At 31.9% G+C, this 140356-nt stretch overlaps 1 protein-coding gene across 2 annotated transcripts; it reads left to right on the top strand.

Moving 5' to 3' along the window:
• The first annotated feature begins 39108 nt into the window (after positions 1 to 39108).
• lgs (legless) lies at positions 39109 to 135408 on the top strand. 2 transcript variants are annotated; one of them, XM_065514723.1, is made up of 7 exons: positions 39109 to 39595; positions 63940 to 64281; positions 64682 to 64936; positions 79811 to 80515; positions 80586 to 82205; positions 88832 to 89016; positions 133637 to 135408. In XM_065514723.1, the coding sequence occupies exons 1-7, from the start codon at positions 39265 to 39267 to the stop codon at positions 135308 to 135310; spliced, it is 5112 nt and encodes a 1703-aa protein (XP_065370795.1). In that variant the 5' UTR covers positions 39109 to 39264; the 3' UTR covers positions 135311 to 135408. The 2 variants fall into 2 exon arrangements, with proteins under 2 accessions (XP_065370795.1, XP_065370794.1); XM_065514722.1 differs by having other exon boundaries at positions 39110 to 39595; positions 133634 to 135408.
• Positions 135409 to 140356: the final 4948 nt, after the last annotated feature.

Raw genomic sequence — 140356 nt, 5'->3', positions numbered from 1 at the left:
GTACTTGAATTCAAATATAACGATTTTAACGACTGACTTAAAGTTGCATACTGCTTTCAAACAGCAGTGCCTATCAAACTGCAACATATCTGTGGGTATTATTGAACATTGAATAAAAGCTTTGAGTTGATCATTGATCGTAGTTATGGCAACGCTAAATTTTTGCTGCGACTCGTATATTCGAATTCGAAAGCTTTCGACTTCGAATATACGAGTTTTGACAGTTAAAGAACATTGTAGAAAGTTCACCAGAGATGGTGTGTGTATTAGAAAGCTATAGTCTTCAAATATACGAGTTTTGACAGATAAAGAACAGAGATGACGTGTGTATAAATAGTGGCCATGGTTGCAGTCGTGAGTTCATTTTATCAGAGGCGCTATTCGAATAAACATCAACTGAGTGCCTTAAAGTTTGCTGTAACGTGTATAATTTCCTGGTTTATTTCCTTTAAATAAACCGGATACTTTTGATTGCAAATAAAAGCCGTTTAGTAGTTTAAAAATTGTAACAACTCTTTATTTATTTAAAATGTACAACAACCACAGAATTAAATAGTCACTCAATGTTTTTTATACACGTTTATAAATTCTCAGTGATTCCTTAATTTGGATGACAAACCCTTATTAAGTTGTGAGCTATATCTGGTTTTCATTTGGTCATTTTAATTCGTCTCCGAACGAGTTCATGCATTTCTTTTTCTGCTGATGCACCTTCACCCATCTTGGAACCCGGCTTGATGATCTTTTCTCTGCGGGACAGACCAAGCACTCCAACAGGAACCATTCTGTCGTTGCACTGTTCAACGAGGGCCTCCATTGTTACATGGCCACTTCTCACATCCGCTGGTTCCAACACCAACAAACCATTGCCTATACAATCCTCCACTTCCTCGCGGGCCCATACCAAATCCTCTGACTGCGGTGGCAACCTTTTGTGCTCAACAAAAACTTACTTGAGACTTGTTCTCATATCCGACGTCAAGGGATATTTTAACATTTCGCCAATTCATGACTTTTTGTCCCATATCCAATGTAATGCTGTGACTAATCATGAAGTCTGCACCAATGATTACTTCGTCCACAATATCGGCAACAACAAAGACACGATTTACGCTAATACCACCAATAGTTAGTTTCACATTAACTTTACCATGGACAGCGGCAGGCTCTTCAGTAGCGGTGCGTAGACTTACATTGCAAATCTTACGATCAATGGTCAACTGAAAGCTTTTATTCAATGTTAAATAATGCCCACAGATATGTTACAGTTTGCTATTACAGCACTGTTTATTTATTAAACTTATAAGTAAATTATGAGTATAATAATAAAAGGAAAAAGCTATAGCAACGGTGGCCTTAAGCTGTACAAAATTGGTTTACATGTTTGTAGTTTAAGAGCCAGTTTTTGACTTCGTATTTAAATATGAATTATATTTAAGTTCTATTTAAATACGAAAATGAGTTTCTCAGTGCTTTTTTAAATGATACTTAAATGGCCAACGTTGGCCATTTAAATTCTATTTAAGTTTCATAAACTACCATATGTTTTTGACAGCTGACTTTTGTTGTTTAGTTTTTGTTTCGACTCTATTGTAGTGAAAAAAAACCAAACAGCAGCGTGCTGCAGCGTTTTGCTAAAAAAAAGCGTCTTGCAAAAACTACAATTCCGATGCGGGGCAATTGGAGCTTCTTTTGTGCATTTTCCTACCAATAATTTTATTGTTTAATAAACTTTCATTTCTTATTGGGCAAAATGTAACAATTTTTGTTTTGGTTGAACAGCTGTTTTAAGCAAAACTATCGATAATTTTTTGATATTTAGTAGTGCTGCCATACTTTTATCTTATTTAAATAAGACAAATTATGTAGCACTGAAAAACTCAAACTGTATTTAAATACAACTTAATTTTAAGTAAAAATTAAGTAAATACGTATTTAAATAACAAGTCAAAAAGTGGGCATAAGTGTTATTAAATAAATATACATATATCAAGGTCAAATTTTTCAATATTTAGAATTTCAAATGAAAATATAGCGAAATGTTATATCTTTTGGGTCGATTTTAATGAAACTTGAGGAAAATATAAAATAGAGTCTAGAATTTCAAATAACAGCACAAAAATGGAAATTAACCCTTAGCCGCACTTGGGGTCGAAATGACCCTCAACTTTTAAAATCACGAAAAACACAGCCATTTTGACCCCAAGTGCTCTTAAAGGTTAAAATCCATTTTTGCACTGTTGTTGTAAATGCTAGACCGCAATGTATAGTTTCCTCAAGTTTCATTAAAATCGACCCAAAATATATAACATTTCGCTATCTTTTCATTTGAAATTCCGAATATTGAAAAATTTGACCTTTAACCTTTGACCTTCACGATTTAAAGGTTAACGTTATCCGATTTTAGTAAAACTTTCAGACTATTTTTAAAATTACCATGGCTATAATATTATGAATAGATTTTACTTAAAGTTTATAATAGTAAGGAAATTGGGATCATTCGCCAAAATATGGACAAAAAAATAGTTTCTTGAAAATCTCAAAATTTAAATCGCAGGTACGGAAAAACTGTAAGAGGTATTGACATAATTTTTTCATATTTTTATTCCCTAGTATGATCTCAATAGATCCCAATGTGATGATCGAAAAATTCTGAAATTTGTTTAACAAAATTTTTAAAAATTTAAAAATGGAGATTCGAAACAGCCGTTAAAAAAATAATGTTTTTTGACCATACCTGCGAATAGGTTAACGGTATCCTACGAAGACAAAAACTCATACACAAGTGAATACGGATATATTTTAAATAAAAATTAGCTTTTATTTTAATTTTTCTCGAAATATGTTAATTTTTTTTCCTAAATTTCTTGTTCAAGTGGCCTGAGACACGTTAATGGTCTGGCGAATTTGTAATAACTTTACCATTTTTTAACCAAATTTTGTCATTTATATCTCATTACGTACACATGTCGATTCTTTTGCACTCAATAGCAAAAACATTTATTTAGTAGCAAAATTTTTATAAAAACTGAACAATTTGCATTTTTCCCGAATTTTTGCGATGATACAGTTACAGAGCTATATCTGGTTTTCATTTGGTCATTTTAATTCGTCTCCGAACGAGTTCATGCATTTCTTTTTCTGCTGATGCACCTTCACCCATCTTGGAACCCGGCTTGATGATCTTTTCTCTGCGGGACAGACCAAGCACTCCAACAGGAACCATTCTGTCGTTGCACTGTTCAACGAGGGCCTCCATTGTTACATGGCCACTTCTCACAATATTTATTAATATAAATAAATCTACATTTTTCTAGAAAACAATGCAGAAAGTTAACGAGTTTCACCTATTTATTCCATATAAATAGTAAAATTTTGCATATATCTGAACTTTGACCTCGATACGCGTCCAGAAATCGTTGTCCGATTTGGCCCAAATTTCCAGCACTTAACTTTTAGGCCTAGTGTCACAATATTCCACCCGGCACTTTTTGAAATCTAAAAAAAAAATCGGCTGTCACTCTAATATATATGCTTATATGCATATATTATATGTTATTATACAGATTACTATTTTTTAGCAAATCAATTATTAGTTTAGTATCAAGGCTTGTCTTTATGGAGTTTATTAGTTGAAAAAAGTCTTTGTTCTTTAGAGATGAATTTTTAAATTTATTAATATGTGGGCAATTTTTATTAAGGTTTTTGTCAATTATATGTGAATGAGTAATTCGTGTGTGTCCTAGTCTTAACCGTGTTATTATCATTTGTTCTTTTCTTGAAAGGTTGTTATTTTTTTGAAGAGATGATGTGTATTAAGTTTTTTTGGGTTGTTTTTCCTATACCAGGGTGAGCACTTATTCCAGTTATTTATTTTTGTCTCATAAAATTTATGTTTAAGATAATTTTTAATATCTGATTGAGAGTAATTAGGAGTGGAAATTAGAGGTGCAGATATTGCATACTTAGCAATTTTGTCCGCGATATCGTTGCCTTTAATGCCCGAGTGGCCAGGGACCCAAATTGATTTAATGTTAGGTTGCTTCTCAATGATAATTTGTCGAATTAGGCTGGTGTAGTAAGTGTCGTTGTTTAGATTTCGTATTGAGTCAATAGCTGATAATGAGTAAGTACAAATTGCGAAATTTCCTTGTAATTGCCTACATTTTCTTACCGCCTCGTATATAGCTATAAGTTCAGCAGAGAAGTTAGTACTATATTTAGGAAGTATTGAGGTTGTATGTATTCTGTCCAATTCAGTAATGATGTAGCTAGTGCCACTGTCTGTTTTAGATCCGTATGTGTAAATAAATTTGTGATCTAATAAGTTATTCTGAATTTCATTAAATTTGATCTGGTATATTAGTGGGTTGGTAGTAGATTTCTTTAGTTCATTCATCGACGTGTCAATTGTTTTATTATCCAGAAGCCAGTTTGGGAATTTATTTTGTAAATTTAAGGTCTGTTTGTTAAATGGAATATCGAAAATTTTACAAAGATTTGTAATCCGTGTTAATGCTGAGTTGGTTTTTTCGAAGTAATTTGTGTGAAAGGATGAGCTAAGGGTTTTGGAAAGGGGAAAACGGTCTTTTAAAAGTATACATTTGAATAATTTGCAGTGATGAAGTCTCTAGATTGTTCAATTGTCATGACGTCTGAGTCGAATATGAGGTTGTTGATCGGTGTTGTCCTGTATGCTCCTAGTGAGAGACGTAGTGCGGAATTGAATATTGTTTTAATTATACCCTTCAGCTTCGTGAGAAGGGTATATATAAGTTTGTCATTCCGTTTGTAATTTCTACATTTTTCATTTCCGACCCTATAAAGTATATATATTCTGGATCCTTATAGATAGCGGAGTCGATTAAGCCATGTCTGTCTGTCTGTCTGTCTGTCTGTCTGTCTGTCTGTCTGTCTGTCTGTCTGTCTGTCTGTCTGTCTGTCTGTCTGTCTGTCTGTCTGTCTGTCTGTCTGTCTGTCTGTCTGTCTGTCTGTCTGTCTGTCTGTCTGTCTGTCTGTCTGTCTGTCTGTCTGTCTGTCTGTCTGTCTGTCTGTCTGTCTGTCTGTCTGTCTGTCTGTCTGTCTGTCTGTCTGTCTGTCTGTCTGTCTGTCTGTCTGTCTGTCTGTCTGTCTGTCTGTCTGTCTGTCTGTCTGTCTGTCTGTCTGTCTGTCTGTCTGTCTGTCTGTCTGTCTGTCTGTCTGTCTGTCTGTCTGTCTGTCTGTCTGTCAAAAAAACACAATGTATTGCATGCTTTGACAAAAAAGCAACAAATCGTATGTTTTTGGATGTGCATGCTTTGCGTATTTTGTTTTTTCTGTGTTTGGTTTCTTTTGGCGTTGTTGTTGTTTTTTATACAACTAAACGTTTGTTTGGTTGTGTGTTGGTTTTTTTGACAAAAAAGCAACAAAACGTATGTTTTTGGATGTGCATGCTTTGCGTATTTTGTTTTTTTTTTGTGTTTTGTTTCTTTTGACGTTGTTGTTGTTTTTTATACAACTAAACGTTTGTTTGGTTGTGTGTTGGTTTTTTTGACAAAAAAGCAACAAAACGTATGTTTTTGGATGTGCATGCTTTGCGTATTTTGTTTTTTTTTTGTGTTTTGTTTCTTTTGACGTTGTTGTTGTTTTTTATACAACTAAACGTTTGTTTGGTTGTGTGTTGGTTTTTTTGACAAAAAAGCAACAAAACGTATGTTTTTGGATGTGCATGCTTTGCGTATTTTGTTTTTTTTTTGTGTTTTGTTTCTTTTGACGTTGTTGTTGTTTTTTATACAACAAACGTTTGTTTGGTTGTGTGTTGGTTTTTTTGACAAAAAAGCAACAAAACGTATGTTTTTGGATGTGCATACTTTGCGTATTTTGTTTTTCTTATGTGTTTTGTTTCTTTTGGCGTTGTTGTTTTTTAAACAATTAAACGTATGTTTGGATGTGTGTTGGTTTCATTGGCTTGCGTATTTTGTTTTTGTTTTTTCTTTTGGTGTTTTGTTTCGTTTGGCGTTGTTGTTTTTTGTGTTCTTGATAAATTTAGGATGCTGTACGCTGAAAGTGCGCAATGTACATACATATATACTAATTATAAAAAATAATAATGCATCCACAACAAAGGTGAAGGGTATATAAGATTCGGCATAGCCGAATATAGCACTCTTACTTGTTTTTTTGTGTTTTGTTTCTTTTGGCGTTGTTGTTGTTTTTTATACAACTAAACGTTTGTTTGGTTGTGTGTTGGTTTTTTTGACAACAAAACGTATGTTTGGATGTGCAAGCTTTGCGTATTTTGTTTTTTTTTGTGTTTTGTTTCTTTTGGCGTTGTTGTTGTTTTTTATACAACTAAACTTTAGTTTGGTTGTGTGTTGTTTTTTTTGACAAAAAATCAACAAATCGTATGTTTGAATGTGCATGCTTTGCGTATTTTGTTTTTCTTTTGTGTTTTGTTTCTTTTGGCGTTGTTGTTGTTTTTTATACAATTAAACGTACATATGTTTGGATGTGTGTTGGTTTCATTGCCTTGCGTATTTTGTTTTTGTTTTTTCTTTTGGTGTTCTGTTTCGTTTGGCGTTGTTGTTGTTTTTTGTGTTCTTGATAAATTTAGGATGCTGTAAGCTGAAAGTGGGCAATGTACATACATATATACTAATTATAAAAAATAATAATGCATCCACAACAAAGGTGAATATAGCACTCTTACTTGTTTTATTTAAAATACTCTTAGAAGCAAAACCATACAGGTATATTCCATAATTTATTTTATATGTTATGATTGATTTGAGGACGCTAATAAGGGTAGAGGTGTTGGATGCAAAGTTACTTGAAGATAGACATTTGATAATGTTGAGGCGTTTGGAAAGAGATGAGCACAGCGTAGCAATGTGCGAATTCTATCGATATTTATTGTTAAATAGAATATCTAATATTCTGAGGGTGTTGACTGATTCAAATAAATTATTAATGATATATAGAGTAGGGTTGCAGTTATGTTTCCTAGTTTATTTAGTGATAATTGAGCACCAGATGTGGTACACCAGTTTAAAATATCTTGTATAAGATTATTTCGTATTCTTACTTTTGTTAAGCTTTTTTATGGTGAAGAAATTGTCTGCATATGCTATAAATTCTACTTAACGAATTTATATGGAGTTTGGTAAATAAATATACAAAACACAAGTTTTGTGCACTTATATGCAAAATGCTCTTAAGTGAAAGGCAGGTAAGTCAAAACTTCTGTATGAATAATTAACAAAATTTTCAATTATCGTGTTATAGAGCCCAGTTAATCTGTTAAGGACATCAGTGTGTAGGTTTTTTATCATGGGATAAGATATACGGTCGATACCAGGAGTCCTTCCTTTGAGTCTATTTAATGCTATCGAGAGTTCGGTTAAAGTTATTTTGCTTTCTATAGTTGCAGAATTTCTCTCCGGCACGAAGCGTTTTGTTTTAGAAATTGAATTAATTTTATTTTGTTGAAAATGTAAAGAAAAATTAGAGTCACTTGATTTATTGGACCAGTATTCACAGAAGGTGTTAGCAATGATGGTACTGTCGGTGTGACGAATTTGAGAGTAGTTAGGGTTTTCAATGCAGTGAATAGATGATCTTGCTTTTAAACCACATAGCCTCCGTATATTGGCCCACATTTTGGATGGTGGGGTTGTATGATCAATTTGTGAGGTAAGCATATATAATGATTTCCTTTTTGAAATCTTTATCTCTCTTTTGAAAAGTTCATTTGCTGCTTCCTTATTAATATTGTTACTAATTGGTCGCAATGCACTAAAAGTCCTAGATTGTGTGGTATATTGTGTCCAGTTAGCTCTGTTTAGAATGAAAAGTGGTCTTAGTTTTTGGTTGTGGTCATTTTGATTATCGGAAAAAATAGATGTGATTATTGGGTAGTGATCACTACCTGATAAGTCAGACTCTATTTTCCAATCTAAGTAAATGAGTAGAGATGAAGATGCAATTGTAAGGTCAATATTTGTGAAAGTTTTGTGAGTGGAAAAGTGAGTAGGTGAACCGTTGTTTAAAATGCTTAATCTGGATTGAGTTATAAATTTTGATAATATTTTTCCTTTTCTATTATTAATGTTAGATCCTACTACTGTGGCTACTGTGCCAACTATTAAAGTCGCCAGTTATGAGAATTGGGTGATTGGTAGAATAAAGACCAATCAAATCATTTAAATGGACGTTTTTTGATGGATGTATATAAGTAGAAAATACTACAAATGATTTTTTTGAGTGCACCAACAATCCTATTGAGTCAAAGTTACTTTGAATATTTAGTTCTTCGTGATGGATGGATGAATGAATTAGAATACCTGATCCGCCGTAATTATGAGGAGTATTGTGTATGGTTGAATTATGATAAAGTTTGTATGATATTGGAATTGGGATATTGGTAAGAATATTAATGTGGGTTTCCTGAAGCGTTATTATTTTTGGTTTATATTTGTTTATGAGAATAAGTAGTTCGTTATAGTTGTTACTGTAACCTCTAATGTTCCATTGAATTAGTGTAAGAGATATGATGTTATTAAGTTTTAAGGGTTAGAGTTTTATAATAATGTTATTGAGGTGGAACTACATTCTTAAATATTCTTACGTTTTAACCTTTTTAAAACGCTGGTTTATTTCCTTTAAATAAACTGGACACTTTTGATTGCAAATAAAAGCCGTTTAGTAGTTTAAAATTTGTAACAACTCTTTATTTATTTAAAATGTACAACAACAACAGAATTAAATAGTCACTCAGTGTTTTTTTATACACGTTTATAAATTCGCAGAAATAAAGACACACTTTATAATGTACACGAATTCAATTGAAAAGCACATCACACTTTAAGGCACGCAGTTGATGTTTATTTGAGTAGCGTCTCTGATAAACTGACTCACGACTGGAACCTCGTACCATATGTGGTGTACTTTCTACAATGTTCTTTAACTGAATATTCGAATACAGCGTTGACAACTTACGATCAAATCAACTGAAAGCTTTTATTTAATAATGCCCACAGATATGTTACAGTTTGCTATTACAGCACTGTTATTTGAAAGCATTATGGTACTTTTAAATCAGCCCTTAAAATCGTTATATTTGAATTCAAGCATATTTTCGTAACACTGCCCCCCGCTTAAGCCTGTTCATCCCGAATAGGCATAGATTCACTTCTCCCTTAGGCGGCTAGTCGTTCTAGATGTACGACCTTCATTTTAGATCTCGGGCTCTTTTCTTTCTGTATTCTGTACACCACGTCGTTTAATTTCTTAATCACCTTGTATGGTCCATCCCAATGGGTTTGTAGTTTGGAATAGAGTCCTTTCTTGCGTTGTGGGTTATACATCAGTACAAGTTGGCCTTCATTAAATCCCTCAGAATTCGCTGCTCGATCGTATCTGGCTTTCATTTTGTCGCTGGTCATTTTTATTCGTCTGCTTACGAATTCGTGAAGTTCGTTAAGGTCATCTTGCTCTTGGGAAGTGTTTTCATTATTTGATGAGGGCTTAATACCGAATTCTAAATCACCTGGCAACTTGAGTTCTGTCCCGAAGAGAATTTTTGCAGGTGTTCGAAAGGTCGAGTCATGAACAGCTGACCTGTATGCCAATAGAAATTTTGGTATGTGTTCATCCCAGTCCTTCTGGTGTGCACTGACCACGTTTCTTAAATATTCCTCCAGGGTGCGTTTGAATCTTTCGACCATGCCATCAGATTGAGGATGCAGTGGCGTTTTTCTGGTTTTTCTTATTCCGTATAAATCGCACATTTCCTTGAATACGGCGGATTCAAAATTTCTACCCTGATCCGAGTGCAACTCCAATGGAACACCATAGCGACACACCCAGTTGTCCACAAATACGCTTATATCCGTTTTAGTTTCCTGATTGGGTATTGCATATACCTCTGGCCATTTGCTGAAATAATCCATAACCACTAAAACATAACGGTTTCCAGCATCACTGACAGGGAAAGGGCCTGCTACATCCATCACAATCCGCTCGAATGGGGCACCTGAGTTATACTCCTGAAGATGTCCACGACTTATTCTTACTGGGCCCTTCGCTGCTATGCATTGTGGACAATTGGCTACCCAATCGGCTACTGCTTGCTGACAACCCACCCAATAAAAACGTTGTTTTAGCTTCTCTAAGGTTTTTGTCACACCAAGATGACCACCACTGGTACCGTCATGAAACTCTTTCATTACTTCGTTTATTTTAGAGGATGGTACAACAATTAGATTTGTCACTGTTTTACCGTCAGCACTTTCCCATATGCGGTATAAGCAGCCATTTAACAATTGTAGACTATTCCATAGGGCCCAATATGATATCAGTGGACTTTCGGCCGATATTTCATTGCGGGCTGGCCTTCTTCTTTTGCCGATATTATTTTTGACAGTATGGGGTCATTTCTCTGCGATACAGACCAATCTGCACTGGACTCTATATGCATTAGTCGAACGTCAATGACACATTCCTTTCTCTCGGCTTTTGCGCAATGCTTGCATTCCACGTTGCAAGGCCGCCTTGAGAGCGCGTCCGCATTGCCGTGTTTCAAACCCTTCCGGTGCTCGATGCTAAAGTCATAGCTCTGAAGCCGCTCAATCCAACGAGCCAGTTGCCCTTCAGGTTGTTTAAATTGCAACAACCACCTGAGGGCAGAATGATCGGTTCTCAGTTGGAAGTGCTGACCATACAAATACTTGTGGAAATGCTTCACACACTCTAATACTGCCAGGAGTTCACGTCGCGTTACGCAGTAATTTCTCTCAGGCTTGATCACCTGCGAAAGCACACAACAATTCCTTTAACTGAAGGAATGCCTGTTATTGAGATTCACTCCACAGGAACGCTCGCGACTTCTGCGTTAGCTCATGTAGGCTTGCGGCAACACTGGCAAAATTCGGTACAAATCGTCGGTAGTACGTGCAAAGGCCTAGAAAACTGCGCAATTCGTGAAGATTTCTCTCTACTTGGTATGTTTCTTCAGAAGCTGTTTGGCCTTATTTCTGTCGGGCGGCGCTAATCCTCCTACCCATTTCCCCACATATTCCGCTAGTAGCTCGTGTTCCTTGGTGGATTTATTGGCATGTTCCGGGTTTTTCTCGCAATTGATAACTGCCTTTGCTGAAGTGCATCGACCTATTTCGGAATTTGGCTTAACGACTTTTTCATAGCTGGACAGGTTAAGCACTCTTACAGGAACTATTTTGTTGTTGCAGGGTTTAACGAGGGCTTTTGCTGCTATAAGATCACTTTTTATTTCTGCTGGTTCTACCACCCACAAACTGTTGTCCTCACAATCTCCCTCCATACAGGCCCATACTAAAGTTTCTGACTGTGGTGGTAGTCTCTGATGCTCGACGGTAACTAGCTTTCTAACTTGAGTCCTATTTTCATATACGACGTCAAGGGGTATTTCCATATTTCGCCAAATCATAACTTCAAAATCAGCACCAATGATTACTTTGTCCACAATATCGGCAACAATAAATACATGATTGACGCTAACATTGGCAATGGTTAATTTCACATTTACTTTACCATAGTAAAGTAGCTGTGCGCAGACTTACCCCACGTAATGGTTCCATTGAGTCCTTCACTAAATCCGGCTTCACTTCACTAATAGACGCTCCTGTGTCTATAGTAAAAATGTGCTTCTGACCGTTGATGTATCCACTAGCCGTAAGATTGCTATTTTTCTGCTGCATTACTGATATGGAGATTGTGGGGCCCTCAGATGTGGTAGCTAGCACTTGTCCCATAGTAGCAGCTCGTTTTAGTTTAAAGGTGATTCTTGTGACGATTGATGATTTGACGGCTGGTTGTTTCTTGGAGGCGAAACTGATCTGGTTCGTTTTCTCGGTGCTTTGCAGTTTCGCTGAATATGACCAGATTTAACGCAATTATAACATTTTACTCTGGCTTTGCTATGCTTATCATTAAACGCCTCCAAGACCTTTTTTAATTCGTCTACTACATTTCTCTCGTCTTCAGCAACAACTTCGATATTGCGCACCTTGCATATTTGCGGCTTTGAAATTATTTTCGCCGTTTCTTGCGCCAGTGCAAATGAGACTGTTTCAGCAAATGATGGTTTAGGTGTAGCACAAACCGCACGTATTATTTCAGGATCGCGAATGCCATTGACGATTGCCTCTATCTTGATATGGTCCAAAAATGGATTGTTTTCCCCTGGATAAGTGAGCTGTAGCAAACGCTCGATTTCCAACGCAAAATCTTGTAGTGTCTCATTGGGTTTCTATACTCTACCACGCAATTCCATTCGGTATAATTATTTTTTATGTTCGCCACCGTACTTACGTTGTAGCGCCTCCATTATGTCATCATAACAATTTCTGTTACTCTGGCACGCTTTCAAGAACTACCGCTGCATTTCCTTTTAAGGCCAAAATCAATTCGATAGCTTTTTCTTCGTCTTTCCACATGTTTCTAATGGCAACTGTATCAAACTGGAACTTGAAAACATTAAATGGTGTGCTGCCATCAAAACTAGGAGCCTTTATTCTACTCGATGTTTCTGAAATAACTCGCACCGGTCCGTCTTGGCATTGAAGATTATTAATTTTCCTTTCCAGATCGAGAAATTTATTATCAACTTTTTGGGATTGTTTTTCTAGGCCGTTCTCTAATTAGGACACCTTTTTGTCAAATTTGGATACTTGCATTTCAAGGTTATCTACTCTGCTGTTTATAACCACACAAAGTTCTTGAAGTTTCTTGTCTGTAGCTTTAGAAGTCTTGGATGGTTCTAGAATTTTCGTTCAATTTCGATTCCAGGTTCTCGTTGTTTACTTTAGAAGTTTCTTGAACTTCTTTAACTTCTTTAACTTCAGACAGAAGTTTCTCGTGGACTGTTTCCATTTTTTCCATCATAGCCGCGAACATTGTGCTTAAATCCAAGCTGCTTGTTGTTGAACGTGTAGAAACTTCCATTTCTTCCTTATACTCGAATTCGTAAGCACCGATGTCAATATCACGGCGCTTAAATTCATCTATGAGCCTCTTCTGCAATTCCACCTTATTACCTGCTGTTGGTAACTCCAACTTACTCAGTTCTTTCTTGAGTTGTTCAACTTTTAGTTCCTCAAATTTCATGAGAAATTTATTATCAACTTTTTGGGATTGTTTTTCTAGGCCGTTCTCTAATTCGGACACCTTTTTGTCAAATTTGGATACTTGCATTTCAAGGTTATCTACTCTGCTGTTTATAACCACACAAAGTTCTTGAAGTTTCTCGTCTGTAGTTTTAGAAGTTTCTTGGATGGTTTTAGAATTTTCGTTCTCGTTGTTTACTTTAGAAGTTTCTTGAACTTCTTTAACTTCAGACAGAAGTTTCTCGTGGACTGTTTCCATTTTTTCCATCATAGCCGCGAACATTGTGCTTAAATCCAAGCTGCTTGTTGTTGAACGTATAGAAACTTCCATTTCTTCCTTATACTCGAATTCGTAAGCACCGATGTCAATATCACGGCGCTTAAATTCATCTATGAGCCTCTTCTGCAATTCCACCTGCTGTTGGTAACTCCAACTTACTCAGTTCTTTCTTGAGTTGTTCAACTTTTAGTTCCTCAAACTTCATGCTTATTATTTTGCAATCCCACTTCTGACACCAATTGTTACATTTTAACCTTTTTAAAAAGCTGCACAGTGGTATGAGAATAAAAAAGGGAAATAAATCTGTAACTTCTAAACCCTTACGCCGATTTGAATGAATGATTTGAATTTCACATGCTCAAAGAGGAAGTGTAGTCGAGTTTAAGTTTTGAATTTGGACCACATGACCCCACCAGGAGCGGGACCAGGGGTTCCCAAAGTAGGACACCTCGGGTATGTTAAATTTTTAAAATGATCCTATTTCTTCGTTTGTGTTCCGATTTCAAAAAAATTACACATACAGAATCTCCTCGTCGAGCACTACATATCAATTATCTCTTATAACTTAGGAGATATTCGCTTTTGGAAATTTAATTTTCAACATTTTTACCCACCTTACTCCAGTTTTTTGGTGACCGCGCTTCCAAATATTCTCCGATTTTATACATTTTTCTTTTATAGGATTAACAATAGATCTTTATATCAAATAAAGAATGAAGTGTTTAAAAATCATGACTAAGTCCAAAGTTACATGCATTTGAATATAAAAAAATTAAAAAAGGCGATTTTTCGCAATTTTTTTGGGGAAAAAAGTACTTTTATTCTTTTTAAGTTATCTAAAAATTTTCTAAGAGGATTTATAATGAATTTATACTTTGTGAAAAGCTAACTTTACGCCAAATATTTTAAATGAAAAAAACATTTATAATTCATTCAAAAAATGCCTATTTTTTATGTAAAATTCAAATTTAGGGCAAAAATTCTCAAATCGCATACTCGATATCAAAATATAGTAACATATTTTAGATGGCCCGATAAGTTCTTAATTATTTTGTAAAGGGTTCCGATAACCCCGCCCCTGGTGTAGATATTATAGCCAAAAAACGAAAAAATCCCATTTTTGGGATTTTTCAAGATTTTTTTGGGAATTGCGGGATACTTGATTACAAATTTCAAAATTTGTTTTTATTTTTCCATTTTAAATAGAAAAAGCTACATAACTGTGAAATTTAATTAAAAAATATTCATAAATAAAAATTTTATTTCAATTTGAAAAATTTGTATCTATGCAAAATTCAATAAAAAGCATTTTTTGTCATATTTTTCGAAAAAGTATTCCATGAATTTTTTAATTGTCAAAAGTTATATACATTATTGAAAATTAGACAAAATCCTCTATCCATTGATATATAACATGCCTACTAGGGTATTCGAATTATTCGATTTTTCTCTTGTTCGAATAAAACGAATAATTCGAATAAGAGATTTTAACTTGTTCGAATAATTCGATCACACGTTTAAAATTAATCGAATTATTCGAATAATTTAAATTTTTTAAAAATGTAAAGAATGAAGTTTTGATGTCGGTTTTTTAAAAGTTTTTTAAAAAACAAAGTCCATCATTAAATTTTCATCAGAAATATTCTGATCAGGTTAACTCCCGAACAATCTAAAAAAAAAGAAATTGACTAGCAAACCTTTCAGTTTCCGTTTTGGAGCTATGCTTTAAAAAATTTGAGATAGTTGATCAAATACAATATAAACGTATTAAGAACTTTTTTATGTCGTTCATTAATCCAGGTTTTAAATTGAGTAACTAATTCTTTAGTAAATTAATTATTCACTATTTCTAAATTATTTATAACAAATTGTATTATACATCAAGCTCTATCATATCTTTGCTTAATAAAGTGGTATTGGGGAATTGCACAATAAAGGGAATCTGTCCAAAGTTTGATATCATTGTCAGTGAATATGGCTAATTTGAAGTCAGGCAGTGCATGATTGGCGCATTTACAAATACGCAAAAAGTTTATTACCATGTTAGATCATGTATAAGACGAACTCCATGCTATTCTTGCAGCAAAACGTTAGTTTGTAATATTTTGTGTTTATCATTAGATTCATTAAATATTTTGCAACACTTACGTACGCGGTTAATAACATCACTTATATACATATATTTTAAGATCATGGCCTTCATCTATTTCAATGTAATCATTATAAATGTCATCCTCAATATCACTTTTCACGACCGTTTTAAAATCACATTCTCCATCACATTCAACTCCACTTTAATCAATGTTAAAATTTTGATTATTAATTGCGATTTTTCTAATATTTCGCCAGCCAATTCATAGGTTCAAGTCCGAAGTTAAAAATTTTGAAAGATTTGTTTTTAGAATTGTAAGTTCTTGCAGTAATATATTTATATATTTATAGAAGGAGCTATCGGAACACTCATCTACAGTGATCGAAAGTCACTGTATTTTCAGAAACAATACAATTTTTGTGAGTCATTATTACTTATTTAACCTTCGCTTTACCAATACCCACCCGGGTGTCCACTCGGTTTTTGTTAGCTTAATAATTTTTTTCATTTTGTTTCGATTTAAATAAAATTTAGACTCAATGAACAAATTTTAGAGTTCTACATTTTTTAATAAAAACATTTTAAACTTTTTATAAGGTTTTTTCGATTTTTTAAAATTTTGTTCGTCGGATATATGTATAGAAGTGCAGTATCACCCGGGTGGGTATTGGTAAACCACGTACATAAAAAACCTTTGGTAAAGCGAAGGTTAAATTTGAAATTATGAAAAAGTTTAATCAATTTAATAAATTTAAATAATCGTCGAATGAATACCCTAATGTCTACCTTGTGTTTTTTACGTGTCAAATAAATTAGGGAAAACTAAACAACTCGCTGAGAATTTACCTAGCACTGTTATTTACATTCATAAAAATGTTGTTATGTAGGCAACATGCTTTTTTATGAATTTCTATGTTAGGTATATTCTCTGTTAAGTTTAAGTTTTCCCTAATTAATTTGCCACGTAAAAAACATAAGGTGGAAATGTTATATATCAATGGATAGAGGATTTTGTCTACTTTTCAATAATGTATATAACTTTTGACAATTAAAAAATTCATGGAATACTTTTTTGAAAAATATGACAAAAAATGCTTTTTATTGAGTTTTTGCATAGATACAAATTTTTTAAATTGTAATAACATTTTTATTTATGAATATTTTTTAATGAAATTTTAAACTTATATAGATTTTTTTTATTGAAAATAAACAAATAAAAACAAATTTTGAAATTTGTAATCACGAATCCCGCAATTCCCAAAAAAGTATTGAAAAATTCCAAAAATTTGGGAATTTTTGCCCTAAATTTGAATTTTTACATAAAAAATAGGCATTTTTTTAATGGACCTGATCCCGTCGGTATCAAAAATTATAAATGTTTTTTTCATTTAAAATATTTGGAGTAGAGTGAGCTTTTCAAAAAGTACAAATTCATTATACATCCTCTTAGAAAATTTTTAGATAACTTAAAAAGAATAAAAGTACTTTTTTCCCAAAAACATTGCGAAAAATCGCCTTTTTTAATTTTTTATATTCAAATGCATGTAACTTTGGACTCAGTTATGATTTTTAAACACTTCTTTCTTTATTTGAATACAGATCTATTGTCAATCCTTTAAAAGAAAAATGGATAAAATCGGACAATATTTGGAACCGCGGTCACCAAAAAACTGATGTAGGGTGGGTAAAAATGTTGAAAATTAAATTTTCAAATGCGAATATCTCCTAAGCTGTAAAGATAAATAATAGCTACGACGAGGAGATTATGTATGTGTAATTTTTTTTAAATCGGAACACAAACGAAGAAATAGGATCATTTTAAAAATTTAATATACCCGAGGTGTCCTACTTTGGGAACCCCTGGTCCCGCTCCTGGTGGGGTCATGAGGTCCAAATTCAAAACTTAAACTCGACTACACTTCCTCTTTGCGCATGTGAAATTCAAATCATTCATTCAAATCGGCGTAAGAGTTTAGAAGTTACAGATTTATTTCCCTCTTTTTTTATTCTCATACCACTGTGCGCTGGTTTATTTCCTTTAAATAAACCGGATACTTTTGATTGCAAATAAAAGCCGTTTAGTAGTTTAAAAATTGTAACAACTCTTTGTTTATTTAAAATGTACAACAACAGAATTAAATAGTCACTCAGTGTTTTTTATACACGTTTATAAATTCGCAGAAATAAAGACACACTTTATAATATACACGAATTCAATTGAAAAACACTCAAAAATGCACTCAGTTGATGTTTAGCACTCAGCCTAGTCCAGGGTCCTTAACATAAAACTTTAAAACACTTTTCTTTGTTTATTTTCTTTCACTTCAGTTTATTTATTGAGCCACAAATGCTTCTTTATTGAGAACAATTTGCTGTTGCTCCGTGAACTCCCGGGTGACACGTACCGATGCCCTATCACTCCTGTCCACTAGTTCCTACTCTTAAAATATTCTAGAATGTAATTCTAGAATCTACACTCGTCCCTGATTTTTCCGAGTGTTACTTCCAAGAAAAATATCTACCACTCTTACCCTGAGCCAGTGACCTAATCTCCTCCCTCCACGGATGTAAATCTGTTTTGGGCAAGGTAGGATGTAATCCGCCTTGTTTTGCTGATTGTAAACCAAGTTTCAAGTTCTCACTATACAAAGGATCGGTGTTACCAAATCCGAATTTTATTACTCCCTAGCACTGCTCTGTAACTTGTTTATTCTTTATCTTACCGGCTTGTCACGTCTTACCCGTTCACTTGTACAACACAAAAGAGATCGATTGCTCTGTTACATTAGTTTAAATACATATTATTGTTTTCTACAACTATTGTGGCTTTGTAGCTAATGCAGTAAAAAATGTTCGAACCGGTAGCGGTTGTAACAAAATTCATCTCAATTGTTTGATCCTATGTGTGTGTTACTCTGTTTGTTTGTGATGCGGACTGCCTGTGTGTGTTGTATTGCTGGTATATATTCCCAGCAGTTAAGCAAGTAGTCAATGTATCCCTTAAAGACAGTAATTGTCACAAATGTCTTATCACTTGGCTAACTCCAATTTATATATTTTGGTCATTTGACACGTGTGTGCACTTTGTAGTGCAGAGAGAAGACAATTGGTTACTTTATACATCCCAAGTAATCTAGCGTGAAGACAATTGACACTTAAGTGTCTCTAAGTAATCTGGAGTGTAGTCACTTTAAACGTTTTGTGAGTAATTCGTACAAACTGGTTTTATACAAATTGTGTTGATATAATTCTCATACAGTTTGTTTTTATTTTTGCTTAAGTATCTGGTATCCCATGTAACATAGCATGAAGTTAATAGTCACTTTAGTGTCTCTTAGTAACCTATGGAGAAGTCACTTCATACTTTTTTTTTGTACTGCACTTTATTTTACCCACCAGAAGCGTTGACTACTTTCGATCAGCTATCAGATAGTCACATTGTATCAAAAGAGTCAATTGAACCCCTGATTAGGATATGTACGTGTTAAAATAACTAGTCAAGTAGCTGATCAAGTAACCAGTTACAAAGCTAGTAAGGTAACTGGCGCTATGTAACCAGTATGTGAATCTAATGCGTTGCCTACTTTGGACAAGCTATTAGACAGTCCCATTGTAATCAAAAAGAGACAATTGACCCCCTGCCTAGGACATGCCCGTGTTAAAATGACTAGTCACGTGGCTATCGAAGTAACTAGCTCCCACCCTAAAGGATGGGCAAAATCACTAGTTCGGTACTGTCTCCTCGAACTGCTGGGTTGTGTTTGTTGTATTTCTTGGCTACTTCCTTCTTTGTCTTGTGTCCTCTTTAATACGGCTGAATATCTTCTCTCTCTCTTGACTACCCTCTCTTGACTCCTCTCTGTGACTCCTCTCTGTTGAGTTCTCTCTGTTGACTTCTCTCTCTGTTGACTCCTCTCTGCTGACACCCTCTGCTGTTGATATTCTGCTGTAGACACTCTGTATATATACCAGCAATACAACACACACTCCTGTGTGTGTTGTATTGCTGGTATATATTGTGTTTGTTGTATTTCTTGGCTACTTCCTTCTTTGTCTTGTGTCCTCTTTAATACGGCTGAATATCTTCTCTCTCTCTTGACTACCCTCTCTTGACTCCTCTCTGTGACTCCTCTCTGTTGACTTCTCTCTGTTGACTTCTCTCTCTGTTGACTCCTCTCTGCTGACACCCTCTGCTGTTGATATTCTGCTGTAGACACTCTGTTGTTTATTTTCGCAGCCAGTATTGTACCCACCACCTGCCCCTGACTGTACGGCTCGTATGACCTCCTGTACCCCATCGTCCTCCGGATCTCTGAAAGTTAATTAAACCCAAGTATTGGCGGATGTAATCCGCCCCACTATGATGGATGTCATCCATCATCTGCCCAATAAAACAATAATAGTTTCTTTATTTGGCTTATTCCTAAGTTTTGTACAAATTAATTTATGTGGGTCTAAATTCCAAGAATTTAGGTCCTCACATTTCCTCCATTCTTCCCGTAAAAATTTTTCATTCACTTATCCATCAATCCATGTCCAAAAGGGTCGATTAACAATAAACTTCATTGTATTATATATTATTTTTTTTTTTTTAAATTTTACCTTCTTGTTTTCTACTTAAAATTCACTGCTTATATTTTTTTTTTCAAGTTCTTACCCAATATCACATATTTTCTCTATTAAACACATTATTTTGTTTATTCGCTGTTGTTGTTGATCACCGTTGTTTATTTATTATTTTTTTTAAACACTAGCGTATTGTTATTACTTGCCAATCGTTTGCTTTGTTGTTGTTTTGATTTTTTTATTTATTTATTGTCCGCGACATGATCGTTCATGCCCAGCTTGTAATAAACTGTCTCGAATGTGTGTAATCAGTATGTGTTAAGGGTATGCGTTGTAATATTTCTCTTCGATCATTTAGCTTATGTTCGATCGAACCATCGAACATGTTGCCTACTATAGCGTTTTTTTTTTAATTTATTTATTTTTTTTTTAGCGTTTTTTTTTTTTTTATATTGTTTTTACATTTTTATTGTTTTTTAATGGTTTAGTAATTTTATTATTTTTCATTGTTGTCCTTTTTTTTAATTTTTTTTTCGAGTTTTTTTTCTATAATTATTATAATTCATTCTTATTAACTTATTCGGTTGTTGCCGACGGACCATTGTATGTCTTTAATTCACTCACGTGAGCCGTGCCATACATACATACATACATACATACATACATACATACATACATACATACATACATACATACATACATACATACATACATACATACATACATACATACATACATACATACATACATACATACATACATACATACATACATACATACATACATACATACATACATACATACATACATACATACATACATACATACATACATACATACATACATACATACATACATACATACATACATACATACATACATACATACATACATACATACATACATACATACATACATACATACATACATACATACATACATACATACATACATACATACATACATACATACATACATACATACATACATACATACATACATACATACATACATACATACATACATACATACATACATACATACATACATACATACATACATACATACATACATACATACATACATACATACATACATACATACATACATACATACATACATACATACATACATACATACATACATACATACATACATACATACATACATACATACATACATACATACATACATACATACATACATACATACATACATACATACATACATACATACATACATACATACATACATACATACATACATACATACATACATACATACATACATACATACATACATACATACATACATACATACATACATACATACATACATACATACATACATACATACATACATACATACATACATACATACATACATACATACATACATACATACATACATACATACATACATACATACATACATACATACATACATACATACATACATACATACATACATACATACATACATACATACATACATACATACATACATACATACATACATACATACATACATACATACATACATACATACATACATACATACATACATACATACATACATACATACATACATACATACATACATACATACATACATACATACATACATACATACATACATACATACATACATACATACATACATACATACATACATACATACATACATACATACATACATACATACATACATACATACATACATACATACATACATACATACATACATACATACATACATACATACATACATACATACATACATACATACATACATACATACATACATACATACATACATACATACATACATACATACATACATACATACATACATACATACATACATACATACATACATACATACATACATACATACATACATACATACATACATACATACATACATACATACATACATACATACATACATACATACATACATACATACATACATACATACATACATACATACATACATACATACATACATACATACATACATACATACATACATACATACATACATACATACATACATACATACATACATACATACATACATACATACATACATACATACATACATACATACATACATACATACATACATACATACATACATACATACATACATACATACATACATACATACATACATACATACATACATACATACATACATACATACATACATACATACATACATACATACATACATACATACATACATACATACATACATACATACATACATACATACATACATACATACATACATACATACATACATACATACATACATACATACATACATACATACATACATACATACATACATACATACATACATACATACATACATACATACATACATACATACATACATACATACATACATACATACATACATACATACATACATACATACATACATACATACATACATACATACATACATACATACATACATACATACATACATACATACATACATACATACATACATACATACATACATACATACATACATACATACATACATACATACATACATACATACATACATACATACATACATACATACATACATACATACATACATACATACATACATACATACATACATACATACATACATACATACATACATACATACATACATACATACATACATACATACATACATACATACATACATACATACATACATACATACATACATACATACATACATACATACATACATACATACATACATACATACATACATACATACATACATACATACATACATACATACATACATACATACATACATACATACATACATACATACATACATACATACATACATACATACATACATACATACATACATACATACATACATACATACATACATACATACATACATACATACATACATACATACATACATACATACATACATACATACATACATACATACATACATACATACATACATACATACATACATACATACATACATACATACATACATACATACATACATACATACATACATACATACATACATACATACATACATACATACATACATACATACATACATACATACATACATACATACATACATACATACATACATACATACATACATACATACATACATACATACATACATACATACATACATACATACATACATACATACATACATACATACATACATACATACATACATACATACATACATACATACATACATACATACATACATACATACATACATACATACATACATACATACATACATACATACATACATACATACATACATACATACATACATACATACATACATACATACATACATACATACATACATACATACATACATACATACATACATACATACATACATACATACATACATACATACATACATACATACATACATACATACATACATACATACATACATACATACATACATACATACATACATACATACATACATACATACATACATACATACATACATACATACATACATACATACATACATACATACATACATACATACATACATACATACATACATACATACATACATACATACATACATACATACATACATACATACATACATACATACATACATACATACATACATACATACATACATACATACATACATACATACATACATACATACATACATACATACATACATACATACATACATACATACATACATACATACATACATACATACATACATACATACATACATACATACATACATACATACATACATACATACATACATACATACATACATACATACATACATACATACATACATACATACATACATACATACATACATACATACATACATACATACATACATACATACATACATACATACATACATACATACATACATACATACATACATACATACATACATACATACATACATACATACATACATACATACATACATACATACATACATACATACATACATACACATAGAAGGTGGCGGTTAAAAACCAAGGTTTGTGATTTACTGTTCCATTTTGTGCGTATAGGTGTCTTCCATTAGGGCTGTTATCCCATTTCGTATGCCATGTCATGATTGATAGATCTTAAGTCAAACGGAGAGACTGGTGGATAATTACCTGAGTCCATGTGATTGACAGCCACACTATCGACATGTTCGTTACCAGAGATATCAGAGTAACTAGGTATCCACAGGAAGTGTATCGTAAAACCGATTTGGCTGAGCTAATATAGTTCGTTTCTAATTATCCAAATGTACTCGTGAGTTCTATTGTTGCTAAAATGTTCAATGGCTTGTCAGACAGATTTGCTGTCTGATATTATGAGATATCTTCCGACATCCGATTTTCAAGAACAGGAGCGACTCTAAGACAGCCATAGCCTCAGCTGTGAATATCGGACAGTTGTTGTTCAGCGAGAATGATGCTTCTATGTCCATATACGGGAACCAAAATGCGCAACATATTCTATCTGACGTTTTCGAACCATCTGTGAAAATTCGTTTGAACAGTTTCCATCTGCCGTCGATTAATGTTAGATATTTTCTCTGTATATCGACGATTTCTGTTCATGTTCTGTTGACTTGTGGTAGAATTTTTCAAACAGTGTTGGTCGTGAAGAGTAACTCTGATTGTATTGACATATATATTTACTCGCCGGATGATTTTCTTCTGATACTAAACGATTAATGTATCCATCAGCAAGAAAGGAAAATCTTTCAGGAATTGGCATAGCCAAAGCTTCCTGTTCCAATGCTAGCACATGTGTTGAAATCATGGCCCCTAGGGCTATTCTTATTGCTTTATATTGTATCCGCTGTAACTTTATGAGTTCCTTACCAGGACAGTCTAACATGAGTGGAGCCATATATTCCATTTTCGGCCTTATTACCCCAAAATATAGGGTCAGAAGATTTTGAGGATCAGAACCCCATGACACACCACATAGAGCCCGAAGTATGTTCAAAAAATGGAAGCAACTTTTCCTGAACTTTTCAACATATTCTCGTAGTTTTAAATTCGATTCAAATGTAAAACCGAGGAAATTAAAAGAATCAACATATTCTATTGCAGAATTCTCGATTCTCATTTAGGGATAAAAAAGTTGTGTTCTTCTATTTGTTGGAGAAAATATCACGGCTTTTGGTTTTTGTGGTGAAAGTGTGAGTTGAACATTTTTTAGTTTGTTGTTTAAGATATCGATGGCATTTTGTAGTTACGTGGTAGCCGATATTACTGATGTATCCATGTAAAACATGACTAAATCATCAGCGTATCCTAAAATCTCTACATCCTGATTTTCAAACACGTCATTGATGTATACATTGAAACTAAGTGGGCTTAATACAGATCCCTGAGGGGTACCGGTGAATGATATCCGGTTGATGTCACCTTCCGACGTCTCCAGTATCAGATGTTTGTATTGAAACATTTAGTGAATTATGCTACAAATGTGTTCACTTACCCCTTCACTGTACTTTCCGATGAGTGTGTCTATGCTCACACCTTCGAATGTATTCTTAATATCCAAGAAAACAGCGACCGGAAACATACCTTTCTTTCGAGCGAGTTGGGCTGCAAACCATAATGTGATTGCGTTGTCATATGTGGATTTGCCTTGTGGAAAGCCAGTTTGATAAATACTCAGTTTATTTTTCGTCTCCAGTTGGTGATTTATTCGGTGTTGTATCATCTTCTTAAAAATTTTTCGTAGACAGGATATAAGTGCCACGGATCTATAGGCTTGTGGGTCGTCAGGTGGTTTGCCCCTTTTGTGGAGAGGTATGATCTAGTATTTCATCCATGTTCTCGGCATCTTACCATTCGTCCATACATTATTGTACATTTCCAAGAGTGTGTGTTTAATATCCGCTTTAAATTTGTTCATATGACCATGTCTACCATCCAATCCGGCGGAGGTGTATTTAGAATTTGATATCGCCAATTCGAATAATTCTTCCATAAGTGTCTGTTGGTCGTAAAGATTGGTGATGTCATTAACAGGACCTATAGGACAAGTTAGATTTAAAGCGGATATTAAACACACACTCTGTACATAAAGTAGGAGGCTTGGGAATGTTCATGCGTCTAAATTTCCTTATTGTGTTCCAAAGTTCGGTAGGTGATAAATCTGAATTTATGTTCTCGCACGTTGTCTTCCATCCAATATATTTTTCCTTTCTTATTGTATAAAAATATTCTTTTCTCTTGGAGATAAGTTTCTCAAAATTTTCCCTAGTAGGTTTCTTTCTTAATTGCGCCAGAGCCTTTATCTGGCCCGCCTTAGCCTTGTTGCATGTTGCATTCCACCAAGGGTTTTCAGGATATTTTTTCGACTTGGTCCTTGTTCTAAATGTGTTGTAAAATAGGTCTGAAAATACGTCAAATTTTTCATCATTCTGAACGTTAGTGAATCTCTCATCATTTATTATCTCCTGACCTTCTCATTAAGTAACTTCCCATGTATGTTTTTAGGCACACCATATGAGATCTTAGGTCTTATTATATTTCTTAGTTGGAAATCCATACTTATCATACAGTGGGAGCTCCCTAGGCACTTGTTCAAAGTTGTCCATGAGGCTACCATAGCAAAAGAAGGCGAATATATTGACAAATCTATCGCTGTAGGGTTCGAACAGCCGAAAACGTGCTTGAGCCATCATTAAGTAGGACCATGTTGTTGTCCTCAATGAATTCAATGTCATGTGTGCCCTTATCATCGGTATTACGGTTACCCCAAATCCGATGATGAGCATTAAAATCACCGCAGAGTAATAAGTGAGAGTTATAATCATATTTTTGTAATACTTATATTGTCGAGATCATTCTTGTTATAAGGTGTAAATGGAGGTATATAAGTTGACAAAATAACTATCTTCCCTATATGGGAGTTTATTTCACAAGCAACAATTTCTATCTTATCATTTCTCAAGTTTATTTTAGGTTTATTAAATAACATAGACATCCTCAAAACAATTGCGACGCCACCTCCGAAAGTGGTGGTGACCCTGTCATTTCGGATTATATCATATCCAGCTATTTCAAACTTATGTTCTGGTCTTAAAAACGTCTCCGATATCAATGCAATGTCTATGTCATTATCCCTTAAAAACTGAGATAATTGGCTTTTTTTGTTTCTTATGCTAGTGATATTAATCTGAATAATTTTCATCTTCCAGATTTATTTGATCCTTATTATAATTGATTGTCTGAGTAGACTGTTGAAATTTTTCAAATTCATCATAGCTTGTGTTTATAGTTATTTTGACATGTGTCTTGTAAGTATCTTCATTCTGCTTTGAGTGAAGTGGGTTTGTAAAGTCCCGCTTGGGGGGTATATTAGGTCGTGTAATTGTTAGCACCTCTGTGGGCAACTGTTGTATCTGTAAAGAGGACGTTGTCGTTTCAGTCTGTATCTCCATAGTTGAGATCTCAAATTCGGAGTCTTCGTGTTTTGTAAAAATTGCCGTTTGACTATCTGTCAAACCAACTGCGCTGACTTGCGTTAAAATCTTATCGGCATTTTTGCGTTTTCTATTCTTGCGTTTGTTTACCTCGATTTTTAGCGTTTGTCTGTTAGTAATGGAAATTCCGCATCATTAAGAATGAATGTTTGAGTCGTCGGATTTTTCCCAATATAATCATATTTTCTTGGTGCATTTTCATTGGCCTTATACTTGGCTTTTCTTCTTAGGCGAACTCTAACTTCACAATCATAAAACCTGGCATTATGGGGGTCGCCACAGTTTACACACTTCGGAGATGCAACACAGTGTTCCAAACCACACTCGTGTACCAAACCACAACGATAGCAGATCCTCTTGAGGCTGCGGCATACTTTCTCAGAGTCACCATATCTTCTGCATTTCCCACATTGTGAGAACCGCTCAACAAATGGCCTTACGGGATATTGTCCAGTGTAACATGAGACGGGAGCATACACCTTTTTAAATGATATCATTACAAGGTCAATGTCCTTATTTCACCCAGTTCAATGGTCTTAGCTAAGAGACCGTATTCTGGGAAATGTTTTATCTTCAAATTATCAAATATATATTTCTCCGTGTATTCCGGCTCAGAGGGGATTTGTATAACTGCCTTTGTCTCGCACATTTCTAGGGGAATTTGTACTTTATAATCCTTAACGACTGTTTCTTTGCTGACCAATTCATTAATCACGTCTCTATCCCTGCTCTTGATTCGTAACTTCCTCTTGGATATAAAAATATCTCGATGGTTATTTTTTTTTAAATTTAAGTTTGGTTGGCGGAGTTAAAAACTATCAAATTGCCAGGTTATCCCACGTTGATTTTAGTTCCCAGTCGACCTATATCTTCATATAGGAAGCTGGAATGTTAAATCATGTATTAAAAAGTTGTATCGTTGGTTATAGAGAAAATAAGTTTGGACACTTTCACAACTCGTAATGAATTACGGCCCTCGTAGGGTTCTAAAATCGCCTCATATTCCCGCATGAAATGCGTGTATCTCATTTTCCCATCTCCAGCGTCTCCATAATCAATAACCGGGTATATCATGATATTGGCTTCGAAAGTAAATTACAGTAACAAGATCCTTGTCCGAATTATATTAATTTTATATGAAAAAATTGTCACGATGCAAAAACACGGTTGAAAATTCAAACTAGACTCCTCACTTATTTTTCTAGTTGAAATGAAATGTTTTATTCCCGTATCCTGGGAAATGAAATTATCAAGCTTAAACGTCATTTTATGGTTGAAAAGAGTTGTTAAAATATATGGTTTAACAACCGTGTTAAAACATGAGAAATACGCTAACATGATATTTCTATACTTAACACTAAAATCATGTTTGTGTAAATGTTAAGCATTTAATTTCAGTTGTAGGACACAGTCTTATGTTAAGAAATAAAGAAATTGCGCGAGGGGACGGGGTTAATATTCAAAACCTTGTTCTAGCCACACATGTTGCGATAGTTAAGCTGAATTCACCCATAAGTTTCTGAAACATTTTTTGTTCGGAACAATTTTTTTTATATGTAGTTTGAAGTCTCTCTCAAAAATAGAATGTCAAACTACATATAAAAAAAAAAACTGTTCCGAACTGTTCAGCTTTAGTACAACTATTTTGTCAAACAAGTCGGGCGTTTTGCCCACGAAATGAACAACCTCATTTCGAGTATAATTAATTTTGAGTATTTACTCATCGGATTTTAATGCTAGGGTTCTATAGTTGAAATAAAAAATCAACTTTTGGATTTTGCAATTTGTATAAAAAGTGGTTAAAACAAAGCTAAACATATTCTAACAACAATCTTTTGAAATCCATGCCCTTTATATTTGCTTGAGTTGCAGAGTTTCTAACTGTCGGTTTGTTTAACGGGGACCATTTAACCAACGGTTACCGATTTACGTTTCACCATCATTTGATTACTTAACCAAAGCATTCAGTAGAAAGTATGGCAATAATGCATACATTTGTTTACGAAAAATAGTGTAATGAAAGATTGAAATATAAAAAATTGTCTAAAAGACGGCATAAAAAATAATAATTTGTATTTTCTTAGTTGTATAATAAAAAAAAAACGTATAAAACTCAAAAATATTAAGGTACCTAACTGTAAAATTTACAGAACAAACTGAACAACAATTACTGAAAACCAACAAGGAAAAGTGCACATTTGTTGTTTGGTTTGTAAGTGCAATATCCAGGTGGTATATGGATCATCCCGTGCAAAATTTACTTTTCTTCGCTTTACACTTTTAAAAATTATAAATATTACAAAAATATAAATGTTTTTCCATGTTCTTTTATTATATTTCTTACAATTATGATGCTAACCGGCGAAATTTATTCGGTTATATTTAACAGCAACTTTGTTGTTAAATAGTGTCAGTTAAGAACTAATCGTACATTGTGAAATTCATATTAGCCTAACTTGCGGTTAAAGTTCACGTTAACTTTTAATCGTACATTGTGAAAATGGCCGTAAGTGTGCCCTGGTACAACCTATTCAATTTGTTATAACTTTGGCAAGCATTAGATATTACCTTCGTCTTGACAAGACATCAATTTGGTCACGCAACGAACAATTTCTTGTCTGCACATGAATTTTTCTCGTGAGGACAACTCAACACACTATCAAAAAGTGACATCAAGCATGCTAAAAATCAAAATGTTTTTGATTTTCCATCAAGCGTTTTCGGTGTCACACATACAAACAAATTTTCACAAATACTACCATAGTGCTTGATGAGTATTTTGATAGTGTATGGTGCGCTTTACCTCGAACAAAAATTATGATTTTTTAAAAGCATAACATATGGTAACCTTTTTTCCTAAAATTCAAATTTTGTAAGTCCCCTTTTGCAATGTACAAATTGAAAGGCAGACAGCGTGAATTGGTTTCACAAATTTTAAAACGTTTTGATTTTGGCGATAAACTTTTAGAAGGATTAACTCCATTGGACAAAATAAATGATTCAATTTTACAATTGGCCAAACTTATTCCAAATTTATTAAATGGAAAAGAATATCAAGAACTTGATAATGAAGTTCGAGAATTACGTAATATGAAATTCACCGAACTTTAAATTTAAATAAAACAAAAATCAGAAATGCTTTGGATTCTTCAACATTACAAGGAATATTGTTTTTAAAAGATTATCTTAAGTTAAATAATTCTCAGTGTTTTAATATAGCAATTAAAAATGACTTTTTAAAAAAATGTCACACAGAAATCTGCCAGAGTAAAGTCACATAATACCAAAATTAAATTAATTTTTTTTTTATTAAATAATAGGTTAGGTTTGGAAGGGGTGTACATTGTGTGTACTTCCACTCGGAGACCTTGAGGTCCATTGTGATTCCCTTCAATAGAGGTAGACAAAGATGATAGGCTAGAGTAAGAAAAAAGTCCAAAATTCCGTCTGTTAAAAAGAAGAAGAAAGAAAGGAAAGATAAGTCTTTTTACGGATTTGGACTTGCCGTAGAACGTCCCTTAAATAGCCACCCTATTCCCTTAATGAAACCCAGTATGTTGCTTAGTTTGCAGCCAGCAACACTACCAAGTTCGTCCAGAAATCTATTTCCTAGCCATCTAAGTCTGTGACCCTGTAGCATAGGGCAGTTGCACATAATGTGCTCTACTGTCTCTATCTCCTCTGCATCCCCACATACTCTACAGGAGTCATGTGTGCCATTATCCCATTTACCCTTAAAGGCTCCAATTGAGCAATGACCGGAACAACTCTATCAGTGTTCCAGTCGCGTTCGCATTCAGTCTTGGCCATAAGGCCCTGGACACTTTGCAATCTGTTCTACTGCACCAGGATTGATTCGTATAGTCCCGGAATCTTTCGTAGATTAACCTGTAGTAGTGACAAATGGGTGGTCTAACAGCCCGTTCCCTAGTGTCATGGTCCAGATCAGAACCATGTCTAGCAAGTTCATCTGCTACCTCATTACCCTGTATATCACAGTGCCCTGGTACCCAACACAATCTCACTGAGTAGTGTACCAATAGCTCCTCCAGAGCTTTCCTACAGTCCTCTACTAGGTTGGAGTGTACTAAATGACATTCCAAGGCCTTCAGTGCCGCCTGACTGTCTACGTATATCGTCACTACAGCCCCCCTATTGATGTGTGTCCCTATCAACTCTGTGGCTTTCCAGATCGCGAAGATCTCTGCCTGGAAGACGCTACACTCGTTAGAGAGTCAATATGAGCGCTTGATGTCTTGGTCGACCAAATAAACCCCGGCCCCTGTACCAGAATCCATTTTGGAACCGTCAGTGAAAACTGCGCACCCATCAAACAGTTGATCGGATCCAACCCACTTATCCCTAGTGGGGAATTCTATTGGGGGTGAAGCACCGAAGCTAAAGGTCGCGACCTTATAGTCAGAGATTCCAGATGGAATAATGCCCTGACCAATAAGACCTGCTTCATACAGTATCATAGTGTGTCCTATCCGCAAGGGTTTCACCAAGGAAGACTCTGATAGTCTGAGTAAGTTCCTTGCTGCCACACTCTCAACATATTTCTCAATGGGTAGTAGGTTCAGGATTATATCCAACGCCGCCTGCGGGGTGCTGCCTAAGGCACCTGTGATACCCAGACATGCACATCTTTGAGCCTTGTTGAGTATAGCCCTGTAGCTCCGTTTCCTCATTGCCTCCCACCACACTGTGCAACCATAAGTAATAATAGGTCTAACAACAGAAGTGTATATCCAATTAACCATACTAGGTCGCAAGCCCCAGTTCTTGCCAATTGAGTTCCTACATGTATAGTAGGCATTAAGGCCCCTTTTTAATCTTTCCTGCGTATTTATTTTCCATGACAGTTTATTGTCAAGGAAGGTTCCTAAATACTTGGCTCCCCCTGATAAACTCAGCTCAACGCCGTCTAGTTTCGGCAATTTGAAGTTCTCTACCTTATACTTCCTAGTAAACAACACCAATTCTGTCTTTGATGGGTTTACACCCAGCCCGTTAGTCTTTGCCCAGGACGAGAGATCGCCAAGCGACTCCTGCATGATGTCACTGATAGTTGAGAGAAATTTTCCCTTAATCAGGATCACCACGTCATCCGCATAGGCGACTATCTTCCTACCCTTAGATTCGAAGGTCCTGAGAATAGGATTAACCACCAGTAACCACAGAAGAGGAGAAAGAACTCCACCTTGTGGTGTACCTCTGGTAACCCGTCTTCTGATCACGTCGTCCCCTAGGGTTGAGTTGATAATCCTGCTTTCCAGCATTAAGATTATCCAACTCACTAGGAAGTCGTTGACCCCAAGTACTACTAACGAGTTCCTAATTGCCTCTGTCCTTATGTTGTTAAAGGCGCCTTCTATATCAAGAAACGCAGCTAAAGTATATTCCCTATGCTTCAGACTGTGCTCTATACAACCGACCACTTCATGAAGCGCACTCTCAACGGACTTACCCTTGAGGTAGGCATGTTGAGCGTTGCTAATGAGATGGGTATCTATATTGCTCCTTAGATGTAGATCTATCAGTCGTTCTAATGTCTTCAGAAGAAAAGACGATAGGCTAATAGGTCTAAAATCCTTTGGTTTCGAGTGGCTGGCCTTACCGGCCTTAGGTATGAAAACAACCTTGACCTCTCTCCACCCGCACGGCAGATACTTCCTACTGAGACAGGCCTTGAAGATATCCGCCAAAAGGAATAATGCCGTATCCGGGATATTACACAGCATCGCCGGAAATACTCCATCCGGACCCGGTGATTTATACGGGTCGAAAGATTTTACCGCCCAGGCTAGTTTTTCCCTAGTGACTATTCCCACAATTTGTCTAGAGTCATGACTAGTACCCTCAGGCATGTTAGCCCCCTGATCGTCAGTGCCTATACCTTCACAACCAGGAAAGTGTGTTTCCATAAGCAGGGAGAGTGTTTTCGAGCTGGATTCCGTCCATGAGTTATCAGCTCTTTGAATATACCCTATGACCTTTGGGTCTTTGGATAAAATTCTCCGAAATCTTGACATCTCATTGACGCTATCAACGGATTCACAATAATTCCTCCATGAAATCCGCTTCGCTCTTTTCAGATCTCCTTGTATTTATTGAAGCACACCTTGTAGTTGTTCCAGTCTCCTTGTAATCCAGTGAGCTTTGCCCTATTAAAAGATTTCCTAACCGTCGACCTCTGAACTTGAAGTTCTTTAGTCCACCATTTTGGCTGTTTACGCCTACCGGGAAATTTCATTGGGCATGATGTGAGGCCACTATTCTATAATATTTATTCCCATTGTTTTTTTTTTCATGTTTATTCATTATTTTGTCTAAGTGTATGAAGGAAAATAAATATGTTCTATATAGCATTGAAATTTAGTTTAAAACTTTTCATAAATTTTATTCATTCATAGAAAAATTTTCAAACAGGAAGTGTAAAATAATATAATATTTTTCAATTACAATGTTCAATAAATAGAACAAATATTAAGATTTGATATTTCTTGCGATTTGAGTTGGACATTTTGATTGGATAAAATAAAGGTAATTTTAATATATATTGTTGTAATTCTTAAAGTTAGTTAATTAATATTTCCCGTTACGCATTTCTTTAGGACGAAAAAGCTTATGTTGAAAAGTATCATAAATTGACTAGAAACCGCAAAACTTCAAGGAAATTTTGAAAATATTGGAACAACCAAAATTGCCACCGTTAAAATTGTATTGGTTAATCCGTATATGGTTGAAGTACTGAAGAATTTAAGTGGTTTTACTATCAAATGATCAAACATTTTCAAACTCTAAAAAGTCCCAAACAAATATTATACACTTCTAATTAATTTTGCTCATCAAATATTAAATAATTATCAAACTACAATTTATCATTTTAATTAACTATAATTCTATAACAACGCCATATTCATATTTTTTTTAACTTCATTAATTCTAAATCTAAAATATTGTTACGTTTTAACCTTTTCAAAACGCTGGTTTATTTCCCTTAAATAAACCGGATACTTTTTATTGCAAATAAAAGCCGTTTAGTAGTTTAAAAATTGTAACAACTCTTTATTTCTTTAAAATGTACAACAACAACAGAATTAAATAGCCACTCAATGTTTTTTTTATACACGTTTATAAATTCTCAGAATTACAGACACAATTTATAATGTACACGAATTTACTTGAAAAACACAACACACTTTAAGGTACTTAGATGATGTTTCTTCGAAAAGCGTATCTGATCAACTAACTCACGACTGCAACCTCTGCCACTATTTATAACACTGCATTACAACCCTTAAAATCGTTATATTTGAATTCAAGTACAATTTCGTAACACTGCCCCCCGCTTAAGCCTGTTCGTCCCGAGTAGGCATAGATTCACATCTCCCATAGGCGGCTAGTCGTTCTAGATGTACGACCTTCATTTTAGATCTCGGGCTCTTTTCTTTCTGTATTCTGTACACCACATCGTTTAATTTCTTAATCACCTTGTATGGTCCATCCCAATGGGTTTGTAGTTTGGGAGACAGTCCTTTCTTGCGTTGTGGGTTATACAGCAGTACAAGTTGGCCTTCATTAAATCCCTCAGAATTCGCTGCTCGATCGTATCTGGCTTTCATTTTGTCGCTGGTCATTTTTATTCGTCGGCGTACGAATTTGTGAAGTTCATTAAGATCATCTTGCTCTTGGGAAGTGTTTTCATTATTTGACGAGGGCTTAATACCGAATTCTAAATCACCAGGCAACTTGTTCTGTCCCGAAGACAATTTTTGCTGGTGTTCGAGAGGTCGAGTCATGAACAGCTGACCTGTATGCCAATAGAAATTTTGGTATGTGTTCATCCCAGTCCTTCTGGTGTGCACTGAACACTTTTCTTAAATATTCCTCCAGGGTGCGATTGAATCTTTCGACCATGCCATCAGATTGAGGATGCATTGGCGTTGTTCTGGTTTTTCTTATTCCGTATAAATCGCACATTTCCTTGAATACGGCGGATTCAAAATTTCTACCCTGATCCGAGTGCAACTCCAGTGGAACACCATAGCGACACACCCAGTTGTTCACAAATACGCTTATAACCGTTTTAGCTTCCTGATTGGGTACTGCATATACCTCTGGCCATTTGCTGAAATAATCCATAACCACTAGAACGTAACGGTTTCCAGCATCACTGACAGGGAAAGGGCCTGCTACATCCATCGAAATCCGCTCGAATGGCGCACCTGAGTTATACTGCTGAAGTTGTCCACGACTTCTTCTTACTGGGCCCTTCGCTGCTATGCATTGTGGACAATTGGCTACCCAATCGGCTACTGCTTGCTGACAACCCACCCAATAAAAACGTTGTTTTAGTTTCTCTAAGGTTTTTGTCACACCAAGATGACCACCACTGGTACCGTCATGAAACTCTTTCATTACTTCGTTTATTTTAGAGGATGGTACAACAATTAGATTTGTCACTGTTTTACCGTCAGCACTTTCCCATATGCGGTATAAGCAGCCATTTAACAATTGTAGACTATTCCATAGGGCCCAATATGATTTCATCAGAGGACTTTCGGCCGATATTTCATTGCGGGCTGGCCTTCTTCTTTTGCCGATATTATTTTTGACAGTATGGGGTCATTTCTCTGCGATACAGACCAATCTGCACTGGACTCTATATGCATTAGTCGAACGTCAATGACACATTCCTTTCTCTCGGCTTTTGCGCAATGCTTGCATTCCACGTTGCAAGGACGTCTTGAGAGCGCGTCCGCATTGCCGTGTTTCAAACCCTTCCGGTGCTCGATGCTAAAGTCATAGCTCTGAAGCCGCTCAATCCAACGAGCCAGTTGCCCTTCAGGTTGTTTAAATTGCAACAACCACCTGAGGGCAGAATGATCGGTTCTCAGTTGGAAGTGCTGACCATACAAATACTTGTGGAAATGCTTCACACACTCTAATACTGCCAAGAGTTCACGTCGCGTTACGCAGTAATTTCTCTCAGGCTTGGAAAGTATTCGGCTGTAGTAGCCTATGACCTTTTCCGTCCCGTTGATCACCTGCGAAAGCACACCGCCTATTCCGTATCCAATCGCATCGCTGTCTAGCACAAACTTCGCCCCTGGGATGGGATATGCCAAAATTGTTGTTAATTCAAAAAAAGATACTTCAAGAAAATCGGGAAAGAATTGGATCCGTTATTAGCAAAATGGCAGACCAGGGTAGGCAAAAAAAATAAAATTTTACTTTTCAAATGCGAATAACTCGTAAACTATAAGAGATAATATATGATCTCGTCTAGTACATTCCATATATATAAAAATCTTTCAAATCGGATCGCAAACAAAAATTTGGCATCATTTTTAATTTTTGATATACCCGAGGTGCCCCACTTTGGGGCATTGTGGCTCGGCCCCCCCTTGGTTGTTTAAGCCCAAATTCAAAACTTAAACTTATCGACACCTCCTCTATAGCCATGGGAAATTTTATTAAAATCGGGCTATTCGTTTAGAAGTTATAGATTTATTTCCACTTTTTTTTCAGATCCTCCACTGTGCATCGTGGGATTTTAAAGTGTGGTGAGTTATTTTGATTATAAAATTTTAACACAAATATAAATCTACATAAACTCAACATTTTCATACACATTATTTTCTTAATATTAAATACACTGTACTAAATTTTAAAATTATACTTATTTCAATATTTCATGTTAATTTGGTGATTTTTTTTTTCTCCAATGTTTACATTAATTTTTACACAGTTAATTTTTTTTAAATAAATATGAATATTGTAATTATGGACAATTAAATTAATTAGTATAATTTCACGAAACATTTAAGTACTCATATATAGTGACAGAATGGGTTATTCAGTAATATTTTTTTTGAATAACATAGGTTTAGGGCGGGTGAAGAATGAAAAGGAACCGACATCTTTAACCTTTTCACACTAAATAACTTTACATCCTTGGTTTATTATATTTTTATTATTATTATTTTTTTAGTCGACTCACAAAGTTCAGTACATTACTACCTAATTTTTAAATTTTATAGTAACGGACATTATCTAATCTGGAAGAAGAAGAAGAATCACCCCATTTTCCGCTGAGCAAGGCCGGTGTTATAGGTAGTAAACTCTTCTGATAGATAGGATCCGAAATTTGCGTTCGTTACAATGATGACTCATAGCTCTCATTTAGTAAACGGGTGTAAACGGGTGGTATCAGTTCACATAAAGTAAACTGTTCAAACCCAGTACGTACCTTTTCATAAAAGGTTCCCCAGTTTGTCCGCCTAGGATGCCTGAATGGTACCCTTAAGGACGAGTTGAAATTCAAGGTGAAGGTAATCCTACTATGATCCGAAAAGGAACAGTCCGTGGATACCCTCCAATCTCTAACGAAATTATCATCTTGGTTCGTCAAGGTCATGTCTATAACCGCCTGCCTATCTTTGTTCCTAAACGTGTTACAGATAACTAGATTATTGACAGTTATGAAATCATAGACGCACTCACCTCTTTTATTGATATCAGCACTGCCCCATTGGCTGTGATGAGCATTTGCATCACATCCCATAACCAGGATAGCACCTCTCCTTTTTGTATACGCCGTTAGCTCCAACACCTCATTGCCTGGTGGATCTGCTGCATCATACGGCATGTACACCGAAGCCAAAGTCAGCGTCCGCTCACCCCTGGTTTCCCTATTTACAACAGTGATGTCACCTAAAGGAATGAGAAATTACTAGTTTGAGTTCTCTCCTTGCCAGGATACACGTCCTCAGTGGACCTTGTCCTCAGTGGACGGGATAAATAACGTGTATCACGCTATCCCTAACCCGCAAACCTTATTTTGATTAATCCAAGGTTCTTGGATCAGGGCCACGTCGGTCTGGGATTTGGTGAGAAAGTTTGCCAATTCTGTTGAGACCGCTTCACAATGATGCAGGTTTATCTGCACCACTAGCAGCCTCTTTGGTAGTGTCATGTTTCGAGTACCGAAACCTGACAGTGCCAAAACCAAAATTGACAACCCCTTTCACCTTGTCCTTGTAAATAATAACTTTATTTAAATGTAAATAAAATAAAAATATTTAAAAAGTTAATAAAAAAATGTTTTTGGTATTTTTAACGTATTTTTGTCTTAACGATTTCTTGACGATTTTTTCTTTTTAACTTGACGATTTTGACGATTTTTTTTGTAAATTGACGATTTCTCCAAAAAAAAGTTGGCAGCACTGTATATAATATTATATTGTATAAATGGCGTTTTTTAGTATAAATGTAGGTTTGTCAAGAAGTGGAGTTGTGTTAGGTGGAGACGGGATTTGACACTAAATTAAATAATATGGCATGTTTGTTTAAATTATGCAGTATGGTACCCTCTCAAATATATAAATGGCGTTTTTATTTAGTATACACAGAATACATAAATGGTTCTGTGTAAATGTTGTTTTTATTTATAACATAAAACATTTTTTTGTGAGCCTTTAATTAGTGAGAATTGTTAAATTTTTTTCTTTGTTTTGAAATATAAGTGAAATAGAACAAGTGAATAAGTAATTTTAAGGGTTAAAATATGATCTATGTGAATAATTTGTGCTATCCCAAAAAGATAATTATTTGAAGATAGAAAATATAAACAAAAGCACCAAATTGTGTTTAAAGTTAACATGTTACTGGCCACAAATACAACTGGTCAGCAACAACTAGGAAAATCGCCAACATTATCGTTAAATACTACACCTTGTCTGCCTTCTGGTAGTGCATGTGCTAAAACCAATACCACATCATCAAACAATAAAGCCAGTGCATCTCCAAACAATTTGGCCATTATGTCATCTTCCCTTGACGTGTCTGCTCCATCAGCTACAACAACCATTTCGCCTACCAATAACAACCTCAATGCTAATGGGAATAATCTCAAATGTAGCAACAATAACAACACCAGCCAAAAGTATGAGGCACAATATGGAGCAAATGTATCTTCGCCCTGTAACAGTGGTATGGATTTATATGTTTTTTATTTTTAAATATAAAGAAACCATGTTTGTAATTATACTACTAATTTATATATGTTTGGTATATACTTTTATTGTTATTATATGTATATACATATATTAGGGAGTCAAACGGGACTAAATTTTGCAATTCCGTGATTCGGGATTTTAAATATTTTAATCACATTAAAAAACAGGCTTAAACATTTGACTCTGAATGACTCTGAATATTTTAATAATTTCTTTACCATAGATTAACCATATAGTTTATTTTATTTTAAAATTGTTGGTGTAGAAATATGGTTCTGCTCTCATTTTGTTTAAAATTTAGTGATTTTTAGATTAAAAATGTAATCATAAATATCTAATCTGCCATACACCCGATTTTAACAAGTTATCAGGCCTGTCACACATTTTGTTCGGAATGGTTTCAATTCTGTAGATTTTATTCCAATCGATTTTGTTTAAGATTCATCAGATTCCGTGTAACTTATTAATTAAAAAAATCTATATATATAAAAATGAAATGCTCCATGTATGTAATGTCATCACGTGAGAACGGCTGGAACGATTTGGCTGATTTTTTTTTATTCGATTCGAAATTTCCAGGAGATGGTTTGTAAAGAAAAAAAAATTCAAAACTTCCTGGTAAAACTCGGAAATTCTTTTTTTTTGTGAACTGTAATAAAAAAGCTCCCTAAAGTATGCAGTACAAATTGAGATATATTATTTGTAAATAAATAAGAACAGGCTGGTGTGCGTGGGTTGGAGAAACTTGAAGAACTAACATTAGTTAATGCTACCGGGCGAAGCCGGGGGGGTTAACTAGTATTTAATAATTCTGTATTTCTGATTTTAATTTGACAATGTTAAAATTAAAATAAAAGTGAAGTTTTTGGTACAGAAATTGATTAACATTTTTAAAAAAACAAATTAATACAAAGAAATATCAATTCCACTCTGAAAACTGAAAGTGGTTTCATTCCGAAAGAAATTTTCGTTTTACTTTTTCTGAAAAAGCAAACTGCGGAATTGCTTCCACTTTCGATCGGAATTCAGTGACAGGACTGTATTTATATTTATCACTAGCTGAACCCGGTCCGCGTTGCTGGCCTTTAGAAAACATCTGTTTTATATTGCGTCTCGATCTCGATTTTAATATACAGTGTCGGAAAAAGTCGGTAATTAAACCTTCAATGTTAATACATGTGGTGGCATTTCTGCTGGTTCTAATGAATTAAAAAAATCAGTAGGAGAATTGACGACTTGTTCTGCGTTCATTGCTATGTCAATCGATTTGTATTTTATTGTTTCGCCAGACACTTTCAATTGCATTTGGTCATCGAGCTTGTTAACATCATAATATTTTGATTAAAAGTAGATTTCATATGGAACTTTCTTATTCATACACCTAATATGCAAGAGTAAACAAAATTGTATATCAAAGACCGAAAATCAAAAATCTGACTATACACTGTTATCCAAAAGGCTTTTCTGAAGATTCCGTGAAAATTTTATCAAAATCGGTCCAGCCATTTTTGAGTCCATACGGAACATACATACACACATCCATTTTTATGAAATATAAGGCATTAGCGGTATAATGTAAAAATTGGATTTTTACGCGTCCGTTTGAGTTCATTCGGAACATACATCCATTTTTATATACATATATAGATGAAATTCTTCTTTACGAAAGCACCGAATGGACCTAATGTAGTATCTAAAACCATATTCAGAAAATTTCCTTTCCAATGATACCAGATTGGAGCTAATCGGTTGGATGGTCTCAGAGTCTATAACGGATATAGGTAGAAACATTTGTTGTATTTTATATACACTGGTGGACAAAATTCACCGCCATTTCCCCTTTAGGACGTATAAAGGATCGCCACGTTTTAACTTGTTTTAACAGAAGTATAATTAAAATGAATTATTGTTTTTGTTGAAAAAATAAAATTTTGTGTTTCAATTATATTTATAACGTAGTAGTTCTTTAAACATTCTAAAGGGAAATGGCGGTGACTTTTGTCCATCAGTGTATATAGATAGGGCATTAGCGGTATAATGTAAAAATTGGATTTTTACACACCCCTCCGCCCACAGACCGAATATCAAAAATCTAACTTTACAGTGTTACCCGTTGGGCTAATCTGAAGATTCCCCGCAATTTTCATCAAAATCGATCCAGCGGTTTTTTATATATATAGATGGCATTAGCGGTATAATGTAAAAATTTGATTTTGCCACACCCCTCCGCCCACAGACCGAAAATCAAAAATCTGACTTTAGAGTGTTACCCGCTAGGCTATTCTGAAGATTCCCTGAAAATTTCATTAAAATCAGTCAAGCCGTTTTTGAGTTCATTCGGAACATACATCTATTTTTATATATAGATGAAAAATGTTTGTATGAGAAAATTCGAAAATCTTCTTTACGAAAGGACTTAATGTAGTATTTTAGGTGTCTAAAACCATATGCAGAAAATTTCCTTTCCAATGATACCAGTTTGGAGCTAATCTTTTGTATGGTCTCAGAGCCTATAACGGACGTAGGTAGAATCATTTTTTGTATTTTATATATATAGATTTGGAAATAAATCAAGATCGTCGAAACAGTTTGCATTTCAGAAATGTTTTGGTGTTGGTCGCTCTTATAATTATAAGCCCAAACGTTATCATTTTTGCTAGCTTTCTCTTAGTTTAGGAGTTATAGTTCATTATAGGTGTCATTGAATAGTGCTTCAAAATAGCTTTTATATGAAATATAATATGCTTATTCTTATTGTGAACCAAAAATTTCTCTTTTGACAGTACTTCAGAAAATAAATTTTTAAACTGAAACTAATATGTATTTTGGATGCAATTAAGATCAAATATTTTCATTTAAAATGAAAAGTTATTTAAAATAAAAAAAGTAACGCGGCTCTTGATACATAGAAAAAATTATAAAATTCCAAATGATAAATTATTAACGATTTTTATTTTTAAAATATAAAACCTATGTTTTCATTATTTTAAATTTAGTACACAGAAGGTTGTAGAAGCATGCATATGAACTAGTGAATGGTATGAAATGTTAATAATCGATTATTCGATCAACCATTTTTTAAAAGATCAATTACTATTTTTTTAAAACAAGTACAGTATTGGCCATAACTAAAGCACCCCCTCAATAGATTTTTTCAAAACATATTTTTTTTAATAAAAATGCTTTTTTGAATTCTGATTTGTATATATTTTATTAACTTATATTGTTAATGTTCATATAACATTCATTTTGTAAAAGATAATTTTATGAACAATTAATTTAAAATGATAAAACATATAAAAATACAAAACGCAACGGACAAAACAAAAGATGTTTAAAAATTTGACTACGTTACTGTATATTTGCATTGTGAATTGACGGGACTGACAACGAATGGATTTAAAAATTCCAGAAGATAAAAATAAAGGAAGGCGTAGTGTGTATAATTTAAGTTTTATACAGTTTATTGTAATAAAAACAATGGCATGGAAAAAGTACTCCAGTGAATTTAAAATTAAAGTTATTGAAGACTGGAAGACGGGTTTATCACGACATGAATTGAGTAAATAATTTGCAATTAACAGATCAGTTTTTTTCAGGCTCATTTCAAAGTTTTTGCAGACTGGTCGCATATCAACGGTGCATTCTGGAGGACGTCCGCGAAAAAAAACACGATATTATGATTCCTTGATCAAAAGAGCAATTCAAAAATATCCTATAGCATAATCTAGTCAATTATGAACAAGTTTAAGATTATGCGTTAGCGAAAGAACAATTCGTTGAAGAGCTGTAGAGGTCGGATTATTCAGTTGACGACCAGCTAAAAAAAACCCATTATATCCTCAATCTCCTAATATCAATCCTATTGAGAACTTGAGGGATATTGTTAATATGAAAATTTAAGAGATAATCTGTCGCCAGCATCGCTTAAGCTGCAGTATATTTGCCGAAAATTATTATTGCAAAAAAAAATACAAAAATTTAATTTGAAAAATATGGACATTCCAAAGACAAAAATACAAAAACCGGATGGATCTGTGGTTTATCTTAATATTCAACAATGTGTAGATCTTTTTGACGGTGGTATTGGCGATAAAGATGCATCTGGCGATATGAACAAATAGGTTTAATTAATTACTTGATTTTCGTAAATATTATAATTATTTTGCAAACATTACTTGGTAATTGTATGTAGTTACTTGTTTGTAGTTAAATATGGATTATTATGTTTCATTTTTTTTTTATAGTTTATATACCGAAAAGTTAAAAAAAAACAATTAACTACACCACAATACCAATATATGATACAATTATAGTTTATTTAATTTTTCAATATGATCTCGATATAGGATTAAAAAAAATAATAATTAACAAATATAAATTAGTCTACTATGAAGAAACACCTATTATTTGCACAAAACTAAAATTTATTATGAATTTGATTGATAACCTAGGTGATATAGCTCTTGATAGTGGAATTATCAATTCAACATTGGACCGGGGAAATTTTAATGTTCTGCATTTTAATGCACAGAGCTTAGTTCCTCGTGAAAATGGAACTAAATTTTATGAAATTAGGAATTTGATGGAAAATTGTTTAGTTGATGCTTTTGGTATTACAGAGACATGGTATAAAAATTATGTTACTGATAACGGTGTTCATATTTCAGGCTTTAAAGTTTATCGTAATGATCGTTTGTATTCAAGAGCGGGAGGAGTGTGTTTGTATATTCGTGAAGATCTAAGGGCTAGAGTTGTTTACAATAGTAATGCTCATATGCGTGATGGTGAGAATTCTGTGGAGGCTATATTTGTTGAGGTTTTCATGAAGAGTTATTTACCTTCCCCATGGGAATATATTGGACTGTGAGGATTTGTTAATGGATTTGACATCTAGGTATACCAATGTACTTATAATGGGAGATTTTAATACGGATATTTTTTCTAGGGGAAATTTAGTGAGAGAATTATGTGGTCGTACTTCGCTCTCGATTGTTCATAACTCCAGACCGACACACTTCTGTACACGCAATCTGACTACATCACTTATAGATTACTTTTTTGTCTCGAACATAGACTTAGTCGGAAATTCGAATCAGTTTCAAGTTCCTGCACTTAATTCTTATCATTCTTTGATACAGATTTCTTATAATATATCAAGTGTTGTAAATTCTAGTGAGTTTTTCTATAGGGATTACAATAGTCTTGATATGGAAGTATGTTTTTCGCGAATGGGATCCATTGATTTTTCACCATTTTATTGCGATGTAACCGTGAATGGAAAGGCTAATTATTTTAATACTGTTATGAAGAGTTTCTTTGAGGACAATGTTCCTTTACGCCGTTTTGTTCGACATGATGTCAATTCTTGGTTCAATGACTCTCGTATTGGGAGTGCAAAACGTGAGAGGAATGCGGCTTATCGTGCCTATATTATGAATAAAACGGTTGAAAGTTTCCAACACTTTCGTATTTGTCGCAACAGATTGAAATCGATCATAAGAAAAATTAGAAGGAGTGCATTAATTATTTTTCTAACTGTAATCAGAAGCAATTGTGGACGAAATTAAGGTCTGTTGGGGTGCTTGAGGATAATGGGATTGATTTCCCACTTAATTTCGATGATTTCAATGACTTTTCATGTATGTCTCAACCAACGTCAACTGATTCTGCATTTGATCCCATGTCCCTGCACAACGTTGAAGGCTTTTCATTCAGTAATGTAACTGAGAATGAAATATATGCAGCAATTAACCAAATAAAATTTCATGCAATTGGGGCGGATGGAATTTCTCTTAAATTTTTAAAGTTAATGTTCCCAGCAATATCAAGACAATTTACACATCTCATTAATTTTATTATTACCACCTCTGTAGTACCTGACACTTGGAAAGTTGGTAGAGTTATACCAATTCCCAAGGTTAAATATCCAAAGGATATGACAGATTATAGACCAATAAGTATTCTTTTGGAAGTTATTTTGATGCAGCAGATGTTGGATTATTTGGATACATCAAGAAGGATAAATGACTATCAATCCGGATTTAGGAAAGGGTATAATACTACAGCAGTGTTACTTGATATAACTGAGACCGTTAGAATAAATTTGGATAATGGGAATGTGAGTGCTTTAATATTTCTTGATTTTCGGAGAGCATTTGACTCTGTCAATCATAATATTTTGGTAGGAAAACTTTTTAATCAATATGGTTTTAGCTCGTGTGGTTGCAAACTTATTTATTATTTTTTATGTGGCCGTAATCAATTTGTGCAAGTAGGGACTTTAACTTCACAGTCTAAGTGCCTTAATAGAGGTATTCCACAAGGTTCTATATTGGGACCTTTGTTGTTCTTGTTGTATATTAATGACTTGTTTCAGAAATTATCTTTTCTAAATTGTTATACTTACGCTGATGATATTCAACTTTTGGCAACTTCACAAATTTCTGATTTGCAAATGTTTCAAAACCGTATTAATGAGGATCTTGGACATGTAGTGGAATGGTCTAGGGAAAATTATTTTGAATTGAACCCTGTGAAATGTAAAGTAATGATTTTTTCGAGAAATTTGGATGTGAACTTAAGAATAATGATCGATAATGTTCCTTTGGAGATTGTGTCCCAATATAAGACATTAGGTGTTATTTTGGACAACGATCTTTCATTTAATAAACATGTAAATCTTGTTATTAATAGAGTTTGTTTAACATTACGTGGCCTTTATAGTGTGGCTTGTTACTTGCCATTGGCAGTGAGACTTCGGGTTGCTGTTTCCACTTGTCTTCCACACTTTCTATATTGTTTGGAGGTTTACTCGGGCACTTCTGCGCAAATATTTTAAGACTACGGAGATGTTTCAATAGGGTAATTCGATATATTTACAGTCTAAGTATTCGGGAACATGTTTCGGAATACCAAAAACTAATTTTGGGATGTAAATTTTACCAATTTATAAATATGAGAAAAATTTTATTTTTCTATAAGACAGTTAAATATGGAAATCCTTCATACCTGTTACAAAAATTTGTTTTTGGTAGTTCTAGTAGAACGCACACGATGATTATACCTAGACACTTCTCACTCGTTATGAGTCGTTCGTATTGTGTGACTATATCTAGATTATGGAATACAATGATTTCATATGAGGATCGTAGATTTTCACATAGTTTGTCAAATTTCAAAATGATTTTTCTATCTAATTTATGAAAGAATTTTGAATCGATATTTTTGCCAGTCGAAGCTGACTATGATACACTCAAACGGGTAAAACTATTAAAAGAGTCAATATTTAACAACACATCATTTTGTATTGCTCTAAAAAATTTGTTTAAAAGTATTTAATTGAATACGCTCTTTTTATAATTTTAATTTGTTTATTTTACCATGGGCTATCAATCTTTTTTTTTAATAATATTTAAGTTTGTGCAAATAATAGGGAATTTCTTCATATTCTTTTTTTTTCTTTCTTCTATTTCACTAATTTTGTAAGTCATATAAATGTTTGTATTAATACTTTTATTAATGTAATTAAATTGATTTAGTTGTAGTCCTGCTAATTTTGGCCCTAAGGGCTTGCGGCATTTTTGAAATATAAATAAATAAATAAATAAATAAATAAATAAATAAATAAAAAAAAAAAAAATAAAACGTGAAAATTGCCGAAATAAGGATCGGAAATTTTCACGATTTATTCCAAGCCTTTAAAATAGCCTGGGAAGGAATATTGCAAGACAAGATAAAAAACTTAATATTTTCTATGCCTAAGTGATGTGCTTGTGTCATCCAATGCAAAGGATTTGCAACAAAACAGTAATTAAAAATAGTGTTATATTATATCCATCAAGGGGTGCTTTAGTTTTGTCCGTTTAATTTTCTGCCTTAAAATATTTTTTGATTTCATGTTACCATTTATGGAAAGATTAACTTTAAAAGTATTTGTTTATCAATAATAAACATATTAACAAATGAAAATAATACATAATCGAAATTTAAAACTTTGTTTTTATAAAAGAAAATATAATATGAAAAAAATTCACTGAGGGGGTGCTTTAGTTATGGCCGATACTGTATGTATTGTATATTTTGTTTTTTCCCTATCTTTAACTAAAAATCACACATTTTTCCAATTTGTTTTTGTTGAAATTATAAAACATACAGTGGTTGACAAAACAATGGAAACTTTTCCAAATATTCCATATGTAGCCCAAAATTTAAAATATTTTTTTAAAATAAATTTTTTTTTTGTATTTTACTTGTATAGTTTTATTTATATAAATTAACTAAAAAACAAACAACATAGTTAATTATGTTCTGAAAAACGGAACAAAATTAAAAATGTTCACTATTTCTCTACTGAAAAAACAATGGAAACTTTTAAACTTCAGCAAGAAAGAAGTGTAAAACGAAAATAATATTTAAAAGAACGATGTAAAAAGCATCCTGTTTACAGTTATTTTATTTTATTTTATTTTATTTTTAAATTCTGGTAATTTTTCACAATTTCTTTTTCGCATAATTGCTTTTTTTCAAAATTAACGTAAATGGCTAAAGTTAAGATTTGTGAAGACTTAAAAAATAAAATAATTAACGATTTTAAAGCTGGTTTAAAACAAAAAAGTCTCTGTGACAAATATTCAATAAATAAATAAATCAGCAGTTTCAAAAATTATAAAGAAATTTCGTGAGACCGGTTCTGTAAAAACTACTCCTAGACAAGATAATTTAATAGCGAGATAGTTCAAGAAATTCCCAAAAATAACTCCTCGAGAGGTTGTTAATAGCCTAAAATTAGAAATAAATACCCGAACAGTTAGTCGCAGGTCAAATGAGGCTGGTCTTGGTTGCTATCGTCCTGTGAAAAAAACACTCATTTCTAAAAAGAACCAGAAGCATCGTCGATGTGTAGCAGTTATAAAAAATAAGGGATACCCAACAAAATATTGAGTTATTGCAAAGTTTAGACCATATTTGTTAAAATAATACCTAAGTTTCCATTGTTTTGTCAATGCCGTAATAAAGAAATCTTTTAATTTTGTTTTCTCATTTTTAGAGTTTAATTAATTATGTCTTTTGTTTTTTGTTAAATTAAATTAATAAAAGTATACAAATAAAATACTACAAAAATGTTAAAATTTTTTAAAAAATTATATCAGATTTTTGGTCGCTAATGAAATATTTGGAAAAGTTTCCATTGTTTTGTTAACCAATCTATATACTTTATTCAATTTAATTGTTTTATTTTGAAAATATACATTTTACTTTTTACATATTTATATATAATAAATTTATTTTTGATAAACACTTTAATTTTAGCAAATTGATTTCTTTTATTAACAAAGAACTGTTTAGGTTGCATCCTTTTGGTAATAACTACATTAAACGTATTATACTATTTTTTAACAACGTTAGAATTTATTGTTGCTTCCTTTTTTATGCAACTTTGCTGGAAGTATTTCACTAGATTCTAGCGAGTAAACCGTTAACGGGTCCTTAAATATTGTTTGCCACCAAATTATGCTTGTTATTTTAGCATTAAAAAACACTTGTCAAATTGTCTTCGACATAAGCACTACGTGCATTTTACTAAGAAAACGCAATATATTCCTTCTACGAGGTAATATTTATTAACAATAAAAAGAGATCTTCGTCTCTAATTTAAACTTGAAATTTGTTTGTTTTATTTTTATAACAATTTTGGAAAACTTGGATTGATGCCAAACATTTGGTCCTTCGAACCGGATTTTAAACGAGTACTGGATCTTTAGTCATCATTGAACTCCATCATCCCTTGGCAACAATACAGTCCACCGGCAATATATATTTATTACATATTTTATTTTTCATAAAATAAGGTACGTAAATATATTTCAATTTGAGCAAAAGTGAAGTGATTAAAATTATTTTGTTTTTAAAGCGAAAAAATACATATTTCATTTGTGCTTTATTTTAAATATAAAATTCTTCGATTTTAGAAATATTGTCACTATTTCTTGTTGTGTTTGAACAAATAAATTAAATTGTTTAATGTAAACTATTTTTTTAAGTAGAAATTTATAACCGATTATGGCCAATAGGCCAGGTTGTTGAAAATAAATAATAATATATAGAAAAAAAACTAACGTGATCATTGTCGATATTATTATTATCGCATACAAATTAGTAATTCTTACATTTTCTTTTGGGCTATTATTTGTTTACAGATTTACATCTGTAAATTACAATAACAATAATATATTCCTCTTCTTACATTGTATTGGTCACCCTACGGTCGGTCAGTTTGACTACAACATAGTTTCGGGATATATTTTTCATTTTCATTTATTTATTTTTATTTAATCGAGCCCAAATGGGCCATATATGATTAATATAGTATAAATTGCAATATTCATGTAAATACAAATAAATTAAAAATATAATACTATTTTGTAACTATGTATATAATAAATCTATTGTGGAAAAAGTAGCTCATTGCTTAAAATTATCCAAAAATTTTCGTTTAATGACTGAAATAGTAAAACTGAAATTTCTCAATTCAATTGGAAGTGAGTTCCATAATCTGCACGTCCTTATTAAAAATGATCTCTCAAATGTCGAATTAGATATCCTGGGCAGCATTAAACAAGGATTCCGAGTAGAATGAGATAACCTAAATAATCTGAAAATACATGTTTGTGATTCAGTCCTCATTATAAGATACATAACAATCAAATTATGAACACTTATGAAATCCCGAAAAGAACAAGATAAAAACTGTAATGAGTATCCGGATACATGATCCCTGAAATTTACATTAAACACATATCTGATTATTCTGTTGAATACTAAACGTAACCGCCTTAGTTGATTCCCCGTTGTTCCGCAGTATATCTCTAAACAGTACCGAATATGCGGCATCAAAAGTGAATGCGCCAAGTTGATCCTTACCCTGAGCGGTAGGTAGCATCCTAAATTGTACAAAGCTCGCAGTTTATAACACACTTTAGCCGAAATCTTAGATATATGCTGACCAAAATTTAAACTCTCATCCAATGTTACTCCTAAGCAATTCAATTTGTCAACAAATTCTACGTTCACTCCATCAAAGGAAATACGTAAATTGTTTCGGTACCCATTACCCAATCCAAAAGTCAATGCCTTTGTCTTCCCCGGATTAAATTTAAGTTTCTTAATGGTGGCCCAAATAACGGTCTGGTTCAATACATAATTAATTGTAGCCTCATGTAAATCAATGAACTCCCTATCCCTACTAAACAATAAATTAATGTCGTTAGCGTACATGAATGTTCGACATTGGGATATACCTATAAATCTAGTATTATCATTAACATAAAATATAAATAACAAGGGAGACAATACAGAGCCTTGGGGTAAGCCACTAGTACATTCTAGAACTGATGATTCAGTTCCCTGTAGTCCAACGAATTGCTTCCTGTCAATGAGGTAAGAATACATGAGACGACATGCGATAGAGGAAAATCCAAATTGTGAATGTAACTTTCCTACCAGTATATTGTAATTAATAGTGTCAAATGCCTTACTCAAATCCAGAGAAACTAATGTTGATACCTTCCTACTCTCAAAATTCCTGCGAACGTTCTCCGTCAGAGACAGCAATAGAGTGGAATTACTACCACCAGCACGAAAACCAAAATGACTATCATCCAATAAATTCGTTGATTCAATATGATTCATAATTTGATTCTTGAGAATCGCCTCAAATACTTTTGATAGTGTATTTAAAAGGCTAATTGGTCTGAAGTTTTCCAATAAATTCGACCCTTTTTTTCCTAACAGGTACAATACGGGAAATCTTCCAATCTCGTGGATACGTTGAGGTTGTTAAAATAGTATTGAAGATAAAAATCAAATAACGTTCAATGAACGGATATATCTTTCTCAAAAATTTCAAAGGAATCTTATCGGGACCTACAGCGTTAGACTTTATAAGAGAAAAATTATATTGAAGTTCCTCCCTATCAATGCTTCTGAAAGTAAATCCAATATTCGAAAATGTCGAGAAATCTGGGGATGGGTCAGTGCTACTTAAATATGATGTAAAGTAATTATTGAATGTATCAGGATCATAGTGATGTAAGGGATTAAAAGATTTTCCACCAAGTTTACTATTAAGAATTCTCCACATTCCTTTATTGTCACAACGGTCAAATCTCGAAGACCAATATTCTGCCTTATGTCTCCTAATAACATTCTTCACCTTATTTCTGTACCTACAATAGGTCCTCCAAGAGTCCGAATTCAAGTTTTCCCTGTATGCTTTGTATGCCAGATCCCTCATATTCCTAGCATTCTTAACGTTCCATAAATTACAGAAATTTTTATCATCCCGGATCCTCTTCATTCTAGTAGGAGCGACATCATGAACAGTATTTAGTAGTCCGTAGAATACCTCGAGCTGATCGTTAATATTATTAGTGCTATATATATCATTCCAAATATCCGATGTTACTAATCCAATTGTCCACATCCAAGCATAAGTATATGAAGGCATGGTCCGATAGCGAGGTCATAAACTGGCCAGAGCTAATAACTGAATCCAAATTACTAATAAATGTAAAATCAATCAATGATGTCGTATTATACCGACTATTAAAATGAGTAGGTATCCGATTATGTAAATATGACATGTTGATGCCGTGACAAATGTCTCTAATCAAGTTAGCTATAGCTGTATTAAATAGATCATTATTGAAATCACCCAAAATAACGGAACTTTCATATCGACTACATAACTCACCCAAGATACCCTCCAAACCATCTAAATTTCCATGTGGCGAATAAACAACACCCACAAGAACATCCATATTCCCACACCTTACCTCTAAAAATAGACCTTCGAAACATTCAGGATCAGAAATCCGGTATACTTCCCTAACGTGCAAACCCACTTTAACATAGAAAGCTACGCCTCCACCTCTCACACTATCATCACGATCACTTCTAATTACAATATAATTTGGTATACTAATGGAGCCATCCGAAATATACGATTTCAGCCATGTTTCAGAAACAGCAATAATGTCTAACACCGCACCTTCCATTATATATTTAAATTCTTCAAACTTAGAATTACGTATAGAAGGATTCAGACTTCTTATATTTATATGCCCTATTTTCAAACAATTATCAATGTGCAAGGACATATTTTTCAGTATACTATTGTCATTTACCAGCGGACCTAGATTTTCCATCATAGAAAAAGTTATATTTACAGAGTAATGTTTATATAAAAAGAATATAAAATTACAACTAATAATTACTCCTAAAAAATAAGTATATTAATTAATTAATGCCTATATGCAGTGAGGCTAAATCATTTACAATATTAACTACTAAAATAAACTATATAAAAATAAAATTGTACAAGCTCCCAGCTTATTTTAAGCTATGTACCTGCCATAGCTTATAATGAACCACTTTCGATTTATAAAATTCAATTCGTTTTATATAAAGATAATATTTCAATCATTTAATTCAACCTTAAAAAGTAAAACGAAACAGATTTTATAAATTTTAATTCGAAAGCATGGGAGAAGTCTACTCTGTATCATACTTTGTTTTACAAAGTATGACCAGGCAAATGAAATATTTAAAAAAGTGAAAATATGTATTCTAGGATATTTACAGGTTTTATAATAATAGGTTAGGTTAGGTTTAGAAGGGTGTACACTAAGTGTACTTCCACCCAGAGACCTTGAGGTCCATTGTGATTCCCTTCAATAGAGATAGATAAAGATAAAGATGATAGCATTAGAATAAGCAAAAAAGAAGTCCAAAATTCCGTCTGATAAAAAGAAGAAGAAAGAAAGGAAAGATTAGTCTTTTTACGGATTTGGACCTGCCGTAGAACGTCCCTTAAATAGCCACCCTATTCCCTTAATATTTTTTTATAATAATACTGCGCAAGATTATATCATAAACATTTTTTTGCTCTAGCATTGCTCATCCGCAATTTGCTCGGTACTCCTTTGATGTTCAGAAATGTTGAAGAAAAGATAAAACTCACTTAGCGTGAACACTTTTACATTGTCGTCATTAAAAATTATTTTAACTTTTGGTGTATCGGCGTTTATTAAACGAATTTTTTTAATTTTATTTTGTTTACGCAGCTTACGACATTTGAAACAAAGTTTCCCTGCTCGAGGAGTCAGATGATCATTGAGAAAAACTCGTTTTTGCATGTCCGTATCAATAATTTCTGATAGTTTTAATGTTCCTTTTTTAAAATAGCTTGTCATAATAATATCTCGCTTAAGCATAGAATTAAGCTTTACCAACACAGAGTTTCCATTATTAATAAAGAAACATACATTAATATCACTTTCGTTTATATCGACGTTCATTTGTTTAAACAAGTTTTGAACTACATTTGATATATTGGGTTGATTCCTTGGCAAGCCATTTATAATAATGTCACAACGATTTAAGCGTTTCTGCAGTATCTCATTATGATTCTTCACCATTTCAATCATAGTTTGATGAATCTTACATTGGCTTTCAACAGTGGCAATTTTATTAGTGGTTGTGATATCCAGATTTGAAATCATTTCATGACATTTGTTGACTTTAGCCTTTAGTTCATTTAGCTGGCTGTTTAACTCTCGCTTAACTTCTACCAAAATTGTATCAAACTTTTCTTGTACTCCGTATAGCCCATTTTTTAGTTCTTCACGAAGTGAGTTATCCCCAGTTTCACCACTCAGTACCAAATTTTCCTTGCAAGGACAGTTTGTAAATCCAAGTGCACCTTTACTTTTTATTATTGCATCTAACTGTTCAGATGAAATACCAACACAGCACGCATACCACTTGGAGCATAGGTTGCAGCATATACTTCCTTGCGATTTGCGATCCACAAACAGTTTTATCAGTTGGCGACATAATAAGCAAGTAGGTTGTGTTGTTAATTATAGTTAAATGCCCACGCCGGCTTAACGCAAAATAATGTGCGATTAAGGTTATGTTTGATGTATTAATGAAGACGGCTAATATTGTGATAAAAAACTAAATATTTGAATTTCCACAATTTTAAATATTGTTAAATATTTGATATATCCCAATTTTAAATATAATTTGTATATTTTAATTAAAATTGTAAGTGTGATTTAGCTGACCGCGGTTTTTTTATCTCATCATTACAGAGTTGCCAGACTATTATTCTTTAATTTTTTTTATATTTTTGTAATTAATTTTTATATATTATCGAAAATTGAATATGGAAAATGCCAGTCACTCCAGTTAATAGATTCATAAGAGCATCGGATGCTCTTATTGCTTTTGAGTCAAAATTTAATGATTTTCCTGAGGACATTCATAATGTTTATACCTTGGAGGTTCAGAGCGCTGAAATAAAAGTGTTTTGGGAAAAAGTTAAAACAACATATGAGGCCTGTTTAGATTTTTTGGAAAATTCTGATACAGAGCCTAGTGATGTAGATGTAGCTGCGTCTAAATATCAGGTCACATATGTAGCCTATATGAAATGTTTAGGTTCGATTAATGAAAAGGTTAGCAAATTTAAATCGGTCCCGAACGCAAGTGATTCGCCAGTAGTGAATTCTGATACTGGGCATACTTTGACTCTACCCCCTTGCGATGTCGACGCATTTGGAGGGGATTATGATTCTTGGCCGGCCTTTAGAGATTTATTTACGGCGATTTATATAAACAGCTCGCGCCTTAGTAATGTAGAACGTCTTTGTCATTTAATACGTAAGGTGAAGCTAAGGATATTGTTTTGAAAAGTCCGTTGAGTAATGAGGGCTTTGAAGTAGCCTGGCGGGATCTTAAGATTGCATATGAGAATCCTCGTATGTTAGTAAACAACCAACTGAAATTTTTGTTTAGTCTGCCATCCATTGACAAGGAAACTAGTGTCGGACTTAAGACCTTACAACGCGGAATTAATAGTTGTCTTACATCCCTTTCTATTTATAAAGTTTCTACTGATAATTAGGACCCAATTATCATCTTTATATGCATACAAAGGCTACCTTCATTGACAGTTTCTCTTTGGGAACAGAGCGTAAAGGACAAGACGGCTCTTTCCCTTTGGAAAGATTTGAATAACTTTCTGACGGAAAGAATTCTGACATTGGACTGTCTTCACAATCTTAAGGGTAACGTTTTGGAAAAAATGTCACATCACATGAACTATTCTGTACCTTCTGACGATGTTACTTCTTCGAATATTTCTTGTATTTTATGTCCTAACCAATCCCACTTTTTACGCTCTTGTCGACGATTTAAGAGTCTTCCAATAACTGACAGGATTTTAGATGTGAACGAAAATAACTGCTGTTATAATTGTCTTTCACTGACACATCATGTCAGCAATTGTAAAAGCAATAATAATTGTTTAATTTGTGATAATCGACACCATACTATGCTTCATCAAGAGCCAATAGAAAATTCAAACTTGGAATGGCCTACGACTTCTTCCGGTTCTGCTGAGGTTCTTCGACCCACTAACTCGACAACGAGTTATCATCAACCTTCTACTTCTACTAATGTTACGCAAACTCGACAAGTATTTCATACACGTCAAAATCAATCTGTTATCTTAGGAACTGCATCAGTAAATATCATACATAATGACAATAGGTATCAGGAGCGAGCTCTTCAGCTTCGGAATGTTCATTCGTTAGTAATCGATTACGAAAAAGGTTTAAACTTCCCACGCATTCTGCAAATGCTAAAGTTTCTGGCGTAAATAATACGGTTTCTGTAGTTTCGAGAAAGGCTTGTTCCCTGAAGATCGGCTCTGAATTGGATTCTTCTGTAGTACTGAATATCAAGGCCTTTGTTTTGCCAGATATATCGGGGAATTTGCCTTCAATTTCTGTAAACGCCGACATTAAAGGATTATTGGCAAATCTTCATTTGGCAGATTCCAATCCTTTCCATAGCCGGCCTGTTGATATTCTTATTGGGGCTGATTTATATCCGCAAATTATGTTACCGGAAATTCGACGATACGTATTAGGGTCATTATTGGCACAGAGAACAATTTTTGGCTGGATACTGACAGGTCCAGTTAATTCTATATAATTATCAGTTAATGGTATTTCACAAACTCGGGATTTCCTAAAAGACCTAATGCTGTCATTTGATTATTCCTCTTTTTATTACTATGGATCTACATCTATGAATTAAACACAAATGAATTCAACATTTTAACTAACATTCGAATTGTATATTTACATTATCATTAAAAAAGCTCATTGAAATATATTTACGATTTACCCTAGTATGTATTATTTTACTATATTCTTTATAAAAACAATGCCTTTAATGGTCAGTTGATGGATCTGTCTAAAAACCATTCAGTTGATGGATCTGTCTAAAAACCATTCAGTTTATGGATCTGTCTAAAAAACATACCTATGCTATTAACATTACAACAAAAAGTATACAAATAAAATACTACAAAAATGTTAAAATTTTTTAAAAAATTATATCAGATTTTTGGTCGCTAATGAAATATTTGGAAAAGTTTCCATTGTTTTGTTAACCAATCTATATACTTTATTCAATTTAATTGTTTTATTTTGAAAATATACATTTTACTTTTTACATATTTATATTTAATAAATTTATTTTTGATAAACACTTTAATTTTAGCAAATTGATTTCTTTTATTAACAAAGAACTATATTTTTTAGTAGATTTAAGTATTAATAAATTAAATAATTATTATTGAGATTTGGTAAAAATGTTCATTAATTAATTTAAAAAGTTTTTAATGCAAAATATAAGAGATAAATAAAAAGAAATTATTCGAACTTCAATGATTTTACCATTAACATAGTGCGCAGTTACTCCTAAAACACTTTTGATGTGCATTATTTCTATCCTAAAATCGGTTGTTAGTACAACGTTTGTTTTGCATCATATTTTCCCTGTTTTTCAAACATATATGGTCAATTCACAACGTGTCTTATCATGTCATATTGTCATAATATTTCACAATGGTTTTTATTGCTTTTCAAGCAAAAAATTTCCTAAAATAATACTACTAAAGAGTCGGTTAAGCCGAGTCGCCGAGTCGTTATATATTAGGACATTATGACAATATGACTGATAAGGGACCTTGTGAATTGACCAATAATATTGATAATTTTACAACATTTTTTGAACCATCCTTTTTTGGCCACTTTGATGGCATATTGTCAACCGCAAAATCGCAGGGTAGGGCACCAACTTTCAATTTTCTCTCTCCATCTTCTAAAGAATGTTATAAGTATTAATAAAATTGTTAACAGTTATTTAATTTCGTATCATACGCAGTTTGAATCATTTTAACAATACGCCCACTACTTGGAGAATTTTTACTTGACGATAGCCCCTCATCCAAATATGATTTGATGTTTCTTGTACAATTTACGGCTTTAGAAATTAGATTTTTAATTTGTGACTAAAAAATTTTAAAATTACATAAATTAAATTTTAAATTTATTACAGCTTTACAAACTGGGGCCTATTTCACTAAACTACAATTCTACAAGTTTACAAGTTACAATTACAATTCTAATTCTTACAAGTGCTGTTGAATTGTGTTTCATTAAAATTTTCACAACACTTGTAGCTTTTTGCACTTGTAAACTACAATTTCTACAATTACAAGTTCTTGTGATATTAATTTTACAATTCTTATTTATTATTACTTAAAATGCTAAAATATCCTATAAAAACGCAATATAACATATTTCAATAATATTTCTTATATAAAAAATATTTTTTAACCGGAATTTTTTTTTCACCAAAAAAAAATTTTAAAATCTAAAAAATTAAAAAAATTAAAAAAAAAACGAAAAATATTTTTTTCCAAAAAATTTAAAAAAAAACAAATTTTGTTTACTTAAATATATTTCAAATTTGTATTTTGATGTATAATATGGTCAAGGGTATATAAGATTCGGCACAGCCGAATATAGCTCACTTACTTGTTTATACCCCATCTATAGGAAAATGTGCGGGGACTGATAAAAATAAATACTTTTGCAATTTTGGGTATTAATTTAGAATTGTCTATATATGTTTAGATTTCCAAAGTGGCTATTCCCAAAACCAAAAAAAAACAAGTAAGAAAGTATAGTCGTTGAAGCCCGACCATATGATACCCTACATCAATCGCCTTAAAATTAGGTGGCATAACTTCTGCATATATGAAACCTATTTAAAAATAAACAAAATAAATAAATCGTTACTTTAATATAGAAAGGCCCTAACTCGTGTTTTTTATAAGCCCAGATTTTCGATTATTTCGATAAATAGTCCACTCATATATCATATTTAGCAAAAAAATGTCGACTTAAAAAAAACGAGCAAGGTAACCAAATGCTAATTAATATTAAAATTTTTGGATTTTGTGTTTATTTTAACTAATTTTTATTAAAAAATAGTTAAAAATCAAATTTTATTTCAATTTATAATTCACTTGTAACTTGTAAAATTTTTTCAGAGGGTCTCCGTCGACCCTAAGCTTTTTTTCTACAATTCTACAAGTTTACAAGTGCAAATTTAGTTTAGTGAAACAAAACCACTTGTAGAAGTATGACTTGTAGACTTGTGACTTGTAAAATTCACTTGTAGCTACAAACTTGTAATTGTATTTTGATGAAACACAATTATTCACAAGTTCACAATTTTACAGGCTAAAACACTTGTAATTGTGAACTTGTAGCTTAGTGAAATAGGCCCCTGTTCTTACACAATAAACATATATTACTTTTTAAGTACTCACCTCAATTTGGCTCACCTCCTCATCTGATATCTCTATCAGATATTATAAAAACTTTTTAAAATAAGTAGTAAAACCCCTTTCACACTAGACAAATTAGTTGAGCAAGTCTCTTGTGTTTGTAGATGCCAGAGGTAATGTCGGTTAAGGAGAAGATAACTTTGCATGCTAACTTGTTGTTGGGCAAGAGACTTGCCTAATTTGCCTAGTGTGAAAGGGGTATAAGCTAGTTATTGTGCCACAAAAAGCTAATTCCTTTTTACAAATGAAGCACTTTGCCTTTTTGCCATTACAGTTTTTTTTAAATTAAGCGAAATGTCCCATTTTTGGTCTCTATTTTTTATTTATTTCAAAACATTTAATATAAAGCCATACAGGCCAAAATAACAATATTACATAGCAGTAACAGTAATACCTGAAATATACACTATTAATACATTTCACTTTTTTATTTATATTTGACGGATTGCTCTAAAATTTTCTTTAAACTTTCTTTTTGCACATCGACTGCCAAAAAAAAGCCGCGTTTTTAGTTTTAGTCAAAAGTCGATTTCAGTATTAAGTTAGCAATGTAAAATCTACCACAAAATAATCGTTTTTTCACAGCAATAACACAGGGCAACAAAATCGAAAAAAATTTGGAGGTTTTTAAACCACTACACAATTTTCATGTATTGTGGTTCTAGTGGTACAAATATGGTCTAAATTTTAAATTCTATGGAGAAGTTTTTTTTTGTAACATTTTTTGTATAGGTTTCTCCACATAATTTATGATAACTCAAAAAGTGTGAATAATATTGAACACACTATATAGGTAGGGTAGTCCAAAGGGTCCTAAATACGACTTTCTGTTTAATGGCAAAATTTTAATGCACCTCAAAATTTCAGCCGACATGCAAGTCTTAACCCCAACCGAATCACCTAAACTTTTTTTAGGATGAGTTTTTTTTTATTAAAATTCACAAAACTGGTGGTGAAACTGGGAAAAATCAAATGTTAAAGCTTCATATGGGCAATTCCATATCATCGTACGTGACATTTGGACGCCTATAGAGTGAAATAGATTTTGCAAAAATAAGAGTATCTGAAAAATAATTTGGCCTTTATGTTTCATTCAGAGGGTACTATATTTTAAAATAATAAAAAGTTCTTTCGAAACATTGTTTTCCTAAATATCGAGCGAAATAAGGGTATATCGTACGTGACATAAAACGGAATTCATTTTGAGGTACATGTATTAGGCCACATTTTTAAGATTTTGTAATTTTTTGTGATTTTTTCGCGTTTTTACCTTAAAAGAAACCTATTTCCGTTAAAAATAAATAGCTGACAACTTGCCGAGAGATGTGCTAGGCAACATTGAGGTGTTTAGACTCGACTTAAAAAATGTTTGGGTGTACAGTAGAGTTTTAATTAAATTGCGAATTTTGACCGACCCCCCTTCTAGAATTGTTCTATGTATGTATTGTAGAAACACGTTGTGTAAAATATTAGGATGATAGGATAACGTTAACTGGTGGCGCAACGACGCTGAAGTTTTGAGGTGCATTTACAAGGGAAAAAAAATCCAATTTTTCAGTTTTTGTAAAAATTTTCCCATTAATTAATTACTTTTGCCAATTAATTTAAAAGAATCGAAATGTGTACTTAAATGTAGTTCTAATAAGATATTGTTACGAAATTGTACTTGAATTCAAATATAACGATTTTAAGGGCTGATTTAAAAGTAGCATAATGCTTTTAAATAACAGTGCTGTAATAGCAAACTGTAACATATCTGTGGGCATTATTAAATAAAAGCTTTCAGTTGACCATTGATCGTAAGTTGGCAACGCTGTTTGAATTCGTCTATCCAGTTAAAGAACATTGTAGAAAGTACACCACAGATGGCGTATGTATTAGTAAGATCTAGAATATTCGAACTTTGACAGTTAAAGAGCAATATAGAGTGCTGATGGCAGTGTTATAAATAGTGGCAGAGGTTGCAGTCGTGTGTGAGTTTAGCAGAGACGCTTTTCGAATAAACATCAACTGAGTGCCTTAAAGCGTGTTGTGTTTTTCAAGTAAATTCGTGTACATTATAAATTGTGTCTGTATTTCTGAGAATTTATAAACGTATATAAAAACAAGTAAGAGTGCTATATTCGGCTATGCCGAATCTTATATACCCTTCACCTTTGTTGTGGATGCATTATTATTTTTTATAATTAGTATATATGTATGTACATTGCGCACTTTCAGCGTACAGCATCCTAAATTTATCAAGAACACAAAAAACAACAACAACGCCAAACGAAACAAAACACCAAAAGAAAAAACAAAAACAAAATACGCAAGGCAATGAAACCAACACACATCCAAACATACGTTTAATTGTATAAAAACAACAACAACGCCAAAAGAAACAAAACACAAAAGAAAAACAAAATACGCAAAGCATGCACATCCAAACATACGATTTGTTGCTTTTTTGTCAAAAAAACCAACACACAACCAAACAAACGTTTAGTTGTATAAAAAACAACAACAATGTCAAAAGAAACAAAACACAAAAAAAAAACAAAATACGCAAAGCTTGCACATCCAAACATACGTTTTGTTGCTTTTTTGTCAAAGCATGCAATACATTGTGTTTTTTGATGAAATTTTCAGAGGTTGTCTCGGATTTTTGCTCATATCTCCGTTATTTATGGACGGATTTTGCTGATTTTAAATAGCAAAATTCTCGAAAGTATGTCTGACAGAATTGTTGAAGATTTGGATCCCGGAGATATCTGGGGCCTTCAGAAAATTGATTTCAACAGACAGACAGACAGACGGACATGGCTTAATCGACTCCGCTATCTATAAGGATCCAGAATATATATATACTTTATAGGGTCGGAAATGAAAAATGTAGAAATTACAAACGGAATGACAAACTTATATATACCCTTCTCACGAAGCTGAAGGGTATAAAAACATTGAGTGGCTATTTAATTCTGTGGTTGTTGTACATTTTAAATAAATAAAGAGTTGTTACAATTTTTAAACTACTAAACGGCTTTTATTTGCAATCAAAAGTATCCGGTTTATTTAAAGGAAATAAACCAAACGTTTTGAAAAGGTTAAAACGTAACAATATAAAACGCAAAAATTGGTTAAAAAATTTTAAAGTTATTAAAAAATCGCCAGGCCATTAACTTGTCTAAGGCCACTAGAACAAGAAATGTAGGAACAAAATTTACATATTTTGAGAAATATTAAAATAAAAGCTTATTAATATTTTAAATATGAGTTTTTGTCTTCGTAGGATACCGTTAACCTATTCGCAGGTATAACCAAAAAAAATAATTTTTTTAACGGCAATTTAAAAAACTCCAATTTCAAATTTTTAAAAATTTTGTTAAACAAATTTTGCGATTTTCGAGAAAAACTAATTTTTTGCCCATATTTTGGCGAATGAGCCGAATTTCCTTAATGTTTTGAGTTTTAAGTAAAAGCTATTCAGAATATTATAGACCATGTAATTTTAAATATAGTCTGAGAGTTTTATTAAAATCGAAAAACGTTAACCCTCAAATCTTGAAGGTCAAAGGTCCATTTTTTCAATATTTGGAATTTGTCATGGAAATGTAGCGAAATGTTATATATTTTTGGTCCGATTTTGATGAAACTTAATGGACTCAACAATATTTTGTATTTTTTAACTCAAAAACAAAAGGGCTACTATTTGTATAAGAAAAAAGTTATGTTATATACAAAATTAATTTATAAAACAGTATTTCTATATAAGAAAATGTTGTTTAATTTAAAAATTATTTAATTATTTAATATATTTAATTTCTTCAATGGGGTCAATTTGGACCCACGATGCCAATTACGTAACTGGAAATATGGCATAGATCTGTCAGAATTACTTTGTCAAAAACAGCGATATTGGTCCAAATTAACGAGATGAAAGCGAACAACGGTACAAAAATTAATTTATTTAATAGTAATTAGCTAGATAATTGAAATATCCGATAAATTAGCACTCTGTGGATAACTATGTATTTTACGGCCTACTTAAGTGTTAATTTATTGGTATAAAAAATAATTATAAATTATAAAATGAAACAATCATAATCACATGAAGTTAAAAGTATCTTTAATAAAGAAATCGTGAATATAAACTTAATAATACTTCTTGAGAAAACCATTCCTATTACAACCAATTATACACAAAATGGACGCCAGTTTATGGCTGTCAATTGTAATTAGAAAGATGAGTGAAATCTCGAATAAATTAGCATTCTGTGGATAACTATGTATTTTATGGGCTACTTAAGTGTTAATTTATTGGCATAAAAAAATAATTATAAAATGAAACATTCATATTCACATAAAGTTAAGAGATGTATCTTTAATAAACAATTCGTGAATATAAACCTAATAAGAATTCTTTAGCAAACCATTCCTATTACAACAAATTCCATGGATGAAAATAATATTAATTTGTTCCATCATAGGAAGTAGAAGCACAGTTATTAATTGCAATTAAATTATTATTGTTATTTGTAAATTTGTATACTCCACAGATGGCAATAACAGTCAAAACATAGATGAATCAAAGGGTAATAATAAAAATAAAGCCAAACACAGTAATGGAGTAAATTTAGCTGCTATGGATTCAACGAGTCGTGGTGAACGAGATTCACTATCAAATATTTCATCCAATTCTTTAATTAGACAAAGTTCGGCAAGCACCAACAGTTGTTCCGTACAATTCAACGAATCATCACCAAATAATGGTGATTCTTCCAGCAGCAGTAGTAATGCCTCACATATGAACAACGACAACAATAAATCAAATGATGAAGAGAAATTAAATAACAACCAGACGATAAAAAATAACACTGTAATTAAAGAAGACGAAAGAGGTAAGTACTGTGAAATATCTTAACAAAATAAAATATCTAAAACAGTTTTTAAAATGCGGTTATGAAAAAGAAGCTAAACAATTTTAAAATATTCATGAACTTTAACAAAATTGCAGTTTTGTTAAAAATAATTAATTACATAAATGAATAAACTTTTAGCAATGATTTCTGGAAGTTAAAGGAAACTAAAATGTTTCTGGTATTTGTAGATCTGAAATTCGTCTCAGAATTTTCAACATAATTTATACATACATATTTGTTTCCAAAGGACGTAGTTATTGAAATTACTCAGAATTTCAAATGTATTTCATATGCTCATACAAATCTTGAATATCTGGTTATCGACGACTCAAAATTTAGAACAATAAAATTTTAAAAAAATGTTTACTTCCATTTCTAGATAAATCAAATAGTTCATCATCTACCACAAGTTCATCTTCAGGAAATGTCCCGACAAATACGTCTTTATCAAATCAGACATCTCTTAGTAACATTAAAGTGGGATTACCAGCAACAGATATTGTAAAAGATGAAAAGGATATGGTGAAAAAAGAAGAATCTTCATTATCACCTCCCAATATGTCTCCAGTAGGGTTTGGTTCAATTGTCGGAACGCAAATTAATGAATGTAGTGACAACCCAAGCTCCTCCACCAGTAAGTATATTAAAACAAATCTAATTATCACAGGTCCGCCAAACTAATATTGATTTTAAGTGTATTCAATAGTTTTTTTTTAGAAATTACACGGGTACAACATTTTATTAAATTATTTTACAGATTAGAAGCTTTTTTATATTTTCTACGATGTAGCTCCTTAGGATACACCAACGGTAATCTGTTCCCCAACATCTTCAGGAAACTTGTCTAAATGAAGGCAGATAGTGTACTTTAATTTTCAGGTTTCCTAAGAAATATTTCCCACCGGCAACAAAATCACCCTTATTCTATTTGGCGTTGTCGACATCGTCGTCAATATTGAGTCAAAAAATGATACATGTTTCGTCGATCAGTCTTGATTTGACCGCGATCGCAAACAGACGTATAGTGTGACAATTTTTCTTTAAACAACAAACCCTCCAAAAAAAATTAAAAACAACAAACATAAAGACATTTGATTAACAATAACAAATAGTTTATTTAAAAACAAAATTGTATATTTAAAAAAAAACAATTGCAGTGCAAGAATGCACATAAAAAAATTCTACATTCTTTCACATAAAAACAACATTGCTAAGCGATGGTAAACTTAAGTGAAGACAGCAGTGACGATGCTGTAGACATGATAGAACCAAATCAAAAAAACAATAATAACGTTGAGCCAGTCTGGCAAAGTGTAACAACAAAACGAAAACGAGTTGAATCACCGCAGCTTAAAATGCCAAAAAGACAAAATTTGTATGATGTACCATCTACATCATCCAACAACAACAGATACTCAGCCCTTGATACTGAAGACGATACAGTAGATGGTAATCAGCAAGCAACACCAAAACCTCCAGCAATTTACATACCAAATGTAGAAAACATAAACCTTATGATAAAAAAATTAAGTGATGTTATTTCTGTTACTGATTTTAGTTATAAGTCTTTAAGGGAAGGTCAGGTTAGATTAATGATTAAGTCTGTTGATTCTTATAGGAAGGTCATTAAATATTTAGATAACTCTAATATAAATTTTCATACTTATCAAATTAAGCAAGAAAGATCTTACAGAGTAATTATAAAAGGTCTGCATCCAACTACGCCTACGGAAGACATCAAAGCTGAACTTTTAAGCCTAGGTCATTCAGTAAGATGTGTAGCAAATGTCAGAAGCCGTGTTACAAAAGAGCCCCTTTCAATGTTTTTTGTGGACTTAGATCCAAATCCCAACAACAAAACTATATATGAAATAAATTACATAAATCATGCAGTCGTTAAAATTGAACCACCTATGAGAAATAATGATTTAGTACAGTGTCATCGATGTCAACAATTTGGACATACAAAAGCATATTGTAAGAAACCTTATAGATGTGTTTAGTGCGGTATGGATCATGCCACCGTTGAGTGTAAAAAAAATATTGACACTCCACCCCGTTGTGTTCATTGTATGTTAAACCACACAGCCAACTACAAAGGATGTAGAGTCTACCAACATCTTGTTGCCAGTAGACGAAGACAGTACTCAAACGGACAAAGAACAACTAATTTTAACATGAGTTCAACGGAGTATCCGCAATTGAACAATTCTAATTTTAATCAACCTAATCAGAATAGGTTTAATGTGTCATTTTCAGATGCTGTCAAATCTTCAAATGCAAATGAAAACAGTCGAATGGATCGACTTGAAAAAATGATGGAAAACCTAATGAATATGATGTCAATGTTAATGGCTAAATTATGCAAATAAATTTAAGAATTGCAACATGGAATGCGAATGGTCTATCCAATCATACACATGAAATTGAAATTTTCATGAAAAATAACTATATTGATATATTTTTAGTAAGTGAAACTCATTTCACAAGAAGAACCTTTTTTAGAATAAAGGATTATGACATTGTAGCTGCTAATCATCCTGACGAAAGAGCACACGGTGGTGCAGCTATACTAATAAGAAATAATATTAAGTATGAAATTCTACATCCAATTGAGAACAACTTTCTTCAAGCTGCCGGTGTTAAACTAACATGTGATAATAACAGTATTCAAATATTTTCTATTTACTTTCCACCAAGGCATAGTGTTAAATGCGAACAATATGAACGATTTTTTAAAGAACTTGGCCCTAAATTTATTGTTGGTGGTGACTTTAACGCAAAGCATCCTTGGTGGGGATCCCGATTGGCGAACCCAAAAGGAAGAGAGCTATATAAATGCATTTCAAAGAACAATTATTCATCTTTGTCTACAGGTAGCCCTACATACTGGCCTAGTGATCCTACCAAAATTCCTGATCTTCTGGATTTCTATATTTATAAAGGAATACCAAGATCATTTCTGGATATATCAGATAGTGCTGACTTAAGCTCGGATCATAGCCCTGTAATCTTAGCATTTAGTACAATACTTCAAACTGTGGCCAAAAAAATAAAAATAATTACATCTAAAACAGATATGCAACAGTTTGGAGACTGGATCGAACAAAATTTGAACTTAAATATACCAATTAAAGATGGTTGCAGTCTGGAAGACGCCGTTGAATCATTTACCAACATAATTCATGAAGCAGCGTTTATATCAACTCCACAACAACATCAAACTAATGGTTATAATGTTCGATTATCGGCGGAAATTAGGGAACTTATTGCAAACAAAAGAAGATTAAGAAGAATATATCAAAACACTAGAAGTCCATTAGATAAAACAAATTTAAACAGATCATCGCAACTTTTGAAAAAACGTTTAAGAGATTATAAAAATGACTCTTTAAAAAGTTATTTGATGAATCTAGATGTGGGTAAAGATAACGAACACAATCTGTGGAACTCGACAAGATATCTTAAAAGGCCATCTAAAAGAAATGTACCAATTAAAAATATTAGTGACGAATGGTGTAGATCCGATATCAGTAAAGCTAATGCTTTTAAAGAGCATTTAGAACTCACATTCAACCCATTTCTTTTAAATGATCAGCCAACAAGAGACGATATAAACAATTTTTTAGATATACCTTGTCAAATGGATCGTCCCATAAAACATATATCTCCAGCTGAGGTAAAAAATGCTGTTGACAAATTAAACAACACTAAGTGCCCTGGTTACGACAATATTGACTCAAAAGTATTAAAATCTCTGCCAAGAAAAGGCATAATTTTTCTCACTACTATATTTAATTCAATATTGAGATTAAATCATTTTCCATCACAGTGGAAGTTTGCTAAAATTGTAATGGTATTAAAACATAACAAACCTGAAAATGCTGTATCGTCTTACAGGCCAATTAGCTTATTGAGCAGTTTTTCAAAGATTTTTGAACGACTTTTTCTCAAGAGATTACTGCCAATACTGGAGAAACAAAAAATTATTCCTGATTATCAGTTTGGATTCAGACACAAACATGGCACACCAGAACAATGTCACCGTATTGTCAAAGAAATTTCCAATGCACTACAGAGAAAATTGTATTGTTCAGCAGTATTTTTGGATATTGAAAAAGCATTTGACAAAGTTTGGCACACTGGACTTTTGTATAAATTAAAAAAGCTTATTCCGGCACCGTTTTACTTACTATTAAAATCATATCTTCATGAAAGACACTTCTTTGTAAACATCAATGAAGAATATTCTAATTTTGGTCACATCAACTCAGGAATTCCACAAGGCAGTGTTTTGGGTCCAGTGCTGTATACCATTTTCACATCAGATATGCCAATAATGGATAATGTAATTACTGCTACTTATGCTGATGATACTGCTATACTAGCATCCAACCAATCACCAATTATAGCATCTGAATTTGTTCAACATCAGCTAAATATTATTCAAGATTGGTTACAGAAGTGGAACATTAAAGTAAATACAGCAAAATCGGTGCATGTGACGTTTACATTAAGAAAACATGATTGCTCTTCAGTATATTTAAATGGAGCAATTATACCAAAAAGCAGTAACGTTAAATATCTGGGTCTTAATATTGACCGCAGACTTACATGGAAGGAACACATAAGAAAAAAACGTGAACAATTAAACATCAAAACGAGGAAAATGTATTGGCTCTTAGGTCCAAGATCTGAATTAAGTTTGGAAAACAAAGTTTTGCTATATAAAGCAATCCTAAAACCGATTTGGACATACGGAGTTCAGCTGTGGGGGACTACCAGCAACTCAAACATAGAAATACTACAAAGGTATCAATCTAAAACTCTAAGCCTTGGTTTGTAAATAACAATAACATACACAACGATCTCAAAATTGCAAGAGTCAAAGAGGAAATTAATAATTTCAGTGAAAGATATCTAAATAGACTCAGCAATCATCCAAACGTGTTAGCAATTAACTTATTAGATGATAGCGAAGAAATACAAAGATTAAAGAGGTTTCACGTTCTTGACCTACCCTTTAATAAAAAAAAAAATGTTAGTAAATTTGCTTAAATTAATGTAAATAATTGTTTTTTTATTTATTGAGTTTATTGGAACTTAATATATAAGTTATTTTTATTTTATTTATGTAATTTGCTTATTATTTTAATTGTTGTAAAATAGATTGCAAATAAAAATGAATTAAAAAAAAAAAAAAATGTTTCGTCGATATCGATAACAAATGGTTACTATTAACAGAATTTTGTACATACTTTTACAAATCATACGTACACCAAACTTCAAATGACTACGTTTATCACTTTCCCACTACACGAAGTACGTAAATATGTACATCGAGCTTTAACCAAGAAAGCGCATAACAATTAACGTTACAGGAATAGCTTTTTTGTGATTCTTTGCATGTTTTAATTCATTATAAACATATGGACGATGTGGATATGGAAAATATTGTTACACACAAGCTTTTCTATAAAAAATATTGTAATACACATGATTTTCAATAGAAAATACTGTTATACATAGGATGTTATATACAAGATTTTCTCTAGAAAATGTCATTAAGTTTTTTCCAATTCTATAGAATATATTGTTATAAACAAGATTTTATATACAAAATATTGTGACACACAAGATTTTCTATAGAAAATATCGATTTCAACCAAAATTTCAGGGTACGTTGGGGATGTAGATGGTTTATGTGAAGTTTGCACGAAATCGGCCCAGTCGTTCCGGAGATATGGCATTTAGATTTTCCTATCTATGTATATTAGGGTGGGACAATTTGTTCGGGCCCAAAAAACGTGGCAAATTCGAAATCTACGGAAAATTCTATGAACTTTTTCAGAAGAAACCATGGTTCTAAAATCAAAATCGAGCTTCCGGTTTTTTAAGAGAAGATTTGGAGCTCAAGACCTCTTTTGCTAGGAGACCTCGGGTATGTTCAATTTTAAAAATAATAATATTTCTTCGTTTGTGTTCCGATTTCAAAAAAATTACATATATATAGAATCGTCTCGTCGAGTACTACATATAACATCTCGTAGCTATATATTCTTTATACATATTCTTAGAAATTTTTTTAGATAACTTAAAAAGAATAAAAGCACCTTTTTCCCAAAAAAATAACGAAAAATCGCCTTTTTTAATTTTTTGAAATTTAAGCATAACTTTGGACTCAGTCATTATTTTTAATCAATTTTATGTTATATATACATTTCTTGTTAGTCCTATAAATTAAAAATAGAGAAAATCGGAAAATATTTGAAACCACGGACATCAAAAAACTGTAGTAGGGTGGGTAAAAATGTTAAAAATGTAACAAAACCGGAACACAAACGAAGAAATATTATTATTTTTAAAATTGAACATACCCGAGGTCTCCTAGCAAAAGGGGTCTTGAGCTCCAAATCTTCTCGTAAAAAACCGGAAGCTCGATTTTGATTTTAGAACCATGGTTTCAGTATGTATGTATGTATGTATGTATGTATGTATGTATGTATGTATGTATGTATGTATGTATGTATGTATGTATGTATGTATGTATGTATGTATGTATGTATGTATGTATGTATGTATGTATGTATGTATGTATGTATGTATGTATGTATGTATGTATGTATGTATGTATGTATGTATGTATGTATGTATGTATGTATGTATGTATGTATGTATGTATGTATGTATGTATGTATGTATGTATGTATGTATGTATGTATGTATGTATGTATGTATGTATGTATGTATGTATGTATGTATGTATGTATGTATGTATGTATGTATGTATGTATGTATGTATGTATGTATGTATGTATGTATGTATGTATGTATGTATGTATGTATGTATGTATGTATGTATGTATGTATGTATGTATGTATGTATGTATGTATGTATGTATGTATGTATGTATGTATGTATGTATGTATGTATGTATGTATGTATGTATGTATGTATGTATGTATGTATGTATGTATGTATGTATGTATGTATGTATGTATGTATGTATGTATGTATGTATGTATGTATGTATGTATGTATGTATGTATGTATGTATGTATGTATGTATGTATGTATGTATGTATGTATGTATGTATGTATGTATGTATGTATGTATGTATGTATGTATGTATGTATGTATGTATGTATGTATGTATGTATGTATGTATGTATGTATGTATGTATGTATGTATGTATGTATGTATGTATGTATGTATGTATGTATGTATGTATGTATGTATGTATGTATGTATGTATGTATGTATGTATGTATGTATGTATGTATGTATGTATGTATGTATGTATGTATGTATGTATGTATGTATGTATGTATGTATGTATGTATGTATGTATGTATGTATGTATGTATGTATGTATGTATGTATGTATGTATGTATGTATGTATGTATGTATGTATGTATGTATGTATGTATGTATGTATGTATGTATGTATGTATGTATGTATGTATGTATGTATGTATGTATGTATGTATGTATGTATGTATGTATGTATGTATGTATGTATGTATGTATGTATGTATGTATGTATGTATGTATGTATGTATGTATGTATGTATGTATGTATGTATGTATGTATGTATGTATGTATGTATGTATGTATGTATGTATGTATGTATGTATGTATGTATGTATGTATGTATGTATGTATGTATGTATGTATGTATGTATGTATGTATGTATGTATGTATGTATGTATGTATGTATGTATGTATGTATGTATGTATGTATGTATGTATGTATGTATGTATGTATGTATGTATGTATGTATGTATGTATGTATGTATGTATGTATGTATGTTTTTTTTTTTTTTTTTATACGAGGAAAAAATCATCGAAAGACTCTGGCCCCCTGATGCCAGGAGTGCGAGACTTTAACACGCTAAAATAACCTCGAAACACTAGTCCATATTCCCTGCGGAACCACCGCAAAAGTATTTCCTCGCAGGGGGGGTTAAGGTAAACACCTCATCTAATGCTACATTCTTCTTCGAATCTGCTCCTGGCTCCGTAATTCTAAGAGAACCAACTTTATGAACTCACATATATGCTCCCAGTTTTCCAATGAAATCAGCATGAGCTGAACTATATTGTCGGGGTTCACTCTACTTCCCATTATCTGCTCAAGATTTGACCTGTGAGAACTAAATCGGGGACAATCAAAGAACACATGAGCGGGATCCTCCACTCTTTCAACACAGTTCGGACAAAACGGAGATGTGTCAAGCAAGGTTGCCAACTCTTCAGCTCAGAAAATGGCTATATTTTGAATTAAAAATGGCTAGAAATGGCTAAAACCCAAAAATAACTGAATACAAATATTACATTTATTGCCCCCCATCACCACGAAGTCTGATTATGTGTTAACTAATAGTTATACTGACAGTTTTCAAAAAAAAAATTTACCGACTTCGTGTTAATGGGGTTTAGCAGACTTAAAGATTGTAATATCAATATTTTTTTTTCCTTTTTGATGAATTTTCCTTTTTGAAACTATTTAGAAGACTGTTTTCATAAAACCAATAATATTCTCATCAAATCATCAACAGACGAATTTGTTTAAAAAGACAGTTTCTTTGTCATTTGATAAAAAATACTTTTTTATTTTTAAAAAATTACAAAAATGTTCAAGAAAAGTATAAAATAAAAAAGGCTAGGACAAAATAAAATGGCTAGATCTTCCGGCTAGATTAATTCTAGCCATTTTTTATGGCTAAATGAAAATAAAATCGCTAGATCTAGCCGGAAAATGGCTAAATTGGCAACCTTGGTGTCAAGTCTAAATCGATATAAGTACGATCTGAAACAACCGTGTCCACTTAGAAATTGAGTAAGGTAGAAATTTACATATCCATGCTCCCTACTGCACCACACATCGACATCGGGTATGAGTGTATATGTCCACCTGCCCTTTGTTGTAGTCGACCACCTGGACTGCCATTTCGCCATGCTCTCCCTTCGGACATTCCTGACAGAGCTGTCATTCTCTGGTATGCCTCTTAATTCGTACCCACACTTTGCCTCCCTTGCCAGAATATCAATTGGTATCATGGCTGCGATGACAAAAGCTGCTTCATCAGATACTGTTCTATATGCACAGCATACCCGGAGTGCCATAAGCCTATAAACAGAATTTATTTTTCTAGCATAGGTTTTGAGCTTGGTGGACTCGGCCCATATCGGAGCTCCATAAAGAATTGTGCTTTTTACTACTCCCGCGAGAACTTTCCTTCTTAGGTACTTAGGACCTCTTGTGTTAGGCATTATACGGTGTAACGCAGCACATGTTTTACCAGCCTTAGCTTTTACATAATTGAAATGACATTTGAACGATAAACGATTGTCTATCATGACACCCAGATACTTAAGGCTATCTTTGGTCCTTATTTCGCAGTTCCCAATTTTGAGGTTAGTATATTCTACCACCCTACGACTTGTTATCAATACAGCTTCAGTTTTATGTTCAGCCAACAAGAGACCCATTGAGTTGAGCCATGATTTGACCATGTAAATACTACTTTCTGCAACTGTTTTCGCTTCATCAATAGTCTTCCCGACGATCGTTAGCGCTACATCATCTGCAAAGCCTGTGATCTTCACCCTTTCCGGAAGATTGAGTCTTAAAACACCATCGTACATAACGTTCCATAAAAGGGGTCCTAGCACGGATCCCTGGGGAACTCCACCTGTTACGTCGTATTGCTTTGTTCCCTCATCGGTACCATAGACTAGAACTCTCTTTCGGAAGTAATCTTCAATAATGGCCACTAGATATGCTGGGGTATTTAGCCGTCTTAGAGAATTCACAATATTTTCCCAGTTAGCTGTATTGAAGGCATTCTTAACATCCAAAGTTACAACGATGCAGTATTCCTTGGCGCCATTCCTCCAACATTTGCCTTTGATTGCCTCTTTTGCAATGTCTACTACCACCTTGATTGCATCTATCGTCGATCTACGTTTTCCAAAACCAAATTGAGTATCTGATAGCCCTTCTACTAAGTCAATATGTTCCTCCAATCTATGACAAATAATGCTTTCCAGCAGCTTTCCGCAAGAATCGATCATACATAGTGGTCTATACGAGGACGGTTCTTCTAATGGTTTCCCATCCTTGGGTAGTAGTACTAGTCTTTGTCTCTTCCAAATTGATGGAAAGGATCCTTTCCGTAAGCACATGTTGATTAGCTGTAATACTTTGTCGTCACTGCACTTTACAATCTCTTTTAAAACCGGGTTGGGAATCCCGTCAAGTCCAGGCGCTTTCCTGTCATGAAATCTTGACACAGCCAGTTGTACTTCAGATAAGGTAACTACTGGGAAGCTAAAGCTATCTCGCGGATTACTGGATACCCATGTCGTGGCATCTCTTTGTGGGAAGAGGTGGGCTACTATGTTACTGAGGATTCTATCTTCTGTAGGTGATGATGTACTTATACATTTCAGTTTCTTCATTACGAGCTTGTATGCTAATCCAAATGGATTGTTATCAACGTCTTCGCAGATGTTTAAGAAACTTGTTCTTTTACTTCTTCGAATTGCAGATTTAAGTGCCTTTTTCTTTACTCTAAGGATCTGGTGATGTATATCATTGTCCAGTCTGCCGCGAGTCCTTGTATAGTCCCTTCTGGCTCGAACACATTCTTTGCGTAGCTCAGCGATTTCGTTATTCCACCAATATACAGGAGCTTTATTAATTCCACGTTTCCTCTTCTTCATAGATGCATTACAAGACCGTGTTGTGTAGTAAATTAGCTGTTCCGCCATATTCTCTGGAGAACCGTTCAATTCCATGTTTTCCATACATAAACGAAATATTTCCTTGTCAAAGGTGTTGCTCTTCCAACCAGGAAGTTCTTGTCTGGATGCTGCCGTAGCTGTTGGTATAGGGTCAGCAATGTTCATAATTATAGCACTGTGGTCGCTGTGGGTATAGATATCACAGATTTGCCAACTAATTCGGTTGCAGATAATAGAACTAGCAAAGGCGATATCGATTATTGAGCCTCCTCCATTTCGGTTGAACGTTAGCTCATTACCAGAATTCATCAACACCACATCAAGTACAGCGAGCGATTCTAATAGTATCCTGCCCCTTTCATTGGTTCTTGGGCAGCCCCATTCCGTGGCCCAAGCATTAAAATCACCGGCTATAATTACCCTATTTTTCCCTGTAGCATCGCTTGTTAAGATATCGATTATTCTCTTATATTCATTAATATCGTACCTCGGTGGGATGTAACAACTATATATGAATACATCGGAAATCATAGCTCGAACAAAGCCACATTCACTCGTCATTGTGTATTGTAACATTTTCCTGTCCACAGACCAAATTGCAGACATTCCTGTGGCATCATATGCCCAGCTTGGTGAGTTAATTTTTCCGTAGGGTTCACTGATAATAGCTACATCCACATCTAACTCGCGTACACTTTGTCTCAATAGCTCCTGAGCTGCTTCACAGTGGTTAAGATTTAGTTGAAGTAATCTGGTCATCGTGTTTTCAATTGTAGTACCGCTTTCCTGTATTGGGGACATACAGCTGAACCAGTAACATGTCCAGTATTAGATGTGTTGTCCTTGCATAAAAGACAAACTGGATTCTTCGTGCAAGATTTAATCTTGTGACCTCCTTCCCCACAACGGAAACAATTACCAGAGTAGTCATTGGAGCTTTTACATTTTACTGCCGTGTGACCGAAGTCAAGGCACTTGTAGCATCTTTTTGGTGTTAATTTTTCGCGAATTCGGCATACCACCCATCCAATACGTATTTTTGCAGTTTTAAGCAATATGTTGGCTACTGCAGCACTCAAGGCAATAGTGGCGATTTGGGTACCTCTATATGCTTTCCTCATTGACTTTATTGCAGACGGTTGCAACATATTGAATTCTTCTGATTCACCAATAAGAGCTTCAAAAACCTCTTCTTTCGTGGTTACTTCATCAATGTCTCTTATTTCCAATAGTACTTCATGTGTAAGGGCTCGTACATCTGCTACAGAGCCGATAGCTCCTACAATCGCTTCCCTGAATTTGTTCGTGTCTTCGTGAGCAGATTTGTTTAACTCCAGGAGTAGTTCACCTTTTTCCGTCTTCCTAATGTTCTTAATATTTTCACCAAGATCATTGAGCTTTGGATCACGCTTCACTTGCCTAAGTATATCCGCGTAGGACGTGTCTCCACAGGTTTTAATAATCAGGGCATCTGGACGAGTTTGTTTCATTCTCTTTTTTGCTTTTGGCACGACTTTTATCCAATCAGATCTCATTTCTTCTGTATCAAGCTTTCCGTCCTTGTTATTGATAGGTTCTTCGGTGAGTTTAGTTTCATTAATTACAGCCATCTTAGAGCTTACATCCTTTTTCTTTTTTTCTTCGTTTCCTTTTGGACTCTGTGTTTTAGCGCCTCTTTTCACAGCCGATGTTTCTGATGTTTGCGGGGCTTGTGGTTTTGGGCAATATTCCGCATGGGTACCTTTACACTCCAATAGGCTCCTTTGGTAGTTAGCAACTGAAGTGCTTGCTGGTGTCACCGGGACTTGGGGTTTTAACCATGCTTCCGTCTGAGTTTCCTTACACTCCAATGATATTCTTTGGGAGTTGACAGTAGAACTACTTGATCCACTTGTAAAAAGAGAGCTTGTATCTCGCGAGCTATTATGTGGATTTCCTTATGTACATTCTTACATGTTCTCAAAAATTCCACCAACTGTGTTATCTTCGCACCAAGTCGCTCAAAATTATCGCTCCTAATATCTTGACTACAGGGTGTTTCCACGTTTACCACGTTTGCAGGTGGCGATCTCCTTATCACTGAACTCCTTTGGAATGGGGATTCAGCCCTAGCAAATTCATCCAGTTTATTTCCTCTACTTCCTTCCATCATCTCTTTGTCGTTATAAATAAGGGGGGTTTCTTCCATGCTGTTGATCCAAACTCAAGGCCGCTATCTCCATTCGATGTGTAGTCGCGTTATAATCCCATGGTTATCTATGCTTGCAGGGAGGCCATGCAGTGGGTTGACTTGAGGCCCTTATGGGGTCCCAAGCCAGTGCCAGATCCGCGTTAGTCGGGAAATACCATCCGATCCTACACCACCAACTAAACGGCGACGAACTTTGAGCGCACCTTGAGACTTGCCAGGTTTTAGGAGGAGGAGGCGGTTATGGCATTAGCCTATAAGCCATTTCCGAAGAGTTTCACCTCCACGTACACAGGTTATAGAATACCATATACCGTCGGCCCAGGGTTCATCAAATCCAAATCATTTTCCAGGAATACCATAATTAAGATCTTACTGGGCTCGATCTTAATGCCGTAGAGACGTATCGTTGCGAGAACTGCCGCCCCTCCTGGGGTCAGACGCAGACCAGGTAGCCGCCCAATGTGGGTCAGACGCTTCTGGATTTTTTTTGATTGGGAATCCACGGAGGCATCACTCTCCAAGCTTCTCCTCTCTTGAGGCCGTCCCTGTGGATGGGTACCTATTAGGGATGCCAATCCCGAAATCCCGATCCCGAAAATCCCGGGATTTTTCGGGATCGGGATTTCCCGAATCCCGGGATTTGTGAAAAAGAATCCCGGGATTTTTCGGGATTAACAAATCCCGAAATTTTATGAGATTTTTGATATTTTAGGAAGATTTATAAAGCACCCAAAATACTTAGAAAGCTAAATTTCAGCATATTTATAATACTAATCTCGCTTCAAATCCAAACGCAGCCAGATTTTTTCATTTCAATCAGGAAGCAGCACGTATCCCTTGCATTGACAGGCTTTTACACAATTTACACTTTTACGAAATTTATGTTCAAGTTATTTTCTGAAAGGGACTAGGGGCAAATGTAGCCCGATTTCCGCAGTACTCTACAGTATAATTTCAGAGTACTTACAACTTATTTTGTGCAAAAAAAAAGGATTGCCGCATAATCAATATATTTATGACTGCTCAAACAGTACTCCGGGGGACAATTGTATGGAGCTAGGGGAAATCATGGACCATTTATTTTAATTTAATGCATTAGTTTTTGATTTATATTTTTACTTAAATATATTAATGAAATTAATAGTTTTTATTGATGAATTTGATGTTTTTGACGTTTAACTAAAATCCCGAAGTCCCGAAAAATCCCGAAATCCCGAAAAATCCCGGGATCCCGGGATTTACATTTCTAAAATCCCGAATCCCGGGATTTGTAAAACCCAGTCCCGTTTGGCATCCCTAGTACCTATTTAGATGGCGGCATCCATTCGCCATTGTCGCAGATTCGTCTTTGGGCCCATGTACCTTTTTGTGGTACGCCCTCTGAGTCTGCCGCTCCCGGTCGGGGACTGCTTATTAATCGCAGCTGACCTACATATCTGTAGGCCGTTCAGCTATCCGCCACCCGCTGACCCCGATAGTAGCCTAGAGCTCGGCCCTATCATGTATGTATGTATGTATGTATGTATGTATGTATGTATGTATGTATGTATGTATGTATGTATGTATGTATGTATGTATGTATGTATGTATGTATGTATGTATGTATGTATGTATGTATGTATGTATGTATGTATGTATGTATGTATGTATGTATGTATGTATGTATGTATGTATGTATGTATGTATGTATGTATGTATGTATGTATGTATGTATGTATGTATGTATGTATGTATGTATGTATGTATGTATGTATGTATGTATGTATGTATGTATGTATGTATGTATGTATGTATGTATGTATGTATGTATGTATGTATGTATGTATGTATGTATGTATGTATGTATGTATGTATGTATGTATGTATGTATGTATGTATGTATGTATGTATGTATGTATGTATGTATGTATGTATGTATGTATGTATGTATGTATGTATGTATGTATGTATGTATGTATGTATGTATGTATGTATGTATGTATGTATGTATGTATGTATGTATGTATGTATGTATGTATGTATGTATGTATGTATGTATGTATGTATGTATGTATGTATGTATGTATGTATGTATGTATGTATGTATGTATGTATGTATGTATGTATGTATGTATGTATGTATGTATGTATGTATGTATGTATGTATGTATGTATGTATGTATGCATGTATGTATGTATGTATGCATGTATGTGTGTGTGTATGTATGTATGTATGTATTGTTTCTCATCCATTTAACTTATTACCTATTGTTCTTATTTTTTCTTCGACATCGATTTTAAAAATTGGTTCACTTGACATGAAATGGCCCATATATGGACATACAAAAGTCAATCCAAGAATTACGGTTGTTTAAAGAACTGACAACCGATTTGACTGTTCACTTAAAGCTATTCTTAGGGAACCCTAATCAGTATAAAATATTTTCAATTTTTTAGTTTATGCTCAATGACATTCGGTGCAGCCTTTTTTATGAACATAGCATTCATTTTTTTTAAGTATATATATATATGAATATTATAAAATTATTAAACTAGTTTCTATGATTTTGTTTTAATAGATAAATCAAATGATTCATCGTCATCATGTGATAAAAGAATGGCGTTATCGGGAAATGTTTGTAATGAGAACGATGAAAGTTCCGTGACACAATCGGTAGGCAGCTTAATAGTTCCAGGTTCCGGTACTAATTTAAACCTTATAAGCAGTTGCAATACTTTAAATACTAACACAAATCCATTAACTTCAAAGTCTTTGGATGGATTTTGTTCGGATGCTTCTACATCAACACCAATGGGTTCAAATATTCCAAATACGTCCTGTAATATTCCCTTAAACGCTTCATTTATTATTAATAATTTATCCAGTACTAATGGTCCGCCACAGGTTGGTGGTGGCGGAACGAATATTATTAGCGGCGGTGGCAGTGGTATTAACAACTGCATGGAATATATGCAGCAACAAAATCATATATTTGTATTTTCCACACAATTGGCCAACAAAGGAGCTGAAGCAGTATTAGCCGGTCAATTTCCCACAATTATTGCATATCATTGCACCCAACCGGCTACAAAATCATTTTTTGAAGATTTTTTTCTGAAAAATCCAATGAAGATGACAAAATTGCAAAGACAAAATACATTAAATATAATGGGTGGACTTCCGCCTGCAGGTGGCCCAGGTTCCGGTGGACAACCACCTTGGTTAACTGGCAATTGCAATTCAATGGGAAAAATGTCACATAAATTAGCTTTAAATAAATCCGGTAAGTTTTGAACATTAAAACACAATATTCAAACAAATATTCAACCATAATCTTAAATGTCTTTAAACAGAAACAATAACGTCTTCGTCGACTAACTCGAGTGGAATTGGCGTTTTAAATGAAAACGATATGATGTGTTGGGACCAAACACGTTCTGTTATGGAGAGTCCAGCAGGAGATTCTGCTAACACCATGAAAATGTTAGAAAATTCCGAAAATTCTAGCAATACAGCAAAACCGATTTGCTCTGGCTTGACAAATGATGATAGTATACCTTCGTTGCAAGGTGTCAAAGTTCCCGATGAAAATCTAACGCCACAACAGCGGCAACATCGAGAGGAGCAATTAGCTAAACTAAAGAAAATGAATCAGTTTCTATTTCCTGAAAACGGAGGTAATGACTTTCATACACAAGCATCTGGAAACAATCCAATGATGGGTGGCAAAATGCAGGTGCCACCTGAAGCTTTGGCTAATGCTATGCCTGGAAATACGGTGGCGTTATTGAATATGCAAGGTACCAATATGGGAAATAAGCTTAATGCTGCTGCTATGCGCAATATATCAGGAAATCTGATGAATCATTCGAAGACGGGGGCCTCCAACTCACAACTTGAAAACATGCCAAATTTGGTAGAAGATATCATAATGCCTGCCGACATGATGGCAAGTTGTGGTCCAAATGAAATGACCACAACCACCATGAATCCTTTGAAGCAAGGATGTATGCCGAATATGAATATTCCAGGTGGTTTGGGAAATGGAGGCAGGGGTTTAATGAACGCAAGTGGACCCAATCTTAATATGATGAATAACAGCGGTCCGATTGGAATGCCGCCTGGGAGTTTAATGAACGACCCAAATAATACGATGATGGGGAATAGTTCGGATGTAATGTCGCCATTTAATTCTAATCATTGTCCAAGCACAGGTCAAGATGGTGGTGGTGGGGGTATGATGGGGCCGCATAAAAATATGAATGCACCTCCACCTCATCCGTCGGACATGAATTCCTCAGTTGGGATGCCTCAAATGGAATGGTCAAAATTACATCATCACATCTATGAAGAACGTTTAAAAAATAATCACTCGAATGCGAATAATATGCCTCCGGAAATTGGCGGTGGAGGTGGTGGTGGTTCTGGATGTCAACAAACATTAACACGATGTAATTCAACAGGTGTTGGTGGTGGTGCTGGAGGTATGTCCCACCGAACAAACACCAATGTAAACGCAAGTAATCGAGGCACCCAAGGACCCCCACCACCTTATCACCCGACCCAGCGTTCAGCTTCAGTACCCATTGCGACACAATCTCCTAATCCGTCAAGCCCTAACAATCCAACTTCTAACATGTCACTGCCTTCGCCTCGAGCATCAAATACCATGGGTGGAGCATTGTCTTCGACAACTTCACCCAGTATGGATATAACAACTGCTTCCTCCGCGTCAACAGCTAATACAAATTCAACCACAACAACTGCTGCCGGTTGTGCATCGGGTGGTAATGGCTCAACGAACAAAAATACATTTACACAACAGGGTTCACCAACGCCAGCTTCTGGAGCGGGGAACTCAAATCGTAATAGATCATCTGTAAATAATTTAAATAGTAATCCCACCACACCCCTATCACATGTTTCACCCAAAGATATTGATTCTAAGAATATGAATATAACACCCACACCAGGTAATTATTTAGAAATTTTTTATTTTTATTTTTTATACGTTAACTCACAGTGCATTAGATGTAAGAATATTTTTTGGAAAAAATACTAGCATAACCCGGTGACCTTCGCACTGTAAAATGCAAGAATAAAAATCTTATTCCGCGATTTTCAAAAAATCTGAATATTAGTTTGGATGAAACGTTCGATTGGCAATAATTTCATATGTTTTCAGATGCATATGTTGAGTTAAATACATTTTTGAAAAAAATTAGCATGCGATAAAAAAGTATTCAATATATAAAATAGGAATACTTGCGTAGAATTTTCATACTTTCAATAACATTTTACCACAAGATACATTATTTATAGTAAATTTATAATTTCTAACTGTAATAAAATAAAAAATAAATATTCTGATATTTTAAATTATGACTTTATGTTTCCAAATAAAAGCAATGAAATTTCTTGACAAGGAGACTTTTTTGATTAATCCGAAGGAAATTTTATCTATAATCGTTTAAAAAGGCTTTCGGACCAATAGTTTACTTTCTATTGTACTTAAATTTCAAGAAATCATTAATAAATGCACTTTCTTTTTGCTTGTTTTATTGTTTGAACACACCACAAGCATGTTCTTTGAATTTTAGTTACTTTTTGGATTATTTTATTGTGCATTTCCTTGAAAACAAAATAACCTTTTCGTCCCATAACTCATAAAACAAGTTAATAATGTTATTAATAAGTTTTTTTTTAAATTTATTATACACGTATAATTAGTACATAATAAAGCAAAACAAAAAATGGCGATTTCATATAAAATTCCATACAAATAGAAATAGGTTCCACATTCATGTACTTCGTATAAGGGCAACGGATAACTCACTAATCAGAGGGTTAAAGATATGAAACTTATGAAATAAAAAAACCCAATAAATAATATTCCAAATTCGAGCAGAGAATCTCCTTCATTATTTAAATCTATAATTAACTTTGGGACTAATTGCACGAAGTGTTTTATATGACGTCCATTATGGTATGGTAAATGTCAAATGCAAGACAAACGTCAACGAAAGAATAAAATTATAATAAAACCAAAACAAAGAAAGGCCAAAAAAAAAAAATTAAAATGGACTCTACTACCAAAGGGTAGTAAAACCCTATATTCAGTTTGTCCATTTTGGTGACCGATTTTTTTTTATGGGCCCCCAAAGTTTCTGAAAATCAGTGAGGCCTCTAAAAGAGGTGTCATCAGTTTTTGGTTAACAACTAATTCAAACCTTGTGATACGGCTTAACTTTATGTGGCAATTAGCTAAGAGTTCGCCAAATAAATTTTGTTAACATTTTTTCCAAAAAATAGCTTTTTCGTGCACTTTTGTTGAAAAAATATAGGAAGAATTTTTTTTTTTTACTTTTTTTAGAATAACTTCCAGGGTCTCCTAATTTTTCACTAACAATATTTAGCAAAGTTGTAGCTACGGCAAAGTTGAACAACTCTTGAGAACATATCAATGCATTCTGAACGTGTCTAGTCACTCTAAATAGCACATAAATATCACTTTGTACCTTAACAATTTTCGTTTTTTACTATTTTTTGACGCTAAAACAAAGATTTTTTGTTAAAATAGTATGATCAAGTCCACAGTTCTATGTTGTGCTGTATTATTTACTCGGCTGAGGTGTTCGGAATGGGGATCAGTGAGTGGACCCTCAATATCACACATTTAAAAAAAAATCGCCAAAAAGCCATTTATGATCCGAATGAGCTGAAATTTGAAATATAGATAGTCCTTGAGAAGGTCTAAAAAAATAAGCATTTATTTGTAGGTTATCTCTTTTAGTTCAAGAGATATTTAGGTTTATTTTTTTTTTTTAAATTTTGCTCCATATTTTTTGTTGTATTTTATATATGATGGGCCTACGAAAGGTCGAAATTTGTTCTTTATATATGACGTATATTTGCGATAAAATTCTAAAGAAAATAAAACAAACAAATGTCGTCCCTATAAAAAGTTACACGCATCCAAACTTGAAGCATCTTTTTATATATTTCAACTTTGTATGCGTGTGTTTTTTAAGTTTTTTCCCAAAAAAGTCCCCATATTTTTTCTTTTATAAAAAAATAATTTTCTTCGTGGCTATATACATTTTTTATAATCTGGAAAGAGAACTTAATGCAAAAACGTATAAATTTGACTAACTTAAGCAGACATTGTACCCCCCAGCCCTATCCAAACTTGTCCAATTTTTAAACAAAATATTAGGTTTGAGTAAAAAATTCTAAAAACACAAAGCACCGATCCTCAAAAACTCGTCATACATATTTGTATAGCCCTATATGTTGTTTATATACATTAGAGTGACAGCCGATTTTTTTTTTAGATTTCAAAGAGTGCCGGGTGGAATATTGTGACCTAGGCCTAAATGTTAAGTGCTGAAAATTTGGGCCAAATCGGACTAATATTTCTGGACGCGCATCGAAGTCAAAGTTCAGATATATGCTAAATTATACTATTTATATGAAATAAATAGGTGAAACTCGTTAAATTTCTGCATTGTTTTCTAGAAATGTATAGATTTATTTATATTAATGAATATTACATTAAACATTTTTTTTTGGAAGTTAACCCTGCATCTCCTTTGGGTCAAAATGACCCAAAAACTATTATCGCCAAAATTCGGAAAAAATGCAAATTTTTCAGATATTTTAAAAATTTTGCTACTAAATAACTACTTTTGCAATTTAATGCAAAAGAATCGCAATATGTACGTAATTATCGTTGTAATGAGATATAAATGACAAAATTTGGTTAAAAAATGTTATAGTTATTACAAATTCACCAGACCATTAACGTGTTTCAGGCCACTTGGACAAAAAATTTAGGAAAAACATTAACAAAAAATTTAAAATATATCCGTATTTACTTGTGTATGAGTTTTTGTCTTCGTAGGATACCGTTAACCTAATCGCAGGTATGGTCAAAAAAAAATATTTTTTTTAACGGCTGTTTCAAATCTCCATTTTCAAATTTTTAAAAATTTTGTTAAACAAATTTCAGAATTTTTTGATCATCACATTGGGATTTATTGAGATCAAAATAGGGAATAAAAATATAAAAAAATTATGTCAATACCTCTTTCAGTTTTTCCGTACCTGAGATTTAAATTTTGCGATTTTCAAGAAAAACTAATTTTTTGTCCATATTTAGGCGAATGAGCCCAATTTCCTTAATGTTATAAACTTTAAGTAAAACCTATTCATAATATTATAGTCCTTGAAATTTTAAATATGGTCTGAAAGTTTTACTAAAATCGGAAAACGATAACCTTAAATCGTGAAGGTCAAAGGTCAAATTTTTCATTATTTGGAATTTCTAAAGAAAAGATAGCGAAATGTTATATATTTTTGGGTCATTTTGACCCAAAGGAGATGCAGGGTTAACTTCCTAAAAAAATGTTTAATTTAATATTCATTAATATAAATAAATCTATACATTTCTAGAAAACAATGCAGAAATTTAACGAGTTTCACCTATTTATTCCATATAAATAGTAAAATTTTGCATATATCTGAACTTTGACCTCGATGCGCGTCCAGAAATCGTTGACCGATTTGGCTCAAATTTTCAGCACTTAACTTTTAAGCCTAGTGTCACAATATTCCACCCGGCACTCATCAAAATTTTAACAAAAATTGTTTTCCATACAACTGATTGTCACTCTAATATACATACAAAACGTTTATACTATCATACTGTAAATAACGTTAAAGTGGGCTATTTTCTAAAAAAAACTCAGTTTTTGGAACACATTTTCCCCGTTTTAGGAATTTCGATGTTTGAAAACAAAGAATGTCAACATTAGTGATATAATAGATCTATATTACTTCCAAATTTTATAGTGATATCTGTAACTGTTCAAATTTTACATTAATTCAAAGTTTTTATTTTTCTTGATGGAAAATCACCATTTTATAATATTGTTAGTTTTTAAGGTAAAATACGTCCGAAAAAACACAAAATTAATTCATTTCACTAAAATGTCAATCCCCAAGTCAGAAGGTTTCCACCGATATCAAAAACTTATATAAAAAGCTTATATTTACTCTTCAGAAGCTCCACAAACCTTGCACCACTTTCAAAAATTTTAATGTTTTTTCATTTATATTTTTTCATTTTTCTTCCTATATTTTTTCAACAAAAGTGCACGAAAAAGTTATTTTTTGGAAAAAAATTTTAACAAAATTTATTTGGCGGATTCTTAGCTATACAATTGCCACATAAAGTTAATAGTGCATTTACACCGAAGCGAAATCTAGTACATATGAGATTTCGAGCCAAATCTAGTTATTTTGACGAGATTTCCCATACAAAATGAAATCTACTTCGTGACTAGATTTTGGGGAAATCTCCTCAAATCTACTCAGTACCAAGTGATGCAACCGTGAATTTCTTCATAACGGACTAAAAAATACAGCACTGTACAAGTAAAATTTGACAGATACAAATAAAAAATATAATATAAAAAGTGCGGAACAATTTTAGCGTTTGATAAATATTTTCAATGGATGCAAATATGAATAAAAGTTAAATTTATAAATTATAATACTAAAAATTTACTTATTTACTGCGGGTTGTGTTAGTCAGCTGTTTTTGTTATTAAATGAAATCTTGCTAAATGTCAGAAAACAGCGGTGTAAACGGTATAGATTTTGAACAAGATTTCAATTAAAATCCACTAGATTTCGCCTCGGTGTAAATGCACTATAAGCCGTATCACAAAGTTTGAATTAGCTGTTAACCAAAAACTGATGACACCTTTTTTAGAGGCCCCACTGATTTTACTGCGTATAGGGTTTTACTACCCTTTTGTAGTAGAGTCGAACCTATACTGTCATGATCTTGTGTTTTTCCAAAAGTCTTCGTTTGTTTCATAGTGTTATTAGCACATCTCTTACTTCTCGTTAACTTTGACTTCTTTGCATATTTAATTGTTTTTGTACATTTTATTTAAAAATGTTAATAAATTATTTTTTTCTTTTTTTGCTTAACATATGATTTCTGTTTATTTATTATCAATATTTTGTATTAATGATAATTAACTTTTGATATTTTTGTTTTCTTTATTGCATTTGGATTTTTTAATTAAAAACGAAAAACTTATTTTTTGTTTTTATAGTCGCCATGTTGTTTTTTAGATGATATTTTGCTACTACTTAAGGTAGGGTCAAACATGGCAAATATTTGCATAAAAAAGCGTAACCACTTTATATAGCAAAAATTATTTTGACGTGTTTACTCTTACAAGATTTCTGTAAGATCAAACATCATAAAATAAAACTAAATATTTTGTTTTGAATCATCCTAAGTAAAATAAGTTTTTGAAATAAATAATAGAATTCAAATGTATTTTATTTAGTGGTCCTACCTTTAGGGACATTTTATTTTTTATCTTCATTTTGCTATTATTAATTTATAAGTTATTAATATTAATTTAAGTTTGTATTATTTGGGGTATTCACACGGTAGTCATAAAGTCGTATGTCATAAAATAACACGAAAAAATATGACTGCTGTGAGCAACCCTCATAAGTTAGTGTGCTATAATTTTAGTCAGCTGATAAAAGAAAACAACAATTATAAACAATTACAAATATTTTTAATAAAAAATGCAAAAACAATTTAATTTAAATAAACTTAATAATAAAGTAAATAAAATCTTACCTGAGAATCTTCTAAACCATCCATTTTTAAAAAAATATATTTAAAAATTTCTTGCCACAAAATAAATTGTTTAAGTAGGTACATAAACATAAACATCTGTTGTCGGTGACTAAGCCGGCAAATTTTTCTGACGGCGGTTATTTTAAATACGTTTGGTGGCTGCCAGTCAGCTAAAGTATACAAACAACATTTTCTTACTTTTTTTATATGTCTCAATGCGGCTACTTCTAAATATTATCGCCGGCTCGATGAAGAGTTTTTCCCTTTCGACTTAGATTTACACTGTTTAGTTATGACAAAACAATAAACACAGTATTAAAGGTCTTATTATTTTATTACTTTTTTCTTTGAAGCACAACAAAAATTTTTTAAAACTATTGTAAAACTTTAGTACTTTATGACAATATGACTTGATAGGACACCGTGTGAATACCCCAATTATGTATAACAATAATATTGAATTGTATTAAGGAATTTACTGTTGTAATATATATTTATTGGCCTTTTTATATTCGTTGCATTTCAACTTTAAAATTGTTGGCTTAAAATGTTAATTGAGTTGTGTTCTGTTAACTTAACAGTCTTTGAGTAACATTTATGTTAATTTAATATAGGTAAACCGAAAATGAAGCTAACTTCACACACTTAATATTTTTTTAACAATTTTGTTACGTTAAATTTTGTGTGTAGTTTATGAGTGCTATGCAATAAATTTTAATTTAATAGGAAATGTGTAAAAATTAAAAAAAAATGTATTATAACAATAGGTAATTAATTAACCTTCCGAAATTTTGAAAAAACACAAAAATAGGTTATGTTTCGCAAATTGTAAAAACGCTGACGTGAATTACTCTATCATAGTATTAATATATTTTATTGTTTTATATAAATTGCTTTAATTGTTTTATTTTATTTTCACAACAGATCATAAATCCACCAGACCAAATTCCCAGAGATCAAGAAGTCCTTTATTAAATGATGTCCCTAATAACAATACCATGGAACCGAGATTTCCTAGCCCTGGATTAAACTTTACACCAAGTGGCACGTCCGGTGCCAATACCCAAAATTTATCCAACAGTTTTAAAAATCAAAATTCGAACTTAGAGGTAAATTTATTCAATTATTGTTTTTTATATACATTGTACATCGTGCGATCAAAATTATAACCCAGGGACCGAAAATAATAATTATTCTTGAAATTTCTAAGGAAAAAAGCCATCACAGGGTAATATCGGAGAGTCAAGCATACCATTTTGATTGTTTTCAACTATATTTTCATAAAATAACATGCTTTTTAAATTCTTGATTTTTATTTTTTTGTCAGAAATAATTGTTATTTTCTGATTTTTAGTTTTTGTGTCAGAAATAATTGTTATTTTTGATTTTTATTGTTAGGAATATTTGTCAGACTTTGATTTTTATTTTTTTTTGTCAGAAATAGTTGTTATTTTTTGATTTTATTTTTTTGTCAGGTATATCTGTCAGACTTTGATTTTTATTTTTATACCCTTCACCACGAGTGGCAAGGGTATATATAAGTTTGTCATTCCGTTTGTAATTTCTACATTTTTCATTTGCGACCCCACAGAGTATATATATTCTGGATCGTTATAGATAGCGAAGTCGATATCGCCATGTCCGTCTATTCGGTTGTATGTTGAAATCAATCCGTAGCCCCCAAATAACTTACAAACGTGATTGATACATCAATATATCGGGAATTCTTCCGGCTCGGTTGCCATTTAAAATCGAGAAAATCGGCCCACAAATGGCTGAGATAACGGGACAACCTCGATTTTTGGCCTATTTTTGATTTATATCTGGATAAATAAGTCATTAATATATAGATATCTAATGATAGATATTTCAAAGTTCATTGCAACGATGTATGTATATAAGGCTGGGCTGTGGTCATACGAAACAAAGATAAATTTGTTTGGATCCGATGGGAAATATTATGTTAGGCGCCCAGACAATAAGGCATATGATCCAAAATACACCATGAAGACCGTAAAACAAGGCGGTGGATCCATCATGATATGGGGGAGTTTCTCCTCTTCTGGTGTCGGTCCAGTATATTGGATAAAGAACGAAATATGCATCGAGGACTACGTAAATATATTGCAAAGCTTAATGCTTCCATTTTCTGAGGAAGGGATGCCCTTCAGATGGGAGTTTCAGCAGGACGATAGTCAGAAGCACTCCTCAAAATTGGCAAAATACTGGTTTGCTGTCAACAAAGTACCTCTTATGGAATGGCCTTCGCAGTCACCGGACCTTAACCCAATGAAACACCTTTGGGGAGTGCTCAAGAGGAAGCTAGTGGGTTTCAGTCCGAAAAATGAGCACGAATTATGGGAACAAATCCAGGAAGTGTGATTTGACATTGACAAGGACGTTTGCATAGAAATTGGTTGATTCCATGAGCCGCAGATGTAATAAAGCTGTGAAAAACAAAGCTAGAGCAACTAAATATTAAGATAAGATAGTTTTTTAACAAAAAATATAAAGATGTGCCTCAAAAGTTGAATCCTTTTACGCGTTTCTATTATTTTTTCCAGTAAAAATATTGACTCAATACATTGTTAATCATATAATGTATTAAAATATAAATGAAAATAGGAATGATTATGTTTTTTCTTATGCTGTATGTCTGATAAACAAAACTGCATATACATTTTTTTAAACAAAACTAAATTTGACTAACATACTTAAAAAGTTTGAAAAAAAAGAATTCGTTCCTATTATTTTTTCCATGTGTGTGAAGATAAATTCGTATTTAACTAGCACAGACAAAAACCACATTTTTTAACGTTGCTCATTTTACAGTCAACAGAGCACTGTTAATCACTTAACAGTCTTGATAATTGAATTATAATACAAAAATACGTCTGAAATAGGTATCAGAAATAATTTCAGAAATATAAAAAATTAAAAAAATATTTCACATGTTTTTTTTATAATAATATTAAAAAAAAAGATTTTGATGTATCAATCATGTTTGTAAGTTATTTAGGGGATTTGGAAAGTTGATTTCAACATACAGACGGACATGGCTATATCGACTCCGCAATCTATAACGATCCAGAATATATATACTTTATGGGGTCGCAAATGAAAAATGTAGAAATTACAAACGGAATGACAAACTTATATCTACCCTTGCCACTCATGGCGAAGGGTATAATAATGACGGAGAAGTAAGAAAATTGAAAGATATGTATTTAAAAATGTGTATTTTGTAAATTCATTTCGTATTTTTATGTTGCGGAAAATTTTATAATTTTTTAGGATATGTTTGCTTTTGAATAGGACTTGAATAAAATATGGGAATTAATTATCGAAAATAATTTAAAGATTTTTATTTTTTAGATAATTATAAATAGTTTTTATCGAAAAAAAATATTTTGAATTTTTATAGAGAACTGCATTGGAAACTAAAAAACACAAAAAATTACAGGTAGTATAATAAAATTAAATTTTTCCCAACAATGCTCAGTTGTATTTTTTTTTTAAATATTTTATTCAAGATATTTATACGCAACCCACAAACTTTTTAATAAAAATAATTTTCAAGCCAATCCAATTGTTTCTATTAGGCCTTCATTTTATATCTAAAAATCATGAACTAAAATAGATCAACAAATTATTGAAATGGAGAAATTAATTAAAAATAAATTATTTACTCACATAAATAATGAAAAATTTAACGGCATGCATATATTTCTAATAGACAATACAAGTAAATAAAAAAGACAAACAAAAAACACATGGAAAAATACTATACCGTACATGGACTTTAAAATCTTCGCTACCTACATGTACCCTAAAAAGTTCACTACGTGTACACTAAAATCTAACCTAAAAAGTACAAAAGTAGTGTACATTTCGAAAAGTACATAAACGTTACGAGGCACAGGGATTTTGGTGTCAAAAAGTCAATTTTTCTCAACACTTAATTTCAAAAATCAAATGATGCAGTTTTGTACAGAAATGTTTAAAAATGAAATGTACACTTAAAGTTTTAAGAAAAATTTTATTTTATTTTTAAAAAATTTAAGTAAAGTCCATGCAAGGGTGTTAGCAAAAATTTACTTATATTTTCACGCAATTCAGTGGTTTATTTTATTAGGGTGTAAGAAGAAAAATTTTTTTTAAGTTTTTTTATGGGCACGGTGGCAAAAATGTGCCAAATTATAAATATTTTCATGTCACTAAGTTTGGTTGCAATCCGAAATTATTTTCTGCCTCCGGTTTCATGTTGAATTTTTAAAAAATGTAATTAAAAAAGTCAATAGAGCATGATATGCAAGTTTATTCCAGATAGCAGTATTTATTTGTAAAAATAGAAATTAATTGTAATTATATGTAACACATTAAATATTTATAGAAAAAAAGTATTACAAAAATGTTTACAGAAGTGAAAGAAACGATAATCAAAATAATAATGAAGTGTTCATTTAGCGACAAAATTATTTTTGATATAAAATTTTGATATTGATTTTCTTGATTCTATCTGAACTTTGATGAATCTTTCTCTTGTTGTTTTGTTGCACAAAGTTGATGTTGCTTTACTCTGTTTTGACTGCTCTCTTTACCCCTTGAGTATGACAGGGTGGTAAAATAGCTCAATTCCTCCGTTTTTTCCTTCTTCAATAAACAATCTTCAATCTCCAGATATTTATATATCCCCTTAACCCCTTAATAAACGAAAGTTGGATTTTGGCTATTCTCACCCCCTAGTTTGGTGAACATTGGTAAAAAAATCATCCTGAAAAAATTTTAGGTAAATCGGTTGGGGTTAAGACCTCTGAAGTTTTGAGATGCATCTACAAGGGAAAAAAATGAATTTTTTTCAGTTTTTGTAAAAAATTTTCCATTCAAAAATTACTTTTGCAATTTAATTTAAAAGAATAGAAATGTGTACGTAATTATCGTTCTAATGAGTCATAAAAAACCAAAATTGGTCAAAAAATGTTAAAGTTATTAAAAATTCGCCAGGCCATTAACGTGTCTCAGGCAACTAGAACCAGAAATGTAGGAACAAAATTAACATATTTTGATAAATATTAAAATAAAAGCTCATTTTCATGAGTGGCAGGTCTCGTTTTATGCGATAGATGCGTTCCAAAAAAAATCGCATAAATTGAATTCGCATAAAACGATACTCTAGCTTCATATAAAAACTAATGATTCGTTCCAAAATTCTGAAAACCCGCATAAATTTAGATTTTAATTAAAAAATCAGAACAAAATCGCATAAAAACAATCAACAAAAATATATTTATTTAATTTACTTAAACAATAAAAACAAAATATGTACGTTAAAAAAAATAAACAAAAATATTTATAATTACAGAAAAAGTGAAAATGATCTAAAAAAAAAAAATGAGCTAACACATTTTTTAATGAAATTCTGTAAATATGTATCATTAATCTGAATCACTGAATAATTGTCTGTATCGTTTTGGAAATGGTTCAACGTCACTTTCATCACTAGATGATATAATCATATTGTCATCATATGGTAAAATATCAGTTTCATCACTAGAATTAATCTAGTGAGTAGGAGACAAAATCAAATAATTTTTCGGAGCTTCAATTGCTTCTTTTCTTGCAAAATAATTTGTCATTAAACTTTGCGATTACGAATTTTTAAGTTGCTTATGCAACTCTAGATATCCGGAAAACAGATCAGTCAGTCCGCGATGAATCTTTAATGCTCTTTCCGTGTCTGAATCTGTATTAAGAATTTGATTTTGTAAAAAATATACTATAACCATGATGCAAAATTTAATAAATTTAAAAATTTTAAAAAAGCTCTAAAAACATCTAAAATTTTAAAATTCTAAAAAAACAAACTAATTTAAAAATCGCATAAATTTGAATTCGCATAAATTTGTCATTCCGTTTGTAATTTCCACATTTTTCATTTGCGACCCCATAAAGTATATATATTCTGGATCGTTATAGATTGCGGAATCGATATAGCCATGTCCGCCTGTCCGTCTGTGTGTTGAAATCAACTTTCCATTCATATATCAATTCATATATCAATATCTCCGGAATTCTTCCGGCTCGGTTACTATTTAAAATCGAGAAAATCGGTCAACAAATGGCTGAGATATAAGGAAAAAACCAGGACAACCTCGATTTTTTACCTATTTTTGACCTATATCTGGATTAATATAGACAATATGGATATCTAATGATATATATTTCAAAGACATTTGCAACGACGTATATAAGACCATTGTAAGTTGGACCTACAATGGGCTGAGATATAAGCAAAAAACCAAAAAACAATGTAATTTGTCATTGTTTTCAATGACGTCATGCAAATATATGTATAATAACAAACAAAGCTTTATATGTATGTTTGTTTTTTGTAAATCTAAAGGCGAATTTATATACCAGGTGGTGTCGATTCTACAACAAGTACAACATTTACAAAAACCACTTGCATATTGTTTTTGTTTATGTGGTTTAAGCTGTCAAAGTTTGCCTGTTGTTTTTGTTACTTTTACATTTGTTGTAACATTCGCCGCAACAAACACAGGATAATTGACAGCTCAAACATACAAACAACATTAATCAGCTGTGCTATCAACACCACCTGGTATATAAATTCGCCTTGAATCTTATTCACCAAGGTGCATTTAATAAGGTGTCATCGGCAGCACAGCTGATTATAGAAATAGCACGCACAAATGTCAAACTACATATATAAAAAATGTCCGCCCGTTCGCCCGTATGTCAAACTCTATATATAAAAAACAAGTAAGAGTGCTATATTCGGCTGTGCCGAATCTTATATACCCTTCACCAAATTATACTTAAAAATTTTAAATATTTTTAGGTAAACAAAATTTAATTTTTTTTCCAGTTGTTTTTTTAATTTTTTGTAAAAATTTTTTTTTCCATTATTTTAAATTTATTTTTTTTTTTTTTTAAATTTAAAATTTTTTTTTTTAAATTTTAAATTTTTTTTTTTTGTTTTTTCAATTTTTTTTTGTGAAAAAAAAAATTCGGGTTAAAAATTTGTTTCCCGATTTTGACCCATTGTAGGTCCAACTTACTATGGTCTTATATACGTCGTTGCAAATGTCTTTGAAATATCTATCATTAGATATCCATATTGTCTATATTAATGTCTTAGTAATCCAGATATAGGTCAAAAATAGGTCAAAAATCGAGGTTGTCTTGGTTTTTTCCTCATATCTCAGCCATTTGTGGACCGATTTTGCTGATTTTAAATAGCAAAATTCTCGAAAGCATGTCTGACAGAATTATTGAAGATTTGGATCCCGAATATATCTGGGGTCTTCAGAAAATTGATTTCAACAGACAGACGGAAAGACGGACATGGCTTAATCGACTCCGCTATCTATAAGGATCCAGAATATATATACTTTATAGGGTCGGAAATGAAAAATGTAGAAATTACAAACGGAATGACAAACTTATATATACGCTTCTCACGAAGGTGAAGGGTATAATAAGTGAATTCGCCTGTATTTATTTCAATTCGCCACTGCTGTCTCCTTGTTAAATACGCCTTGTTATTCACGAGCGTTGGCAAAATTGATACCATCGTACTTTTTTTGATACTATTTGATGTTCAAAAGTACCGTGGTACTCCCGAGACTCATTTGATACGCACAAATCATATTGATACCGACATGTAAATAATTTCAGAGAAAACTGCAAAAAATTTTGTCAAAATTTAAGACAAAGTTTAGATTTCGATGACGATATTTTGGTCTAGTTTAACAAATTTTCTCCAGAAAATGTTTTGAGTGGAAAAACTAAATGTTAGCCGACCGTTGATGGAATGTAACCGTAATCTTGACTTAACGTAACACTTTAGTGCGATTATAGAACATTAAAAACGTATCATATGTTTTTGACATAAACAAAGAAAATATTTTTCAGTCGATCAATTGCTTTTTTACATCAAATAATTTTTCTTTTTATCCGCCAGTTTATAGCCGGAACTATATTTGTTATAAGTGCTATATTTGTATTGAGTGCCCCGTTAGACTAGACCAGTGGTACGCAAAAAGAGGCATTTAATTTGTGTGCTCTTTTGGGTAAAAAATAAAATATCCATAACAACATCAAGAAACTGAATGAATTGTGTGTATTTTTACGCTCTATTGTTCACATTCGGGTTGTTTGACGAAAATCATCATAACCTCAACAATATGAACGCCTACCATGGGACTAGACGATAGTGTGCTTGACTATCAATCTGGGGGTTGCGGGTTCGATTCCCGCCAGAGACTCTGGGTGTATCTGCAGACAAGCAAAACGTTTCGCAGTTTGTGTTTGGTTTTTTTTTAAAAAAAAAAACACGCATTGGCCTGCACCAATAACATTAATTGTTCGTCATTTTATTATAATTAAATTTAATGTTTCTTTTTCATTTTTCGCTCTTGTCGCTGTTTGACAGTGTTATCAACACAATTTTTTAAATACTGTTCAAACGATTTAAAATTTTCTTAAGCGATTTATTGTGTGCTGTTTTTATAGTTAAAGTGAGTACATTGAGTATAAATTTTACACGTATTTTGTTTTTGTTACAATAACAAAACACATGTAAAATTTCCACTCAAAGTAATCGCTTTTATTATAAAAACAGCACATTCAATTTTGTTTGGCTATAGTACTTATAAATAGTATTTAATTAAAAATAATGTACGCGCCATCATTGTGAAGTGCTTCGAAATGTCTTCATATACGTTTATATTAGCCCATTAGGAGACAATTATAAATAGTATTACCTTGCCATACAGACTTTACACATATTATGACAGATATGCAACTACTGACATTTGTAAAAAATGTAATATCGAGCCATATGGTTTTTCAATGATCGTGGTTTGCAGAGCGAGAGAAGAAATAATATTCTCAATACGCAACTATTGTGATATATATTTGTCCATCTTTCCAAACCGCAAACAACCATTTTGACATTTCCTTTTGTTTGTTTTCTATTATCATATTACTGTATATTTTTTGCTTTATTTATTAAAGGTCCGACATCTTAAAAATTAAATTTTTGTACTTTACTAACCCCCATTTCCATAATCGATTTAAATTTGTAAAAGTTTTATAAATCAAAATCTGTTTTATAAACCTTTGGTAAATTTAAAAATTGATTATGTATAAGGCATTTAGTATACTTACATTTTATAAATGTTTATATGAAATAATTTGTATAATAAGTAAATCTGACCATAACATTAAATAGTTTGTTTTTTATTTATATTATTGAAATATTTAAACGATTTATAGAACATTGAAAATATTTTTAAGCTTTCTTTGCAAAATAAGTATTTTTAATATTTTAAAACCAACAAGTTGACAACACCGTTAGTAAATGTCACGCAGAAACATAAGTAAATTCTGTTTTAAACAAGTTCAGACGTTACAGTTACGTTACTTTTTATCACTATAACCGCTTTAACTACTTTACACACAATAGAAACGATCAGCTGTTCCGTTCCGTTAAGGTTACATAAGTATTTTTAATATTTTAAAACCAACAAGTTGACAACACCGTTAGTAAATGTCACGCAGAAACATAAGTAAATTCTGTTTTAAACAAGTTCAGACGTTACAGTTACGTTACTTTTTATCACTATAACCGCTTTAACTACTTTACACACAATAGAAACGATCAGCTGTTCCGTTCCGTTAAGGTTACATGCCGGCTAATCCACCCTTAATAGTATTATTCCGTTTTTAATGAAAATGTTTCCAAACGAAAAAAACTCATTTGAGTCAATTAACACTCAATATAGAGCATTGGCTGATATAATTGAAATTAAACATTTAGCTAATGAAAATAAAGTATGTATGTAATTTTTAGTAAAGATATCGCAAGATCGGTCAAGAACTCTCTGAGTTATAGGAGGTCAAAATTTGACATTTTGGCCAAACAGGTGTTTTTTTTTATCCATATAACTTATTACCTATTGTTCTTAGCAAAATGTGTCCCAAATAGTTTAGATAGCTATTTATGCAATCTTTCGAAAAAAAAAATTAAAACAATTTAATAAAATATTTTTGATTTTTTTTTTTAAATCAAAAATATTTTTGACTTTTTTTTTCAAAATGGGCCCTTTTTATTTTTTTTAAGAAAGCTTAGGTCTTTTCCTAAGCGACCTATATGGTCGCTTAGTGGGATGCGAGTGGGATATCTATCAAAAAAAATATTTTGTAACTCAAGATTTAAAATTTTTGAATTTTTTTGCAAAATCAAAAACTTTGTTGACTTTTTTTAAAAAAATGGACCCATTTTTTAATTTTTTTCTTGCTCAGAAGAAAGCTTATGTGTTTTCCTTTAACACCCTTTTTGTCGCTTAGTGGGATGCGAGTGGGATATCTATAAAAAAAATGTTTTGTAACTCAAGACATACAATTTTTTACTTTTTTTTGAAAAATCAAAAACCTTTTTAACTTTTTTTCCAAAATGGACTCTTTTTTTATTAATTTTTTTTTCTCAAAAGAAAGCTTAGGTCTTTTCCTTTAAAACCTTTTTGGTCGCTTAGTGGGATGCGAGTGGGATATCTATCAAAATAAATGTTTTGTAACTCAAGACAAAGGTTTTTAAATTTGCACTATTTTAATTTTTTTCATATTTGTGTGTAAACCTTACAAATTAAACTTACGCAGAGAAACTAGACACATTAGCCTTTCCGATGGTATGTAACATACCCAACTAAAATTTCATAACCTCGATACTTTAATACCCATAATATGTTAACCTCAGGAATAAAAATCACTTTTTTTTATGGAAATGTTGAATAATTTAATTTTGTTATTTATTTGTAATAATAATTAATTTAATATATAATAATAATAATAATAATAAAAAGATGAATAATTTAGTAAAATTTAATCTTAATCACAATAGATCAATTTATATAATAACTATTTTTACATTTAATTTATGAAGTTTTTAAATTTTCAAATATCCATACTTTTATCCTCCTTATTTGTCACCTTTATTAGCTGCTTTTTTTGACAATCCTTTCTTGGCATTATTAGATTCAGCTACTGATTTCGCTGCTGGCTTCTTTTTTGGCTTTGGAAAGAAATCGCATTGAGTAGATGCAGAAAACTTTTTTAATTTGAGTCTTCCATCGACAAGCGGTAAGAAAGCATGGTATTGAGCGGTGCCATCGATTGTTACCGCAGCATCGAATCTTTAGTGTTTTCAATGTTTCCTCATGATCCTCTTTGCTACTAAAAACTATTTTAGTTTCTTTACAATAATTCTTTGTCCAATGGAATAAAGCAGTCGCATCTAAGATGCGATCTTGATGAGAGCACTGGAGGCTATACTTCGCTGCATTTCTTTTGAGGTTTGCTCCAATACCATCACATGCTCCTTTACCATGAGCAGTAGGATGAAAATGCCACTCAGCTGGCATTCCAAAATCTTTTTCATGAGCTGTAAGATTTGCGAAGCTACTTTTGTTTTTAAAATGTTGACGAGCTCCGTCCGAAACGTAGTATACCTTTTCTTCTGTAAATTTTGATTTTAGATAATTTAGTATTATCTTCTGGTACTCATAAACTGCAACGGTGTCATGTTTTAAATCGTCGGATATGATTGCCATACTTTTGTGTTCCAGGTTTTCTTCTTTCATGTAGTAAATAACTACTGTGAATATAGTTGCTTGGTCGTTATTGAAGTGGAATGCTTGTATGGAATCCTGAAGAACATATTTATAGTTCTCTGCGAAATCAAATGAAATAATGAATTCACCAGGCTTCAAATGTGTTTTCAAGTCCTTGAAGAATGACCACTGCTCTTTGACTAAAAAGTCATGGGTTCTCAAATTTAGCAATCCTCTACACAGTTCTTCCACAAAATCACCCACATTTAAAATTATGGTTTTCAGTGTGCATCTTTCAGTCTGAAGCCAAGATTCAAATTTTAACTCCTCAATACATTCTCGATCAAAAGAGTTGATTAAATTTTCTTTGATGGATGTGGTTTCCGGGCAATTCGAACATTCACCTAAGTGGCAAGAAGTTGTAGCATTAGGGCACATAGTCAATTTAAGGCAATCGCGGTAATGGTGTAAATCTTCTGATGAATCATCTTTTAAGTAATTTAAGTTGATTTCCTTCAACATCAATTTAACATTTTCATGGTAAATACAAACACATACTGTGTGAGTTCCGCTGCTTCCTGCCAAAACGCAATGTTTTGGCCTCAGTTGTGTAAATTTTGTGAATCCAATTTTGACATCCTCGTATTCAGATTGAAATGTTGCGAATAATTCATTCAGGTTACAGAGAACCATTCTCTTCTGCATTTGAACTTTCTTGCCATCGATTCGTACAGACATCCAGTCTTTCATCCCTGGCATCAGGCGACTCATATCATCTCGCTGATAAAACTGAGTTATTAGAGATTTAGTATCGCACTCCAAAGTTTTTCCCTTCTTTTTGTTTGGGAGTGTGAGAATCCCATGCTCAGCAACCAATTGTTTAGCAATTCTTGCTTTTCGTTGAGACGTTCCAAACTCAGTCATTGTTTTTGCAGAACTCCATGTTCTTGGAGCAAGCGTGAGAAGTTGAATTCTTTCAGCTTCACTCTGTGACGTTTTGTATTTCTCTTTTATTTGTTCAAGAACTTCTACTGCATCCTTATGGTATTGGTTTCGACACTCATTCGTTGAATTTGAAAAGTTAGAATAACCATCATCATCAACAGTTCTGTCTTCATTCTCGGAATTACTTTTGTCTTCATCTGGAATAACTTCAACGCAAGGCTCATTACTATTCAAATTCGGTAATTCGTTCAACTTTCCGAGCTCTTTCCTGCATGATCCACAAATTTTCAATCGTTTTGACAGCGTAGGGATTTTTTTTAATAAGCCGTCGGAAATATTTCGCATTTGTTAAAGGGATTAAAACAAAAAGACGAATAAATTTCATTTTCAACCTTAGCCTTTTTAGAAGTCAAATAACACACGTCTTAACTTTAACGCTGTTTCTAAAAAACTGATTTCCGTATGTCTTCAGAATGACAATAAATAGTTTTTTAAGATCATATAGGTAGTACGTTTTAATGAATGAGTCTAAAATCTTTTATTAGGGTCAAGAAGGACTTACATACTAAAGTACCTAGTTTAACCAAATACAAATAATAATAAAAATAAACCACCATATAAATAACCTACCTGTCAACTTCTACCTCTCCACCCACTTCTTAAAGTCAAATGTCATAAAATAATAAATAAACTGGTACTTCGGAGAAGGGCCATAAAATATTTCCACTTGATTCCAAAAATTTGTTTCTGGGGCACCTGATATTTTAACAATGAAAATCACGTGCGCTGAAAACTACCTCTAGGATTGACTAAAAAAGCCGCAAGATACAAAACTCAGACAAATTTTAGGGGTGGAAAATTAATAGCGGTCGGCCTCATATTGCACCCCTCCAGTGGCTATTATCGGTCAGTTGTTGTGGTTTTTATTTTTAAGGTTTTAGAAACACTTACACACAAATATGAAAAAAATCAATTTAAAAACATTTGTCTTGAGTTACAAAACATTTATTTTGATAGATATCCCACTCGCATCCCACTAAGCGACCAAAAAGGTTTTAAAGGAAAAGACCTAAGCTTTCATTTAATAAAAAAAGAGTCCATTTTGGAAAAAAAAAGTCAAAAAGGTTTTTGATTTTTCAAAAAAAAGTAAAAAATTGTATGTCTTGAGTTACAAAACATTTTTTTTTATAGATATCCCACTCGCATCCCACTAAGCGACAAAAAGGGTGTTAAAGGAAAACACATAAGCTTTCTTCTGAGCAAAAAAAAATTAAAAAATGGGTCCATTTTTTTAAAAAAAGTCAACAAATTTTTTGATTTTGCAAAAAAATTCAAAAATTTTAAATCTTGAGTTACAAAATATTTTTTTTGATAGATATCCCACTCGCATCCCACTAAGCGACCATATAGGTCGCTTAGGAAAAGACCTAAGCTTTCTTAAAAAAAATAAAAAGGGCCCATTTTGAAAAAAAAGTCAAACATATTTTTGATTTAAAAAAAAAATCAAAAATATTTTATTAAATTTTTTTAATTTTTTTTTTCGAAAGATTGCATAAATAGCTATCTAAACTATTTGGGACACATTTTGCTAAGAACAATAGGTAATAAGTTATATGGATAAAAAAAAAACACCTGTTTGGCCAAAATGTCAATTTGACCTCATATAACTCAGAGAGTTCTTGACCGATCTTGTTGAAAAATGGTGTCCGAATTACTATCCAATAGAACTAACATTGGTGCAAATTTCATCGCGATCGGAAGACATCGATTTCAAAAGTTGGTTCACTTGACGTGAAATGCCCCATATATAAGGGTTTCAAATGTATACACATTTTAACATTTACTTAATATTGTTGGTAGTCCGCGCACTTCTGTACTAATTATTAATATTGATGATAGAATAACCGTGCAAAAAGTATGGACTCTATCTCTTATTGTATCCCAAATAATAGATTTTTTAATTATCATCATATGGGAGGAGCCACGCCTTCTGTGGTTTCTACTCCCATTTTGGCCTCAAATATTTATACAAACGATGGATTGCTCATGCAAAATTTGAGGACTATAGCTATTATAGTTTCCAAAATATTTGATATTTAAAATTAACTTTGTATGGGAGGTACCACGCCCACTTGAAAATACAAAACAAAAAGTATCCTATTGTTCCTTCCAGATATAGAAAAACATACAGTCAAAATTTCAAGCAAATCTGGCCGTTTAGCCGTCTATAGACTTCAAACCAATAAATATACATACATATCTATATAAATGTCTTTGTAAGTTTGTTTGTTGGTTTGTTTATTTGTTTGAGCATCACGCCTAAACGGGTGAACCGATTTTATTGTAACTTGGAACGTAGATAGATCCTTACTGGGAAGCGTCAATAGGCTATATATTTTTTATTTTACTACGACAGGGGTAGCGAAGCGCACCGGGTCAAGCTAGTCTTATATATAAATAGGCCACACGTTTTTTTGTGGTACACTTTTAAGTATGTTATTGTCCACCAATATTGATTTCTCTAGATGTGCACAATATAATTTTTTTTAAAAATTCATTCCTGAAAGTGTTAAAAAGCGTTTTAAATTTGCTTGAAAAACAACAACAACATGTTTATGCACATCTAAATACACGTGTATTTGTACACAAACGTGAAAAATATTTTTGCGTATACTCAAAGTAACTGTATAATTTTGTTATTAGTGGTCGAATTTTGACCACCAGGCGATTCTAGTATACATATAAACACACATTCACTTTTGATATTGATGAAATATTTTGATACCGAAAGAAAAAATCATTTACCATCCCTGTTATTCACTAAGAAAATAGAGAGAGCATTTTATAACGTGTTCTCAAAAGAGCAACTCTCTCACGCGTACACAGAACCAGTGTTGCCATATATTTTTTGAAGAAAACTTTTTATTTCTAAAAAAAAACTTTTTTTTTCAACAAAAAAACTTTTTTTTAAGTACATACTAAAATTACAAAACCCAATTCGTACATATATGTAATCAAACTGAGATAATTTATGTGAATTTAGTGCTGGAGACACTTTCAATATATTCAAATCAATCTCCCCATTTAGTGAATGAATTTGGGGACTATCATTTTGAAAGGTTCAACTTATTGATATCAATTTTCCAAAAAAACTTTTTTTTTAAAAAAATAAAACTTTGCATCTCAAAAACCTTGAAAAAAATGGAAAACTTGACATATGGTAACACTGCACAGAACACATATTGTACAAAAACAACAACCACGTTGTTTGAGCACGTTGCGTTTGCGCTTATTTCATTTTTGTTGTTGTTTGTTGCTATTGTCAACAAATAATTGAGCAACGCAACCACTCCCATCAAGGCGAATCTAAAGAAGGTGACGCGAGAACTAAAACATGTACAAAAACAACAGGTACTTTGTTTTTGTTAAAAGATAATTGAACTGTAGAAGTTGCCTCTTGTTGTTTTTGCTTTTGGGTTTGTTGTATTTTTCGCCACAACAACCACAAGTGAATTGACAGTTCGCCTTGACTCCCATATTGTTATTCTATTTTGTTTAGCCGTTTTTAACCATGAAAGTAAATAACAAACATTTCAGAAAAAGCTTTTGGTTCGATTGTTGAGTTTAATTCTTTTAATACCTTTAACCATAAGTGGCAAGGCTATATACCAGCGAAATGCAATGAGCTCTCAAATGAGCTCTCTTGTTTTTATTTTCACATGTACGCAAGCACACACATTGTATAAAAACAGTCAGTCTCGCATGAGCATTGATAGAAGCAGGTTGTGTTACGCTTTTATGCTTGTTTATTTCATTATTTCAGCTATTTGTTTTTGTTTTTGCCAGAGAATAATTCTCAACTCATACAACTACAATATCTAAAAACTGTAGTGGTGTGAGTTTGCATTTCGCTGCTATATACCAGTGATGTTCAAAAATAAAAATGAAGATATTTGGTGAGAGAGCTACCCAGCAAACATAATGTCAAACACTTAAAATAACAACAAAATGAAGAAAGTTTAAATTTAGAATTTTTGTCAAATAAAACCAATTTATTAAATGAATATAATTTAAATTTTAAGGAAATGAAAGAATATACATTATACGGCCGAAATACTCTCAAATTTTTTATTTATTTTTAACTTTGTTTTTTTGTGTTCAATTGTAATTAAAACGCGTGTGTTTGCTATGCTTCATCCAAAAACCAACCAACAACAATGCTTATTGAATTTCTGAAAAAATGAGACATTTATTACGCTCTTTAAAAGAGCGTAACAAATGTGTTTAAATTTTTTAAACAATTGTTGTATGGGATGAACATCACTGCTATATACATACATATATGTAGGTTTGTCATTCCGTTTGCAATTTCCATAAAATTTTATGAAATTTCAACAGATTATGTAAACGATTCTATATTGGATTTGCTGTTACGGTTCCATATAGGGTTGCCAGACGGGCTTGATTTGGCTTGATTGTCAAGCTTTTTCAATGCTTGTCAAGAATCAAGAAAAAATTTCATTTGTCAAGCTAAAAAGGAATTTTAGAAATTTTTCCATCAAATTAATCTGCTAAGTCAAAAACATAGGCGGATTTTGTTTATTTTTCAAACTTTTGACAACTAAAAATATTTTTCTATTGAAAATACAAAAATTTTACGTAGAGTTAGCTTTTCAAAAAGTATAAATTCCTTATACAAAATTGTAGAAATTTTCAACAGTACATATTTACTTACATTAATTCTCAATGTATCGACAAACTGCCTGTTACTAAATGTCGACATAAAATTATAAGGCCGCTAAACTGTCCGTAAACAATTTTGGTTTTCTCAATATACCGACAAAAAACATTATTTTCAGATGGCAATACCAAATACATGTGGCAAAATAAATAGATTTACAGTCTTATGCAAAAAAAAACTTTATTGTAGATTTAAAACGCAATTTTGTTAACGAACCCATTTATAAAAGCATTGTATGCAAAAACGTTTATTAAAGGCATAAATAACTAATGTACTGATTTTTGTCTAAGCTGACAATGCTTCTCATTTATTTCCCCTTTTTCGTTGTTAGTGTTGCTTTCAATTAGGATAAAATATTCGTTAATTTTCTTTTTTTCATTGATTGTTTTTCGTAATAATACATTTTTGAAGATAACAACTAATTTTTATAGAAAAAATGTATATCTGATTCTAGTAAATTTATATTAAGCTAAAATGTATTAATGTACAAACTTTTTATATAGTTTATTTCAATTATTATTAAAAGTATTCGAATGACGAATATTCTGTAATAAAATAAACATCATTGTTATATAATTTATTTTATTAATTTATTTTTATTGGCATTTTGTTAAATTTTAACAAAATTTAATGAATTTGTATGTGGAAACACACAGTTATAATTCCGGAGTGGGTATATTAGATTCTTCCACAATGTTTACACATTTTATTACTATATAGCGTTGCAGGTTAAAAGTAAATGACAAAAATGCCAATCAAACTCACTTGTGAACCTCATGTAGTTCACTGCCGGAGGAATATCAAACAAAATCATATACTATTAAAATGGAACTTTTTCGCCAGCGGAGTGGAAAATGTGTTTAGCAATTGCAATAGTATCGTCTGTTATTCCAAATTTATCTTTAAAATCCTCTTTTTTAAGATAAAAAGTAAAAAGAATTCCTTAAAATAGGTTTAAAGTAGGGTTGAACCATTATTAAATTTCATATATTTAACAATGGTTTACTACAGGTGTTTTAAGCTAATTTTCGTTTTTGGATATACTTTTATCGAATTTAGCTTAACAACGGTTAGTAAGCATGTTGTAAGTTAGACATAAGACTGTCATTGTTTAAATTAAATCAAATGAAAAAAATATATAATTTTACTTTTGTTAATTTAACTGAATTTTAAATTGTCAAGAAAAATCAAGTTTTTTTCTTTAACGTCAAGAAAAATCAAGCTTTTTCTTCTGAATGTCAAGCTTTTTACAGATTTCGATCTGGCAAGCCTAGTTCCATATGTGTCCTCCTATTTTAAGATTTTCTTTTCTTTAAATCTTATATACAGGGATGGCAAATTATATTTTTGTTCCGTATTAAAAAAGTATTAAAAAATTACTTTCTTCATCACCAGAGTACTTAAAATTTTAATATTTTCATATTACAGTAGCTTTATGTTGTAAATAGTCGTCTGTTATCACAAAATTGTCTATACAAAGTGCTGTTGAATACGAGATTTTCTATAGAAAATGCTGTTATAATACAAAAGATTTTTAAAGAAAATGCTGTTTTTCATACGATTTTCTATAGAAAATACTGTTATACACAACATGTCCAAAAAATGTAGTTATAGACAAGATTTTCTACAGAAAAATATTTTTTTCCTATAGAAAAATGTTACACTCAAGATATTATTAAGATTGTCTACAGAAAATATTGTTATACACAAGATTTTCTTCAGAAAATATTGTTATACACAAGATTTTCTATAGAATATATTGTTATACACAAGATTTTCTATAGAAAATATTGTTATACACAAGATTTTCTATAGAATATATTGTTATACACAAGATTTTCTATAGAAAATATTGTTATACACAAGATTTTCTATAGAAAATATTGTTATACACAAGATTTTCTATAGAAAATATTGTTATACACAAGATATTCTACAGAAAATATTGTTATACACAAGATTTTCTACAGAAAATATTGTTATACACAAGATTTTCTACAGAAAATATTGTTATACACAAGATTTTCTACTAAAATATTGTTATACTCAAGATTTTCCACAGAAAATATTTTTATACTCAAGATTTTCTACAGAAAATATTGTTATACACAAGATGTCCTATTCTACAGAAAATATAGTTATAGACAAGATTTTGTATAGAAAATTATTTTATTACTAGAGAAAAATGTTACACTCAAGATTTTCAACAGAAAATATAGTTATACACAAGATTTTCTATAGAAAATATTGTTATACACAACATGTCCTATTCCACAGAAAATATAGTTATAGACAAGATTTTCTAAAGAAAATTATTATACCCTTCACCATGAGTGGCAAGGGTATATATAAGTTTGTCATTCCGTTTGTATTTTCTACATTTTTCATTTGCGACCCCACAAAGTATATAGTATATTCTGGATCGTTATAGATAGCGGAGTCGATATAGCCATGTCCGTCTGTGGGTTGAAATCGACTTTCTGAAGAAATCGGTCCACAAATGGCTGAGATATATTTTTGACCTATATCTGTATTACTAAGTCATTAATATAGTTTTACGACAACGACAGTTTCGTACTAGATTAATGAAACAGGTTGAATAATTTCTTTAATCTAGTACGAAACTGTCGTTGTCGTAAAACGACTACGCCTTATATGATAAGGCTGAATATCTATATCTAACGATAGATATTTCAAAGACCTTTGCAACGACGTATATAAGACCATAGTAAGTTGGACCTACAATGGGTCAAAATCGAAAAAATATTCTTTAACCCCCAGTAACACGAAGTCTGGTTATGTTTTAACTAATAGTTATACTGACAATTTTCATACAAAAATAATTTTAACCGACAGTATAACTATTAGTTAAGGCATAACTAGACTTCGTGTTACTGGGGGTAACCCGAATTGGTTTTTTCACTAAGTTTAAAAAAAAAATTAAAAAACTATTTCGAAAAAAACAAATTCCAAAAAATTGGAAAAATAAAATTTAATTTTTGTTTACCTAAAAATATTTAAATGTCTTACTTGTTTTTACTTAAAATATGTACATATTTACTTGTATGTGAGTTTTTATCTTCGTAGGATACCGTTAACCTATTCGTAGATATGGCCAAAAAAATAAAAATTTTTTTAACGGCAGTTTCAAAACTCCATTTTCAAATTTTTAAAAATTTTGTTAAACAAATTTCAGAATTTTTTGATCATCTCATTGGGATTTATTGAGAACATAATAGGGAATAAAAATATGAAAAAATATGTAAGAAAGTATGGGCGGTCAAGCCCGACCATATAATACCCTACACTAAGTAAAAGAGCAAAAACATTTTTTTTTTAAAATTTCAATAATTTATATTTTTGAGTGATTTTCGGAAATGGGGGGAAATGGGCATGAAATTAGGTCGTGTGATTTATGTCTATATGGAAGTTTACTATGTTGAATTATGTGAGTATACCTAAATTTTTAAGCGATTTATGCACGTTAAAGTGATTTTCGGAAGTGGGTCTATATATGAGCTATGACTAGTTATGGACCGATCGTAACAAAATTTGGTGACATGAATTTTGTGTATATAAAACTTATTTCGAGCGCAATTTGTGGAGATACATTTATAAATTTAACATTTATGACCGATAAAGTCCAATTTCGGAAGGACATTTGTATGGGGGCTAGGTGAAATAATGGAAATAATAATATGTACCAAATTTGATCGAAATAAAGGTTTAAAGTTTTCCAATTTTAATAAAGTTTTCAGAGTCTATTTAGAATTATTTGGGCTATAATATCCTGAGAAGGTTTTACTTAAAATTCATAACAGTAATGAAATAGAGCACATTCGCCAAAAAATGGCCATATAATTGGTTTTTCTCGAAAATTTCAAAATTTAAATCGCAGGTACGGAAAAACTATAAGAGATATTTTCATAATTTCTTCATATTTTTATTCCCTATTATGTTCTCAATAAATCCCAATGAGATGATCAAAAAATTCTGAAATTTGTTTAACAAAATTTTTAAAAATTTGAAAATGGAGTTTTGAAACTGCCGTTAAAAAATTTTTATTTTTTTTGGCCATATCTGCGAATAGGTTAACGGTATCCTACGAAGATAAAAACTCACATACAAGTAAATATGTACATATTTTAAGTAAAAATTAGCTTTTATTTTAATATTTATCAAAATATGTTAATTTTGTTCCTACACTTTTTTGGTCTAGTTGCCTGAGACACGTTAATGGCCTGGCGAATTTTTAATAACTTTTTTTGACCAATTTCGGGTTTTTATGTCTCATTAGAACGACAATAACGTACACATTTCTATTCTTTTAAATTAAATTGCTAAAGTAATTTTTGAATGGCAAAATTTTTACAAAAACTGAAAAAAATGCATTTTTCCCCTTGTAGATGCATCTCTAAACTTCAGAGGGCTTGCGGCACGTCTTAACCCCAACCGATTTACCCAATCCGACTTTCGTTTATTAAGGGCCACCCTAATATACATAGGTGATTCAGTAATATTTTCATCACATTTCAAAATGTCATAGTATGACGTAGCATTAAAATTTATCATTGGCATCTGTAACAGCCGTAATTTGTTTGACATTGTGGATCTACTTTTCAAAATTCGATGGACAGCTAATTCACGAATATGTTGTTGGGGATATGTTAACATTACAATTAATAAGTTTTCAGCTGTTCATTAAATTGTTGGTAAATATCGTTTTTACAGCTGGGAAGAGTTTTTATAGAAAACCACCCTGGAGCGTAAACCTTTACAATATATATTGCAAGAGTTGTTAGATTTTATCTCAACTGAAATATATATATCAACGCAAAGCTCTTGTAAGTTCGTGGGAATTGGTTGAAACTTTACTATTGGCCTTTTTTTAAGTTTTGAAGTTCTTTGCCAATTTCTCCTAAAAATGTTTGTGGTCCTGATATTCCACCATCAATATGTTGAAACAGGTGTCTAAATGGCAGTTCATTCATGCTACATACAAATGTTTTTTCTAGTAAACGAATATACAATTAAAAAATTTAGTGATACACCCGTATGCAAGAAAAAGATTTTAATGGTCGTAATTTTAATTGATCTGTTTCTTCACAATCTGACTGATCATATTCAAGTTCAGATACACTGCTCAAATGGCTACTTATAGCCATTTGTGTAACCGTTCTCTGGTATGTTCTCAAAATTCGTTCTTTTGCAGGTATTTTTTTTTTTTGGTTTTTAATGCAAGTACACTTCAGAAAATCTTTGCACTTACATGCCGAAATATCAAACAAAGTCTTGCTTTTACAAAGGATCTTTTCCAACTTTTCATTAAGAATTTTCGGGTGAGACTTTAATTTTTTACATTTTAAATGATATATTCGTAGCATAACCTTCATTCGTTTAACAGATACAGAATGTATTGACGATTTCTCCCATATTTCTATCAGTTTTCCAATAACGATGGCTTCTATTTCTTCGTATGTAGGCTAATTTTTAGTTTCCCTCTCGTATTTAATGCTAAGTATGGTCCACTCATAAAATTTCATCAGATCTGCATAGGTTGGCAATATATTATTTTTTAAATCACACAAAACACCAAATATGAAAACCAATTAAATAATAGCACTTTTCCCCTAATCTATCGAAATATGTAGAAAACTCGATTTTTAGAGTATTTGTATAAAAAAAAGTAATATGTAAACACGTGTTCTGCTGAAATGTAACAGTAAGAAACCGAATTTGAATGGTAAAATTTTATATTGGTATCAGTAGTTAATATTATTTCGCATAAAAATGTATTATTAATGTGATGTAAAAAATTTACTCTTTCTAAAAATTCAATCGCGATCCGGAGGCAGCAGAACTTAAAACAATGCAATAAAATTTTAGATTCATATTAGCTACACCTTTTGGCACATTTTTATCTCTGAGTCTTTCAGAAATTTTAGAAAAAAAATTTTGACCCACCCTAATATATATGGGGCATTTCACGTCAAGTGAACCAACTTTTGAAATCGATGTCTTCCGATCGCGATGAAATTTGCACCAATGTTAGTTCTATTGGATAGTAACATTTTGGCCAAACAGGTGTTTTTTTTATCCATATAACTTATTACCTATTGTTCTTAGCAAAATGTGTCCCAAATAGTTTAGATAGCTATTTATGCAATCTTTCGAAAAAAAATTAAAAAAATTTAATAAAATATTTTTGATTTTTTTTTTTTTAAATCAAAAATATTTTTGACTTTTTTTTTCAAAATGGGCCCTTTTTATTTATTTTTTTAAGAAAGCTTAGGTCTTTTCCTAAGCGACCTATATGGTCGCTTAGTGGGATGCGAGTGGGATATCTATCAAAATAAATGTTTTGTAACTCAAGACAAATGTTTTTAAATTGATTTTTTTCATATTTGTGTGTAAGTGTTTCTAAAACCTGAAAAATAAAAACCACAACATCTGACCGATAATAGCCACTGGAGGGGTGCAATATGAGGCCGACCGCTATTAATTTTCCACCCCTAAAATTTGTCTGAGTTTTGTATCTTGCGGCTTTTTTAGTCAATCCTAGAGGTAGTTTTCAGCGCACGTGATTTTCATTGTTAAAATATCAGGTGCCCCAGAAACAAATTTTTGGAATCAAGTGGAAATATTTTATGGCCCTTCTCCGAAGTACCAGTTTATTTATTATTTTATGACATTTGACTTTAAGAAGTGGGTGGAGAGGTAGAAGTTGACAGGTAGGTTATTTATATGGTGGTTTATTTTTATTATTATTTGTAACATTTGGTTAAACTAGGTACTTTAGTATGTAAGCCCTTCTTGACCCTAATAAAAGATTTTAGACTCATTCATTAAAACGTACTACCTATATGATCTTAAAAAACTATTTATTGTCATTCTGAAGACATACGGAAATCAGTTTTTTAGAAACAGCGTTAAAGTTAAGACGTGTGTTATTTGACTTCTAAAAAGGCTAAGGTTGAAAATGAAATTTATTCGTCTTTTTGTTTTAATCCCTTTAACAAATGCGAAATATTTCCGACGGCTTATTAAAAAAATTCCCTACGCTGTCAAAACGATTGAAAATTTGTGGATCATGCAGGAAAGAGCTCGGAAAGTTGAACGAATTACCGAATTTGAATAGTAATGAGCCTTGCGTTGAAGTTATTCCAGATGAAGACAAAAGTAATTCCGAGAATGAAGACAGAACTGTTGATGATGATGGTTATTTTAACTTTTCAAATTCAACGAATGAGTGTCGAAACCAATACCATAAGGATGCAGTAGAAGTTCTTGAACAAATAAAAGAGAAATACAAAACGTCACAGAGTGAAGCTGAAAGAATTCAACTTCTCACGCTTGCTCCAAGAACATGGAGTTCTGCAAAAACAATGACTGAGTTTGGAACGACTCAACGAAAAGCAAGAATTGCTAAACAATTGGTTGCTGAGCATGGGATTCTCACACTCCCAAACAAAAAGAATGGAAAAACTTTGGAGTGCGATACTAAATCTCTAATAACTCAGTTTTATCAGCGAGATGATATGAGTCGCCTGATGCCAGGGATGAAAGACTGGATGTCTGTACGAATCGATGGCAAGAAAGTTCAAATGCAGAAGAGAATGGTTCTCTGTAACCTGAATGAATTATTCGCAACATTTCAATCTGAATACGAGGATGTCAAAATTGGATTCACAAAATTTACACAACTGAGGCCAAAACATTGCGTTTTGGCAGGAAGCAGCGGAACTCACACAGTATGTGTTTGTATTTACCATGAAAATGTTAAATTGATGTTGAAGGAAATCAACTTAAATTACTTAAAAGATGATTCATCAGAAGATTTACACCATTACCGCGATTGCCTTAAATTGACTATGTGCCCTAATGCTACAACTTCTTGCCACTTAGGTGAATGTTCGAATTGCCCGGAAACCACATCCATCAAAGAAAATTTAATCAACTCTTTTGATCGAGAATGTATTGAGGAGTTAAAATTTGAATCTTGGCTTCAGACTGAAAGATGCACACTGAAAACCATAATTTTAAATGTGGATGATTTTGTGGAAGAACTGTGTAATCCTCTACACAGTTCTTCCACAAAATCATCCACATTTAAAATTATGGTTTTCAAAATTTGAGAACCCATGACTTTTTAGTCAAAGAGCAGTGGTCATTCTTCAAGGACTTGAAAATACATTTGAAGTCTGGTGAATTCATTATTTCATTTGATTTCGCAGAGAACTATAAATATGTTCTTCAGGATTCCATACAAGCATTCCACTTCAATAACGACCAAGCAACTATATTCACAGTAGTTATTTACTACATGAAAGAAGAAAACCTGGAACACAAAAGTATGGCAATCATATCCGACGATTTAAAACATGACACCGTTGCAGTTTATGAGTACCAGAAGATAATACTAAATTATCTAAAATCAAAATTTACAGTAGAAAAGGTATACTACGTTTCGGACGGAGCTCGTCAACATTTTAAAAACAAAAGTAGCTTCGCAAATCTTACAGCTCATGAAAAAGATTTTGGAATGCCAGCTGAGTGGCATTTTCATCCTACTGCTCATGGTAAAGGAGCATGTGATGGTATTGGAGCAAACCTCAAAAGAAATGCAGCGAAGTATAGCCTCCAGTGCTCTCATCAAGATCGCATCTTAGATGCGACTGCTTTATTCCATTGGGCAAAGAATTATTGTAAAGAAACTAAAATAGTTTTTAGTAGCAAAGAGGATCATGAGGAAACATTGAAAACACTAAAGATTCGATGCTGCGGTAACAATCGATGGCACCGCTCAATACCATGCTTTCTTACCGCTTGTCGATGGAAGACTCAAATTAAAAAAGTTTTCTGCATCTACTCAATGCGATTTCTTTCCAAAGCCAAAAAAGAAGCCAGCAGCGAAATCAGTAGCTGAATCTAATAATGCCAAGAAAGGATTGTCAAAAAAAAAGCAGCTAATAAAGGTGACAAATAAGGAGGATAAAAGTATGGATATTTGAAAATTTAAAAACTTCATAAATTAAATGTAAAAATAGTTATTATATAAATTGATCTATTGTGATTAAGATTAAATTTTACTAAATTATTCTTCTTTTTATTATTATTATTATTATTATTATTATTATTATTATTATTATTATTATTATTATTATTATTATTATTATTATTATTATTATTATTATTATTATTATTATTATTATTATTATTATTATTATTATTATTATTATTATTATTATTATTATTATTATTATTATTATTATTATTATTATTATTATTATTATTATTATTATTATTATTATTATTATTATTATTATTATTATTATTATTATTATTATTATTATTATTATTATTATTATTATTATTATTATTATTATTATTATTATTATTATTATTATTATTATTATTATTATTATTATTATTATTATTATTATTATTATTATTATTATTATTATTAATATTATTATTATTATTATATATTTAATTATTATTACAAATAAATAACAAAATTAAATTATTCAACATTTCCATAGAAAAAAAGTGATTTTTATTCCTGAGGTTAACATATTATGGGTATTACAGTATCGAGGCTATGAAATTTTAGTTGGGTATGTTACATACCATCGGAAAGGCTAATGTGTCTAGTTTCTCTGCGTAAGTTTAATTTTTAAGGTTTACACACAAATATGAAAAAAATTAAAATAGTGCAAATTTAAAAACCTTTGTCTTGAGTTACAAAACATTTATTTTGATAGATATCCCACTCGCATCCCACTAAGCGACCAAAAAGGTTTTAAAGGAAAAGACCTAAGCTTTCTTTTGAGAAAAAAAAATTAATAAAAAAAGAGTCCATTTTGGAAAAAAAAAGTCAAAAAGGTTTTTGATTTTTCAAAAAAAAGTAAAAAATTGTATGTCTTGAGTTACAAAACATTTTTTTATAGATATCCCACTCGCATCCCACTAAGCGACAAAAAGGGTGTTAAGGAAAACACATAAGCTTTCTTCTGAGCAAAAAAAAAAAATTAAAAAATGGGTCCATTTTTTTAAAAAAAGTCAACAAAGTTTTTGATTTTGCAAAAAAATTCAAAAATTTTAAATCTTGAGTTACAAAACATTTATTTTGATAGATATCCCACTCGCATCCCACTAAGCGACCAAAAAGGTTTTAAAGGAAAAGACCTAAGCTTTCTTTTGAGAAAAAAAAATTAATAAAAAAAGAGTCCATTTTGGAAAAAAAAGTCAAAAAGGTTTTTGATTTTTCAAAAAAAAGTAAAAAATTGTATGTCTTGAGTTACAAAACATTTTTTTTATAGATATCCCACTCGCATCCCACTAAGCGACAAAAAGGGTGTTAAAGGAAAACACATAAGCTTTCTTCTGAGCAAAAAAAAAATTAAAAAATGGGTCCATTTTTTTAAAAAAAGTCAACAAAGTTTTTGATTTTGCAAAAAAATTCAAAAATTTTAAATCTTGAGTTACAAAATATTTTTTTTGATAGATATCCCACTCGCATCCCACTAAGCGACCATATAGGTCGCTTAGGAAAAGACCTAAGCTTTCTTAAAAAAAATAAAAAGGGCCCATTTTGAAAAAAAAAAAGGCAAAAATATTTTTGATTTAAAAAAAAAAATCAAAAATATTTTATTAAATTTTTTTAATTTTTTTTTTCGAAAGATTGCATAAATAGCTATCTAAACTATTTGGGACACATTTTGCTAAGAACAATAGGTAATAAGTTATATGGATAAAAAAACACCTGTTTGGCCAAAATGTCAAATTTTTGCAAAAAAATGTATGAAGCCATCCCTCTGTGCGAGGTAGTGAATGTGTAGAATGTTCCGTACCTTATCGTAGTGTTTGCGAACATCATCTCACAAACGTAGTGTACGGTATATTGTATATGTTTTTTTATACCCTTCACCTTCATGAGACTTACACACAAGTTTGTCATTCCGTTTGTAATTTCCACAATATAATTTTCCGATTCTATAAAGTATATATATTCTGGATCCTTATAGATAGCGGAGTCGATTAAGCCATGTCTGCCTGTATGTCCGTCTGTCTGTTGAAATCAATTTTCTGAAGACCCCAGATATCTTCGGGATCCAAATCTTCAATAATTCTGTCAGACATGCTTTCGAGATGTTTGCTATTTAAAATCAGCAAAATCCGTCCATAAATAACGGAGATATGAGCAAAAATCCGAGACAACCTCTGAAAGACAATTTATTGCATGCTTTGACAAAAAAGGAACAAAACGTATTTTTGGATGTGTGTTTGTTTCATTGCTTTGCGTATTTAGTTTTTTTTTGTTTTTTGTTTTGTTTGGCGTTGTTGTTGTTTTTTATACAACAAAACGTATGTTTGGATGTGTTTTGGTTTCATTGCTTTGCGTATTTTGTTTTTTTTTTTTTGACAAAAAAGCAACAATACGTATTTATACCCTACACCACCATAGTGGGGAGGGTATAATGCGTTTGTGCAGATGTTTGTAACGCCCAAAAATATTAGTCTAACACCCACCTTAAAGTATACCGATCGACTTAGAATCACTTTCTGAGTCGATTAAACGATGTCCGTCCGTCTGGCTGGCACGTAAACCTTGTGCGCAATTTTGAAGATATTTCGATTAAATTTGGTACATATTATTTTTTCGGCTCTAGGACGAAGCCTATTGAAACTGGCTGAAATCAGTCCATTATTTCACCTAGCCCCCATACAAATGTCCTTCCGAAATTTGACTTTATCGGTCATAAATGTTTAATTTATATATACAAAATTCATGTCACCAAATTTTGTTACGATCGGTCCATAATTAGTCATAGCCCCCATATAGGGCCCGCTTGAGACTTGAGTTCTGTAAGGTCTGAATCTTCCTGTCAACATACCTAGGGGCGTGGGCAGAAGTAGATCTCGCATACTCAATCTTAGTCATTATAAAAGCACGATAAAATCTCAATCCAATCTGAGGCCTTAGACCTCCTCTGATGCTCGATAACTTCTTGAGGAGATTGGTAGCTGAAGAGGATTCCCTCAAAACACGATCAGAATAATCATTGACAGTCAAAGTATTTCTGATGGTCAGACCAAGAAACTTAAGCGAAATCACCTGGGTAATGGGACAACCATCCACAGTGAGTCCCATATCAAAATTAGCCCGTCGGCCAAAAACATACATTTGGTCTTTGATGAATTAATACGCAAATTAAGGGAGGAACAGATCGATCGAAATTGACCAACTTTAGAATCAAGGTTAGATACCGCCTGGTCAAAAAAAGAATCAAAGGAGAGAATCATAAAATCATCCGCATACTGAAAAATCAGGGTCCTATCATCCTCAAGAGAGTGAATACCAGCAGTGTATAGGTTAAAAAGTATCGGACTGAGGCAACTTCCATTAAAAACACTGACGTACATATTACCCATACACAGCTCCCTTTCAGAGAGAAAACATGATATCCAATCAATCAAATCCAACGATATACTGCCTTGGGGGACTCCAGCTTCAATGGGTTGTGCAGTACTTAAAAAGTTTCCCTCTTTAACCTTAAATGTTCGACCAGTTAAATAGCTTTCCAACAGCTTATGTGTGTTTGCCGGTAAATTTTGACTCAATTTGTATATTAATCCAGCATGCCATATCTTATCAAACGCTTGAGAGATGTCGATGAAGAGTGCAGAACAGTATTTTTTTTTCTTCAAACGCTTTTCTCACCATATTTACAAGTCTATGGGTTTGTTCGATAGTACTGTGTTTTCTTCTAAATCCAAATTGATGATTCGGAATACAATTGTTTTCAGTTAACATCGGGTACAACTTGTTCATAAGTATCTTCTCAAATAGCTTTGATATATTAGACAAAAGGCTGATGGGTCTGATTCTACTTTTGTGTGATCTTTTCCCGGCTTGGGTATCATGGTAACCAGTGAAACCTTCCATTCTGGAGGATAATATTCAAGTCGTAATATAGCATTAAAAATAAAAAGAATTATTTTTATTGCTATCCGAGGTAGCTCCATAAGCATCTTGTTGCTGATCTTATCCATACCAGGCGCTTTCTTGGGATTTAAATCAGCAATAGCATTTTCGATCTCTCGAATCTCAAAACGTAGGGGTACGGCTGCTGCAAAATATAATGTTTCTTAGTATGGAAACATTCACACAGTCGTAGGCATTGCTGATATCGATAGATGCCAACACAACTCTCAAACCCGTTGACTTGAGATATGACACCCTGAAAAGAAACTCATTCAAACACGTTGTCATCGACATTCTCCCTCTGTAAGCAAAGGAAGGAGCGGGTAAGACTCCCAAAGCATCGACAGCCATAGTCAACCTTTTCTTTACCATCATATTCAACAACTTCAAAAAAAACTGAGATGTTGTATTAGAAATTTCATTTATCTAAATGAGGAAGAAAAGTGATGGAACCATCATTCAAACTAACAAAATCTGATCGACTGAAAATGTCTCTAAAACAACATCCTCGGACAATAGACCGATACAAAAGTAAAGTTTTGGTCCCAATTAAGGGTTTTTACAAAAATCACATCCAGATTGGTTGAAAACCCAATCCTTCTGGCACGTTTTCCTGACTTAGATTTCCTGACGCAATGGCACAACCGCCATAATTATCAGAACGAGTTTTGGAAAATATATTGTAATTCAAAAGTTTACATTTGGGATCTGAATCGTCAACTTTAAAAATCTCAGAAAATAAACAAACATCAACGTTATAATTGTTGATGTAAAACTCAATGGAAGACTTGTTTGATCATAAACTCTGGACATTGTGCTGTAAAATCTTCATTATTAATTAGAAAGAGAAGACGATGGATCACCAGATGCAAGTAAATCAGAAAGAGCATTAGATATTTTGTTGTTGAAATCATTAAGTACACGAAGGTGGGAACCACTGCCCTCCTTGGTAAAGAAATCCTTAACAAAAGAGGAGAATTCTTCAAAATATCATCCTCCTCGTGCCATTTGGAACACAATTTCCTATCTCTGCTAGAATGAGATAGACCTCAAAAGACACTTCTTAATGCAATTGCCATCACAAATCTCATTAGAACAATTCAAACATCTCTTCTTGGAACGACAACCTTTAGATGTGTGACCAAGGCGACCACAATTGTGGGGGATAGTAAATATTAACTTTAATATGAGAAAAATCCAAAATAATGTGCTCCGGAATGTTGCCTGAGCGAAAACCAATCTTCACAGAGTACGTTGTCGTTTCCTTACCACTGCCCTTATCCTTTTTAACAAACCTCTTAGCAGACACAATATCAACGTCAGAAGTTGCAGACTCACAAATATAATCTTCCAACAACTCCAAAGGAATGCCATGAATCACCCCATAAGAATAAACAAAGGTATCTGACTCAAATCCTTACCAACAAATTCATTAGCATTAGCAGCAGAATCAAACTTAATGCGGTACAAAGTTCTACCTACAGGAGTGATAAGACGAATGCCATTAACTTTTACCTTCCTAATCTTCTGATATAGAAAAAGAGAATTACGAATCTTCTCATTGCCAGGGTCAGCATTAGAAGAATCAACCAAAACTAAGAAATCACCCTCATGATCTCCCGGGTAAAAATTTTGTCACCCTGAGATACCCCAGATTGTCCATTGGGTACAACCTCAACTTCATTACATACCTCCGGAACTACATCCATTCCAGCGCATCTTGAAGCCGCCATTTTAGATCTCGAATTACTCAAAAACTGAGGTACACTGTCATCTAAATCCGTCAGGGATGAACTGAGATCAGATGGAATTGACGATTTTAATGAGGTTACCTTGTTGTTCTTGGCCAAAGGTGCGAAGACATCAGGATTAGAATTTGTCTTCTTCACATTACCACGCGACTTTCTAAAATCAGTAATCAAATTCGATTGAAAGAAATTTTCAAAATCCGGCTGTGATGATGTGTGAGCAACAGGGGACGCAGCGTCGTCCCCCATCCTTCAGATTTTTTTAACACGCAACTAAGATATTAATAATCACGTAAAAATTGGGAAAATAAACACCAATTCAAATCAAAATACAGATCTTTAATATTTTGTAGGAAAATTCCACAGTAAAAAGTAACTGTAAACACTAACACACTTTTTTTTTCTTTCTCTTAAAAATCAACCGTACGCCACAAGCGAATAGAGAGAAATGACTAAAAAACAGATGAAGGTAATGTGTTCTTTAAATGTACAGTACGAATAAAGTACGGTTTATTTTCGAACTCTGCCCCAGAGCAATCTTCTCTTTTGAGCAGACATTGCCAATTAAAAAGGTAATACGAGGGGTGTGGAAACAAAGGCAGAAATCTCTACTTTTGATGTTTTCGAAATAAATAAGAATAACTTGTATTTATAACTTGTATAGAAGAAAAAGACAAATATGCCAACCCAGTTTGATCCATATCCTCACTTAGGTTTGCGGATAAATGCGACCTGAAATTTGGAGATTGCTGTGTTTGTTTCAACAAAGTGGACATTGCTGCCTTTGAAATAACCAATTTTGGAGATAGCATACTTTGTTATAAAATAATAAATACCAAATCGATTTTTGTTGAAATTAATTATTTTTAAGGATATTATGAAGAAAATATTTTTATAAATACTCATATTTATTATGTAATATACATATTAATTAAAAGAAAATTTTACACAATTTTATTTTAATTATATAGAAATGATGTGAGGATTTAAATTTTCAACTCTATAATTAATTATACAATAACATCGAGTTATTCTACCCGTTACCATTATTTTTGCAAAATATGGTAACATTTCTAAGAAAATTAACACCTTATAAAGTGTGCGTAACAAAGTCAGCTATCTCCACTGGATATTGCTGTCTTTGTTTCAATCGTCAGATTTTGACCATATATATTGATTAGATGAAGACGAATTTGGTACTGCAATATCGATTGATAGCAAGCATTACATGTAATTACATGTAATTGTAATTGAAAAATTTCAATTACAATTACAAAATTAAGAAAAAGTAATAGTAATATGACTAAAACTATGTAAGGATTACTTTCAAAGTATTTATTATTAAAAAAATAGAAAATTACAATTAGAATGCCGAAGACCAGTATATTATATAATAATAACACATACATATCTACTAATGCATACTCGATTAATTAAATTAGTCTTCAGTTTCCCAACAAAGATTGAAAATCTTGATATAAGCATAGTTTGTAAACAATCGTTTTTAAATTTTTTTTCAAAGTACATATGTATATGGATTTTTAGCAACTTTAAATTCTCAGAAATTCAAAGTATACATTCTTCTCATTTCAAGACATATAAACTCGAAACTCCAACTCCATATCGTATATAATTCGTATTTTATATCCCTCTAAATTAGGACATTTACTTCTCAGAACTAACATATTGACCATTTTGGAAATATTGAACAAAACTAACAAACTATTTTTAAAACGAAGTAAATTTGTAAGTTATGATTTACATTTAAAAACAAGTAAGAGTACTATATTCGGCCATGCCGGGTCTTAAATACCCTCCACCTTAATATGATGAGAATTATAGAAGTTACATTGGTATAAAGATCCTATTATGCATGAAGAGTTGACCTTATATGGGAGGTATGTCCAAATATGGACTATATTCACAAAATCCTGTAGTATGATTTGCAAATATAAATTACGGATATGTATGGAATTTTTGTTCAATATTGATATTTTTTAGATATTTATGCAGCTTAATGTGTTTTTCGTAAATGGTCCTTAAGAATTGAGTACTAAATCCTCGGAAATTTTACATTTTTGAATTCTTTATGCAATTATTTTATATCTTTGACGAAATAATATTTTTAAAAATAGTATCAAAGTTTTTCAAAAATATGTTTAGATGAGCTTTAAAAAAATATATTTCATTAAAACCGTTAAAGAAACCCGAAACCGGTCGAGTTTGCAAAGATGAAAAAAACCGGTAAACCAGTTTAATATTTAGAAATGTAATTGAATTTAAAGTAATTAAATTACATATGCTTTTTCTATCAATTACAATTACTTGTAATTGCCATTTTTCAATTACAATTACTGAATTTTTCAAATTACAATTACATGTAATTGAAAAATGGCAATTGCAATTACCAGTAATTGTAATCATAACTCTTCAATTACATATAATTGTAATTTGAAATTATCAATACACCTAAAGTAATTTAATGGAAAATGTAATTGGCATCCCCCAAACCTGAAAAATACTTATGCTCAGAACGCTTAAAAATATTTTCAATGTTCTAAAAATGTTTTAAATATTTCAATAATATAAATACATAAATAAAAACCAAAAAGTAAGAAAAGATAAACTCACTGTTTATTGTTGGTGTTTTGTTTAAGCTTTGATATTTCTACAAATAAAGCTTGAGAGTCTGTAATTCTCATTCACTCTATAGTTTGATTTGTATAATATCATTAGTTTTTCTAAAGCCTTTTGGGAAAAGGTTTACTGATGATCTGGCCTAAGCAACCAGTGAAATACGCATAAGTTATCGCACCTTTAATAAATAAAGTCTGTATGACAAGGTAATAAATAATATATATAATTGTCTCCTAATGGGTTAATATAAACATATATGAAGTCACTTCGAAGCATTTCACAATGATGATGAATGCATTATGTGTAAAAAAATACGGTTTATATGTAAGTACTATTACCAAAAAATTTAATAAATTTTTTTTAAAATCGCAGAAAAAAATTATAAAATCGCTTGAACAGTATTTAAAATAATTGTGTTGATAACATTTTCAAACAGCTGTTTAAATTTGTATGTTTATGTCAAAAACATATGACACGTTTTTAATGTTCTATAATCGCACTAAAGTGTTACGTTAAGTCAACATTACGGTTACATTACATCAACGGTCGGCTAACCCAGCCTTAACACGATGTTTATGTTTTGAGGCAGAGATGCCAGATGTGAAGTGTAAAGACTACAAAATGTGCATGTAAATAAAAAATTAAAAAAAAAATTAAACAATTCGAAAAAATTTTTTTCAAAAAAATTAAAAACAACAACTTTGGAAATAAAATAAATTTTCTTTACCTAAAAATATTATAATTTGTATTTTGAAGTATAATTTGGTGAAGGGCATATAAGATTCGGCACAGCCGAATATAGCTCTCTTCCCTGTTTCAAAACATTTTGTTATAGACAGATTTTGAGAAATTAGTTAAGAATACAATGAAATATTTAGATAATAAATATTTTACATCGTAAAAAAAAATATTTTTTTTTTAAATTAATTTACGTGATATACAGCGTTTTTGGTGAAAATATCTTAGTGATAATATCGAGCCCTTAGCGCCAAATTATCGTAAGCGACATAACACAAATTTTACAGGAGAAGGTTTTTTGATTATTTTGAAATTTATACATGGAATTAAAAATGTTATGATGCGATATAATATAATTTCGTTCAAGCTATTTGTCTATTTTTCAAAAATATTTATAACTTTTAACAATTAAAAATTAATGGAATACCAGTGTCGGGGTTATCGGAACCCTTTACGGAACCCTGGTATAAACAACATGTCCTATTTTTCGTGTATTTCGCCCCTACACCCTTCGGAATGTGACCTATTTTTTTTTATCAAAATTTCAACTTTGGGCATATGTTTTAAAAATTTTGAAATCAGATGGAATACAAAAAAAGTGTTTAAAAATTTGACATGTCGAAGGTACCCTACTTTGAGGCCCCATAGCGCCGCCCTGGATCATTTGTAGGGCCCATTTTAATAACTTATACTTGAATACACTTTGGCTACGTTCACGTAAAATTTTATCCTGATCGGACCAGCCGTTTAGAAATGCCAGATTTATTTCCAAAAAATTTTGATTCTGCCCCACTGTGCAGTGCATGATTGACGCATTTATAAATACGCAAGAAGTTTATTACCATGTTAGACAAAGATGTCCATAGACGAACTTCATGTTTTTCTTGCAACAAAACGTATTTTTGCAATATTTTGTTTATCATTAGATTTATTAAATATTTTGCAACACTTACGTACTCGATTAATAACATCACTTATAAGTATACTATTTTAAGATCATGGTCTTCGTCTATTTCAACGTATGTAATCATTATAAATGACATCCTCAATATCACTTTCGACGACCGTTTCAAAATCACATTTGCCATAACATTCAACACCACTTTAATCTAACATAATATTTTGATTATTAATTGCGATTATGCTAATACTTCGCCAGCATATGTTCAGATTTAGACGCTATAATTTTTTTTCGAAATCAATTCTAAAATCATTCAGCCTTTTTTTTACTAAATAACAAATATTTTTTTTATTTTCATTGGTTCAGGTCCTAAATTAAACATTTTGAAAGACTTGTTTTTATAATTGTAACTATGCTAGCCAGACGTACTTTTTTCAGTGTACGCATATTTTTTTAGTCAAAGTACTTCTTTTTTGCATTTTGTACTTTTCTTTTTAGTAAACATTTTTTTCGCTGCAGAATGAATCACATAGTTTGAGAAGCAATAAATCGCCAGTTGTGACGACTTTTATTCTTTATATTAATTAGTCGTCAGAATTGTAATCTTAACTCGAACATATCATTTCATGAATTTGCAGATGTCATTAAATCATTTTCTATCAAAAACATTGTCATGAATTCGTTAATTTAAAAACTTTTGCTGAAAATGTATCAAAAGAAAAAAACTATTGAAGAACAAGTAAGAGAGCTATATTCGGCTGTGCCGAATCTTATATACTAGGGTATTCAATCGATTAACCGTTAATCGGTTAACCGATTAATTTTGGACGGTTAACTATTCGAATAATTTGAAATTGCCGATTTTCAAATAACAAATAAACCGATTAATTTGTGTCGATTAACCGATTAACCGAAATTCCTTTTTTTTGCACTTTAAAATTTTTTTTTTTATTTTTCTGTTTCAATTCAAATACAAATTTCAAATTAAAATTAGATATTTTTTGAACATCCAATAAACATGATTTGTGAGTATGTATAACAACTGACATATTTAATTTACATGTATTTGAAACTTTGTTTGTATCTACATACATTAGACTGACAGCCGATTTTTTTTTTAGATTTCAAAGAGTGCCGGGTGGAATATTGTGACCTAGGCCTAAATGTTAAGTGCTGAAAGTTTGAGCCAAATCGGGCAACGATTTCTGGACGCGCATCGAGGTCAAAGTTCAGATATATGCAAAATTTTACTATTAATATGGAATAAATAGGTGAAACTCGTTAACTTTCTGTATTGTTTTCTAGAAATATGTAGATTTATTTATATTAATGAATATTACATTAAAATTTTTTTTTTGGAAATTAACCCTGTATCTCCTTTGGTTCAAAATGTCCCAAAAACTGTATTATCGCCAAAATTAGAGAAAAATGCAAATTTTTCAGTTTATAACAGTAAGGAAATTGGGCTCATTCGCCTAAATATGGACAAAAAATTAGTTTTTCTTGAAAATCGCAAAATTTAAATCGCAGGTACGGAAAAACTGTAAGAGGTAATGACATATTTTTTTCATATTTTTATTCCCTATTTTGATCTCAATAAACCCCAATGTGATGATCGGAAAATTCTGAAATTTGTTTAACAAAATTTTTAAAAATTTGAAAATGGAGTTTTAAAACTGCCGTTAAAAAATTTTGATCTTTTTGGTGATATTTGCGAGTAGGTTAACGGTATCCGGTAATATTCATTAATATAAATAAATCTACATATTTCTAGAAAACAATGCAGATAGTTAACGAGTTCCACCTATTTATTCCATATAAATAGTAAAATTTTATATATATCTGAACTTTGACGTCGATGCGCGTCCAGAAATCGTTGTCCGATTTGGCTAAAATTTTTAGAATTTAACTATTAGGCCTAGTGTCACAATATTCCACCCGGCACTCTTCAAAATTTTAACAAAAATTTATTTCCATACGAAATTTTTTTTGGAAATGAGTCTTTTATCATAACTAAACGAAACTATTAAATTAATCAAAATCTAAAACAATCCAAAAAGGAATATTCTTTATCATGCTTTTGATGTCTCCAACATATACAATCAGCCAGAGCCAGAGTCCAAGAAAAGTTTTATTAAATATAAAGAAAAAAATCGTTTAAATTATATTCTTTTTATAAAAGATTATTTCAGAAGATCTCACTAAAACCCTAAAAAACTCACACATCGCTCATTTGCTGCAACAACTTCATAATTCAAAAAAAGTCGTTTCGAGAAAAACGTCTTTGAATATTTTATGACATTTACTATTTCTTAAATAAATTTTTAACAAATCATGCGATTTCAGAAACATAAATAGTAGATGTTAATATCTTTCTAATCTGTATTTAACCAAATTTTTACTTATCAAATATACGAGAAAACATAAATTTTAATTTTGATGTTTACAACAAAAAAAAAACACTCTCATACAAAATATAATTGACTTTTTTGAAAACTGATGAAACTATATTAAAGATTATAGAACAGCGCTTATTTTGTATTACTCAGTTCATAAAACATGGATTTTGAGTTATGACGTTGTGCAGCATATACACAGAAAAAATTATTGCATAAATTTGTTCAATTAATTTATTTTTTTGTTCTATTTTAAACTTTAATAATTTTTTTTAATTAATTTAATTATTTTTTTACTTGGTTGAAGAATTTTTCGAAAAACAAAAAAAATTCTGACGTTTTAAAAGAAATTAAAATAGGAAAAAAAAATATTTAGAAAATTTGTATATATTTTAGTCAAATATAATAGTTTTGTAGACAATGTCCTCAATTTGGACAATTTTGAAACCCTTTTATTCCGAATGGTGGATTCCATGGATTATGTTAAGCAGCACGGTAAGTACAAACATGTTAGATTATATATAAATGTCTGTAATTTTAGTCTTTGTACATTGTACATGTACAAGAAGCAAGCGTTATGGATGTGTAAATGCGGAATCCGATGTATGAAATAAATTTTCTTTTGGAGATGACATTCCTTAGGTAAGTACGATTGTATTCCTTTCTAAAATGTCCTTAATTTGATGTAATTTTTCTTTTATCATCCATTAGATCTTATTTTTTTGGAATGCGTGCCCGAGCTGACCCCGTTAAAGTTTTGTGGATTCTAATGTTTGTTGATTCTGATATTCCCAACTTATTATTCCGATTGATCTTAGGGATAATACTTCCATTTTCGGGTAAGTAAGTACAGACGAGAGAATCGTTCAATCCGATGTTGAATTTCTTTGCTTTTGTTTCACCCCAAGGTCAAAATGCAACGTTCCTTGAAGGCTGCCACCGAGATGACGCCATGTTTATTTTTAGTTCCTAGTAATATTTTAAGTACTTATGTTTGTATTTACATTAGACATTACATACATTACATACAATACATACAATACATACATTACATACATTACATACATTACATACATTACATACATTACATACATTACATACATTACATACATTACATACATTACATACATTACATACATTACATACATTACATACATTACATACATTACATACATTACATACATTACATACATTACATACATTACATACATTACATACATTACATACATTACATACATTACATACATTACATACATTACATACATTACATACATTACATACATTACATACATTACATACATTACATACATTACATACATTACATACATTACATACATTACATACATTACATACATTACATACATTACATACATTACATACATTACATACATTACATACATTACATACATTACATACATTACATACATTACATACATTACATACATTACATACATTTCATGTTAATTAATTTTAAGCTTTTAAATGTATATGTTTATACAATATGTAAAATAATTATAATAATGAAATAAAATTAAAAAATTGCCAATTAATTTCAGAATTGTGTTAATTAATATTTTAATAAAATTTAGTGCAAAATTGCAATTACAAACATAATTGATTCAATTAAAAATTTAATTGAAATTTGTGCAGAAATTCAATTATTTTATTTAATACTAATTTAATTGATTTTTTAATACTATTTTTGTTAATTAAACTTTTTAATTTCCAATTAATTAATAGTATCATTTTGGTGATTGGAGCAAAATCAAACATATTTTTAATTAATATAATCAATTTCGTAATTGAAACTCATTTTCATTTTTTTCTGTGTAGGCGATAAGTTTACAAAAATGATCTCAAATACCATATTTGCAGTTTTTATGTTTTTGTACACAAAATTCGTTATTGTATTTTCAATTTAAAATGAAAATAGAAATTATTCGGTTAATCGAATAGTTTTAAATTAACCGATTATTAACCGAATAAATCTAAACCTCGATTAATTATTTGCTCGATTAACCGATTAAATCAGAAACCCGATTAATTGAATACCCTATTATTTACCCTTCACCAAATTATACTTCAAAATACAAATTTTAAATATTTTTAGGTAAACAAAATATAATTTTTTTCCAGATGTTTTTTTTTCATTTTTTGTAAAATTTTTTTCTTCGAATTGTTTTTTTAAATTTAAAAAAATTTTTTTGGTGAAAAAAATAGGTGCAAAGGTCTTTGAAATATTTATCATTAGATATACATATTGTCTATATTAATGACTTAGTAATCCAGATATAGGTCAAAAATGGTGACGTGAAATAAGGCCATAATAAGGTCATATGGCCTTATTACACATTGTGTTGAGAAATAAGACCATATGACTTTATTACCACCGTGGGAGTGAAATAAAGTCATAATCAATTATTGGCCGAAGTGGAAATAAAGCCAATCAGTGTAATATTGTTTGTTATAATTACATAAATATGTATAGTTATTTTAGAGTGACAGACAGTGCGACAAAAAAATTTCGACCCACCGTAGTCCCGCCACATCTAAAAAACCATAAAAAGATCGAGCAAAATAAAAAAAAATATTTTTTGTAGATTTTAAGCACTTAAGCACTTTATATTTTAAATTTCACCACATTCGGATCATAAATAGATATTTGGCGAATTTTTTAAAAATTTTGAGACCCGAGGTGACCAACTTTGAGAGGCATTGCACTGGCCCCTATTAGCGCTAGGAAGCTGAACTAATTCACCAAAAAAAATTTTGTTATACATTTTTTTTAAACTTGTTTGCTTAAAAATTATAAAAAAAAAATGTATTTTAAAGTATAACTTCCCAGCAAAAAAAAATTGAAGTTGTTCAAGAAGAATGGATATTTTCATGAGTTCATTAGTACTTATTCACTCAAATTAATTTTAAATACCTTTCTAAATTATAATAAATTTATCATAACCCAACCCATGAAAACTCACATCCAATACTCTCATTCAAATGTAATATATAAATTGGAATATTTCACTATAATTTGATATTTGTTAGAATTTAAAATGGACGAGAATTTTATTTTTTATTTCTTACAATAAACATTCAAAATAACATAACAGAGTTATTAAATATTTATGTTTGATATTAAAATTTGTAACATTTTCGTTAATAAATTTATTTATTACTTTAAAGTAAAAAAGAGTTGAAAACTTAGCGGATTTTAAAAAGGGCATTCGCTGTTTGTAAACTCTTTGAAGGAATTTTAATGAAACTTAATTTTTATTTGTCTAATTTTAATTAGATTTCTAATTTTTTATCAAATTCACATTTAAAAATTATTTGCAATATTAATAGAATGTTTGAAGTTTTTTCTTTCAGAAAAACCATATTGAATTAATATTGTACACCAATGAAAATACGTATTTGAATCATGTAACTATCATTGGTTTAAAGCACTCATTTGAGGTAATGTTGCAGAGCAATGAAAAACCTTGTCTATTCACTGAACTTTCATTGGTTTTAAGCTCTATTTTTAATGTTAGGCAGTTTAGCTAAATGCGAACCCATGCTCGCCAATGACACGCTAATGTTAAAATCATGCATGTTTCACCTAAAAGGAACCAGTTCATTATCACTGGCACCCATGCATTTACTACTTCTTTTGCATGTTTTTTTGCTGGGTCGGTAATGGATCATCTCTTACTTATTTTCTTATTAGAGTTTTCACTGGCACTGGAGCCAATTAGTAAATATGTTATGTATTTGATTTTAGATTTATTACTCAGGAATTTACTTGTTGTATTACTTTTAATTGAAAATAAATAAACATGATCACTTCTTTTTTATAGTTACAACTTCAAAACATCATAAATGCGTTCTTTAGAAACTTATGTTAAACTTGTTTGTTTTGTTTTACAGATATGAGTTTTACCATTTAAACAGAAAAAGATTTGTAAAAATCTACGGTAGTTTTATTCAGGATTCAGCAAAATACTGGCTATCTGTTTTTTTCTTCTAAAGAACACGCAAGCATTTGTGTGAAAATGTCGAAAAACATGTTATCACTAAAAGTAGAATATTTTGTATGTGTGCTTTAAAATAAGAAAACATATTTTTAAAATTTTTTGAAAAAAGTGTGTTTTTGAAACTTAAACGACCTGTGTGAAACTTAAAACATACATACATATATGGGCAATTCCACGAGAATCGCTACCACCACTGAAAAAACAAAAACCCTTGAAACTTTTTTTCAAGATGATTGAATAGAAGAAAATAATAAAATATTACAACAATTTAAAGACAAAAATAATAGTTTAAACCAGGGACCCGAAATAACTGTTATTTTTTTTTAAATAGGCAAATGGTTATAGAAAAAATAAATTCAAAAAAGGTCCCGTAATTACAATTATAAATAACTCAAAAAAATTTTAGTCTTTGATAACCATTATGGAAAATTTTTATTTTTTTTAGGTCTTTCATAACCATTATGAAAGATTTTTATTTATTTGGTCTTCTATAGACTACAGCCATTACAAATATTTATACTCTACACCACCATAGCGATGTAGCGTTTAGTGCCCCAAGCACGAAGCCTATTGAATTTGGTTAGAGTCGGTATATTATTGCTCCTAGGCCCCATACGATTGTCCTATCTGAAAATAGATAATCTCTCATAAATATCTTAGTTATATAGATATTCAAACAAAATTCAGCACAAATAAGTTTTATATAAGTCGAACTCTCACTACTAAATTTTGTGACGATTGATTCGTAATTAATCGTAGCTCCCATATAAGGCCCACTTCTTAAATAATAACAGTCTTTTATAATGGTTATCAAATACCAAAATAATATTGGTTATATATAACTGTTATTCAGAGACCTTTTTTAAAAATTCTTGATAAACAATTATTTCAGGATTTTTTCCAATATTGGTTATAACAGTTGTCCCTGGTTTAAACTGATTAAGCTAAAATTGCGGTTAAACCTAAGCTCTTAGCAATTAGCATATAGTGTGAAATGAATTTGACTCTGATTGTTTTTTGCTATTATAAAATTGTTTATTGAAACCGAATGTATATTTTCTATTATTTTTTTTAGTTTTTGTATACATATATTTACAGAATATATATTGTTTTACTGTAAGAGAAAAATCTGTGACGTACGATATTAAATTTTATTTATTATAAAATCATCCAAAGATTGTTTTTATTTAAATATAACGGATTGTAAAGGAAAAATATTTCATTTAGTGTAATAAATTAAAAGAAAACGTAACGCCTCTCACGATTCGAAAATTTTCGCATATTTTTACATGCACCTCAAAATGACTTCCGTTTTATGTCACTTACGATATACCCTTATTTCGCTCAATATTTTGGACAACAATATTTCGAAAGAACTTTTTATTATTTTAAAATATAGTACCCTCTGAATGGAACATAAAGACCAAATTATTTTTCAGATACTCTTATTTTTGCAAAATCTATTCCACTCTATAGGCGTACAAATGTCACGTACGATGATGATATGCAATTGCCCATATGTATCATTTAAATTAAATAAACAATTTTATAATCAATTACAAACAACATAATTTTTTTTAAGTTGTAACTTTGAGAATATTGTACATTTATTACATCTTCTAACAAAAAAAAAATACTAAACAAAGTGATCGAGAAAAAATATAAGTATTTCCGAACTCTATAGACTCAAATAAAACGGAATAGTTATATGAGAACCCCTGAATACTGAAGGGTATATAAGCTTCGGTACAGCATAATATAGCTTTCTTACTTGTTTAAATTAAATTATAGTTTAATTAAAAATAATTAAATATAATTGTAATTACAAAAAAAATGTTTGCCCCAACTGGGGGTTGAACTCGCGACCTCACGGTTAAATTTATATTTGACTTGCCTACAAAATAATGCATTTAGGAAGTAGTTAAATTGTAATTACATTTAAAATTCTAAGTGAAGTTTTTGCTGGGTTGTAACTCATTTATGAAATGATTACATAAAATAACGGTATATGACATAGAATAAAATATACATAGAAGCGTTACTTAGAGACAAAAAACCTAACTATGTTGTCAAAAACATAAGACCTATGTTTTTGATCAAAATACATGTAAATAATTTATTTTGTTGTTGTGTCAGCCATAGAATTTAGGAGAGTGTAATTTTTTTACTCTCAGTTGCGCCTCTAGGTCTACTCTATGGTATATGGTATTTAACATTTTACCAGCAAACATTTAAATTTGATAATGATATACGAAAAATATATCATGATTGAAATATGTGGGAAATATTAAAATAAGCTTGTGGTAGTGGATCCGAACGAAGCAGAAAATATAAAACTGCATTTGGAGATATCAAGCTTAATAAGCTTGGATAAACTGTCATATAAGTATAAATACATACAATTTCATTGTATAAATAGAATTGTGTGGGATGGATAGTTCGCTCAACAACACAACGTCATTTAAAGCTGTGGCTGACTATGGTTTAGACCAGGTATGTCCAAAGCTAAAACTATAGTTGTGCTGGTGAGCGAAAGAGAGCTCCATGGAAAGAAAAGTTTAATGAACTAAATAAAAGATGTCAAAATTATTAAGGCTTTATTTGTTAACAATAATCAAGTCAATAATCTTAATCACATTGTATGCGACATATTATCATAGCTCGAAACAAAATGTTTAGTTTTCATTATATATGGACGGTGGCAACTCAATGGGCGACATGTTTCCTATGTGATTTGTGACATTATTTTCACATGTCAATTAAATCATGTTCATTGGAATTTAATATTTATCGGGTACATGTCAAATGACATATGAAAAATTAATCGAGGATCAATAAAAAAGAAAATATGTACATATTTATATCACTTTACCAATTTTGATTAATCCTAAGATATTTGACGTTTCTCTTTTGTTCTTGATGCCTTTTTGCCTTCATTAGTTAATATTTTTAAAATAATGTTTGTGTTTTTTATTTCTAGCAGCGCCAAAACCTTCAACAAATGCCGCCACAATTTTGTCGACGTACCGATAATATGCCTTTAAATCCAAACAGCAACCGAAGTAATCAAACTAAAATGTCAAATGCGTTTGATCCCATAACATCGCTGGCCCAAATGTCACAGCAGTTGACGGGTGGGGGTGTGGGTCTTAACTCTGGAGGTGTGGGCAATTCACCGAACAATATGTCCGGCTTAATGGTTGGTCCGGGTGGTGTAAACGATATAAACATGAATGGCCTAATGGGCGGCCCAATGATGGGTGGTCCGGTTGATCCGAGCATGGACCATTGTAATCAAAATCCCAATGGCGGTGGTGGAAATATGGGCATGTCTGGTCTGGGAGGAGTACCGGGATCAGTACAAGGACCTTTTGGTCCTGGTAATTGTAATATGATGGGTGGTAATCCCGGACCTATTTGCCAGCGATTGCTAAATCCAAAAATGTGTGGACCGAATTTGTCGGGAGGTTTTAATCCAAATCAAGTTGGCGGCATGTGTATGCGGGATGGACCTTCGGGTTTTCCTGGCATGATGCCTTCACATCGGATTATGAATCACCGTATGTCGGCTAATTTTGGCAACTTTAATGTTTCACCTAATATACAGGTTAAAGCGAGTACCCCCAATACCATACAGTACATGCCAGTAAGGCCTCAAAATAATAATAACAATAATATGCGAGTACCTCCTAGTCTGGAATTTCTACAACGATATGCAAACCCTCAAATAATGGGAAATTCTGGTGGTGGCGGAGGACCAGTTGCTGGTCCGGGGGCCTCACCTTCCGATATGCCTGCCATGAATGGTCCAAGTGATTTAAATAAAATGCCAAATACAAATAATAATATGGGAGTTAATCCAAATGCCATGAATCAGATGAACTTTTTTGGAAACTGCAATCAAATGTCGGCAATGGGTGGCATGGGGCAACCTGGTGGCGGCGATCAAGACGAATTACAAGGTGGCGTTGGCATGATGTCTAATCATGACCCCATGAATATACCAGGTCCTCATGCACCAATGCTTAGAGGTATGCGGCCTATGCGTCAAGGTGGATTGCAGTCGGGTGTTGGTATGAATTCCGGCTCACGCATGCAACATCCTGGTGTGGGCAATATTCCCCCAAATGGTTTAGGCAACAATCCATTTCCTGGCAACGATAGCGAATCATTAGACTGCAATGATCCAACAAATGGTATGTTTAACAATGCTGCTGCGGCGGCTGGCCTATACCAACAGAAGAACAATAAACCACCACCCATGGGAATGTCGCACGGTTCACCCAATATTAACCCTAACAATGGCAACAACGGTCCCCTACCAAACAACAACGTTATCAATGATCAAAATCCTTCTTCCAACCCCATTCAAAATTCTGTTATGATGGGTCCCAACAATTCCATGTTAAATAGCAATATACCCAACAGTAACAACGGTGTTCCGGGTGGACCCTTATCGGGCCCTGCAAATATGGGTTATAAAGCATTTGTTGGCCCAACATCAAATGACTTGAAATATGCTCAACAATATCATAGTTTCCAGCAACAACTATACGCCACTTCTACCCGAAATCAACAGCCGGGTGGTCAACAGCAACCTCCAAATGCAATGTCACCCAATAATAATCCAAATGCCGGATTTTTTGTTAATAAATAAATTTTGCTCTAAGCCCTTTACCATGTTAATATTAGCATTTAAAAACAAAACAAAAAAATAATAAAACAATTGTTTTGAACAATTAATATAAAATAAAACATTTATTTATTTAATTACATCACCAAATGTTATCACTTTTGTATGTTAATTATATAACTATGCAGATCATAAATAACTTTCACAAATTTGTTTAGCATTAATCGAATATGTGCTGAAAATTTATTAAGACACAAACACGATTTGAAAATAAAAAACGTGATGCGTGTGCTCTCATCGTTTTGTCATCGATTTCATATTCCATTTTGATTCAAGTTAAATGCAATCGTTTTGCTAAGTGATAAAAAACGATGAATACAGTTTGAAATTGTTTGACAAGGTTGCATCAAATGTCAATTTAATGATTTTTATTTTAAAAGGTTAAGAAAATGCAAAATTTTTTTTTTAAAATGTATGTATTAATTGGACCTAGTGATAGCGCGCTATCAGCTAGTGGCCCCAATCATCCAAATCAACCCGATGGCATTTGTTCAGGTTGACTGGTACAGTGCAAATTTTCCTTCTATTTCTTATTCACATTCCTAAGTCTCCCTGTCTAGGTGCTACGGAAATAGTGTATCTTAGCTCTCAAAATGATGTTTATGTATGTTTATCACAGTGTGCTATGAGTTCATATAACGAGCGGCCAAAACTAGAAGGAGTTATCGCAAAGTAATGAAATTTGGCACACAAGTTTTAATTGGTAAAATATAATCATAAATAAAATTTGGTCATTTTAACTTCAAGGATTCGTGTCCTCCCATATATCCTGTTATTGTAATATAATTACAATAACAGAGAGAAAAATAATTGTAACTTAATGAAATTTTGTACAGAAATTAATTTTAATATAGTTAATGTTTCGTAAAAATTTCGTTCAATACCTCAAAAATTACCTTTTTCAAAAAAGTTAAAAAGGAGCAAAAAATAAATTTTCTTCAACTATAATGAGTCCAATGTTTAACTATAGACAATTGGTCAATTCACAAGGTCTTTTATCGTGTCATATTGTCATAATGTCCTAATATTTCACAATGGTTTTTATTGCTTTTCAAGCAAAAAATGTCCTAAAATAATACTACTCTGTATGCTATGTTTATTGTGTTATCGTAACCTACCAGCAGAGACTTGCGCCGAATGCCTAAGAGTCGGTTAAGCAGATCTGTCGAGTCGAGATATATTAGGACATTATGACAATATGACTGATAAGAGACCTTGTGAATTGACCAAATATATAATATAAATCAGACCTTAAATTTAGTCATTTTAATTTCAAGGACTCGTATCCTTCCCATATGTCTTGGACCTAAATAATGTACTGAAAATAGTGTCGCATTTTCATTTGGGCTGGCAATAAAACATTATTAATAATGGCGCAAGTAAGCGCAGCTAAATTTTTATTTTTATAAATTTACAGACTTTTTGCTGTAAAATAAAGAAAAATATACCGGTTTTTTTTTGTTTTTTTTTATCAATATTTCTACTTTTCACAACAACTCTTGTTTTGTTCATCTCATTCTTATAATGGTACATACAGTGTCGTTAACATATGTTATTAAAAATAGTGTTAATATACATAAAACATTGTACAATCTATATATATAAAATACAAAAAATGTTTCTACCTATGTCCGTTATAGACTCTGAGACCATCCAACCGATTAGCTCCAAACTGGTATCATTAGAAAGGAAATTTTCTGAATATGGTTTTGGACACCTAAAATACTACATTAGGTCCATTCGGTGATTTCGTAAAGAAGATTTTCGAATTTTCTCATACAAACATTTTTCATCTATATATATAAAAATGGATGTATGCTCCGAATGAACTCAAAAACGGCTGGACCGATTTTAATGAAATTTTCAGGGAATCTTCAGAATATCCTAGCGGGTAACACTCTGAAGTCAGATTTTTTATTTTCGGTGTGCGGGCTGAGGGGTGTGGCAAGTGAAAGTGTCTGGCGAAACAATAAAATACAAATCGATTGACACAGTAATGAACGAAGAACAAGTCGTCAATTGTCCTACTTAATTTTTGAGTACATTGGAACCAGCCGAAATGACACTTTTTCCTTCACTGTATATTAAAATCGAGATGGAGATGCAATATAAAACAGATGTTTTCTAAAGGCCAGCAAAGCGGACCGGGTTCAGCTAGTAACTAATATAGTACTAGTTTTGAGTATTTGTCAACATAATTCAATTATTTAACCCTACGAGTTGTATGCTAATTATACCCTACACCACCATAGTGGGGAAGGTATAATGCGTTTGTGCAGATGTTTGTAACGCCCAAAAATATTAGTCTAACACCCACCTTAAAGTATACCGATTAAAGACCTGCACAAGCTGCATTGTTTAACATGAAGACAATTGCCACATGATGCTTTTGTCGTGTCATGTTATGTTCTTTTACCTACTTAACAGCAACACGCAAAGGCAATGTATATCAAAACAAAAAACAAATGCAGCATCATTTTAACAACATCATAACACACACAACATTAAAAAAATTAACAGATGCATGGATGACATGGAAAATAATTTCAAGTCATTTAAATCATGTATGAGGCATTTTTTGTATGAGATGATTTCAATTCATTTGTAGATTTATTGTGTGCAATAAGAAAAAATTGACTATAAAAATACAACTGAATTTTATATTTATATTATATAGTAGGTCAAAATAAAAATACGAAAGTACACCAATGGGTTTTTCAATGTTGTTTTGGAAAATTTTACAATATTTAGTAATATTACCTGTTATATTATTACTTAAAAAGGAATACGTGGAATATAAGCCATAAAATGCCAATAATTCTCATGGAATTAAAAATGTAATGTTTTTCACATACATACATTTGTATTTTAAATACTACCTGACTTAGGTACAACCGCTCGAATATTATTAACGGGGCATTTAATAATTACATTGCAAAATAAAATAAAACTCCATGAACAAAGCCAATTGGCCTATTAGACGGTGTTTAATTAAAGAAAATTAAATTAATGTATAAATACTTAACGGTGAAGTTTATAATATATTTAATGATATTAAAGACAAATATGTTTATTATACTCGTTGTAAAAACGTGTTTAAATTTAATGAAGTGTCTCTGAATCTTTCGCGACATAATTGCTACTAAAATATAAATCTACGAAAATGTTCCAATGGAACAAATGCAACTGCCCAACGATTTGAAGAAAAAGTGTAGGGCATTTATTGCGTAACTTCACAGAAATTTTTTGTTTTCAAATAAAATCTAGGAGGCTTGAACAAAATTATTTAAATTTTGTAGTATATTTTTATGTTATTCAAAAATGTTTGAAATTTTTCATGGAAAATATTTAATTTCTTTATGATTTTCAGCTATACAATGAGAAAATATGGGCTAAATTTACTGCATTTTTGAAATTTAATTATATTATTTACGTTTCAGACTTTTCAATACATTTAGTAATATTGGCCAATATTGGGATATTATACAAAAATATTTGAACTACATAATGCAATTTATTATAAAATAGCAACAAATTTGTGTAAAACAGCAAAAATTTCCTTCATGTACAATTTTATAATATTTATGAACATGTTCTTATTCTGAATGAAAAAAGTTTGGAAAAAATTCATGTTCGATTAATAATATTTATTAAAAAATTCATTCCAATTATGAATTTCTTTTTCCTGTGTTACACTTTATTATTTATATTTTTTAAAAATCCTTATATTATTTGTTCTAAATATTTAAAAAAAATATAATGCTAAATAATAATAGTTCTCAGATTTTCACAGTTCAGCAGTTGTGTACAATTTCATTCTGCTATGCAATTTTATTATACCCTTCAGCTTCGTGAGAAGGGTATATATAAGTTTGTCATTCCGTTTGTAATTTCTACATTTTTCATTTCCGACCCTATAAAGTATATATATTCTGGATCCTTATAGATAGCGGAGTCGATTAAGCCATGTCCGCCTGTCCGTCTGTCTGTCTGTCTGTCTGTTGAAATCAATTTTCTGAAGGCCCCAGATATCTCCGGGATCCAAATCTGTCTGTCTGTCTGTTGAAATCAATTTTCTGAAGGCCCCAGATATCTCCGGGATCCAAATCTTCAACAATTCTGTCAGACATACTTTCGAGAATTTTGCTATTTAAAATCAGCAAAATCCGTCCATAAATAACGGAGATATGAGCAAAAATCCGAGACAACCTCTGAAAATTTCATCAAAAAACACAATGTATTGCATGCTTTGACAAAAAAGCAACAAAACGTATGTTTTTGGATGTGCATGCTTTGCGTATTTTTTTTTTTTTTGTTGTTTGTTTCTTTTGGCGTTGTTGTTGTTTTTTATACAACTAAACGTTTGTTTGGTTGTGTGTTGGTTTTTTTTGACAAAACAGCAACAAATCGTATGTTTGGATGTGCATGCTTTGCGTATTTTGTTTTTCTTTTGTGTTTTGTTTCTTTTGGCGTTGTTGTTTTTTAAACAATTAAACGTATGTTTGGATGTGTGTGTGGTTTCATTGGGTTGCGTATTTTGTTTTTGTTTTTTCTTTTGGTGTTTTGTTTCGTTTGGCGTTGTTGTTTTTTGTGTTCTTGATAAATTTAGGATGCTGTACGCTGAAAGTGGGCAATGTACATACATATATACTAATTATAAAAAATAATAATGCATCCACAACAAAGGTGAAGGGTATATAAGATTCGGCATAGCCGAATATAGCACTCTTACTTGTTCTGCCTAACAATGCGACACTTGTTAATATCAATTCAACTCAAGCTACCACACATAACAACAGCATCATCAATAGTTATAGACATGACATGGCACAACACGGTTTTCGCGGCGCGATGACATGGTACAACATGGTTTTTGCGGCGCGATGACATTGAACAACATGATGTGCGCGTCGACACAATTTTTCTATAAAATGTTGTCTTGTGCAGGCCTTTAATACCGATCACTTTCTGAGTCGATTAAACGATGTCCGTCCGTCTGGCTGGCTGTCC

This window comes from Calliphora vicina, chromosome X, assembly GCF_958450345.1.
Source record: "Calliphora vicina chromosome X, idCalVici1.1, whole genome shotgun sequence".
Lineage (NCBI taxonomy): Eukaryota > Metazoa > Arthropoda > Insecta > Diptera > Calliphoridae > Calliphora > Calliphora vicina.
This window is presented reverse-complemented; position numbering and strand designations above follow the sequence as displayed.

What these genes read in the sequence shown, in the direction of transcription:
- lgs (XM_065514722.1), top strand. Translation starts at nt 39,265, where the DNA reads ATGTTACTGGCCACAAATACAACTGGTCAGCAACAACTAGGAAAATCG. An exon ending in ATCTTCGCCCTGTAACAGTG is followed by an intron (nt 39,596 to 63,939) that starts GTATGGATTTAT and finishes TATACTCCACAG; the next exon opens with ATGGCAATAACAGTCAAAAC. An exon ending in ATTAGCTTTAAATAAATCCG is followed by an intron (nt 80,516 to 80,585) that starts GTAAGTTTTGAA and finishes GTCTTTAAACAG; the next exon opens with AAACAATAACGTCTTCGTCG.